The 143991-nt window shown below is 39.2% G+C and overlaps 4 protein-coding genes, 2 long non-coding RNA genes and 1 other non-coding gene across 13 annotated transcripts in view; 2 read left to right on the top strand and 5 right to left on the bottom strand.

The window, feature by feature from the left end:
• Positions 1-14654, bottom strand: part of LOC134207206 (uncharacterized) — a 60282-nt gene extending 45628 nt beyond the window's left edge. The window contains exon 1 of the mRNA XM_062682952.1: positions 14586-14654. The gene's annotated coding sequence lies outside the window, so the exon portion shown is untranslated. The remainder of the gene's footprint in view (positions 1-14585) is intronic.
• A 13494-nt stretch (positions 14655-28148) lies between these two features.
• On the bottom strand, positions 28149-31017 carry LOC134207199 (uncharacterized). The gene is made up of 5 exons (XR_009978361.1): positions 30502-31017; positions 30245-30431; positions 28861-29069; positions 28394-28505; positions 28149-28316 (listed from the first exon to the last, which is right to left on the bottom strand). It is a non-coding gene; the product is annotated as an uncharacterized LOC134207199 (long non-coding RNA).
• A 1569-nt stretch (positions 31018-32586) lies between these two features.
• Positions 32587-39490, bottom strand: LOC134207194 (uncharacterized). Its single transcript, XR_009978360.1, has 3 exons — positions 39371-39490; positions 39162-39300; positions 32587-32751 (listed from the first exon to the last, which is right to left on the bottom strand). It is a non-coding gene; the product is annotated as an uncharacterized LOC134207194 (long non-coding RNA).
• On the top strand, positions 34045-35805 carry LOC134218386 (uncharacterized). Its single transcript, XM_062697320.1, has 3 exons — positions 34045-34717; positions 34768-35498; positions 35644-35805. The coding sequence occupies exons 1-3, from the start codon at positions 34045-34047 to the stop codon at positions 35803-35805; spliced, it is 1566 nt and encodes a 521-aa protein (XP_062553304.1).
• Positions 39491-41513: 2023 nt separating the features above from the next.
• On the top strand, positions 41514-55093 carry LOC134205226 (vacuolar protein sorting-associated protein 72 homolog). Of its 3 annotated transcripts, none has more exons than XM_062680292.1 (5): positions 41514-41657; positions 41724-41971; positions 42026-42450; positions 42516-42705; positions 42796-43279. In XM_062680292.1, the coding sequence occupies exons 2-5, from the start codon at positions 41838-41840 to the stop codon at positions 43190-43192; spliced, it is 1146 nt and encodes a 381-aa protein (XP_062536276.1). In that variant the 5' UTR covers positions 41514-41657; positions 41724-41837; the 3' UTR covers positions 43193-43279. The 3 variants fall into 3 exon arrangements, 2 of the variants coding, with proteins under 2 accessions (XP_062536276.1, XP_062536275.1); XR_009978094.1 differs by lacking the exon at positions 41514-41657 and adding an exon at positions 54343-55093 and having other exon boundaries at positions 41665-41971; positions 42796-43264; XM_062680291.1 differs by lacking the exon at positions 41514-41657 and having other exon boundaries at positions 41665-41971.
• Positions 55094-56520: 1427 nt separating this feature from the next.
• LOC134205222 (protein unc-80 homolog) lies at positions 56521-132408 on the bottom strand. Of its 5 annotated transcripts, none has more exons than XM_062680277.1 (36): positions 132306-132408; positions 130327-130557; positions 116817-116843; positions 109248-109268; positions 108993-109138; positions 108752-108914; positions 108181-108391; positions 107775-108118; positions 99773-99969; positions 99312-99711; positions 99096-99208; positions 98884-98901; positions 98489-98636; positions 98262-98358; positions 97906-98187; positions 97382-97579; positions 84806-85151; positions 84651-84747; positions 84131-84587; positions 83669-84072; positions 83233-83377; positions 83014-83179; positions 82770-82957; positions 82456-82596; positions 82275-82395; positions 81953-82148; positions 63963-64132; positions 63317-63881; positions 62679-63239; positions 61231-61396; positions 60084-61168; positions 59876-60024; positions 59281-59812; positions 58432-59220; positions 58211-58379; positions 56521-58152 (listed from the first exon to the last, which is right to left on the bottom strand). In XM_062680277.1, exons 2-36 carry the CDS (start codon positions 130471-130473, stop codon positions 57224-57226), a joined length of 9888 nt encoding a protein of 3295 aa, XP_062536261.1. In that variant the 5' UTR covers positions 130474-130557; positions 132306-132408; the 3' UTR covers positions 56521-57223. The 5 variants fall into 5 exon arrangements, with proteins under 5 accessions (XP_062536261.1, XP_062536262.1, XP_062536265.1 ...); XM_062680278.1 differs by having other exon boundaries at positions 82456-82593; XM_062680281.1 differs by having other exon boundaries at positions 82456-82593; positions 84131-84566; positions 84806-85094.
• On the bottom strand, positions 64426-64497 carry Trnat-cgu (transfer RNA threonine (anticodon CGU)). Its single transcript has one exon. It is a non-coding gene; the product is annotated as a tRNA-Thr (tRNA).
• Positions 132409-143991: the final 11583 nt, after the last annotated feature.

Below are 143991 nucleotides of genomic sequence, written 5' to 3'. Positions count from 1 at the left end.
GTAGTTACGTATTGCTTGCCACCTTGGTCTATTTCAGTTTTATTTAGTTTCGTAAAAAGAAACACTGGAGACAGACTTGATTATGCCATTCTATATAGGGACATTTTGTATTAATCATTACTCAATTTAGAAATCTCTTGTGTATGATGATTAAGTCATCTGAATATCTAAAAAAAAACGCAGTTTAGATGCCAAAAGTAATGGGACAAATAAATGTTGTCTCAACTCGGACACGTAGATTTGTTTTTCTCTATTCATAGTAACTAGTTGGCTGCAGCTTTATAAATTTGGTAAATAATCTAAACATGTAGCTTGTACTTTGATCGTGTTTCGCACGTTCTCTCAATTTGTTACAAAAAAGTGATTACTCATTTCTGTCCAGTTGCCCAAGCATTTAACGATTTTCAACGCAATTGGATTATTATCAAATGGTGTAGGTGAATATTCGAAATGCAACAATTTTGCTCATAAAATATGAACTATAATCGTTTCAAATCCTTACAACTAGGGTTTGGATTCATATTTTTGCTCAGATTTATAACTAAACACGAAATAAATTAACTTTAAAAATGTGCAGTTAATATAGATGTTAGAGGAAAGCAATAAAGCGTCGATGATTTGGAGAAATTAGCAATGTGTTAACCAATTATGTACTGCAAAAGAAGCATCCCGTTTCACGACACGGAAGTCAAAATCGTGAAAGAATATGAGCGGTCGCAGCGGTATTCCTGTGGAAGAAAAGCAGGTTCTTTTCTATCTAATTCTCGAAGCAACATTTTTATATACATTTAATTATCTCGAAAGTTTAATAAAATTTTATAAAAAGTAGTCCGTCAAAGATGGGACGCCAAACACGGTTGGTTAAGACGTATTCTGCACGCCAGCCAAACTGCCAACAATCAACAGCCAATAATCTTTTGAAGAATTTGATTATTCCGGAGACCATCATCACATAATTGACATTGTTGAGGACATTCTAAAATAACTGGGACGAACGAAATGTGAATGTGTAGAATCCAGCCAGAATTTCATTCTGGATAAGTCAGCTGTCTCTTCAAAGGCGAATTCCAGAATTTACATGTAGGTTGGTCTATTTCGATCAGATTAGGATGGAGTAGTTTGAACATATCTTTGAGTTTGCAACCCCTGGACCATTAAGTAAAATGTTGTTTTTAATGGAAACTCATCTCACCTGCTTTTAAGAAGTTACTTGAACGAAAAGTACTCGCTTTTCGTGTTTATGTTCAATTGTCATACCGAAATATTTGCAGCAATGCACTTAGATCAATTCTCTGACCCATAATTGTATTCTAATGATTTTTATTACCTTTTCCGTTAAATTCACCAGTTTTGGTATATACAAACATGCGGACCCCAAAACAAATGATTAGGAAAAAAACTTTTAAATCGGTCTCATGTTTGTGAGTTAGATCGTCAGAAGGACACCTAAATTTATTTTTATTTATATAGAAGATGTTTTGAAAACCAATGCACATAGAGATTTGATCTTCAAAATATACGGTGTGATTTTGATCCCAAAAGATTGTCCTTATCAACAGTTTCCGTGAATGTGGATTTATTCTTTGTCATGATCTTAAATTATTGAGTAAAGGCGTTGAATTGCCATTTCAGAGATGGTGAGTTTGATTCTGGTTGACTACATTATTTATCTTTGTGGTAGGTGGAAATTTGATGACTTGACTCATAGCTTTGGGTGCACTGTCATTTGGCTGAGAGCAAGTGCACCAAAAGTTTCATGAAGTCATTACTGAAATTCTACTCTACCACACAAGACAAGGCAGATTGAGTTAGCATTGATGAGCTGAAAACGTTGGGGTCCATACGTGACATCTGAAAATATTCACGCTATTTACATACTACGCTTGCTCACCGTTGCAGAATGAGGTTCGGCTGGCAAACGGAAAGCAATGCTGAGGTCAGATGACGACCAAGTACGATACTATAGCCAAGTCCAGTACGGCATTGAGCCGACGGGCATGTAATGGTTCACTTTGTTGGTCTGTGTGAAGATAGGATGCCAATGAGTGACGGGTAGTCATTGACGTGGGTTTTCGCTGGCTGGCGACTAGGCAGAACAGTACGCTGAACACTGATTCTAATGAACTCGTTGGAGATTTTCAGAGCACGCAAACGACCTTCACGGAAGAGAAAACGGTGGTACGCTCTGGCAGGTTACGATAGTGCAAACGGCCGCAGTTGGAGATTGATGCGAATTGGACCCGGGTGACAATCAGGGTGACAACCAGTGCTACGTCTGTTTAGGGTCTCGACGTGATCGAGCTTTTTCTGGAAAATCAAGATTTGGCTTTGCCGCGCTCCTTTATATCATGCCTTGTTCGCCCGTGCGGTGCTGAGCGATGGTTTGAGCCATTTGGCCGAATGCCGTTTGCCGAATGCCATTTGACCGAAAGCATCTTTGGCCGAACGCCATTTGCGAAGCGTTTGCGAATGTTGAAATACGTTTCCTCATGAAGGAGAAGGAAGAAATGCAGGAAGAGGAAGAAGAAGAAGAAAGAAGGAAGAAGAAGAAGGGAGAAAGAAGAAGGAAGAAAGAAGAAGGAAGAAAGAAGAAGGAAGAAAGGAGACGGAAGAAGGAGAAGAAGAAAGAAGAAGGAAGAAGGGAAGAAAGGAGACGGAAAGAAGGAAGAATGGAGCAGGAAGAAGGAAGAAGGAAGAAGAAAGAAAGGAAGAAGGAAGAAAGAAGGAAGAAGGAAGAATGGAGAAAAAGAAGGAAGAAGGAAAGAGAAGACAGAAGGAAGAAAGAAGGACGAAGAAAGAAGGAAGAAGGAAGAAAGAAGAAAGAAGAAGGAAGAAGGAAGAAGAAGAGAAAAGAGAGAAGGCAGAAGGAAGAAGGAAGAAGAAAGCAGGAAGAAGGAAGAAAATATAGGAGAAGAAAGGAGAAGAAGGAAGAAGAAAGGAGAAGGAAGAAGGGATGAAGAAGAAAAGGAAGAGAAGAATGAAGAAGGACAAGAAAGATTGAAAAAGAAGAAGGAAGAAGGAAAATGAAGGCAAAGAATAAGAAGGAAAAAGGAAGAAGAAAAGAAAGAAGAAAGAAGAAGAAGAAGAAGAAAGAAAGAAGGAAGAAGGAAGAAGAAGAAAGAAGAAGGAAGAAGGAAGAAGGAAGAAGGAAGAAGGAAGAAGGAAGAAGGGTGAAGGAAAAGGAAGAGGAAGAGGAAGAAGGAAAAGGAAGAATGAAGAAAGAAGAAGGAAGAAGGGAGGAAGAAGTAAAAGGAAAAAGGAAAAAGGAAGAAGGAAAGAAAGGAAGAAGGACAAAGGAAGAAGAAATAAAGAAGAAAGAAGAAGAAAAACCAAATTTATCCACCGGTGGTGATGATTTTCTCGAGTTCAATATGTTGAATTCGAATAAATTTGTAAATTCAGTTTATTCCTACATTTCGGCGATAAAAGAGTGACAATTCTTGTACGTTGCTTAAATTACTGTGGGTTACCCGGTTGCGCCACGCTAAAATGATTAATGATTCAATGTGCATTTTGTATTTGTTGATTAAAAAATAAAATATAATCCAAATTGCTTGATTTATTATAAAACAAAAACAAAGTGTCCAACTAGGAAATTTGCTCCGTCGAATGTAACTAGTTGCACTCGAATCTGTCAAGCCCTTCTATGAAACGCGTTTAACAAAAAAAATATTTATGGTCTAGCTACACACTTTTGGAGTGAAATATAGCCTTCTGGTCAACTTTCTTGTTGTAGAGAAAGGCAAAAGGAAGTGACGAAGGACCACTCGTAAAATGAGGTCATTTTTTAACTAGATGGCCTGAACACCGTAGCGATCTTGCCCATACTGTTGGCCCTAGATCAACTGCTCACAGCCGTCGTATCAATCTAATCATTATCATAATTCTATGACTTCCGAGTATTATAAATCATTAGTTTCATGTACAGTGAACCGGGATTTGGTCCGAATAGCAATTATCGATTTTCATGCATGGTTTGCTGGCGTACGTGAGGCGGTCCCGTTATGAAGTTGACGCCAGACGCCACCAGCAAGGACAAAGAAGAAGAGCCCAACGCGAGAGCACCGCAGCAATGACGACTTGACAACATGACGCACGCTGATTGCACAACCAATCAGGAAGCAGATGCATTCAATGACATGTATGTGTACCAATTGTCGCAATAGTTAGAATAACTATTTTGAAAAATATGGCATGCACGAAAACCGAAAACATTAGCCACTTTTCATATAGTAATTTTAACCGATTTTTTCGCAACAAGTAGCATTGACGGGGACAAACTTAGTTGATCACTATTGAATTTCAGAAAGAAAGAAAAACAATTAATTAATCACAGTTTTCCATCAACATGTTTCTTGTTTAGAAACACAAAATACTATCTTTTACAGATGTTTGGTGTTAGAGACCAGTAACAGTTTCTTGTATTTCAGTCCATCGATGTCGAGATTTTCTTAATTTTCATCTTATATTAGTCTTCTGTTTAATTTAAATTTATTTTAGTGCGGGGTTTTCTTTTCACAAGTTGACACCCAGATGAAAACGCTGAAACATCAAAAAATCAAAGTTATTGCTTAATTTAAAGCTATAGCCGACGACGTGCCATTACGATACGGGGATACATGTTAAGACAGAGGCCTGAAAAGAGAAACGCGAATAGGTATGTGCCGCCAATCGAACGTCAAAAAACAGCAGCCAATCGAGCAGGACCTGTCAAGCAGCCAAAATGTTTGGCTCAAATACGAAAACAGCTAAATTCGATTTTTGCCATTTTCAATAAACAAGATTGTTTTTTACAAGTTTGTAAATATGTTAGTCATTAATAGATTATGAAATGAAACTCCATTGTTTATTGGATTCTATTGTTATATGATGTGGACACATAAAATAGCGGATTGTGAGATTTTATCTGCATAAACAATTTCTTCCTTTTCATGTGTTGTTCTTTGATGAAGAGGATTGAATGCAGTGTTGGCAGAGTCATATTTTCTATCCGCGTTTCTCTTATTCAGGCCTCTACTTAAGACATCTTTTGCAGAGATGCATAAGGACGGTGTGGGGGAAAATGAACCACGAGCTCGCCCAACCTACGCGAACTCAGTATCCGGAATGTAGCTGATGCTGGAAGGGTACGATGGGCAAGAAATGTTTCAAAAATTACGGACAACAACCCTGCAAAAGTAATGCTTGTTTCCGTACCTGCAGGTACAAGAAGTCGTGTATGCAGCGAAGGTAGGTGGACCAAGTAATAATCGATTTGGTGAGCACAACCGAGGATGGAGAGATGTGGCCCAACCGTCGAATTGTTATCTGTTTTGTAAGCTAAATGAATGAATGAATAGCCAATTGGACATTAATAACAATGTCAGCCATATCACCTCTCATTCATATTTTTCATTTTGATGGATTTTCTAGGTGCGAAAATCGACCACCATTTCAAATTACGTAAAATCAAAGCTTACGAAATTGTTGGTAAAAATAGCGCATCTAGCTTCCATTTGTGTTCAATGCATTATGGAGTATCTTTGTGCAATTGACGACTTTTGTAAATCAACAACAACAATAACTGGCATATGCTGCCTGATACATGTCGGCAATTGTTTAGCTAGGTAGGATCAACACATGTTCGGAAAGCCCCAAGATGATCTAAACAAAAATTACTGTATATTTTCGCAATTATTTAACATCTCAATACTTCTCAACATTCCGTGCACTTATTGAAGTTTTTCATTTCCCTGCTTCTTCTTCTTCTTCTTCTTCTTGTTCTTCTTCTTATGGGCATTACATCCCACACTGGGACAGAGCCGCCTCGCAGCTTAGTGTTCATTAAGCACTTCCACAGTTATTAACTGCAGGTTTCTAAGCCAAGTTACCATTTTGCATATTTGCTAGGTCCATAGCTATGAAGCATAAGCATGAGGTCGAAACAAAGGAGAGCCTGTTGAACTGAGCAAAATTGGAACGGAAGGATTATACCTAAATTAACAAATCCCTTAGGCGAAGAAAACACATCCTTGTATTCATATTTCCGGCATCGATCCAGTTACACAATTACATCAAATTTTAGTCACACATACACTAGCGGCATCTGTTGTTCTACCTACTTGGGCAATCCCGAACCAGATGGTGGTAGTGAGTAAATGTCAAACTCGAGCAAAATCGATTTGCGCGCACGAGTAATCACTTGGTCAACAATGGTTATTTAACTTCATCGGAAAATCACTGACGATGAAAAATTCTGAATGTTACATTTGTTTGTCTGTGGCTCAACAACGACATCGGACCTCGCCCAACGAAAAAACTTTCGTTCGAAGGCATATTTTCCGAACGGCACAAAATCACTGACTTTATTTCGATACACCACACAATTTAAAAGGAATTACCATTCATTTCACTAAGGTTCGCTCAGCAGTGCAATATTTTTACAAATGTTTATAACTTCACTGTCTTTATCGTCACTATCTTCTCGAGTACCATAGTGCAAGAGACCTGAGTTACGTTGGCTAATCGCCTTATCATTCAGTCGAGAGAGTTTTGGAGAACCGTAATGTAAAAATGTCAAGTTGCTAACGTTTGCGCAGCAGAGCTACGCCGAAGGCAGGCTTTACGTTTTATCTTGAAGCATTCTATATACCACTATTATGACGCTTTGCAAAATGCTGTCAGTTCAAATTTTGCTCTTTATTTTGTTCGAACTAAAACCAACGGTTATAATGGGTGTCCAAGATGCCCTTCCATAGTATACTAACGGCGGCTCCCAATTTTAAATTTTTATGCAGCACCTGAATTTCCTTTCACTGTTGTCCCCCAGTCGGTGATTTGTTTATTTAGTATTTTTAATCCATCTGACAGAATCTTTAAATGCTACAGAACGTAATTTCGGTCTAAATACTGACGCAGACATACCAAACTCAAGCAAGTGAGCCACATCATTGCAATTATTATGGAGGACATCGGTTCTTATAAAGGCCATATAAAGACCGATGAAAATATGCACTCAGCAGAAAAAGTGGATTACAAGATGCAACCTGGCGGAAGTTTGAGCGATGATAAACAAGGCCGCGATAGAGCAAGCCAGAACCAAGGCGGTCAAGAACGAGTCCGCTCAACGTATTCGGCTATAGAAAGGTATTAAACGCTGCAGACGGGACGAGCAAACGTAGGTGGACTCCTGGCCGAAGAAAAGGAGAAAATTGTAACAACTTGCGATATTCGCCTCCTCTACGATATATTATGACGTCTGAGTGGAGCAAGAATGAATTCTAGGATGCCGGGACAGGTAATACACCTGCCCAACTGATCAGCAAACCCTGCTTCAAGCATTTCGAATTGCTTCAACATATCGATAAGGTGCGACGGATTATCGCGTCAACTCAAGCTCCATCCCAGGAGATGAGCCGAATATATATGACACGCGCTCTTCCGGGCAGTGGCAGGGCGTCTTGATAAAGTTCAAAGGGATCTAAAGTTATCCTAAATCGGATACAGCAGAAATAGACACGACCCTCCGACGATAGCATGATTCCACCCCAAAGATCACCTGTGGCCTATATTGTCACGCTTCATATTATCCTGTGAAAGTATTATCCTGTGAAAGTCGAATTCATAGAGTCCCTCTATTTGGTTAACTATCGACAAAGCTTTCGATCGTCTGAACCACGAAAATGGTTGGGCACCCGCAGACGCAAAAAGTTTCAGACAAAGTCGTTGGCCTCATCGAAGCGCGGTACGAATTTTTCACTGCAGAGGTCTACATAACGCAGCTTTGTCTGATCCCATCTGGGTAGTCGCCGGAGTGAAGCAGAATGTATTCCATCTCCGCTACTGTTCCTTGTCGTAATCGGCGAGATCATGGTGGGTGCGATTAGCCGTCTATACAAACCGTGGCTGCTGGCATATTACTATGGCGCATCTAAACGACATTTCAACACTTCGCAGTCAGCGTTGAGCTTAACAGGGTGGCTACAAGACGGTAGACTAGTCCAAGACTACACGCAGCAGCTGGAAGTTGCACTCCCAATGAAGAAAGCAGCTAGGCGCAGCTCCTCCTTGAAGATGGCTGGGAGATAATAGATCCGGCCCCCTGATAAAAAACGACTGGTATGATGGCTGCAACATCACATGAGGGCAAACGAAACACGATACAAACGAGCGCAGAACGGATAAAACTCGATTTTTGGAGAAAGCGTCAGGGAAAAATGGAGACCGTAAAGAGACGAGCAACTGAACCGCGCTAATAAGGCACAAAAGTTCTATGACAAGGTAATTTATAGCCTATATTTCGGGGATTAAACCACCCGACTTAGACATTAATTTACTATGTTCGAAAACTCATATGTGAATACTTACATTATGGAAGATAATGATTTGGAAAATGTGGAGGTAACCACTTTCCTTTAGATGGGACTCGAACTTCTTCTTCTTCTTATTGGCATTACATCCCACACTGGGACAGAGCCGCCTCGCAGCTTAGTGTCTATTAAGCACTTCCGTTATAACTGCGAGGTTTCAGCGTTACCATTTTCGCATTTGTATATCATGAGGAATACGATGATACTTTTATGCCCAGGAAGTCGAGACATTCAATCCGAAAACGCTCTAGACCGGCACCGGAATCGAACCCAGCCACCCTCAGCATGGTTTTGCTTTTAGCCGCGCGCGTTCACGCACGCTAAGGAGGGCCGAGGACTGAACCACGACCCTCAGTACGCTAGACTGGTGCTTTAACAACTAAGCTACGAAGCACCTTCGTCGCTTCGATCTAGTGGCTACTGAATGAATGAGCCATTCATTCAGAGCCACTCATATTTTCAAATCATTATCTTCCACATAATTTAATATTCACATGAATTTTCAAAACATAGTAAAAAAATAATTTAGTATACATTACTTTGTGTATTAACAGAATTAAGTTTCACGCTAAATATTGAACATAGAGCAATGGACAAAGTTTGTAGATAAGACATAGTGAAATCCACCATAAGCACTTTTCGAATTAGCCTCTGGAATGAGTTATTAGGCTAAGATAATGAAATGATAGTTCAATCTTGACAATCTCAATCAATCACATTGATAAAGATTTTAAAAATGTCAATCAATCAATTCAAATCATTGGATGACAACAGAGCACTCCTCCAACATTACGTTAGCAGGGCAAGTAATGGAAAGGAAAAATTTCATTCTTGGCAGCCAGTTAACGCTTGGTGGAACGAGTTTCGGAAATATGGAAATCCAATCAGTCAACGCACCAAATTTCGAATAATCAAATCAACGAGGAATCTATGTTGTTAACGAGATTTGTGTATCAGCAGAGGTCAAGCAGGAACTGCGTCAAGTATTCGTAAACCGATGTCTACGTTTAAAATTCGGCTTGGGCCTCACAACTCTGCGTGAGAAAACCATGAGGCTGAACCAGTGTCGGACGCAAGGTTTCAGAAAAATTTGCTCGTAAGCTCGGCGAAAAATCAAATCGCAAGTTCCACGAGGCAGTCAGTATTGATACCACACAGAGAATCAACGAAAAGGTGGTTTGATGTGGAATGCCAAAGAGCGACAGATGAGAAAAACCAGGCCAGGAGCCTCATGTCCGTAGCGGCTACACGACAAAATAGAGAACGATATAACGAACTAAGGGTAGCTGAGATAAAACTCCACCGGAGTAAAACACGGAGCCGAAGTGAAAAGGCTGTTCGAGAGCAAGAACGGTAAGGCCGCCTGGAAGGATGGAATCCGGCCGAGTTTCTAAAAGTTGAGTGCGCGACTAACGAACAATCCACAAGTGATTGAAATGATTTGGGAAGGAGAAGAAATGCTTTCAAGCTGGCTTGATGGCCTATCTACAAGAAAGGGCACAGACGCGATTGTGCTATTTTTCGATGCATAACACTCCTCAAAACCACCTACAAGGTAATCTCCCGAATTCTGTTTAGCAGACTGCGTCCGTTTGCGGAGACCTACAAATAAACGGAACCATCCTCAGCAAGTCTTACATGCTTCTTGGTTTTGCGGATAACATCTACATCATTGGTGTAGATGGCAGATCAAAGGAAGAGACTGTGCTTTCTAAACAGGAGACTGTAAGAATAGGCTGATAAGAAACTCTCAAAATGAAGTACCGGTGACTTGCAAAGAACGAGGTGAGAAAGGATGGGATGCGAATTGAAATTTGTCGACGATTTCATGAAACACCTGTTCATGTGATAATGACCTTTCCGTCAAAAAACTTTATTCGCCTAATCGATTCTTTATATTATTTAGGTGAAATAGGTATTTAATTTTTTTAAAATCACAAACAAAAACTGAAAAAGTGCTGCATGTATGAACCGGCCTGGAAATTCACCCGATTTTGTTCAAAATCAGGCCCATCTTAAAAAACCCAATATCCACCGGTGGTGATGATGCCTTTCTCGATTCAGTATGTTGAATTCAATTATTGTTGTAAATGCAGTGCTTATTGCCTACTTTCACGATAAAAAGATTTGGTGCAATTCTAGTCGTTGCCTAAAATTACTTACCGGGTTACCATGGTTGCGCCACGCTAAAATAATTAATGATTCAAGTGCATTTGTGTTTTGTTGATTAAAAATAAATATAAACCAAAATGTTGATTTATTATAAAACAAAACAATAGTGTCCAACTAGGAAATTTGCTGTCGAATGAAACAGTTGCACTGAATCTGGCAAGCCCTTCTATATGAAACGTTTAACAAAAAAATATTTATACGGCTACATACACACTTTTGAGTGAATTATAGCCTTCTGGTACAACTTTGTTGTAGAGAAAGCAAACACACTTTTTCATTTGTAAATTTTTAAAACTTGCAGGCATCGAAAAAAATTGGTTCTTAGGATAGTTGACCTTAAAGGTCAGGATGACACTCACCTCGTTCAAAGTGCTCGTTCTCAGTAATGTGCTGGCGATTTCATTTCATAAACAGAGATTGGTATGGGCCTCCTTCCTACACCTACATTAAATGAGGTTAAAAAGCTGTTAAAGAGCTGAAAAACAATAAGGCTGCGGGAAGGACCAGCTCCGCGCTAAACTTCTCAAACATGGCAGTGATAGCTTTATGAAGTTCTGTCTGTCGATATGGGAGAGGAAATGCCTGCTAGCTGGTTGACGTGGCCCTATTTGCCTCTCTAAGAAAGGGCACAGCTGGAGTGTGCCAATTACTGAGGAATAACCCTCCTTAATTCGGCGTACAAAATTATGTCCCGTATTCTGTTCAACAGATTGAGACGTTAAAAGCCCTCCTGGCGAATACCAAGCAGGTTTTCGTGAGGGCTGACCAACGACGGATCAAATGATTACCTGAGACAAATCCTTGATAAATTCGGGAGTACAACTTAGACAAATCATCTTTTATTGATTTCAAGGCGGCGTACGATTCAGTGAAACGGAATGAATTATGCAAATTAAGCTTGAATATGGTTTTCCGGCGAAACTGATACGGCTTGATTGTATAACGTTGGACGGATCGAAATCAAGAGTAAGGGTTCGGATGAAATATCGACGTCATTGTGACCAGATGGATTAAGCAGGGATGCACTCGAATCCATGCCATTATAGCGCTCGAAGGAGCGATAGGGCTGGTGCAAAAGCGGTACCATGATCCAAAATCGCATATGCTCCTGGGATTGCGGACGATATCGATATTATCGGAATCGATCGCTTCCGTGGAAGAGGCTTTGCCTTTAAGAGGAGACAGCAGGGAATGGACTCAGATTAATACCAGCAAAACAAAGTACATGGTCGCTGGCAATCAATGTGGTTCATTAGTGGTGGTGGTAGCGAAATGGGGCTAGATGATGAAAAATTTGAAGTGGAGAAATTTGTGTATCTTGGAACAAGACGTGCGATAATGATGTTACCGCGAGGTGAAAAGGCGTAGCAGCTGCAAATAGGGTTTATTACGGACTTCGTAACCAGCTAAGTCCGTAGTTCTGCAAACGAAAACAAAACTCGCGCGGTATACTCTCTGATTCTTCCGGTGGTTTTATACGGCCATGAGACATGGATGTTAGAGGAGTGATCAGAGCTCTTAGTGTTTGAGCGTAAGGTGCTGCGGACAATATTGGCGGTAAACAGGAAAACGGTATCTGGCGGCGTCGCATGAATAGTACCAGGTGTATAAAGGGCTGGATATTATTAACCTTATACAACACGGCAGACTACGGTATGCGTTGTTCGTATGCCGGAAGAACGTCAAGCGAAGATAATATTTAGTAGAGAACCCGGAAGAGGCCGCAGGTTCGTGGAAGGCCGTACACGATGGCTTTTGCAGTTGAAGAGGACCGAGAGCGCTCAATGTTCAGGGCGACTGGAAGCGATTGGCCAGGATCGAGTCCAGTGGGGAAGGATACTCCATTCGTGTAGGTTCATTGAAGAGCTGTAGCCCATCAAGTATCAAGAAGTACCAAGTGTACAAAAATTTAGACATCGCAGACTGATAAATAAGACAGATGACAGTGGGCTGGACATGAGCGTATGCGAAGAGAGACCAACCAAAGTGTTTAGCAGAGAACCTGAAGAGGACGTTGGTTCGGTAGACCCGCACTCGCTGGCTGTGTGCAATCGAAGAAATTGTGCGTGGCCGGTGCAGAAATACAGCGATTGACAGTCCAAGAACAAGCAACCGAAGATGATATTACATTGGTTGCTCCGGACAACACGAAGGAGTGTTTTTATTTTAATATAAAAATGTGTTTAAAAATAGGATTAAGGCTCTAAGTTTAAGGTGCAATCTGTAATAGTTTTTAATACTTTCGAGACGTGTGGTAACAAATAAATAAATAAAATAAGATTTTTTCCAAGAATATCAAACAATGAAATATTATTATACTAGCTGATCCGGCGAACTTTGTCTCGCCAAAACTGATTCCTGACACAATTTTCGCGTACGCAATTTGTCTAGAAAACAAATAGGTTTTAAAAAATATTTTGTTTTTTTAAGTATATACAGATAAGCAAAATTTGAAATTCATCAAAATGTACGAAAACCATTTCACCAAAGAGATTGGGTTGTTTTTCAATTTTTTCATGTTCATCGTAAATAGAAGAAGAAAATGATTATAAATTTTCAAAATTGAGCTGCTCTATTCTGAGTCATGCGTGGTCGTACAAATGCCAACTTTGTTTATATCATATATAAGTTATATTATTGAAGGGCTGAGACTTTTGAAACGCAGTTTGGTACATAAAACTGATAACATTATTGTCAGTTTCCTCGATTTCTACAGAGTCATATATTTACATAAGAGTAATGACGGATGAATTTTGTTCCGACAATGTCGCCATTCATACACTCTTCATTACTACTCTGGGTTTCTAAGGGTCTTATTTGGTCGATTGTTATTTACATTTCAACAATATGGCATCAAATAAATAATGACGTACCACCACAGACTGAATTGAATTGTATTGCCTCCTCTTGCTCTTTCTTCCTCGAAGGCATACGTTACGAAGTTTCAACCGATTAGCTACTGCAATCATATGAACTGCTTAAAATTGTTCCATCATTTCAATGTATTTTAAAACGACATTCAAGCTTGTTCTTCCAACGGTCGTGTCTGAATTTTGAATCATATCATATTTTGAATACAGAATTCCGGCGAACATATTTCAATAGGCCGTTATCCAGGAAATCTCGACTGTAATTGTCTAACACTCCCATATAACACAAGCCATAAAAGCCAGACCGAAAGTATCGATCCAGCAAAGACGTCTCGAGTTCCTTCGCCAAAATGACCATGTGCCATTGTTTCCATTTTTCTTAGTCACGCATGATTGCTTTGTCACACCTGCTGGTTGCCCAGCTGCGAGCAGGCAGTTGGTTATGATGTATGATACGTACATAAACAATTTCCATATTGAAGGGCGGTCGCCAGGCTAAATCCATTGAAGCACATCATACGTGGTTCGGAGGAACAAAATACACACAACGGTCGATGATTAGCACTGTGTCACAAATGGAAAAGAAAACTATGGAACTTTTATAGGTCATTGTCCAAATTGTTCAAACAGTTCGAACTATGATGAAAACGTCCATTAGGTATAGAGACCTTTTACTCATTGCAAATTGTAATTCAAATACAGGCCTTTTGTACATTTATGTTCAACACGTGAACAAATGGCACCTGAAACTCCATGTTTGCTGGGTTTGTTTATGATTTTTGTTACTTTAATTTTAAAGCCTGCTTTCCATTTGTCAAATAACATACTTACAATCGTAAGAAAGGAAGATTTTTTTACATTTAAATTACCATACCCCCTTTAATTGATTGATATCTCATTAGGTGGACGGACTTTCGCTGTACGGATTTCGGTTATTCCTTGCAAATGGACTTTAATTTAAATAAGAATTTGAAGGTGTATGGCGAATGTCCACGTTCATACAAATTTTAAAATTTATGAGAAAGTGTCCATGGGGGAGCGGTATCGAAAACTGATCAAAACATGTCCACGTGGCATATGGGGAGCCCATAACAACATACTTGTTTCTTTAGCATTTGTTGTTTAGTTTTTAAATTCAGCCGTAAATTTTTCGTGTGTCTTACAGTAGAGTGTTTGACTTGACAACTCTCCCTACCCAGATTCTCCATCTCTGAAGTGCCTCAGTCGAAAGCTTTCCTCCAAATCTGATGTGCATCTGTTCCTCAAATTCCGGTTTATTAACTCGCCGCTGGCGCTGTGGTTTAATTTATGCACTAGATTCTCGAAAATCACGCTCACGTGTAAACACAGTGGAAATGAGAAAAGCGTAAAATAAACAATTATCTTACATGACTGACCATTTGCTTTCGTTGCTATGTGTGTGTTTTTCTTTTGATGCATCATTCATCACTGTCTGCTGGTAGAATACTTTCTTATATGACGGAAGATGAGGCACGCCATCACTTCAAATGATAACGATACTTTGTTGGTTTTGTTTATTGTGAGTGATTCGCTTATTCACGCACTTCAGGAACGTATCTATAGCTAGAAAATATCACATTAGCAAGTCGCGCAATCCAAACTCACAATTATCGATCCACATTTGCACGTTCCGCTAAGGCGAGTTTTCCCTTCTTTAAGAACAGACATTGCATACCATCAAAGCATGGTGGAAAGCGTTGGTTGCTTGGGCATTTATTAATAGCCTTCGAATCACGAAACTGTAGGTTCCGACGCTCATACGAAAGAAAAAACCGATTCACCTGCGGATCTACGAAGTTTGGCGTCCCCTTCCTTACGACGAAAAAGTGCATACGATGAATGAGGGTCCTGTCTAACCGTTCGCCGCATACACCTTGATGAACAACTCAACGCGCACATGCGACCGTCTGCGAATGTGAAACAGTACTGAGAGCAAGCAAATATCTTCAGGGAGGTGATGAGAACGCTGCGCTGTAAAAATAGAGGACTGTGGATTCAGAAGCACTGGGTAGTCGTTGAGCGAATTTCGCGTGCGTTTTTTAAAAACATTGTCATTAAATAGAATTTAGAACATTATTATAATTATGAAGTGATTATGTTAATGTTTCACTTTCTGTAAATATATTTTTGAAACATGATTGCACAAACTACGCTATTTGAATGTTAATAAAGGCTTTAGGTTGTGTATCCTGCCCCTTTTAATTTTAACCTGTTACGCTGCACTGTGGGCCATACAAGAAGGTAGCTGAAAATATTTTCTCACTTATTTCTAAGATTATTGTCTAAATTATGAGAAATACATGTTTTGCATGTCATTAATACTTTTAAAGTCTCCAAACTCTATGGAATATCGTCCTTCGATCTTAATGGAATATAGCCCTTTGATTTTCGAGCGTTACATATGCATTGCAGTGGTCTACTGATGTGTTTTTAAATATAGCACTGATCTGTAGAAGTGTATAGAGTGCATACTAAAAAATTGCCCCAGACTCGATTGAATATCGGCCATTACCTCTACAAGCGTAACTGGTTTTGTATGAAAAAAAAAAATAAACGGGTATAGTAGAATATAGTAGAATAGTAGAAGAAGAAAGAAGGAAGAAGGAAGGAGGAAGAAGGAAGAAGAAAAGGATAGGGAAGAAGGAAAAAAGGAAGGAGGAGAAAGAAAGAAGGAATGAGGAAGAAGAAAGGAGCCAGAAGAAATAATGCAGAAGGAGGAACGAAGAAGGAAAAAGAAAGAAGGAAGAAGGAGAAAGGAAGAAAGGATAAAAAGGAAGAATCAAGAAGGATAAACTAAAAAAGAAGAATGAAGAAGAAAAAAGTAAAAAGGAAGATAAAAGAATGAAGAAGGAAGAAAGGCAGTAAGTAGAAGAAATATGGCAGAAAGAGGAATGAAGAATGTGAGCAGTTAGTGGAAGAGAAGAATGCAGCATGGGCGAGATTGCTGCAACACGCACGGGCGAAGAGACGAGATATAAAAGGCGCGGAACAGACAAAACTCGATTTTCCGGAGAAAAAGCGCCAGCAGGAAGATCGAGACCGTGACGAAACGGAGCAACTGTACCGCGCTAATACACACGAAAGTTCTATGAGAAGTTAAACCGTTCACGGCGCTACGTGCCACAGCCTGATATGTGTAAGGACATAAACGGAACCTTCTTTACGAGCGTGAGTGATCCAAAGGTGGCAGCACACGAAGAACACCTGAATGGCGATGTGGGACGAAGATGGCGGTATGGTGATACCGGAGAACGCGCAGTATATAATCTTCCGGCCCGGATCTCCGGAAATCCAGGAGGAGATTGGCGGTTGAAGAACAACAAAGCCCCTGGGGTTGATCAACACCAGGAGAGCTTATAAACACGGTGGTGAACTGGCTAGAGCGTGCACTGGGTCATTACCAAGAGGGAGGAGGAAGTTTGCCGCAGAGTGGATGGAAGTGTCGTGTCCCATCTACAAAAGGGCGATAAGCTGGAGTAGCAACTACCGCGCAATCACATTGCTGAACGCCGCCTACAAGGTACTCTCCCAAATTTTATGCCGTCGACTAGCACCAACGCAAGGGAGTTCGTGGGGCAGACCAGGCGTGTTTATGGGCGAACGCTCCACCACGGACCAAGTGTTCGCCATTCATAAAGTACTGCAGAAATGCCGCGAATACAACGTGCTCACACATCATCTATTCATCGACTTCAAAGCCGGCATATGATACAATCGATCGGGACCAGCCATGGCAGCTAATGCACGAACACGGTTTTCCGGATAAACTGATACGGTTGATCAAGGCGACGATGGATCGGGTGAGTGCGTAGTTCGAGTTTCAGGGGCATTCTCGAGTCCTTCGAAACCCGCAGAGGGTTACGGCAAGGTGATGGTCTTTCGTGTTTGCTATTCAACATCGCTTTGGAAGGTAATACGAAGAGCAGGGATTAACACGAGTGGTACAATTTTCAATAAGTCCGTCCAGCTATTTGGTTTCGCTGACGACATAGATATTATGGCACGTAACTTTGAGGAAGATGGAGGAAGCCTACATCAGACTGAAGAGGAAGTTAAGCGGATCGGACTAATCATCAACACGTCGAAGACGAAGTACATGATAGGAAGAGGTTCAAGAGAAGACAATGTGAGCCACCCACCGCGAGTTTGCATCGGTGGTGACGAAATCGAGGTGGTAGAAGAATTTGTGTACTTGGGCTCACTGGTGACTGCCGAAAATGACACCAGCAGAGAAATTCGGAGACGCATAGTGGCTGGAAATCGTACGTACTTTGGACTCCGCAAGACGCTCCGATCGAATAGAGTTCGCCGCCGTACCAAACTGACAATCTACAAAACGCCCATTAGACCGGTAGTCCCTCTACGGACACGAGACCTGGACGATGCTCGTGGAGGACCAACGCGCAGAGTTTTCGAAAGGAAAGTGCTGCACCATCTATGGTGGGGTGCAGATGGCGGACGGTACGTGGAGGAGGCGAATGAACCACGAATTGCATCAGCTGTTGGGAGAACCATCCATCGTTCAGACCGCGAAAATCGGACGACTGCGATGGGCCGGGCACGTAGCCAGAATGTCGGACAGTAACCCGGTGAAAATGGTTCTCGACAACGATCCGACGGGCACAAGAAGGCGAGGTGCGCAGCGGGCAAGGTGGATCGATCAGGTGGAAGATGACTTGCGGACCCTCCGTAGACTGCGTGGTTGGCGACGTGTAGCCATGGACCGAGCCGAATGGAGGAGACTCTTATATACCGCACAGGCCACTTCGGCCTTAGTCTGAATAAATAATAGGAATGAAGAAGGGAAGAAGGAAGATGGACGAAGGAAGAAGGGATGAAGAAGAAGGAAGAATGAAGAAGGAAAATGGAAGATAGAAGGGAGAACAAGGAAGAAAGAAGAAGTAAATAGAAAGAAATAATGCAGAAGGAGGAAGGAAGAAGGAAAGAGGAAGAAGAAAGCAGAAAAAAGGAAAAAGGAAGAAGGAAGTGGGAATAAGGTAGAAGGAAGAATAAAAAAAAGAAGGAAGAAGGAAGAAAAAAGAAGTAATAAAGAAGAAAGAAGAAAGAATAAGGGATAAGGGATAAAGAAGGAAGAATGAAGCAGGAAGAAGGAAGAGGAAGATAAAAGAAAGAAGAAGAAATAAGAAAGGAAGAAATAAAAAGAAATAATGAAGAAGACGGAGGAGGAGGAGGAATAAAAAAAAAAGAAGGAAGAAAAAAGAAGTAAAAAAGAAGAAAGAAGAAAGAATAAGGGATAAGGGATAAAGAAGGAAGAATGAAGCAGGAAGAAGGAAGAGGAAGATAAAAGAAAGAAGAAGAAATAAAAAAAATAATGAAGAGAGGGAGGAAGATGAAGGAAGGACCAAAAAATGTAATCGTTGGCTCCAATTCTTAGCTTGTAGGGTCCTCCACAAGATTCCTAATGTCGTAAGTCCCCCCCACCAGTAAGCACCTACGCCTTACCCTTCCAATACTCATTGAACCGCCTTACTGAGGGCGTATCACAGCGGTTCTCCGAAAAGATTTGAGCTAGTTGTTTACTTAAAACATTGTTGATTTTAATCCAATAATTGCCATTGCCTATTAACTGCAGTTTGAGCACAGATCACAACTCGTTATGTTTAGATTATTTGTCCTAATGGATACCCTGCGCGGAAGGGCTACCAACTTCGACGAAAGCTAGCATATCAAACTTTAACATTTCGTTGTCTCTTCTAATTTGGAGGAGAAAATATATAAAACCAGAATTCAAGGTTCAGATCTCTCTTCTTTGACGTGCGACTACCGTAGAAAACAGTAGAGCGCGCCGTTAAAAATGAATCTAATTTTGTTCTAGGGCAGTGCAGAAAAAAAGAATAAGAGTTCTCAATAGTTTTACTATTGATATAGCTAAAGAAAAGGTCCCAATTCGGACCTTTTCTTTTCTTTTTGGTGAGGTCTCTGGTGTTCCGGAGCTTATCGTTTCCGTCTACAGCTCGCGCGTCAAAGCACCGTTGTTACCGAGAGTTATCGTAGCAACGTGGTATCGTCCTTCGAGAACGCCATCTTGTAGTCAGACGTGCCTGCTACACACCACGATCCGCCATTGCTCCGGGCTAAAGCATATCCCAACATCGACATCCGCTGCATCCGTCAGTGACCAGCACGAGCCCCGCTGGAGGGCCATAGCCTTTCCACGCGCACACCATCCCGCTTGACCGACATCCGCTGCATCCGTCAGTGACCAGCACGAGCCCCGCTGGAGGGCCATAGCCTTTCCACGCGCACACCATCCCGCTTGACCGACATCCGCTGCATCCGTCAGTGACTAGCACGAGCCCCGCTGGAGGGCCATAGCCTTTCCACGCGCACACCATCCCGCTTGATCGACATCCGCTGCATCCGTCAGCGACCGGCACGAGCCCCGCTGAGGGCCTTTAGCTCCACCCTAGCGAACCGTCACCATCGGTATCCGAGTGCATGCATGAAAGCCTTTAGCGCGTCGTAGAACCTTGAAGACGTTGTCACCAAGCCGCCTCGAGTCAAGTTCATCCAATAAGCTCGGCTCTAGGGTTTCCCAACCAGTTACGGAGTGCGAAGCAGACATCGAGCCAAAACATGGCGGCCGACGGATTGGACCGTCACCACACAAATTCCGCAAGTACACTCATGTAAACGTCTCTCTCTGTACTAATCCTCTCAATGGGGCAAATAAAATGAGTATAATGTAAACCTAATGTGGTGGTTAGGATTATTTAGAGCAAGCACTCCCTAATTATTTATATACACTCTTTTATCGCATTCGTACCTAAAGTGGTATCCAAGCCTCGTTCTCGATAGTCTACTTCAGAAGTTCTTCTATACCTTGAATTTCGAATTAATTATCAAACATCCGCTCCTACAAATGGTAAGTGATTGGCAAAACCAGGAATGAAATGATGCTTACTGAACAAGCGACCCTATGCTCGACAAATCTCCTTCTCAAAGTATCTCCTTCTGAGCGGCTTAGGAGCTACAAAAAGCAGAAAGAAAGAAAAAGGAAGAAGTAAGAGAAAATAAGGAAGAAGGAAGATGGAATATGGAAGATGGCATAAGGAAGAAGGGAGAAAGAAGACGGAAGATGGAAAAGAAAGAAGGAAGAAGGGATAAGGAAGAAAGAAGAATGGAGAAGAAGGAAGAAGAAGGAAGAAGGAAGAATAAAGAAGGAAGAAGAAAGAAGGAAGAAGAAAGAATAATGAAGAAAGAAGGAAGAAGAAAGAACGGAGAAGGAAGAAAGAAAGAGGGAAAAAGGAAGAAAGAAGAAGGAAAGAGGAAGAAAGAAGAAGAAGGGAAGATGGAATATGGAAGATGGAGGTTGGAAGATGGAAGATAAAGGTTGGAAGATGGAAGATGGAAAAAGAAAGGAGAAGGAAGGAAAAAGGAATGAGGAAGAAAGGAAAAAGAAGGATGAGGAATTAAGAAGGAATGAGAAAGAAGGAAGAAGAAAGACAGAAGAAGGAAAAAGCTAGAAGAGAAGAAAGAAGAAAGAAGGAAGATGGAAAAAGAGGAAGGAAGAAGAGAAAGGGGATAAGGAAGAAAGAAGATGGAAGAAGAAAGATTGAAGGACTAAGGGATAAAGAAAAAGGAATAATGAAGAAGGAAAAGGTTAAAAGGAAGATAGAAGAAGGAAGAAGAAAGAATGAAAAAAGAAGAAAAAAGAAGGAAGAAAGGAGGGAAGGAAGGAAGAAAAAGAAATAATGAAGAAGGAGGAAAGAAGTAAGAAAAACGAAGAAAGAAGAAAGAAGCAAAAACAGTTAGTACGAAGAAGTTAGATAGAAGAAGTGAGAAGAAAGAAGGAAGAACCAGGAATGTGAAGAGAAAGAACGAAGAAAGCAGAAAGAGGCAAAAAAAAAAAAAAGGAAGAATGAAGAAGGAAGAAGAAGAAAGGTGAAGGAAGAAGGTAAAAAGAAGTAGGAGAAAGGAATAAGGAATGAGGAAGAAGAAAGAAAGAAGAAGGAAGAAGGAAGAAGACAGAATAAGGAAGAAAGGAGAAAAACGAGAGAAGGAAGAAGGAAGAAAGAAGGAAGAAGGAAAAATTAAGGAGGGATAAAGAAGAAGGAAGAATAAAAAAGTAAAAAGGAAGATAGAAGAAAGAAGAAGGAAGAAAGAAGAAGGGAGTAAGGAAGGAAGGAAAATAGTAATAATGCTGAAGGAGGAAGGACGAAGAAATCAGAAAGAAGCAAAAAGGAAGAAGGTAGAAGGAAGAAGGAAGAAGTAAAAAAAAGTAGAAAGAAGACGAAGAAAGTAGAAAAAAGGAAGAAGAAAGAAGAAGGGAGGAAGAAGTAAGAAGGACGAAGAAAGCTGAAGGTATGAAAAAGGAAGAAGGAAGATGGAATAGGGGAGAAAGAAGATGGAAGAGGGAAGAAGGAAGATGAAAGACGGAAGAAGGAAGAAGGAAGATGAAAGGCGAAAGACGGAAGAAAGAAGGAAGAACGAATAAGGAAGAGAAGAGAAGAAAGAAGGAAGATGGAAAGAGGAAGAAGGAAATAAGGGAGAAAGAAGATGGAAGAATGAAGAAGAAAGATGAAAGAAGAAAGAAAAAGAAAGAAAACAGAAAGAAAAGGGGAGAAGGAAAATGGAGGAAGGATTAAGGAAAGAAGAGGAAGGAAGATGGAAGAAGGAAGAACAAAAAGGAAGAAGGAAGATTGAAGAAGAAGAAGAAAGAAGGAAGAAGAAAGATAAAGAAAGAATACAGAAAAAAAAGGAACAAGGAAAATGGAAGAAGGAAAGAAAAAGAAGGAACATGAAGAAGGAAGAAGGAAGGAAGAAGAAGGAAGAAGAAAGAGGAAAGACGAAAGAAGGAAGAAGGAAGAAGAAAGAATAAAGAAGGAAGAAGGGAGAAGAGAGAAGGAAGAAGAAATAAGAAAGAAGGAAGAAGGAAGAAGGGAGAGATGAGAAGGAAGAAGGAAGAGAGGAGAAGGAAGAAGGAATAAATAAGAAGGAAGAAGGAGGAAGGGAGAAGAAAGAATGAAGAAGAAAGAATGAGAAAGAAGATGGAAGAAGGACGGAGGAAGAAGGAAGAAGGAGGAAGGAGGAAGGAAGAAGGAAGGAGGAAGAAGGAAGAAGGAAGAAGGAAGAAGGGAGAAGGAAGAAGGTAGAATGAACAATGAAGAAAGAAGTAAGAAGAAGGAAGAAGGAAGAATGAAGAAGGGAGAAGAAAGAAGGAAGAAGGAAGAAGGAAGAGGGAAAAAGAAAGAAGGAATATGGAAGATGGAGGATGGAAGCTGCAAGCTGGAAGCTGGAAGATAGAAAATGAAAGATGCAAGATGGAAGATGGAAGCTGAAAGATGCAATATGGAAGATGGTAGATGAAAGAAATAAAGAAGAATGAAAGAAGGAAGAGTAAAAAAGAATGTAGAAAGAAGCAAGAAGGAAGAAGGCAGAAAGAAAAAGGAACAAAGAAAAAAGAAGGAAGAAAGAAAAAAGAAGGAAGAAGAAAGCAGACAGAAGGAAGAAGGAAAGAAGAAGAATGAACTAAGAAGAAAGAAGAAAGATCAAAAAACAACTAAGAAAGAAGAATGAAGAAGTTTTTTCTCAGTTCTTAGGTCCCTTTATCGTCCCTTTTCCTAATTCTCATTTCTCACTCTTCACTAATCGTAATCTGAGGTTAAATTTTTTAACTGGCTTCGGTCAAATGTCAGGTGATGGTTTAGCTGTGCTCAAAATTATCCGTCATCAACAATGTTCGGTACCGACGACCACCGCGATACGACTTAGCGCGACTGAACGGAACGATTGGTTTGACGTAGAGAGCAGACAGATTCTGGAAGAGAAGGGCGCAGCGCGGGAGGTCACGTTGCAGCAAGGGACCCGGGAACGTGGAACGTGGAAAAGAAACGCCGCCTGGAAGTGCGAGAATATAGAACAACTGTGGCGTTCTCAAGAAACACGCAAGTTCTATCAAAAGCTCAACGCATCACGCAAAGGCGTCATGCCGCGAGCAGGGATAGCGATGGAGAAGCATCTTGACGGACGAACGTGTGGTGATCGAAAGGTGGAAGCAGCACTAGGAAGAACACTTAAATTGCGTTGAGCGTACAGGCAGTGAAAATCAAAGCAGCGGAAGAAATGACTACGTCAGTTCAGCTGACGATGGAAGCCAATCAGCTCCACCTTGAAGGAAGTTAAGTATGCCATCCAACATCTAAAGACCAATGAGCCGCTGGAAAGGATGGTATCGGAGCTGAGCTCATTAAGATGAGCCCAGAAAAGCTGACTACTTGCCTGCACAAATTTATAGTTAGAATCTGGGAAACTGAACAGCTACCGGAGGAGTGGAAAGAAGGGGTCATATGCCCCATTTACAAAAAAAAGCGACAAGTTGGAGTTTGGGAACTTTCAAGCGATCACCAGCTATATCGCCGCCTACAAAGTGATATCCCAGATCGTCTTTCGTTGTCTGTCACCAGTGAATGAGTTCGTGGAAAGTTATCAGGCCGGATTAGTTGGCGGCCCTCCGACAACGGACTAGATCTTTACTGTACGACAAATCCTCAAACAATGGGGTAAATACCAGGTCTCAACGCACTATCTGTTCATCGATATCAATGCGGCATACGACAGTATAGACCGCGTAGAGCAATGGAAAATTCTGGACGAGAACAGCTTCCCTGGGAGGCTTACCAGATTAATCAAAGCAACGATGGATGGTGTGCAAATCTGTGTGAAGATTTCGGGCGAAAACTTCAGTTCGTTTGAATCGCGCCGGGGACTAAGACGATGGACTTTCTTACCTGTTGTTCAACATCGCGTTACAAGGTGTCATGAGGTGAGCCGGGTGTAACAGCCGGGGTATGTTTTAAAATAGATTCAGTCAATTTATTTGTTTCGCGGATGATATAGACATTGTCGGCCGAACACTTGCAAAGGTGGCAGAATTGTACACCCGCCTGAAACGTGAAGCAGCATAAGTTGAAATGGTGGTGAATGCATCGAAGACAAAGTACATGCTAGGGGGCGAAACCGAGCGTGACAGGGGCTGCCTGGGAAGCAGTGTTACGATTGTTGTCACGACTGGGATACATTTCAGGTAATCGATAAATTGGTCTACATTGGATCCTTACTAACGGCTGATAATAATGTATGCAATAATGGAACTCCATCAGGCCCTGGAGCTTTGTTCATTGCCGGGGAATCAGCCACCACAAATAACTCTTCAATCGTCACCGGAGCCACCATTTCGGCCGCACCCAAAACGCCGTGTGGTACAGGCGCCACGGACTTGTGGCTCGGGATGGAAAGAGTACCTCGATATTCCTCGCCAACCTATCCGGGACCGTTCGAGAGGCGAAGAGCCCCCTTTGGTCTTGGCCATCAACATCCTGTAGACGTCGCCTCACGGTTTCGCGTTGGCTGACACTTTCGCATAGGTTGTTGAAACACGCTCTATTGTTGCTCTTAATGGCCTTTTTCAGGGTCAGTTTCGCAGCTCGAAACACTTACGGTGGTCCACGCTTACCTACTCGGTGCGGGAACGTTGCATCCTTCGTCTAGCCTCAAGACAGGTTGATCGAATGGCTGCAATCGCGGCTCTCCAGCAGTATACCGGGCGTCTGCCATTTCTCAGCAGGGCTTTCCTCGACATGGTGGCATCGCGCGCGCGTGATGGGATACCTATCAATGCATCCCGGCTTAGACATCGCCAGGGCTGTGGTGAAAACTTCGCTGTCGAAATGATTAGCCATCCATCCACGAGCCTGACAGGGATCCCCCGCTCTCGGAAGTTTCACGCAAAAGGTGATCTTAAAGCGAGTTACTAAATGTTCACTATAGGTTTTGCCTTCATCCACCCTCCAGTCCATGGCTGTCCCACTCCACTGTCCAAGCGTTGAAACCTCCCGCTATAGCGACGGGCTTCCGACCTACTATATAGAGACATTTAGTGATAATTTCGAGTAGTTCTTGCCTGTTGTTTTACATTGCGTTACAAGCCGGGTGTTATTGCCAGTCAATTTATTTGTTGCGCGGATGACATGGACATTGTCGGCCTACCTACTATATAGAGACATTTAGTGATAATTTTTAGTAGTTATGGTTGAGTCGATCGAAAATAATTTGATAACCGTAAAGTCAAATGTGACTCAATATCTTACATCGCAATAATAATTTTGACCATATAACATGCTGTTTTTCATTATGCGGGAATGAAATGTATTAAAATAGTTTACATTACAGGAATTCGTGAGTTGGAAACATTTGAAGCTCATAAACTCGGAGCAGTTCTACGTACAGCGATACAAAGCTTACTGATTTCCACGATAATTTGTTTGAAATGTAACAAATTGAACTAATTGCATAATGGCTTATTCAGACTACATATACTTCAAGTGAGATAAATTCTATGGGAAAATCAAATAGGGTAAAACGTCCTATCGTTGTGGTATGCCCTAATGTTGCGGTAGTGTTAAAGAAGTCCATTCTGGATATAATAGCATTGCAAACAATTGTGGGTACGCTAAAACTCTTCGGATTAACGACTAAAACAGCTTTTGTTTGACAAAATTCCGTTCAAAACGATGAAAAATTAACATTTTTCGTTGAAAATTTGAATCCTTTGAGCCTATTATTGCGGTAGAAGAGAACTTATTGTTGCGGTATCGCTCTCCATAAGAATTACATGCAATACCGCAACAATAGGACTGACCTTCAAAAAATATCGCAACGATTAGCAACTGCGTCCTATTCTTGCGGTAGTTTGTTTTTCTGGTGATAAAAACAAAACAACATAACTTCAGCACAATTGACGTAATATTTACGAAACTATAGTTAACGAGCATCCTATTCAACTACTACAATGTGGAAATCGACCAACAGGTAATTTTCGAAGAATTTTTGTAATCAATTTTGTTTCGACACGGTGCTTAACCCCTCCATAATAGGTCGTTTTACCCTAGTGCACAATTATGTGTCTATCATATAGCATTGATTGAAGAAATTAGTTCAATGTATTAGATATAGAATATAGAGTTGCGCAAAGATGTTTATTTAGAGTATATTATGCAATGTTTAAAAATTACATAACTCTGAAAGGGGGAGGGGGGCAAGAAATGTGATCTTTCATACGCAAAAATATTGTTTGTAAAGAACTACAGTGATCGTTCGCTAATTGGGGCACGACACCACTCCAACTAGCGAATGCCGTTCGCTAATTGGGGTGTTTTGACTAGCGTCAATGTTGTTAACTTTTTGCATTGAACAAAGGAAAATGTACGCGCCAGAAAATATCGATCCCGTCAAATTGGGAAACAAAACGTCATCACGTTTTTGTCATCACATTCTGACGTTTAGCTGCATTTTAAATTTGTATTCGCCCAATCGATTGTTTGACTTATTTGAGATCAACTTTCCCAAAGAACACATATTTTTTGGCTCCGCGTATTTTTAAAATTTAAAACAAAAATCAAAAAAGTGCTGTTTTTTAAAGATTGGCCTAATTTTGAACGAACATCGGGTGAATTTTTCAGGCCGGTTTACACGTGCAGCACTTTTTTGGTTTTTGTTTTCAATTTTATTACAGTGACTATAATAACAGTGTCGTCAAGTGTCAGAATTGGAACAGAATCGTCTGTCAGTTCCATACAAATGCGCGTTCCAAACGAGCAGGAGACCTGTCAAACGTGGCACATGACGTTACTCTTCTTATACACTGTGCCACCAAAGTACTCTTTAATGGGTGAAAAAGTACCCATTATGAAGTTAAATAGTTCAACTCATTAAAAGAGTAAACGTCGTTTACTCATTAATGAGTAAACCGTTTGTACGTCAAACTAACGAGTGATTTTTACCCACTAATGAGCAACAGCGTTCCTGGACAATAAGTAAAATTTACCCCTTATTATTTTCAGAAACAGCTACAAGAATTAAATATTCCATCAATCGAATAGTAAAAGAAATTATTTATGGGGAATATAATCGTATTTTTTATTAAAAGTATTTATGAACGGCATAATGATATACATGAACATGAACTATAACATGTGTGCATCGTTTTTGCACTGATGGATTGGGATCTCACTTTCACTTTCCCAACAGTATAAATATGATCTGACTATAGTAGTCTAAGGCGATTCCAAAAAATCCGCCAAAGAGGCTCCTTTTTCATCACTGAATCCAGCGGTTTACAGGTATGCGGTTGATAAATACTGCCCGGATAAAAAATATGATTAGAATATTATAAATTTTACTGTTACATCACCAATTAAAACATAGAAATTACCATTGAATGTAATGGAATTTTAACAACTAAATCACATCAGAGACAATTGTTTTCCACGATTAAATGAATGGTAAATGGGACTTCTACAATAAAAAAGGGGGTTGTTATGTATCTTTACAATAAAAAAATCGAAAAATTTTCATACAAAATTCAAAGCAAAACAATTGATTTAACGGTTCTTCAATGGGATGATTTCGAAGGCCAAAACAATAGAAAACAATGTGTTTCAAATGTGTTTTCTCAAATTATTTTTATTGTTTTACAGTAGAAATACAATGAGATTTTAAATAAATTTCACTTCAATCTCGACTTCAATATTACAATAAAAATACAATTCAATTTAATGTTGTACAATTTATTTTATTGGTACTTGATTTCTTGATTTCAATTTAGTTTGAAACTTTATTTGTAATCAGTAAATTTAAATTTTGTTTAATTTTTAATATATTTTTAAGATAATTCTACTTCAATTTTAATTAAATTCAATTCAGCTTTAATTTAATTTTAATTTGATTTTAAAATAATTTCAATTTAATGCAATTTAAAATTATATGAAATTTAGAAAAAAAAAATTCAGACCGGGATTCATAAACGTAGATTTCAGTCGCCAATGATCCAACCGGATATACTCACTGAAGCCGCTGTAACTAATGCCGCTCGAATTTTTTTTTCCTGTGGAAGACGTAAATTATAAGATCATGTCAGGTTTCTTACAAAAAGTATAAGCCGAGAAGAAAAACAAAAGTTACCTGTTTAATTTTTTATTGTATCCCGTTGGTGATATAGCTCGATGATAGTCGCCGAACGATATTGAATCATCAGTGATGGGCATGCAGCAGTGTTTTATCATTAATTCAATTTCTGAAAAGGAACAAGGATACATGTTAATAAAAAATCTGCGAACTGCTTCGGCGGTGTAAATCAAGGGACCCCTTCCTGAAGGTCTTTCACGTAAAAATCAATAATGCTATTAAGATTACACTAGGCACATACATTCCAAAACTGATACTTTTCATAAACTTATGAATATTATTGCTTTTTGGTATGGGATCATTCATCAGATGGCATAATGAAGTGTATTGATATTTTCGAATAGGTTGTTGCTTATAAGGTTTTAATTTATAACTTTTTTCTTTACGTGTTGAAAGATTTATCCCACATCAAAATGATCCGGTATCATGATGATAACACTATAGATACCTTGATAGATACTCACCACGGTACAGCGGAAAATGATCGGCCGTCGCTTGCTCGCAGAATCAGTATTGTCGGCGTAGCACCAACTTAGAATTTGGAAGTCGGGACTTCCGAACCGAACATTCTTCTCAAATTTTATCTGTCAAACTAATTGATGTGTTGTTTAGCGCATCTTTAGGTGAATCCAGCGCACTACTTCCGAAGTTGGGAGAAAATCTGGATCTGGATCTGTATCTGGAGAAAAATCCAACTTCGATATAAAAAGCGTATTAACTTTGTACCGGATAGACGATTATAAAAAGAACACTTCGTTTACTTCGTCTTCTCACTAATCACAAACAAAATTGTACACGCTCATCTAAATCCAGTCATTCTCCAAGTAAAATTAAAAGTGAAAGATTTTTAAATTTAAATTGATCAGAACATGAATATTTCAAGACCTGCAATTAAAACATATATTTGAAAATCGGTAGAATCGGTTTTTCATGTAATAATGAAAGTTATTGTTATTTTATTGTTTTCAATTGTTATTCCATCAACATAATGAATCAATGAAATATTCTAAAATTATATTTTTATTTTCTTTAAAACGGATTATCTGATCACCGAGATGGAATAATTTTATAATTTGTTTAATTTTTGGATGAGCAATATAAAACATAAGCGAACAACTACAATATTATAGAATGTATCGGTCACATTTAAATCACAGAGAACAGACATGGATCCTCGAACAAAATTTCGGTAAAAAAGTGTGTAAAGATTTAAATCGCACCTCAGCGCCGCCAACGCAGGCTGCCCGACATAAAAACTCAATCTCACTAAGTGATGTCGTTGGCATACACTAAATAAACAATGTAGTGCTGCCACCTAGGAGCGATTCGGAATGAGCACTAGCGCTAAAAAGTAAAACACAGCAAATTTTAACCATATTCATCAGCACACTAGCACCGAGCAACGGGGGCATAACGACATACTTCAAAATGACCAGTTCAAACTTTTACACAAGCACGCGAATGAAGATGAACGTCTGTTCTCTGTGTTTAAATGTATTCAAGACAAAATTTTCAAAACGACTTATCTGCTTTTGTAAACAAAGATTCAAACGACGATTTGACGAATCTGATAGCTCTCCCACGCAAACCAACACCATCAACAGGTAGCGGAAACCTTCACCTACCTATTGGTGGTGTTGGTTTGCGTGGGAGAGCTATCAGATTCGTCAAATCGTTGTTTGAATCTTTGTTTACAAAAGCAGATAAGTCGTTTTGAAAATTTTGTCTTGTATTGTACTTTTAAAATAAGTACAATAAAGGATTTTTACAACCGTGAAAAATCTACAATAAAAGTACAATAGATTGTATTATTTACCATACAACCAATTGTATTCCAATGGATCATACCATACAAGGAACTGTAAATTTTTATCCGGGTGGCTTCATCATTCATCGCGAAACAAATCCTGTGTGGCCCCAACATTTGTATACGGCGGTACAGAAGTATAGAGGCGAAATCCCATCCTGTCTGGTGATGATTTGTTTTTGTTCCCCGACGACCATAATTTAACAAAACAAATTGAAACGCCGTTAGCTGCAATACCAAATGATTTAATTCCCTTTAATAACGCAAAAAAACTAAATTGAGCGAAAATAAAACTTACATTCAATCCACACGAAACCTCGTACAGCTCGTTCAGCTTCTCCGCTTTTCCTCTCGATTTGGTTGTCACAAAAAAATTAAGTAGATTTTCACTCATTAATGGGTAAAATCTTTTAACTCCCAAATGAGGTAAAAGTACACATTATCAAAAATTTCAAAATACCCATTATTTTGACAGCTCCATATATTATGCATCTCGAGATAAAATAGAATACTGCGATTTCCTGCTGGTTGCTTCTCAGGTAATCGCAACGGTCACTAAACACAACAGAGTCAATGAAAATCTCACCCACCGTATGCACTTGCCATGATAAACACTGTCCATGTACTCAGTGACTCCGGTTGCCTCTCACTAATACAATCGAACACTGCTGTCATTTCGCGAAAACCACGTGGTTTTGTTTTGAGCGGGAAAATTCTGCCTATCTTTTAACACGGCGGCTATCTTGACGTTTACCTTCGCAGTCGAGCCTGCGAGTGTAAGACCGCCGCAGCATTCTAGAAAAAGATAAGCGCGACAATATCATGAAAAAAATGGGTCTTTTCAACTCTTTAATGGGTATTGTCGAGTTTACAGTGTAGGACTCTAAATTTTATGACTGGTCCGATTCGTGAATTGAAATCAAATTAAACTTAAAAATGACAGCCCAAAAATTTTCAAATAACCCAAAATGATTAGATTACTTTTGACCTGGGTGCTGCGGATAGAGCCGCTTTTCTGCTCTCAAGCGAGTAGAGGGATATTTTGAAATCAATCCCATAAGCAAAATTATTTTGCAGTTTTTTTGTTGTCAAACATTTTCCCGCTCTTCGAATTTCTCTTTCCATGCTGCATGAAGGCGCACAAATGCGCGAGACTCTATATGACTTTACGATGGTTTACATACATTCCTGCTCCAATCAGCTGTTGAATTTCGGCAAATTTCGTAACGAGTGCTATTTAATTGCATTCCTACTAATATTAAACTCGAAATATAATGTGAAAATATTTGTTACAAAGAATACAAAACTCAATCTAAATTTATTTCGATTTTTTTCACAAATAATAACAATACTACTCACACGAACATAACCACAATCTTCAATGTTTGGCTCCGGCACAATAGAAAAGTTTGGCTTCAGTTTGACAACCAAATCGATTCTATTCGCACCACCCAGCTTTTGACAGATATTTAATCATTTTCAATAGATGCTTTGTTGGTCTTGCTGGGTAGCACCAGCCTTTTTCATGACTGGGGGATTTCATAATTTTCGAACTGTCACTTTTAAGTTTAATTTGATTTTAATTCGCGAATCGGACCAAAGCTGAAAAATAGTTAGAGGCTTCAAAAAATATGGGTTCTTTGATAAAGTTGACCTTAAATAAGCCAAAGAATCGACTGAGACGATAAAACAAGATACAATTTTTGACAGGAAAGGTCAATTAGCGAACGTTCACTGTACAGAGGTAAGAAATTTATTTTAAAATTAGTGAGAGGCTCCCATAAATATGTGTTTTTTTAGAAAGTTAACCTTAAAGCAAAATATCGACTGAAAATATAAGAAGAAGACAATGCCCGAATAGAATGGTATTATACGATTATTTTTCTAGCTATCATTTTTTGAGTATTGAAAATTAAAGTAGAATTGTTTATGGAATCATTCGAAATACCGTACGTTAATCATACCATGTATGATATTTACGATAGGCTTTATAATATTCTGATTTTGGATGATACATTGAATGGGTTGTTAAGTATCGTTACCATTCAAAAACATCAACTTTTTCATATATTTTTGCGAGGAAATTTTACCATGAATCATTAGTTTATCTTCATTTTTTGTTTCTAGTGATTATTTGGGTTATGATAATATTTGACAAAAATTTTAACTCGTTTGATTTTTCCCAACGGTTGTGTGTTTGATTTGAATTAAACGCTGTACGATAATCGTTCAATTATATGATTATTGCATTACAATACGTTTAATATTATTTCACATAATACCGTACGGGTAATATTCACATTCGGGGTTTTTTCAGTTCATAAATAAGCCAACACTAAAAATTTAGTATTATATATTTTATTTATTATTTTATATTGCCTTTTAGCATTTTTCTTCTTCTTATTTTCCAAGAACGATTGCCATATATATATTTAAATTCTTGGAAGAATATGCTCTTTTGTTAGCTTCTTTTGATTTAAAATTTCAGCTGGTCCTCCAATATAATTTAATAACATTTTATGTACCGATGTTTAGTCAATAGTTTTGCCTGCGAATTATACAAAAAACAAAAGGTTAATTCATTTAGTGGTGATGGTTCGTTTCTTACGGACTATGATTTATAAGTATCAGGGTGCTAACCCGTAAGACACAAGACAGGGATTTTATATATTTGGGATAACGCTGCAAATCCGGATTCAATATAAATGGCAAATGATAGCAAACCAATAGTTGAACGCTGGTTGGAGGTTTATTACTGTGTGGGTGATACTCTTCTAGTAAGCTAGTCGAATCATTGACTAGCTTACCCTATGTACTATGTACTCGTGGTGAGTGCCATTTGAATATGCTCATCGCAGTAGGCCGTGAATACCGTTTGACTACGCTTATCGCAGCAGGTCACGAGTACCACTGATATACACTCATCGCAGTAGGCCTTGACCAGCACCACACTTTCGATTGCTGACCGCCACCCAGGTAAGACGTGCGACAGCCATCTCCTGGGTGATTCCCTTTTCGGCCGGTACCAAGCTATTCACAATGGCGATCCTTAGCCAGCGATTTTATTTCTTTAATATTTCTTGAACCTAGAAAAGGAATCACCTAGGAGCAGTGGTTTTTTTTTGTGATACGTGTTTTTGGTTTTTGACTGATTTGAAGAGCGGATTGTGTGAATCGCGCTGATACAGATAGGTTGGAATTTGGGCGTGATTGACGAGCGGATTTAAAAGTCGCGCATCACAAGCGGGCTAAACAAAAAACCGCGCTGCCGACCTAAGTGATTATGCATCTATTGAGCGGATCAGATAGATCGCGCATTCATTGAGTTGCTTAGAAAAATTGTGCAATTGAGAAGCGGATTTTGCAAAAATCGCGCAAAAACAAAAAAAAAAGCGGATTGAAAAAATCGCGCATTGGAAAGCGGATCAGGAAGGTCGCGCATAGAATAGCGGATCAGGAAGGTCGCGCATAGAAAAGCGGATCAGGAAGGTCGCGCATAGAAAAGCGGATCAGGAAGGTCGCGCATAGAAAAGCGAATTCAGAAGATCGCGCATAGGAAAGCAGATCAGGAAGATCGTGCATTAGGAAAACACCAAAACAATATATTATCTCACGATATAACGATGTTTCGTCACATTACCCAAAATGGTTCACACTACATTCACTGTGACAAATTTGCTCACATTTTTTTTCTCAAATTCAAATCGTAACAACCGAATGACATGAAAACCTGAAAGAACACTTTTGTTATATGTGTTTGTACTCATAAGAATGTTTCCCATTCTCATTGCAGACAGCGTAAAATAACTTCTCCAAACTGCGAATCAGAAAACGTAACGTAATGGCGAATGAGGGAAAATTTGTCCGACCGACGGGTAGCCTGTCTAGCGATGAAGACGAGAATTTGACCTCCGACGAATCGGACCGCCAAACCAGTAGTAGCGAGGCGATGGATAATAGAAACACCCAAAGCGTTCATAGCGACACCAGTAGCTACACAGGTAGTGAAGCCGATGATTCCGAAATCGATATGACCAACATACCCACACTGCCATCTAATGCTTCACTGGTTGACAATCCGGTTCCCGACGGCGCTTCGATCAAAAACACCGGACAGGAGCAAGTCAGAAATGCGGAGCGAATGGACCGAATGGAGAAAATGATTGCGGATTTAAGCTGTGCCTTGAATCGTTTCAAACCCAATCAAAACCCAACATGGAATGTACATACCGACAACAACTGGAATCTAGTTCACGATGATAATCCCAACGCAAACGTCGGTGAAGCCTCTTTGACTCGTTCTCAACCCAATCAAAGAAAAACATACAGCGAAAACCCAGAAAACAGCTGGGGCCTATCCCGCGATGTGAACTCTGACCAAAGCGCCGGGGGTGCGACCTCTTCCAGTATCCGTTGGGATTACGTTAAATCTTTTCCGAGCGGCATCGCCACCAATAAGATGTGGGAGGAGTGGAATCGCTACATCGAAAATTTTGAAGTAGCGGCTTCACTCAGTAATGTAAGCAACCCCTGCTAAGAGAACTCAGCTACTTTTTTCTTTCAGTGGGCAACGAACTGCAGGAAATCATCAGAGCCGCCAAGCTACGTCCGAATTTGACAAATCCGGATTGTTACATGACATTTGTCGCTAACATCAAGAAATACTTCCGTTCTATGACAGATACCGCCGCTGAACACGAAGCATTCTCAAAGATGAAGCAGGAGGATGGCGAAGCAGCCGTTGCCTTTCATGCACGGCTGATGTGTAAAGTTCGATCGTGTAACTATAGCGCAGATGATGAAGACAGATTTGTGAGAGCACAATTGCTCTCCGGGTTACGGAACCGCGAATTGGTGAAACAAGCACGCACATATGGCTATGAAACAAACTTCATTGTGCAGTCGGCCACCAGGGACGAGGCGTTTGAAGCAGAGACCAGACAACATACCTATAGTGCGTACGAGGTGAACAGAATATATGATCGAAACAGAAATAAACGATTCGCTGCAGACCACCGACGTGATGAGCCTACAATTAAGCGCCGCCGAAGTAACGAACCGAACCAGCGATCTCAAGAACAACACCAGCGGCGATGCACACGATGTTTCTTGTTCCGCCACCGTAACGGCATGTGTCCAGCGTTAGGTCGCAGCTGTAACAGATGCGGCAAGCGAGGGCATTTCGTAGCAGCCTGCCGACAGAAACAAGTAAATACTATGCAACGTGAACGAAACGACAGATCCGTGGACAGAGTAGCATTACCAAATGAAGATATGTACGAAGATAACAAACAGGTACTGAATAATTAATTGTTGTAGCGGAAATATATTCCACTTATTTAAAATTGAATTGTAATTGGAAGAACCAAGAACTGAGAAAAATAAAATATTGTAAACATGCTTATACCAACCACATACATATTTCTTTCATCCGTCATAGGAAGTCAACGCGCTCTCCCTAGAAGATGTGCTGATCAACTGCTCTATTGGTTCGTCTAATCCAATACGATTCCTAATAGATTCTGGAGCAGATGTTAACGTTATCGGTGGGAAAGATTGGGAACAACTGAAGCGAGATGTCAGATCAGGAAAGCAATACTAGAGATGATCGATAAAAGTTCAAGTAATAAATTGCATGCCTACGGAGCACAAGAATCAATGATCATCGAATGCAGTTTTAGAGCAAAAGTCATGACTGTAGAGTCCGTTGGATTACCAACGTCAGCTATTTTCCACGTAGTACTGAAAGGAGGCAGATCCCTCCTTGGCCGCTCGACAGCTAGCGATATGGGGTTACTACAAATCAACAACATGATTAACCAGTGCGAGGATGAAGGAATTTTTCCGAAAATGCCAGGAGTAGTTGTCAAGTTCAGCGTGAACAAAGATGTTCCACCCACTAAAAAGTGCCTACTACAACGTGCCAGCTGCATATCGGTAAGTAGAAGTACACAAACTTTCAAATAATTCGAAGTAAATTTCGAGAGTATTCTACCTTAGGCATGATTGAAACCGTAAATTAGAACAGTAATGCTCAAAACTTATCAAACTCAAATACAGCCAGTTTGTGCAGCTCATTTTTTAAATCGAGGGCTACTGTTTCGCATTAAGCCTAAGCTGCAATAAATAAACGCTTAGCCTTCTACTATTTGATATCACTATTATGCTGATTACAGGGAAGCTGCACGCACAAGGTTACACGAAATGGTGGAACGGGGCATAATAGAAAAAGTTACTTCTGCCCTAACTGGATCAGCGGCATGTCCGCTGTGGCCAAAGGCAGTAACGACTTCAGACTGGTGGTGAATATGCGCGCTCCCAATCGTGCGATAAACCGTGAGTACTACAGACTCCTTGCTCGATGAAATGAGGTAAAATTGCACGGTGCACAATACTTCTCGAAACTGGATCTCAGTAATGCTTTCTACCATCTCGAACTATCAGAAGATTCGCGCGATTTAACCACCTTTTTGGCCGAAGATGGGATGTATAGATTTACTCGTCTTATGTTTGGTGTAAATTGCGCACCAGAAATCTTCCAACGGGAGATGGTAAGGATTCTAGAAGACGTGGGTAACGTCATAGTATTCATCGATGATATTCTCATCTTTGCTGATACTCTGGAAGAACTCCGCGCTACGGTTACCAAGGTGCTAAAATCTTGAAGCAAACAACTTAACGTTGAATACGACTAAATGTGATTTTGATAAGACCAGATTGAAATTTCTCGGCCATGAACTCGATGCCGAAGGTTTTCATATAGACGAAGAAAAGATCCAAAGTGTACGCCGCTTCAGGGAGCCATCGACCTTGTCTGAACTACGCAGCTTCTTAGGGCTGGCTTCGTTCCTAAGTCCATATCTGGAGGATTTCGCGAGACTTTCGAGTCCTCTATGGGCAGTAACCACTTGCAGGACATGGTCATGGGGACTGGAGCAGAGTGAAGCGTTCAAAATAATAAAGCAGCGCATAATTGATTGCACCATTTCATTGGGATTCTTCTCCGATAACGATCAAACTATTCTGTATACCGATGCCTCACCGGTTGCCCTAGGCGCAGTTTTAGTACAGAAAAATACGAGCCAAGCAGCAAGAATAATTAGTTTCGCCTCTAAATCGCTCACACCCACTGAAAGGAGATATCCCCAGAATCAAAGAGAAGCCCTGGGTGCGGTGTGGGCGGTCGAACATTTTTCTTACTTTCTACTCGGTAGGCACTTCACGCCCGTACCGACGCTCAGGGAGTAACCTTCATCCTCAACCGATCTCGAGAGGAATCGAAAAAGAGCATTGACACGCGCCGACGGTTGGGCATTGCGGTTGAGCCCGTATAACTACGATGTTGAATATGTCCGCGGAATGGAGAATATTGCGGACTCATCATCGAGGCTCTACAACGGAGAAGATGACCCATTCGAAGAGGAAGTTAGTCCGTGGGAAATTGCGACATTGGAGGCCAATTCAGTTGAGTTTCTGACAGAATCTGACATTAGAAAGGCCACCGAAAAGGATGAAATATTGTTCAAAGTTATCGGTGCTCTCAAATCTGGAGAGTGGACTACGGAGCTTCGCCGGTATCAAGCGGTGGGAAATGATTTAACTATCCGAGAAGGAATTCTCATCAAGCTAGGTTGTGCCATCATACCGAGAGCCCTTCAAGAACGAGCTCTGGAGGTTGCGCATGAAGGACACCCAACGGTTTCGAAAATGAAAAGCATCATGCGGCAACGTGTGTGGTGGCCTGGCATGCCAGGAGACATCTCAAAGTGGGTAGAATCGTGTAAGACATGCTGTTTGAATGGAAGAGCAGAAAGACCTACACCAATGGAACGAGTCTTCGACCAGAAGACCGCATGGGAATCAATAGCTATGGACTTTAATGGTCCATACAGCAAATACGGAGGAATTCTGATACTTGTCATAGTTGATTACAGGTCCAGATATATAATTGCCCGGCCTGTGAAATCGACCAGATTTGAATGTACCCGGAAAGTTCTTGAAAATGTGTTTGAAAAGGAAGGATACCCAAGAAGCATTAGAACGGACAATGGACCACCATTCAACAGTGCGGAATTCGCTGATTATTGCAAACGCCGTGATATCGCGCTTTTTTCGACACCTTTTTTCCCACAACAGAATGGGCTTGCAGAAAGTTGTATGAAGCTGGTAAACAAGGCCATGAACACTGCAATTGAGAACAATACTAATTACATCGAAGAATTAGGCAACGCCGTTAACGCCCACAACGCTGCTGAGCACAGCGTAACTACAGTGCCACCCGAGGAAGCAATGTACGGCCGGAGGATCAAGCGAGGATTACCATTGATCCAACGGGGAAGGACGACCTTCGATGAAGATCAGTTGGAACGCAGAGATCGCGAAGGAAAGCTAGCAGGAAAAATTCGAGAGGACAAACGCCGTGGAGCTCGTAAATGTAGAATCAAGCCGGGAGACGAAGTAGTGATCGAACGACATATGCGCGTGAAAGGAGACTCGCGTTTCTCCCCTACGAGGTATACAGTAGTTCAACAGCAGAACGGAAATCTTGTTTTGAATAACGATAAAGGAAAAACTACTAAACGGCATGTGTCACAGACAAAAAAGATTGGTACTTGGCGTGACTCTCGCATCCGAAAAACTACTGACGCATCTACAAATCCCGAAAAGGATCATTACGACACACCTATTGATTCATCAACAGCGGGACCAGAAATACCAAAGCAACGTCCAACCAGAGAAAAAAAGATTCCGTCATATTTAAATAACTATCTCCGATCGCTTGAAAGAAAATAGTTCTTAATTGCAATAATTTGTAACCAATGCTGAAAATATGTCATACACCATCGAATAAATAAAACGACTGAATTATTTCTCATTACATCTCTGTTCTTGTCTTTGCAAACAATGACCAAATATTTCACAATACTGTATGTGCGAGTTACCATTTGTGCTACTTACTGTTCTCAAACTATTTCCAACTCCTTTAAGCCATACACAAAGGCAAAGCTATCCATAGTTGGATCAATCCAATACTACCGTTCCGTAAGTTCTGCAACCACCGCAATCGATTACCCAGCTTCGACGAGTTTTTTTTTGTCTGGTAGGTAAGAGAAGACCGTTATATTAAAGAAGGAAATCCAAAAAAAAAAAATATCATTTCAACTTACTTTCATTTTATTCGGCCTATTGGTAATACACGATATAAACTGCTTGAAACACTACCGCACCAGACATCAAAAGCCCTGATACGGATTAATATAAAAACAGGATGAAAGTACATAAAAATCAAGATAAAAATCGATAAGTTAAATCGACAATTTGAACAAAATTATTCACGGCGACGGTTTTTGAAAAACTATACCAAACAAAACAACAAACAAATGCCTTGACAATGACAACGGGACAATTCCAATGCAATGGAACGATTATAGCCGTTATAACGGCCTCGAAAGGCCTTTTCCATATGAAGTCCACGCATGTATAAAGAAACCCAAAACATTCAACAATTTACCCAAAATTGAGCAATTTATAAATTATGAAACCAGTACACGTAAAGAAAAACATTCTAACATTTGATAACCAACCTTTTCTTGCAGTCGAGAGATTTTTTTTTTATCGTCAAACGAAATGTTGCCATGATTGAAATCAAAATAATAACGAGTGTGATTGTACAACCAATTTATAGCTTTCTCAATCTATGTTATTATAATGACATTTGGATTAAACGAATATAGGCCTAATAGAGAATGAAAGTGAAGACCATGTTTCGATACAATCAGCCAACCCTTCCACTGAACAAAATTCCAATTAATTTATCAAAGCCAAACAATTTCTTTGTTTTTTTTTTCGAGAAGAAGGTAGATGTGTGGGTGATACTCTTCTAGTAAGCTAGTCGAATCATTGACTAGCTTACCCTATGTACTATGTACTCGTGGTGAGTGCCATTTGAATATGCTCATCGCAGTAGGCCGTGAATACCGTTTGACTACGCTTATCGCAGCAGGTCACGAGTACCACTGATATACACTCATCGCAGTAGGCCTTGACCAGCACCACACTTTCGATTGCTGACCGCCACCCAGGTAAGACGTGCGACAGCCATCTCCTGGGTGATTCCCTTTTCGGCCGGTACCAAGCTATTCACAATTACAACTGGTTGTGATGCAATATGGGAACATCGGATACATTGTGCTGAGGGCTTAGTGTATCTATCAGTGTTCTGGCATCCTGAAACGGTCTGTTTTAATACCGTTGTGTTATCGGGTCCACATAAGATCTTAATATTTTACTTTTCGCACACCACATATATTAAAGAAGGTCCGTCAAAGAGATTCTTACCTTCGCAGGCATATCCTCGCAGTTCAGCTGAATCCGCTGCAAGATTCGCTAGCGCAGTTACCACAAACCTAGTTGGCGATTAAAAATAGATTTACTTCCCGATTTGATATAAAGTTTTCACCTCGATTTTCACTTACATGCATTTTAATCCTTTTTTATGATCCAGTTGTTCTTTCGCGTTCACTATTAGTTTTTTTTTGTTTTACCGCTATTTTTTAAAACAAAAAAAAAATATGACCGTTGGCTCAAGTCGAACAACTGCCGCTGACAGAAATGTGTTTATAGCACTAAAAATAAAACAAACTGAACCCTGCAGTCGTGTGTAAATAACAACCCAGATCATATCATTAATAATTCTTTTACATTTGATTATTTTTCATTTCTCATTCTAGTAATCATTATTACAACATGTATAATCCGACAATAATATTGTATGATCAGGTCGGTAAATGTATTAATCATATAATTTCACATATATCATACAGCCAATAATGATCAAACGTGGAATAGAAAACGTATAATATTAACCGTTCGGCCAACGATTTATTTCTATGCGGGTATTTTTCGAAAAGGTCAAGTTTCAAATTAGGTTCTGCAGCGTCTGTATCTAACCTCAAACTGATGACTGATTAGCAGTACTTCGCGTTGGACTTGGGGGCAGCCAACCAATCACAAACTCGATCCTTGTCGGAGTCAGTGGAAAGTACTACTGAGCTGTCAAAAAAGTTCATTCGACGAGGACCGAATTCATTCGTGACGTCATGCTGCAGCACCTGTTAACCGGTTTTGCTGCATTCTCGGTAGGCGAATTAGGTTCTGCAGCATGACGTCACGAATGAATTCGGTCCTCGTCGAATGAACTTTTTTGACAGTTCAGTAGTACTTTCCACTGACTCCGACAAGGATCGGGTTCGTGATTGGTTGGCTGCCCCCGAGTCCAACGCGAAGTACTACTAATCAGTCATCAGTTTGAGGTTAGATACAGACGCTGCAGAACCTAATTTAACTGTGTTCAGCAACATTTACACTAATCGAGTGAAAATAAAATCATTGTGCCTTTTTCCCAGTGTAGAAAATCAAAACAGTGTTTTGTTTGAGTTTGACGCCGATCCGCAGGTTTGTTTTTATATGAAGCACTTTGACCGAAAATTTTGCTTATTGTGATCGATTTTATTTATTTAGGTATAATAATAATTTTATTACCAGTTCTGTTGCGTCGTTTATCTGAACTCCTGCGGTTCCAATTTTCGAAAAGTTCGGTGTGATTGTTTAATATTTTCCATAAGGTGGAACTAAATGGCAGCTTCTCGTGAACGTCGTTCAAATGCGGGCAATCGGATTGCCAAGCTGCTTGACGAAGAAGAGGAAGACGATTTCTACAAAACTTCCTACGGAGGGTTCAGTGAAACTGCGGACGATCGGGATTATATGTAAGTTTGAGTGCTTTTTATAAATTGTAATATAATAATTTCATGTCTTTTCAGTCAGAAAAATGAAGAAGAAGATATTGTAGATTCTGACTTCAGTATCGATGAGAACGACGAACCCGTATCGGATCAGGAGGAGGAAGCGCCCAAACGTAGAAAGAAGGTTGTCACCAGAGCGTACAAAGAACCAACCGCCAAAAAGAAATCACCCGTGAAGACAACCAAGGAAGTAAAACACAAACCCGAGCGACAAAAGTCTCCCAAGAAGAAAAAATCCACCTTTACGGTGCTGGATTCGGGACGAAAATCCTTTCGTAAATCGACTGCGGCTAAAACTGCCGCCACGCAGAGCCGAATCAAGCAACGCGTTGAAGCCGAGAAGCGCAAACCGAAGGTGGTCAAAGTGGAAGAATATATCCCCACGCAAGAAGAGCTGCTGGAGGAGGCGGAAATCACCGAGAAGGAGAATCTCAAATCGCTTGGTGGGATTTACTTGTATATAATGATTAGGTATTTAATTAATTTTAATTTTGCTGTTACTTTTCAGAGAAATTCCGTAAAATGGAGCTGGAGAAAAAGAAAACTCGTCCAACTAAACGAGTCTTTACCGGTCCAATTGTTAAATATCAATCCTTTACCATGCCATTGGTGGAGGAAATCCCATCTAATAAAAGCGGATCCTCAGAATCCTTAAGTAGAATAGATAGCGATGATGTGGATGAAGCAAAGGAGAAGAGGTAATTTAAGCGTCAAATTTAAACACTATTCTGACAATTATTTGAACATTTTGGTATTCATTAGCATAAATACATTTCTTTTTATTGTAGTAAACAAAGGAAACCCAAAAAAACCCCTCCCAAAGTGGAAGTCAAGGGGAGGTGCGAGCGCACTTTCATCACGTTTGACAACGACATCGGTGACAAGTTGTTTGAGCATTATTTTCCCAAAGCAATCAAAAAAGGACGACGTAGTCAAATTTGCGCCATTACTCGTCTTCCGGCGCGATACTTTGACCCAGTGACGCAGCTTCCCTACCGAAACAAACAGGCGTTTAAAATTCTACGGGAAGGATACTATCAGCAGTTAGAGGATAGGGGCAACCCGGACAATCCCGACGTGAATAAGTGGCTTGAGTGGCGCAAGAAGATCCGGGAGTTTCGGTATAAGAGTTTGAACAAAGGCAGTTCACTGATGGGGATGATTTCTTCCTCAGGAAGCGCATGAAGAGACTATCACAATAAAGCACTATTTGTGCGGACATCTTAGTACCTGTTTGGTCTTGGAATCCTCACAAGAGTAAGTAAATCAAAATATTAGTTTATCCTTGTTAGAATTGAACGAAATATGGAATACTGGCTTCAGTTCCTCACGGTGTCATTGGCAAAGGCAGCTTAATTAGAAAAATCCAGAATAATCCTTCTAGCGGCGATGATGCCTTTCTCGTGCATTACAAAATGGGTTGAAAAAATCACATTAAAGATTTCCTTTAATTATTTTTTTTTCTCCGGTTTGATGTGCAGTTTTATATGAGATTATTTGCAAAGCTTATTTGCACATATAATTAAGATGGGAAATCATCTCAGTGAGGAATGTATTTAAAAAAAATCAAAATTACTAAGGATTTTTCAAATCAATTTTTGGAAGAACTTCCGAAGGAATTTTTGTATCAATTTTCAAAAGAATTTCTGAAGGGGTTTCCAAAGGAATCACCAAAGGAGTATCCATATGAATTATTACAGTAATTATCAAAATTATTCCTGGAGTAACTTCCTATAAGAATTCTTGGAGAAATTTCAGAGGGAATTTCCGAATGGATTCTCTAAGCAATTACCAAAATAAAACCTAAAGGGATAATCGAGTAAAAAAGAATTGAAGGAATTTTTGGAAGAATTCCCGAAGGAAGGAATTTCTAAAGATATTCTCGAACGCATTCCTAGAAAAACATTCAAAGAAATCCTCAACATGAATTTCCGAATAAATTTCTGAAATTAGACTTTCGAAGAAATTTCAAAAGCAATTACTATGGGAATTTGGAAGGAATTTCCGAAGTTTCAAAGAAGTTTGTAAAAGAGATGCTAAAAGTAACTCTCTAGAAAGGAATTTTCAAAAAAGTTACTGGAGGAATTTTCAAAGAAATACCTGGAACAATCTCCTCTAGGAGTTTCAGAAATAATTTCCAAAAGATTTCTCAAGTAATTTATAAAAATGTCCAAAGAAATTCGTAAAAGAATTTCCGAAGGGAATTTCCAAAAGATTTCTCAAGTAATTTATAAAAATGTCCAAAGAAATTCGTAAAAGAATTTCCGAAGGGATCTTTAAAGGAACTTTCGTTGAAAAATCCGGAACAAATTCTTAGGATGATTTCTAAAGTTTTCCCAATAAAATTTCCGAATGAATTTCCTGAATAAAATCCCAAGCAATTTCAAACGATTTTCCAAAGGTATTTACATTACATACTAGAACGCTATTAGTGCTGTAGTCATCAAGGAGGGAGTAAAATTGATAACCAACAACCACGTGTTTTAAGTGAGTAATTGTGCTGTCACTCGACACTATCACAGTTATTATTTTGCGGCAGACATAAAGGGACGAACGACACACCGCCGATGGTGGTTCTATCGGATGCCTATTTTCTTTGTCCAATTTTTCCTAGGCCTTAGAATTAGTTGGCCAAAATATGCTTCAATAAGCTCAACTTGGTCGTTTGTTGTCCATCATGCTACCACAGACATCTAAGTGCATGTTTGGTTTCATTAACAAGATAGGTTTGACACTTCTAGTATCGGTATTTTGATTGCGCGTGACCATATAGCGTCTACCCGCACGTGTATTTGTGTATTTGTACTGCGGATAAATTTTACACAACTATGAGAGCCTTGGAAAATGATCACGAAAGTTGTCATTTTGTTGCAAGGCACAATAACTCAGTGTTGTAATCTAGCAATCAAACCGGAAGATCAAAATAGTCATGTATAATACAAAATATATTTTTTTGTTTTTGAAAATCTCAAAAATAAAGATACATTTTTTTTTTCATTCGTTGTTACACCGTCAAACCAAACGGTAGTAATTTCTTTCTACGCTCATCATCCAATACTCAGTTTGATATCCTTTTGGTCGTTTTAACGGTTAAAAGATCAAAATCTACAGCAGAAAAATCTTACATCGATATCAAATCGAAAACTATTCCTATGCTATCGATGAGAGCATTACAAAATAAGTACCTACACAGTTTGCTGTAAAATCATTAATTTAGAAATCTAAGGCAAAATGAGATCAAAATATGTAATCAATCATGATGATTCATATTTGAAAACAAATTACTATTTCAATTTGATGTAAATTATTGGGTCTGTTCAAATATTACGTAACGCGAAAAACGTTGTTTTTAAGAACCTTCTACCCCCTGTAACAATCTGTAACAAAATTTAGAACTACCCCCACCCCTATGCGTAACGCGTGACAAATACATTTTTTTTTAAATCGTGTTTTTGGTAGAATTTGGAACACGATACAATAAATAATTATCTGGATTTGGTTCTAAAATGTAAACAACAGTGTTAATTCTCTACCACCTTTTTGTTATGGTGAGGCAATTTTTAATGCACACTTTGTTTTCGATATTTTATCAAAATCAAACACTCAATCAGTCAGCAATATAACGATGTGGTATTCTTGAGATACCTGCTTGATTATGGGGACTCGAACAAGATTTTTTTTTGTATTAAGTAACCGAATATAAATTAGAGATGCACCGAATAGTGGTATTCGGCAGAATACCGAATATTTCAATTTTAGTTATCCGGCGAAACGAATATTCGGCCGAATAATCTGCCCCTATAGGTTTATTCTACAAGAAAATAAATATGTTTACTTCCTAAGAAATGATGATGATGATGATGGTCCCGCCACATACCCCTACAAAGGTTTGAGCTAGACGATTTATCTTTAAGATAATTAATAATGATCAATTTTAATCAGATTTGGCAAACAATAAACGATCCGATTATTTCCACAGATATAAATAACCAAGGATGTTATCGTTCATTTAGTAATCTGCCTTTGATCATTTAGTAGTTTGTCAATAACTCATTCCAGAGGCTAAATTTGAAAATGTGTTGTATGGTGGACTTCTAGTGCAAAGGTTTATCTATAAATCTGCCTAACAGTTCGTTGTTTGAATTTCTTCAATAACGGAGCTATAGCGCTAGTAGCAGTAACTTAGACTAAATGATTGCGAATTTTGTTATCATTTAGTATAAGTATAGCAACTAGCAGCGTAACTCCTTTAATAGTGGAATTCGAACATCGACCTGTTGAGGAGAGTTGTAGAAAAACCTTCGCACTAAACGTCCACCATTCAACACATTTTAAAATTAGGCCTCTGGAATGAGTTATCGAGAAACTACTAAATGATCGAACGCAGATTACTAAATGATCGATAACATCCTTGTAAATAACATTAACATATAACATCACTGTACAGCAAAAAACATAAGTTAGTAAAAAGAAACAGTTGAATTCCACCACAGAGTTTTGCAAGCATCATCAGTGGTACAGCGAGCCCGATTAAGTTACAAAACTTGTGATACCTCTCGCATGATGCCAAAAGTTTCGTCAAGAAGCGCGTACTAAAACTATTCTCGCTAGTACCAATCAATTTAATTTACTCGAAAAAATTCAAAACTTGTGTTACCTCTCCGTAGATACCAAAAGTCTCGATAAAATCGCGTTCTATCTGAGAGCTCACTACTTTTCATAGTATCCTTCAAACAGTTCCAAATGTTTCAAGTATTGATCATAAAATCGTAAAAAAGTCATTTATACCTGTATTCGCGCGCGATTCTCAAACATTTGTAGACTACACAAAAGAATGTAAAAATACAAATCAATAAATAAAATACCATCATCATCATCGAGGCGAACAAAAATAGTCTATAAGCGCCCTAATGAAATAAAAAATCATTTACATTGTTCAAGAAAAGATATCCGTTATCACAAACTTCGTCAAGATACACAATTAGTCAATACCAAAAACTTAAATATATGACTGTTTAAAAAACAGCTTTTACGTGTAAAATACAAAGTCTCTTGAACTGTGATAGTGTCCTTGCACGCTTGATGTGTATAGGCATCGAATTGAATACGTTTATTCCTTTATAAAACAATGAATTTTGTGAAGCTCAATACAAAAAATAAGGTTTTCTTATTTCATCCGCGTTTCTAGTATTATATCTATGAATGTCACTTCCTCTTTCAATTCGATTACACAAATATCGGGGCAGCAATCCGTTTATTATTTTGAAAATGAACACCATAGTCCAATAAACAATTCTTTGCTTCACTGATAGCTATTGTAAAGCATCCAACAAAAAGGAGGAGGAGGTGAATCTGTTACATCTCAAAATCATTCGCATAACTTTATTTTGCAAACGCTGTAACTTCGATATTTGTATTTCATTTGCCAGAAATAAAATGGAGGCCCAAAGTCCAAGTGAGGGGAGACGATTGACTTGTGCAACTGTTTTTACTCGCAACAGTTAATTCGTTTTTTAATCGACATAAAATTCCATACTTCTTGGCTATTTTCTTGATGACATTGTTGATATGAGAATCAAATTTCAATTTATCATCAATAATCACGCCAAGATATTTAATTTCCCGAACGCGATCAAGTGTTTCATCATCAATTCTAACAGAAACATTATCAATGAATCGATTTCGCGAAATTACCATGTATTTAGTTTTACTTATATTCAACTTCAACTGTTTGTACTTCAACCATCTACTTAGAGAATGCAAATCTGTAGGTATTCAAGCGTGAAACAACATCATCGATATTTCTAGCTGCAATGAATAATACTGTGTCATCCGCGAAAAGATTAATGTTACAAAAACGTAAGACCCGTCCCATGTCATTAATATACATACATAATAAATAAAAATCAAAAGCAGGATTTCTTTTGATAGACTACGAATTGTTTTCGAAGAGAAGAACGTCTTATTTCTAAAACAAGGACTCATATAAAATGAAAATAGGATGTGTGAACTTTTACATTAAGTAATTTTTATCAAGTGTCAAAGCTAAGCCAAAGCTAAAAATAGGTTTTGAGACGACTGCAAATCAAATGTCGGCAATTACTTTATTTGAAACGCTTCACGTCATTCCAGAATATGTTTGCGACCAAGCCAAAAAGTCGATAATAATTATATTTGTGTTTGCCTTATCGGGAAAGCCGATTTAAATAGTAAGAGCAAAAGGATGTAGGATGATATATACACACTTAAAATTCTAAATTTTAGGTCTGCCGAGAATCCAACAGCCGGGATCTCGGCAATAATTTCGACGAATCTCGGTAAACTTTACTGAGTCATCGGTAATCATTACCGAGATCTCGGTAAAAAAATAATTTTGCCGAATCCGGTAAAATTATGACGAAATATCGGTAAAAGAATCACCGAATTTCGAAAAAAAAAATCCGAGATCTCGGCTGTTGGAATCTGGCGAAAATTTTACTGAGGTCGCCAAACTAATTTAAGTGTGTAGGTCTTGAAAACCCATAATAAGTTGTCAAATCAATAAAAACGACATAAATACCAGATTCATTACCATTGTTTAAGCATTTTTTTTTGTGTAACTAAGTAGTGTTATCCCCTGCTCTCAACTGAATTTCACTATGATTTTTTTCATATATTTGCCAGTAGAGACTGGAAGACAAAAAAACATCATATTTTTTGTGACCATGAAAATTTGTTCCCAACATGTTCGAAGGTGCAACACGTTAAATCTACGTTGAAATAATCAAACGAATTAAAAATTAATTCGCAAATTATGTAGTGGAGCTCTAGTCTTATTTTCTTAAGCTTCACCCTGTGAGGGATGACATTAGAAAAATACCACAACAGAATATTCAAACATTTGTTTCAGTAATCAGTAAACTATTTTTTAAAATACATTTTGAATTTATTTTGCATATTCGGCATTATTCGGCTTATTCGGCCGAATATCGCGATCTAATATTCGGTGAAACGAATATTCGACAAAATGAAAATTTTACCATTATTCGGCTGACCGAATATTCGGTGCATCTCTAGTTCTAAGTTTCGATGCAGAGTACACGAACTTTGTTCGCCAGTGACATGCGTACGGGCCCTTGGGTAGTTTGCCTCGGCCTCGGCCAATCTACCGGTCGGTACTATAAATGTCAAACCAATGTTGTTGATGAAATGAAACATCCACTACAACATAGTGCATCATAAATAAATATGTTTAGCTTATTGAAGCATTATAAGCAGTTTTCTGACTACAGCGCCATTAGAGTTCTAGGTTCTAGTACCTAGTTACAAGTTACTAAAGTCGCATATCCTGTTGTTTCGGGGAAACATTGTAAAACAGTGAAGCTCATTCGAATTATGTTGATTTGTCCATGGAACACCTGTATGATGCCTTGTCTTTGACATAAGTATCAGTAACACCGATTAATAAAGTTTCAGTATCTTTTAAACTGTTTTTTAAGAAAGTGTTTTTGTGATGCCTATATTTACTACATGGGGCAAGACGAGCAAAGACCAAAAATGATATCAAAAATGTGCTGAATTTGTTTAGAAAGGGTGACACATTTCTTGCACTTCTAGGGATTATGTCCCGAGCAGCACAAGTCAAGTGAATCTGGTTGCAGCATCTTAATTGTGACTTAATCTTGTCATATATAAGTTTCTGTGATCTATATAAAACATGTGTGGTGCTTGGGGTACAAATTATGATTTCAAATGATCATAATATGACCTTGTGTGGCAGTGAAATAGAACTTGCCGTTTACTATATAAGTAAATATTAAATGGCTTTGAAGCCATAATCGAATAAACAATAATCGAAACAGTCGTTGCACGTAAATGTCAGTCGCATGTGCTGCACCATCGAAGGTAAAACGTTTTCCTGGAGACTCCCGCTTGTATATCAACGGAACAAAACTCCACAAACCTTATGAATTTATTTTCAAGATTGTTGTCCACTATAAGTTGTCGCACAACTACGACAGCATGTTTCAAAAGTGTTTTTGAAGCCAGGTCAGCAGTGTTGAATAGAAATCGAGTTTAATCTGGATTCCGAAGCTTGCTTCCTGATTTCGTTCATTTTTTTTCCCTAGCTCAAAGTACGTTCAGGTTCACATAATACTTGATAGTCAACGTGTTTCCTGGAGTTAATTATTCAATAATTTTTCATTTGAATTTTACCGAGCACTTATGTACTTATTTTGAAGAATAGAAGCATTCTTATTACGGAGAAGTGTAAGACAAAAAATATTCTTACATGAAGTACAAGGGGCTACCCCGTTTGGCATAAAGTCATTTGGCATAAAGCCGTTTGGCATAAAGTCATTTGGCATAATGGTCATTTGGCATAATAGTCGTTTGGCATAATGGTCGTTTGGCATAACGCAATGAAAATGATCTTATTTTCAATAATCATATTCTTTACGCAACTTAAGGCTGGACTTCAACATAGACTTCTTGATATTGACAATAAAAAAGACGCATGCTTTCAAAGAAGGCATCATCAACTCTTTTGCATTATTCCGAGCAATCGCGTAATATAAAAGAATGAATGATCTCCCTTTTTGCATTGCACCGAGCAAATGGTTCCTTCAAAGGAAGGCATCAAAAACTTTTTTGGATTATTCTGAGCAATCGCGTATATTAAAAGAAGGAATGATCTCCCCTTTTGCATTGCACCAAACAAACGCGTGCTTCAAAAGAAGGCATCATAAACTCTTTTGCATTATCCCGAGCAATCGCGTAATTTAAAAGAAGGAATGCTCTCCCATTTTGCATTGCTCCGAACAAACGTGTGCTTTAAAAGAAGGGATCATCAACTCTTTTTCTCATCCCGAGCAATCGCGTAATATAAAAAAGGAATTATCTCTCCTTTCGCATTGCACCAACAACAAGCAGTATCCTCCCCTTTCGCATTGCACCGAGCAAACGCGTGATTTAAAAGAAAGGCCACATCACGTGTTTCGTCTATCTCAAGCGACCGTTTGATTTGAAAAATGATGCGAACAAAAATTCAATTAAATAGAATTACTTTTACTTACACTTTTTGGGGAATAATACGTTATGAGGAATTAGTAAATATATTCTGGGAAAAAGATTCAAATGGTACGATTCTCGACAGACAGTTTTCTGGGAAATTGTAATGAACCTAAATCCTTGATAAGAATATCAATTATTAAAGTGTAACCATCTAAACTGAAAGAACAGACTATGTGCAGATGAAGGGAAAAATCATATTGTAATTATAACCTACATAAATGCCAATAACAACTTTTCTGAAAGAATTGTCATTTTTCTGAGTACATATTGTTTTTAATCAATTATGCCAAACGACCATTATGCCAAACGGCTATTATGCCAAACGACTATTATGCCAAATTAGTTTATGCCAAACGACTTTATGCCAAACGGCTTTATGCCAAACGGCGTACCCCCGAAGTACAACATTAAGCTCGATTAAATATGTGTAGAAAAACACACATTTGCTTTTTTTATAGCTCGGGGCAATAACATTGAAGTATGTTTGCTGTTAGTCTACATAATATTTATGATGTGATAAATTTCATTAATTGGTAACACGATTCATTCTTTATATATGGCACTTCAACAACATAATGGGGCGAACTTGAAAAAATTCTCGAATGCAACGAACAAATGGGCACATCTTTTCTTGTCATGTATAATGCTTAGGTAACAATGGGCCATATGTTTTGTTTTCTGTGCTTGAATCGTTGCTTGATACCTACTGCAAAAGACTTTGGAGTGGAACATTTATTACGTAGGGGATCTCTATAGAAAGATTTTTTCCATAGTTTTTTTTTTCGTAAGGAGCAAAATTGTATTTTTTTTAAAGATTTTTATTATTTTGAGTTTGAATCACCGGTAGCTCGAACTTCTTGGCTTTTCGAATTTCAGAACAAATTCCTTCAGGTTTTGAAATGATTCTTGGATTTTAGATTTATAAACTTTGTGATTCAAATAAAATCTATGTTGAAAAATTATTTAAATAAATTTCTATCATAAAACAGCGAAGATGTTCCGAAAAAGTTTGGACCCATATTAAACATTATTGCACCATATTTTGTATGATTTGCCTCAAATTGTGTTTTCCGAGTAGTGAAAGCGGCGAAAATACAAAAATAAATACTAAAAGAATAAAACAAGTTGGTTTTGTCAGATTTCATTTATCATAAGACGAACTATTCCATTTAATTCCATCAGTGTCACATACTTGACTCGACTTCAGAAACTAAATACGTCATTACAGTTGATTCAAAAGTATAAGATTGCTAATGTCGTTCCTGTTCGCGTGACTAACATCTAGGTAACTTTGACCTGGCAGCCAAAGTACCGATACTACAAATGTCAAACCGATGTTGGTGATAAAACCAAACATGCACTACAACATGATGCATATATTATGGCCAATTGAAGCTTGTGGAAGCATAATTTAGCAAAATAATTTTAATGACTACAGCGCCACTAGCGTTCTAGTACTTTTGCTTCTACTGTCATGACCGTCATTACTGTTGAGATCGAAATACGTATAGTTGTAAAAAATGCAAAGCCATGGAAAAAAAAAATTCATGACAAGTGAAGACATTCCACTAAATAAGCACACAATTTTCTTTTTATCGTTGAATAATGTTTTGGCCATAATTCCTGCGGAATTTATTGTCTCTTCAAATTGGAATTTTCGGCCAAAAGATATTAGGTTGAGGCATAATTTTTTAAAATTATTCGTATCGGGCTTATTAACTTCACAGATAAAAATATGTTGTGATTTTAAATGTATTTTCATGCACATATTTGGAGCATGTAAATAAACGTAATATTCAATCGATCTCACTATTCTTTTAAATCGAAATAAATGTAAACGGTGCTTGCTCGTAAAATTCAATCAAATTTAATAGAATATCGAATATTAATTCGTTTGATGGGATAAGCTGCAATTTTACATGTCGTTGAATTTTCAAAATTATTTGCTGTGTTCATATAAAAGTAAATTCTTGTCACTGCAAGTGAAATAAAAAATCAGTACAGTCGTGATTCGCTGGTTGGGATATTAATACTTGGGTCACTTTTTAGTTGGGCCTCCGCTGGTTGGGCCATGACCCAACTAAAAAGTAATCATTGACGTATGAGTAATGATTATGTTTCTATGATATGCAATAGAAACAGTGAAAATGGGATTTGGCGTCACTGGACATCATTTGTGAAGTTGAAATCCACGTGTTCAAATGGCTGTCAGTTGACCCAACTAAAAAACGGAATTCGTTAGTTGGGCCGAGGTTGTGGCCCAACCAGTGAATCGGGGATGGATTTGGCCACTTTTTCTGCAGCTGAAAGTCACTATTTGGTCCTTTTTTCGCCAGTGTTGATCACTTAAGTCACTATTTTGAGCGGCATTGAGCGCTGCCAGCCCTGCAATCGTCACACGACCTTTGTATCACAGTGTTCATCTGCATTGTGACACAGTGAATATTAGTGGGGTGGACATCGTTAGATCTATATTTATAATACGTATATTATTCTCACTCAAGTTTTAATATAAATCATCTTAATATGCTTCAATTATTACTTTTCAATTTTCATAATGCACAAGAAAGGCATCAACGATGTTAGGTGGATTCACCTTTTTACCCATTGAAACTATTCCACAACCCATATTCTTTCTCTGAATGATTTGATAATGAAAATTGGCCTCTTCGAAGTAATTTAATACATGTTATATGAAATTTGTTTCAATGGGACAGTTATGCTTGGAAATTCTACAATGGGACAAAATGACCCGATATTTTTTCGCCAAGTTTTCGAACAAACTATATGTATTTATTAATTCACAATAAAATATACATTAATTTAGAACGTTTGGTGCATAAAACTCAAAAATGATAAAAATCGACATGGGACAGATATGGGAAGATCCATTAATTACGTAACGCAAAAATTGGACTTTTTCAACCCCCCCTCCCCCCTATGTCACACTTTTTGTATGAAGCTTCTGAAAATTTTGTATGGGTCGTCACACTTCACTCAACCCCCCCTCCCCCCTCTAAGCGTTACGTAATTTGTGGACGTTCCCTATGCTTGGGACGGCAGTATAGTTATTGCCGGGATATACATTAATTCCAGTAAGCCACGTCAGGAAGCTGTCATCATCTAATACATAAAACATAAAGTCCTCAAATCAACATTGAACACCCATATTTAATAATGATTTTATTTAACCAAAAGCATTTACCTACAGATTATATGATGTTAAAACACTCACACGTACTGGTACACGGTTGATTATTCTCACTATTTGTGCTTTTTAGGTAACAGAACCAACATCAACAACGGTTATTATTTTCTGCTCTATCACATTAAAATCAGACTATTATGACGATTACTTTATAGAAGGATTTTTATTGTAATTTCTTACCATCTGTAGCACGTTTATGATTTTAAGCTTTTTTCTGATCTAACGGGATGTATCCATATTAAACGATAAACTTATCATGTTTTCCCCTTCTTTGTAACGTTTTTCGTACATGGAAGCTTCTAAACTCCTTTATGGATATATTTCCTCGATACAGCTTCCTACCTTCAAACAGTCTAAATTGCGAACCACTGAGAAGGAATTTGGTATAGGTTTTGACCTATTATTGTCTGAGATTTTGTTTAGGACGATCATATTTAGCCCGAGGATTCTTTTTACATATATCAAAGATTGTTGTAGTTAAGTAGTTTAAAATTTTGTTTCAAAATTCAAAGTTTGAACCCTGACAATAAAAGATCAAAACATACCAAAGCCGAAATCTTCCCTATATTTGTAATATGAATTGCGTTGGTATCACACGTATGTGTGGTGTAAAGTCGCACGTTAACAATTTCCATGTTCACCCTAAACTATACCCTAGAAGAGCGGCACGCAGCCACTCACTCGCATCAGTTATGCGTAACGCTCTGTTTGTGTCTAATTATAGACTTCTACTTTATCGACTAGCAAAACCAAATATAATTTTGCACGGAAAAGGGGACAGTTTTTATTTCCATAAAAAATAAAAAAAATAATATAAAAAATATTTGTTCTTTATCCTGGATTAAACGTTCAAGTAAATTGAGCAATAATATATTTTTGATTTGAACATGAATTCACATTTATTTCAACTACGATTTAACTTACTCTTGAATTGAAAGAAATGACACATTCCTCTATTATTGGCCAACTGAAGTCATTTCACTCGCTTGACCTATAACACAAATATTAAAATTGAATAAAATCATAAAATTAATAAAATTGAAAAAAATAATTTAAAAAAGGACGCTTAAAAATATAAATTTTAGGCTAATTAAGCCGCAAGTTCATCGCCGAAACGGTAAACATCTAATTAACAGCTGTAACAATGTAAACTGAACAAATTAATAAATGAATACTAATCAACAATGTTTTTTTTTATAATAACTTTTATATGTGTTTCGGTGTATTGTGTGCTATTCGATGATTGAATTTTATACTTTTTGGCCTTTTTTACTCCTTTTTACTTGTTGCGTATATGGACATCTTCATATGCTTGCCGTACGGTGGATCGAGTGTTTGGCATTCTGTTAACATTCGTATTCAGTGCTGCTTTGCGTGTCCTTAATCATTGTTTCCTAAAGTATATAACATTCCTACTCATCTCCTATACGGTTTGTTGCTAATACAAAATCACTAAACAATTTTCACAACAGTATTCTACCGTCATAACAGTTAACTATATATTTCTTTATTTTCCTAATATTTGTTCAAACGAATATTTTTTAAAATTACTTTATAATTAGTGTGAATTTTAGCTTTTAAAACTATCGTTCGAATATTTTATAACACTGTCCTTTCTTTCGATTTCGAATTATAGTCTCATCCAAAAATTATAGTCTAATAAAAATAATACTCAATAAAAATACTTTCTTGTTCTCTCGTGTGGGATTGGTTCGTTCGTATCATTCGCGTGGGATGATAAATTATAGTCATTAGGTAAAGTTGATTGAATTGTTTGGCATCATTTTTTGCAGGGTTTGTGTCCCAATAATTAATTATAATGAATACTGATTTGTTTCAAAAAGGTTTTTGCAACACTGATTTGGCGATTGTGCGCTGAGTTTACAATCATAAGACTGTTGATTAATCCTGGTAGCTCTTCTTCGTGGTTATCTTTTAAAATAATGCTATTTTAAAATAATTATTTATCTTAATTACTGTTAAAACATGTTTCCATCTGTGTTAACTTAAATGATTCTGTTTACATTTTGCGTATCACACGTATAAAGCGTTCAACGACATTTAATATCTATCTGATGCGTGTTATTCAGCCTATCTTCAATTCTATGACTATGAATTCTATTACATATTTTATTATGCGTCGAGTGATGCCCGTCCACATACGGACTGTGAAAAGGTTTTTGTGTTTGGTTTTTCGATATGAAGTCTAAGATATTTTTTTATGACCATATTGCTCAAATTCGGCCTGAACATTCTTTATATAGCAAAGCAAAGAATTTCTCTAAGGTTGATCAATCAAAAAACCCTCTGACAATAATAGACTGAAATCTGCCAACGCAGTTTAATTTCTTCTAACTTATAAGCAGTCGCCTCCATTCTTTCTATTCCCTTTCATTTGGAAAAAGTAATCTAAATACATATAACAAAAAAAAGAGTGCGATCAAAAAATAATTTACTTGCTGTTAAAAAATAAACCAAAGTGAATTGCCAACCGTTTATCTGTTAGGTACATCCCAGCGGCGCGAGTTTTTTTAAGAATAAAAAAATAATTTGAAGCAATAATGGAGCAGCGAACAACGCAATATTGTCAATTACAGTGAACTGACCAAGAATGATTTGGCACAAACAACAAATAAGGTACTGTCAAGTAACTCTAATTCAATCAGGTGTGAACGGAATAAGCCGCAGTCGTTTGCAGAAACTAGGAACTAGGGTACATTTTAACCTACAATAGAGCAAGAACTTTGCCCCGATGGACAAAATCAACTGAATTGTTTTATTCTAATACGTTTAGAAACCCGCAACTGGAACGGACATCACTGAACGCAATTATTTCCATCAATTCTTTTTTTATTCACTATTTTAACAACTAACGATGCTTGTTATATAATTTAAAATCGGCATTAAAATCGTTAAAACACACTCAACGGTCGCAATATGCATATAAAATGTTTTTAAATCAACGTATCTTCGTCCTGCGTTTCGAACAGCATCAGCAGTGAATGCTGTGAGGACGAACGGCCACCGAGGGCGGTCCCAGTGAAGGAACCGTCCGGTGAAAGCAGCCCTGTTTGCAGACTGTAATTGTCACGGTATCCGGAAGTGGACGACGTTTGCGAGACGGAATCCCAAGAGAGATCTCCGATAGCGGCGATATTTTTGTTTATGATTTCTTGTTGTTCTCCCGGCGGAACGGTGTGCGGAATGTGTCCGCCTACCACCGACGACACCGATGGAGTTTGCTGTGGTTCCGTTCCGTGATTGTTACTACGCGTTGTTCCCCGGCGACAGCGGAACGTCTTGCGACTTTGAGCTCGAGAACGCTGTAAACGATGTTTCTGATTATCTCCAGAACTTTCGTCGGCCAAACTGTCCGGTGACAGCGGTGTTGTGGAGGTTTCACCAGACGACGTTTTGAACTCAACTGAAGAAACAAAACGCAGTTTCGGGGGCTGAACCTTACTAGACGGTTGCATGGATACTGAATGAGTTAGTAATGGGACGGCACCTGCTTCAGTCAAAATGCTTGACAAAGGAACTTGACGAATTACGGATCCTTCTGGTACAATCCCAGGCGTCAGTGTGATTCCATCACCGCTTTGATTGTCGGCCATCATGATATCCTTGTTGGTGGTGGTAGTGGAGCTGGATAGTGACTCTCCTCTTGGAGCATGCAAGGTTTGTTGAGAAAGCGTGTCGCTTGGAGTACACATCCCGGTTCCACTGCGAGAATCTTGCTGGAACGACGAAAAACTCGGTGCTTGAGGCCCGCCGGTAAACATGGATATCAACGACGGACGTTGCTGATGTTTTGGTTGCTCTTGGGGAATGGGAACGTTTGACGTTTCTCGACGGGGTATTTCTTGTGGTACTGGGTCTCGATCTGTGAAGATAATATTGATTCGAAATATTTGTAATTTCGTTATTGAATACAAACTTACCGTAACGCTTCTCTTCGAGCTCGTCACGCAGATCTCTGATTTCTCTAGCCAACTCCAACAATATAGCGCCTCTAGATTTCACTCCTCCTGGGGCTGCCATTCCTCTCATACGTTCTCTAATCAAAAATTGCATATGCCTCTCGTGATCACCAATAGGGGGTTGGGAGATCTAAAAAGAATTCATATTAACGCAAGTATAATTAACGAGTCATATCCCATACCTTGTGTAATATAAAGGGCATCAGTACAATGTAAAGTGGCGTTCTTTGAGTAACGACAAACTCCAAGAAGCTCCATAGTTCTGGAGCTGCTTCGTTGCGCCGTCCTAAATCGCGCATTACTCGAACGATACGTGGCCATTCATGGGAGAGCCTGGACTCAAATGAAATACACAAAACACGCAAAGCTAAAAAGGTAGCCTGGTAAAGGGAATTGGATATCTTCGCTGGTCGCTTGGCATCACGACTTCCCGTGAACGTCAAGGAACCAGCACGGATATCTGCCCCGGTTCGATTGCTTTGGGCACCGATCTGAGCAGTTCTTCCGGCCACAGGGCTCATAGCGTTGAGCACTGCCGTAACCAAAAATGATATGTCCGACTGTTTCAGTTCGCCAATATCGGAAATGCTGCGTCCACTGCATACTTTGAGGCACAGAGGCATCAACAGATGCATCAAAAATGCTTCAGCCTTCTCTTGGGTAGGAAACTCAGCGTTTCCACCACAAATTTGCTCTAATCCAAGGGTTACCGAATCTACCGGGCTGACAACCTGAAGTGCAACCAAGCGCACAACTTGAGAGCAAAAGAACGGCGGAGGACTCTTGGACATAAGAGCGGCTCCGGCACTCGACACTCCCTCCGGGAAGTTTCCCGGTTCGTTGACGATGAGATTCTGAATGGTTGTTAGGAGAGACTTCATTTCTCGCCAATGTAGCACATGCGGATAGCGAACAATGGATTCGTACACTCCTTTCAGTAGTCCTGCGGCAGCTTCCCAATCAGTGTTGCGCTAAAATTTTAATGACCAATAATATATGCGTAACTATTATAAAACGATTTCTTTACTTACTCTCACTGAGGTTTTCTTCGATATTTTTAGAAATACCTTATCCAACCTGCGTAGAATGGTGACCAAAGTTGGCTTCATCCCATGATCGTCAGCCCATTCTGCTCTAGGAAAGATGCACAGCATGTAACGCTGTAGTCCGCGACAGGCCATCGATTCCGGATCGTATGGCGAAACTTTAAGCAGCGAGTGGGCAATTTCAGCCAGGCGAACGTGACATTTGACATCGAGCAGTTCTACAGGTTTGCTTTCTCCTTGTTTCCGTGAAAGTTCGTTCAGCCGAGCAGTTGATCGGGTTATAAATTCCCCTACCACGGACAGCAAAACATCGCGTGGTCTACGGTATTCTGCCCTAATAGTTTCCGAATCCTCAACCGACTCGTTCAGAATCTTGGTGCGACCTACATCGCTGACATACTTAGAATGTGAATCTTCCTCAAAGTCCAAACCAGGCGAGCAAGGTGGCCCTCGAGAGCAGTTTCTCTGACTCGATCCCTTATGTTCCGGGCTATTGCGGAAAGGGCCGTTGTAGCTTCTATGAATTGAAAAGATGAACGATTATTGTCAGTGAAATGAGTGTCACTAAACGTAAACTTACTTCGAAAGTCCTTCGCAATTGTGCACCATAGTTCGAATTGCGACTGCTAATTGCAGAATGATGTCTCTTTCGCATTTTCCCTCCAGCGGTACGTAGCTTGGTGATTGGATTTGTTGCATATAGCATGGTAGGATAGCTTCCAAAATGATCTTCAAGATTTAACTATGTTATGTAGTTATTCAACGGCGAATCAAACACAATAACTTACCAACATCTGATAGCCTCGAGTGCTCTCAGCGGAATACGACACAACCATAACACACAGAGTTATACAATCCAAAACGGTGACCATTTCATCTTCATCGTGGTAGCAAAAGTCGATTGCTTTCAACGGTTTCGGTTCCTTCACTAATTCCGCAATGTTCAACGGATCAGGTGAAGGTGTTTCCAGACTCAGCAACAAGTTGAACAAACAACTGGACTGGACTTTATGTGCTTCGCCATACGCGCCATCTTCATCCGTGTCGAGAATAGCCGACACTGAACCGAACATTTGAAGAATAAATGGCTTTCTGTTCAGTAGATAAAATTGCTTCACTGCATATTCTATTGTGGTCGTTACTAGTTTGTTGGTTTGATGTAATGAGTAGACCTGCAGAAGTGTGGGCATTATCATGAAATATCCATTCGTTGAAAAAATGTTCTTAAAATTGAAAGCTGCATTGATGAAGGTGGCCGTAACATATCGCATGATGCATGAATCCTCAGAATGGAGTAGCGCTGCTCCAGAAAGTACATTCAGGAACAACTGGATATCAGCAGAGTAAGCAAAGTTCCCAGCCATCGCCTCGAACATTCTAGCAATTAATCGAACCCACATGAACTTGTGCAGCACATCCAGCCCAAGCAGTACTTTTCCGAACTCTCCTCCCTGGTGCAGGTCCAAATCGACTTCCAGGGCCTTTCTGGGGAACGATGGAAGCTTCATTAGTTCTTCATGTAGAAACACCACACGCTGCACGACCATGTCAACGTTTTTCAAAATGGCCCACGTTAAGTGTACTTTGCCTATTTCCACAAACTTCTTGAACAACTCTTGCTTCTGCAATGCGTTGAAAGCCTCTTCCGGTTTCATTTCGATCAACTTCAGCTGCGGGTACTGGGATCGCTTGAAAAAGTACCAATCCCGCACGTACCAGTTGGGGTTCAGTATCTGTTGTGTCTTGTAGTCGACCAGTACGAATTGATTGAGCTTTTTCTCGTCGATGCCGAAGTAATCCAGTGACTCTGTTAGCAGCTGGGTGAACTGAGTGTCCTCTTGAACTGGAAACTGAGAAGGGATGCCTCCTTCATCTGTGGAAGTAGAAGATAGTATGTACATACTGATAAAATTGTTGTTATAGTTTGAAACATACCTTCTGGTCCGTGGACGATGATCTTTTTGGCGGACGGTACATTGGCGGTGAGAAGTATTGAGGCATCACATTGTTCTTTTCGCAGAATCTGTTTCAAGTCCTTGAACATGATGCCGTGCACACTGTGGACTACCATCCACAAAACGGATAAAGCAGATCCAACCAACTGTAAGATAGGAATAAAAAAGTAAAAACAATGTTGCATGATTTGGTTAGTCCTAATCTTATATACATCACGGCGTGTGTATGGGTGACCTTTATGACAAAGAAATGAGTATCGCTAAAACTTTCACTACCTGAAAATATAGATCTTCAGCTTTTATTTCGTGACTATTTGAAAAAAAAAAAACAAAAATCTACCGAAGGGTCCCGAACAACCTTTTTTTCTTCCTGAAACGGAAGACCATCGATTATTTACCACGTTCTCCATTAAATGAGATTCCTGGTTTTATTTTCTTTCCAATCATCATATAAAAACTAACGGGAAACAAATGGAAATAAACGACTAGTGCATAAAAATCTAAAATAAAAATTTGCTGTATGTTTTCCTTGAAATCATATCGTTGCGCTGCGATACGCATGAGAACTAGTGATTCAACCAATAAGCAAATTAGGTTTTCTTTATTGCAATGCGATTGGAGAAATGCCCAGTAGAAACGATTATTTTCACCAGAAATTATTTAATAATTAAAAAATTAGTTCACTTTTCATTTTATAGTCGCATTATTGCTATTGGCAATCATTTTTAATAACATTTAATTATTTGGTCATGTCCTATATTGTCACCAACAGAAAACGCAAACACAAATTCTAGACAATTGTAATAATTTAATCACTGTAATTGTAGCCGAAAATAAGGTATGGTGGTTCCCTTCTTGATATGATAAATATAGGAACCATGAGATTGTAAATTCTAGTACCATAAACAACGTCGTGTAGAACCCGACCTATCTATCTAGTGTTTTTTATGTAGCGCATTCGCACCAATGAAAAAAATAAGGTCAAAGGTAAGGAAGCAAGGATAATAATTTTCTATAAGATTGATTAAACTCTTTATTCTAAATTTCTGTATTTTCCATCAAAAACAATAGAAGAGAGAGCTGAATGGTTTCTATGATTCAAATAATAAATACGGATTGTTTATGTTACGGTGCTACAGTGTTTGAAGCAAAAAGTTTTTGGAGCATAAATTTTGTCTGTCCAGTAGTACATTGAGAATGGTATTCATGTTATTGGAATAACCTTTCTCACCCTTATACTACCAAGTAATATTCTGCCCATTTATTGATTATGATAATCAATTATGAATGTGAAAATCATTAATGTGATTTAAATGGGGACGTTAAATGAGAATCGAACCGACTATCATCAGTTTCAAAGACTACCGACACCGAACACACTACGCTACGGGAGATCAGTCTTGTTATAAAATGCGTTCGTCCACTTACCTGCTGACTGCATTCATGCGTGGATCGTACATAGAACATAACATATCCAATAATATAATTATACAATGCGAACGCTGCTTGCTGCGGCAATCTTGGCACGAACCGTATCAAATGTCTCAAAAGTTTAAACATTTGATCTTGGTGATCTCTGGTCAATCTTTCCAGGACATATCGCAAAAACAGCGCAGAATCCTCCACCAAGCATATCCAAATCACCTGGTAAGCCGTTTCGTAAACGGCCTGACCATCGGCATTCACAGCGGCATCATCGAGGCAGGCCACAATTTGCATTACCGAAGAACACAAACACGAGGGGAAGACAGAGTGGGCGGCGTGCATATGGATCGCTGATCGGGCGCCATCCTCTTCCTCTTCCATGTGATCTTCGCCAGGGCCATGATCGAGGCCTGGCTCGTATGCTGCCTGCTGCGTTATCGGGATGGTGGTGATGAGGAAGCTCTGCCGCTCGGAGCGCTGTTTGTCCTCCTGCTGCTGGATCGCATGGCGAATGGCTTCCGTTTGTTGCTTTTTGCGCGTTTTCGTCGCCGTCACAAGAGATCGCTGGAAAATAATTTATTTATAAAAGCATGTTTTTGTTGAGCGTTGAGCGATTTAAATTTAGAATATCATTTACGTACATGTCGTTCTTGGTTCAGTGTCACTTCCATGTCTTTGTTCTGCTGGCGAGGACTCCAAGGGGGATCAACCACTGGCAAACTTTCAATGCCAATTTTTGGCGACGGAAGCGTAAACTCGATACCGGGAGGCGGAATTTTAAAAGTTAAATGAGCTCCTTCCTCCATTCTTGGCCACACCTGGAAGCGATTTTTCCACAGCACTTGATATCGAAGCATGGCTTCTACACGCACGTTCGGGTTCTTATGTTTCATGGCACGCTGCATCACTTCTGATGCTGTGGTTGGTGCTTTGACTGAAGCCAATATGAAAAGGGCGGCCGAAGCGGCAGACACTTCTTGATTGGACTCCAGCAGAAGCTCCCATGCCACCGGTATGACTTCCACGAATTGTTCCTCTGTTAGTACGGATGCTCCTTTTACAAGGGTGCCAATTGGGACGTGGAACATGTCTCTAACATGGTTTTTGATATACTTCATGACCAACGGGGTTTCTTGAGATTTCTTGCTTTCGTCGGTGCGTTGCGAGTACTGGGAAGTGTTTGGCTCTGAATCATCCTGAATTAGTCTAAAAAATATAATTTAAAATTAAATTAAAATGGCAGTCTCAAGTGATATGTTTAGCATGAAATGGACAATGTAACATTACCTATCGCGTTTGCTGATGCTGTCCTTTCTTCGCGATGGTGATGTCTGCGAAGAACTTTGGTCGGATACCTTTCGGCCTTGTTTGGTTCGATCTCTACGTGCACTATTTTTACCCGATTCCGTAACGTGAGTAAATGCCATTGGGATCAATCCAAATTCTTCTCCATAGACCTATGGATTAAAAATAAATATATGTATTTAGAAATACCAATTGAAATACTGTATTTAATTAGGACTTATTAAGTCAATATTTAGGATTTTTTTCGGAACGTTTGGTTTGATAGATAAATGCATAAATATAAAATACTAATCAGATCATATCATGTGTATAAAACTTTTACAAATATTCTTGGATTTGAATGTCTTTTTAAAAATTAATATAAAACTATAATAAATTATATTACGTTTGAGAATGTAAAATAAATCATAAATTATTTAAGCGCGATACAAAAAAAAATCCCTTGTGCCTCCTGTGAGGATTGAACTCACGACCGCTGGTTTACGAGACCAGCGCTCTACCACTGAGCTAAAGAGGCAGATGACTTCGTTGTTGCTCAAAGCCATATTTAAAACCAACCCTTCACGCGCATGCGCCAAATGAATATTTCCATTTTGTGTTGATCAGTTCCGTTCCACATTCCCGTCTTCAATTAACTTGAGTAGCGGCGAAAAAGCACTTTGAATCATATACGTGATGTATGTTTAATTATTTATCAATTGCAATCTAGTTCTACAGAATAGGAATATGAATTTCCAACAATCGCTTTCTTCTTAGTATTCCATCAAAAATGTTTTATGCCTATATGGTGAACTGTGAAAGGATGGGGTGAATCGCCATGGCAGAGTTACATGTGTTATGAAATGGCTGCGTACATATTCCGTGCAAGTTTGTGTGCAAGTTGATTAAGTAGAACGGTTGCTTGCAAATACCGTTCAGACTGGTATTCGGGTGAAAGATTGTTCATGATAGGTGAATGCGAAGCAAAGTAAATAATATTCTGAGGCTTCGGTCCGATTTGCAAATTAAAATCAAATTAAACTTAAAAGTGGCAATTCGGAAATTATGAAATCTCCCAGTCATAAGAATGGCTGGTGCTACCCAGCAAGACCAACAAAACATCTATCAAAAATGATTCAATATCTGTCAAAAATAATCTTGCTCTGCAAGCAGGGTTATTTGAAAATTATTGAATTGTCATTTTTAAGTTTAATTTGATTTTAATTCGTGAATCGGACCAAAGCCTGAGAATAAAAATTGCAAAAAAATGTACCGCTCCAACGAATGACTATCTTAAATTCTAGGGTAAAATGCTCGATAGTGGACCCCCTAGTAGCGAAATTTTGCTCTTCCTGGCATAAGGAATGGAAATTATCAAAATATTAATTTTGCGTGATATCTAATATCAAGCTCTGCATCTCATCTTCACGATACATACATGAAACACTCAAATACTCGACGTTATTTGTTGAATTTAACATTTCAAAGTCTGACTGAATTCGCCCTATGGTCCAATGCACCGAATGAACACAATGACGTTTGAGACGGGCGCTGTTTACTAAAAATGAACACTTGCATGAACTCGATGAATGAAAAAGTATTCATTCTTAGTAAACAGCGCCCGTCTCAAACGTCAAATAATGAACCTATGCATTGCCCCATAGTAGACCCCCTGGGGGTCCATAATAGGAAATTGCTTCCCTATAGTCGACACTTCATTTGATTTTTATGTTCCGTTTCGAAACGTTCTTCTTTCCTATTATAGACCCCCCAAAATATTCCTATAATGGACACGCTTGTGTTTATTTTTTATAGAATTGTAAAAAATCATCTAATTTTAGTTTCCATACCATTTCCAATGCATGTAATCAAATCATAGGACTGTAAGGTAGGTTCTCCCGACGGAATTTCATAGCAAAATGTTTACATTGTGCTGTAATAATGCAAAAATGGCTGGGGTCCACTATCGGTTGGGGGTCCACTATTGGGCACTTTACCCGATTCATTTGTTTTAACAATAACATAAATAAATATTATTCAGCAAATAATATTGTCTTTGTATATGCAAAGATGTTAGGGAAACTACACACTAATTTTTTATCGCTGAAACCCAGCAAAGTTTTGCTGATTTTTTTTGTGCTGTAAAACCAGCAATTAATCCAGCAAAGAAAAGTGCTGAACAACCAGCAAAGTTGATCTACACAATTATGACCAGTAATTGAATAATGGCGAAATATGTTGCTGATTATTCAGCAAAATTTAGTTTTCCAGAATATTCTGTAATGTTGCAAGATATTGCTCAGTTTAATATATTTCTTTAAATAATAGTATTAAAATTTGTTTTGTTTCATGCTTCATGTTTTTCATTGCCAATTATATTTATATGTATAGTATCACCGCTTCATATCTATAAACATTAAAACATGTTGAGTTGCGGAAATACCGCATGCATTGAAACATGCCGGGAACAATATCAAGATATGTGGGAGGCTGAAATTAAAGAAATAAAAAATCAATTTCTTGCTATTTTTGTTGAGGAGTTTATAAGGCCATAGCAGCTAATGAGTTCTATTGTATTTGGAAATCATATACTTACACAGCAGCTTCTCAAGTTTCTAAATAACTTCAAGCTTCTACGCAAAATAATCACAAGGATTTTGTCCCAACTTGTGGTTTGTCTTTTTGCTTTGACAATCAAAACGATTTGCTGATAATCTCAGCAAAAAATAAATTACTTTACAGATTCAGCAATTATTGATATTGGTTTTCAGTTACTGGTTTGTCAGATTAACATGAAGTGTCAAAAAATATTGATAACCAGCAAACATGAATTTGCTGGATGGCCTTCAGTAAACTATTATGCTGTATCACAGTAAAATTTCCAAAATTTTGCTGAGAAACATCAAAACACTTAATTGCTGATCTGCTTTCAGCAAAACAGATTGCTGAAATACGAATTGGAATTTGGTGTGTAGGTACCAATTTTAGGCCCCCTGAGAAAGTTCAGCTTAAAATCTACACTATAGACCTGTGCGCCGATCCACTTTGAACCGGCGGCGGCGTCAACGCAATTTTCTTACGGCGGCGGCGGCTCGGTTCGGCGCGATTCAAAATTATCATTTCTTCGGTGTTGACGAACAATTCTCGCTTAACTTTTCAAAAGAACCTAAGTAACATTTTTTTCATGATTTAATTTGAATAGCGCAATCAACAGAAAAGCATGAAAGCTTTTGATTGCAGTACTCAAATTATTTCATGAAAAAAAATTACTTAGGACCTTTTGAAAAGTTAAGCGAGAATTCTTTTTTTTGAATATTATTTGCATGTCTCGTGCATTAATGACAATAAGCATAAAGGTTCCCCCAAACACACGCGACGCGACAGTCGCGGCGCGATTCTATCTCTTGGCGACAGCGATTCTGTCGCCTTTGATATGGAAGCGTAAATCAAACATTGCCTGCAGCGACCCAACGATAGAATCGCGGCGACTAGTTGTCGCCGTCGCGGCGATGAAATCGCTTAGGTCTGGGGGAGCCTTAATTCATATTGTACGCTGTTAAATAATCCTTCAGGAATACAATGAAGAGCACCTAAGATTCCTTTAAAAATATCTTAAGGAAATTCTTTACTTTCTTCTTCGGAATTCTTCTTGAAATTTCTTCATGAATCTTAATTCCTAGTGAAAATACTATAAAACATCCTGAATTATGCCTTCCTTAGCCTGGCGGCCACAAAGCAAAACCATGCTGAAGGTGACTGGTTCCATTTTATGGTGCAGTGTAATTTTTTTTGTTCTTCCCTATACTCGGATTTATTTTTCGCATAACAAAGCACTTCAATAATATCCAATGTCTAAAATCGCTTTACTGCGCTTTAGTGAGGTCATTACTAGAATATTCATCAGTTGTCTGGGCTCCTTTTCATCAAAATAGCATAATGCGAATAGAAACAATCCAGCGTAAATTCATTTTTCGCTCTACGTCGTCTTCCTTGGAATGACCCAGATAATTTACCCAGCTATGATGCACGCTGCCGACTTATTGGTTTAAATCTGTTAAGTGATCGTCGAGACGTATCCAAGTCGTTGTTCGTTTCAGATCTTCTACAATCGAGAATTGCTCTGCTTTCTCAATTAAACCTTAATATACCCTACCGTCCACTTCAATCAACTCCTTTCATTTTTTTGAGAGGAGCTCGCACAAATTATGCGCAAAACGAGCCTTTCACTAGCATGTGTCGCACTTTCAATCGTTGCTCTACCGCGTTTGATTTTTATCTTTCCCAGTGTATTCTTCGGAAAAGTTCTATACTCCTCTTTACATCCGACAGTATTACACATTAGGCCAGGTAGCTTTATAGATGTATTTTTTTTTGTATAATATTAAGTAATTAGGAAGTTAAGTTTAAGCAAAATTATGTATCATTTGGAAATATTGTTATCTGTTGATATAAAAGAAGAGGAGGTTTTGCGACCGTTTGAGAAAGATTTCATGAATAATTCTACTCAAACGGACTTTTCCCTGCTCCAAATAAAGAAATAAAGAAATATACCTATGAGCATCATCGTGTTAGTGTGATGACAGGAGGGGTGAATCTACTTAGAAACCTTGCAGTTAGAAACTGTAGAAGTGCTTGATGAACACCAAGCTGCGGTTCGGCAATTTTCATACGGGGGATGTATGCCAACAAAAAAGATCAGATGAGAAAATTCCTGAAGGTCAGACCCTACAAAAAACCCTACAAGAAAAAACGACCCTACAAAACCCTGAAACCCTATACACAAAATTTCTGGAACTGATTATGGAAATTTTCCAGGAGTTTCCCATACAGAAATTCTGGGACGGATGTAGTGTCAACAAAAAAGATCAGATGAGAAAATTCCTGGGAATTTCTGGAAAAGGGAATCCCTAAAACCCATGGATAAGGAATTCTCAGAGTGAATTAAAAACTGGGAGTATAAACCACCCTCCCCCTAACTACAATTTCACAGGAATTCTGACAGAAGAAACTTTTTGGAAGTCTTATCGAAGGAATTCCCCAGAATACAAGGAGAATAAATTTCCTATAATTCATAGGAGAAGATATCCTCATAATTCGTTAGGGAGGAAATCTCCAGAGTTAGGATGAGGTAAATAATTCGCCGGGATCCTCGGAGGATAAATTCCCCCAAATTCCTTAAGGAGGAATTCATCTTAATTTCTGGGGGAGGGATTCCACAAAATTCGTGAGGGCAAAATTCCTAAATGAGTATTTAGGAGAATTTCTGTAGAAGGAAATCTTGTAGGAGAAATATTTATTTATTTTTGTTTATTTCTTCTTTTTTATTTCTGACGTTTCAAGGACTATAAGGATAAAAATGTCCCCTAAATCTAATTATTGATGTACAAACATGGATAAAATATGCACATAATACAGCATTCAGAATACATAAGAAACACATCAGAACAATTAAACAGGACATATCAATCTTCAGGTTTTGTGCTAATTTGTGTCCCGTATGCTGCACAAAGTCGTTGTAGAATAGTTATGGCGATGAATTGGAATCAAAGAGAACACTGCGTTGAAATTGGAATATTCCAGAGCTTCTGAAGGAGAAATTCTCCAAAAATACTAATCTTAGAGTATTCCACAATTCTTGTATAATGAGTTCTTAGAATTCCTGAAGAAGAATTTCTCCAAAATATCTGGGGGAGATTTCCTGTGAGTTTTAGAAAAAGGAATACCTGCGTTGCTGGGAGGGGGCGATGCGATGGTGCTGCAGTTATTTTTTTTTGGTGGAATTATTCCCCATAATTCTAGAATGGGCAAGTTCTTAGACGTCCTGAGGAATGAAATCCCCAGAATTCCTCAAGGTGGAAGAACCAAGAATGTTTGGAAAATCAGTTTCCCAGAGAAATTGTTCAAAATTAAAGAAATATGATCAGAATTCGTGGGTAGAAATTTTAAAGAACTTCATACCTTCTGTAGAAGGTATTCTTGAAATACGAGTTTCCCAGAGTTGCTAAAGAAGGAATTTCGCAAATTTTCGGGTCGGAGAAAATTCTTAACGGAGTAATTCTTCAAAATGCTTAGTATGGGAACTCCCGAGTTCTTGGAGGAGTCTTGAATTCCCAGAACTTCTGCAGAAAGAATTGCTGGTGGCTGAGTCCCCAAAATTTCAGAATCCCAGAAATAAATTTTCCAGAGTTCCGGAGGATTACCAGTTATGTTAAAAGCATAAAATCATTGAGCATGGGCATGATGACCGTGCATTTCGTACTTGCTGCTCTGTGGTTGACCAAAGCAATCCAAATTGCACAAGGAACCAATGGATGGGAGCATGGGACCCACTCTCCAACCTCAATATGAATAGTCCGAGAGCACCAATATTCTGAATGTTAGATAACGGCGCTGGCCACGTTTTCACGGTCTATCGGGGATAGGAAGAAATTTATTATGCAATCACTCGCCCACTGCAAGCCGAGAATACCTCTGCAGTCGCAATGAGTTCATGTGGAATTTTATTTAATAGGTTCGTCAGGTAGGTCAGGCATAGGTTCGTCTTGGTTAACGGGTTGCCAATGTAATAGGAATGAAAGGGTTTTTATATGGTTGACCAAAGCAATCCAAATTGCACAAGGAACCAATGGATGGGAGCATGGGACCCACTCTCCAACCTCAATATGAATAGTCCGAGAGCACCAATATTCTGAATGGCCACGTTCTCACGGTCTATCGGGATGGGAAGGAATTTATTATGCAATCACTCGCCCACTGCAAGCCGAGAATACCTCTGCACTCGCAATGAGTTCCTGCGGAATTTTATTCATAGGCATAGGTTCGTCTTGGTTAACGGGTTGCCAATGTAATAGGCATGAAAGGGTTTTTATATTCTAATTGGATGCAGAAACAAGTTTTTTTTTCACTCATTTCGAATTCTAACATTTACCTGCTAGAACTAATCAACTTAAAGGTTAAGAAAATTATTTTGAGCTTTCTAGTGGAATGTCTTCACTTGTCAAAAGACGAGTTTGTACCATCCCATTTAATTAATTTTCGGCTCGTTTTCCATTTTTTATAATAATTAGAAAAGACTCATCCTTACCAATATTGAAAAAATTGCATCCCAGTCCATACAAGAATTGCCTGAAGTATAGGCCTTGAGCTCCTTGAGAGCTGCTTGCTTTATTTTCATTCGTTTATGCTGACTGTGGTCCATAGAATCGAATTGGATGAGAGTTTAACAACTTTTCCATTACAGTTCATCCAATAATTCCCTGAAGTTTAGGCATGAAGGTCTGCACGCGTATCCAAACGGCTGATATCTCGTTTTCAAAATGGATAATGCGCTTTGTATTCCATAAATCCAAATTGAATATGCCCTAAAAAATTTGTTTGTTCCGGATCTTCCGAAAATTTCTTACAGTATACGCCCTATCGGCTGTTAGATCTTTCCAAAGTAATCTTAACAAAAATTATTTTTGTATCCTAACTACAAAGTGATATAAAACGAGGTTTGAGTGTACATGTTCAGCGGCGCAGCCAAAATTGTTCAAATGTATAAGGGTTTGAACACTGAAAATATTCGAAACGTTTGAACGATGTTCAATTTCACGTGAATCGAACGTGTTTCACCAATCCTCATTTTCAATCACGAACCACGTTGAATGAACAAGAAATGAACTTGAATTAGCACCACTTGAAAAAAAGGATTATTATAACGTGTTCTACACATCATTCTATAGAAGGCATTCATTTGGAGTAGAAGTAACATGACGTTCGCGGTTTTCGTTGAAAGAAAACGAGTGAACTAATATTGCATACGTGATGTTGCTTCTTTTGTATCGAATTCAAATATTATAAGATAAGAAATCATAAGATAACAGAAAGGTAAGTTCTTAGCTATATTTTTTTCATATCCTTATTGCTGCATTATTGAATTTTCAGATGATCTACATAACGATACCATTAGTCGATCACGGACACATTGATCATCAGCAACCCGAAACTATATTTTCATGGTTTTATCTCGGGTTTTATGGATCGATTTCTACTACTATCGATTTCTCGCAGGCAGAAAAAGAAACCAGAAATCTGCGATCTCGAAACATTAACAACATGAGCTATGGAAATCATTAATTAATCCAAAATTTCAATTTATTTGTTGCACGAGCGAAACTAATGCAAATAAATGTTAAATATTAACAAATGAACCTAATCAATCCTTTCATTTTTTCATTTAAATTTATCTTATCTAAAGAAAGCAATCAATAGTTCGGTGAGATATGTTGTAATGTTTGTCACTCGAAAAGCAGTATTAATCCTTGACGATTCAACGTGTTTTACCATTTCATTTCCCGTGCAATTCCTATTTTTTTAACGTGTTGTGTTTTGACACTTGAGACTAGATTTACACGTTATTTCGATATGCTTTTCTACTAGTGAAAAATCACGTGTAAAACCAATGGCATGATGGTGTAGAATATTGTCAGTGAACGGAATTTTGCTTCTAAATTGGGGGAGGAGGATGAACTCCCAAAACTACCCCCAGGCCGAGGGGCTGTCAACTTATGTATTTACGATTCATCTGCCTGAATTGAAAAGGCGTATTGATGAATTATTTTGAATTTCCGTATTTTTTGGCGTATTGAAGTATTTTTAAGTATTTTTGTATTGTAATGTATTAAGTTAATCATAAATTGTATTTTTCGTGTATTTTATTCTATGAATTGTATTTTTTCGCGTATTATTGAAGGTATTTTTTCATTTCGTGTTTACATCTGTCAAAATCAACTGTTTTGAAACGAAACGAAGATCATTTGTATACATATTTATCGCAAGTCGAATGAAAACATGTACATTTATTCTGACGACTATTTTTCCAGTTAGGATTGCGAACGAAGGTGTTGGATTGCCAATGCGGAGATGGCAATTTCGATTATCGGTCCGATCTAGGATGTTTTAAGGTCGGAACATTCTCGACTCCATGGGCATAGTGTTGTATCCATTGTACTTGCCACACGAGATAAAACTCATGCAATGGCGGGCATAGAAAAGCTTTCAATTATTTTATAACTGAGGAAATGCTTACAGAATACTCAATTGAAATGCAGGCCTAGTGGGAATGTACTCTCATAGAAATATTAAAAAAAAGATTTAGCTACGCTAACATCGAGATTTATATTAAAAATGAGTGAAAGTATTAAAGTTATGGCATGTTCGTATCATTCGGCAACTCATCGAAAATGTTTTCGATTTGAAATCTGGCCAGCATAAAATCGAAATTATTGATGATCTCGCAGTCGGGTGCTTATTTTGCCATCATCGAGATCAATGCAAGGAGAATTTGTAAGAAAAACTGTTAATGGATGGTAGGAGAATATTTTCACCATGCTTGAGACGGCTTGAGATGTGAAAAAATTGTTCACGAAATCAATCTTTTATACGTTGAAGCAAGCGAAACTCGCAGCTGCCACATTTTTTTAAACATAAAGGGATAAACAAGAACTTCCTCCATGTATTCTAATAAGGAATTATCGATGTCGGCTCGGTTGTGTGAACCGAACCGAGTCAGATATTTACCGGTAATCTAGTAGAAATAATAGAATCGAAATTACACGACTTCATGAGTTAGATATTTGCGCTCCGGTTTTTTTTTTCAGAACAATAATTAAATAGCTGTCAAAATAAACTATTTGTATTGACAGGTATTGACGTATTTTTAATTAGTCGACGTATTAATTCGGTATTAAAATTGTACTTGATGTAGTGTAGACGGAATGTAGGCGTATTGATGAATTATTTCGAATTGAAGTATTGAAAAGAATTTTTGTATTTTTTAGGTATTTTTTAATGTATTTTTGGATGCAAGTATTTACAATTCAACTGATTTATACAGTTGATTGCCCCTCGCCCCAGGCTACAGCACTTAAATTATTTCAACGGCGCGCTCAAAATTAACCGGCGGCGCAGTCAAAAAATTGCAGCGGCGTGCCGGTCAAAAAAGATGGCGGTGGCGGCATAAAAATCGTCGGCGCCCAGCTCTAATCTATACGTGAAAAAAAAGTTATTGAGATTTGTAATGCTTTTTTGCCGAAGCAGAGACTTAATGATATGATTAGCTGGCATAATCAATTGCATTAGTATTTTGGAATGGTTTTTTGTCAAAACTTGAAAAAGCGAAGGTCACATTCAATCATAGATGAAAGTTTTCATTAAACTGAAAACACATAAGAGTAACAAGAAAAGCACATAAGTAAGGTCAAAATGGCACTTTATGGAGATATTTATTTTCATCAATTTACAATTACAGGGCTGTTACAACAGTCGCGGATTTCGCGATTTTCGCGTTTTTCGCGAATTTCGCGGATTTGTCGCGGATTTACCCTTCCAGTCGCGAAAATCGCGGATCCGTCAAATATTGTCGCGAAAATCGCGGATTTATAATTACACTCTCGCGAAAATCGCGATTTCTCTCAATTTAGTTTTAGGAATAATTGAACATGTAATTTATTTGGGCGTTTGCAAAATAGGCAACCCGTCGAGATCCAAACACATGGTATTTGAATAATCTTTCAATAGTCGTGTGGATGTTGGTTTAAGTGGACACATAGAAAGTCTGTCGAATTGTCAGATCGATCATATTGCATTTCTGGATTACCGAAATGCCGAGAGCTATTTATTTTATTGCTTAGAACTTTTGTGCTGCTAATTGCGGAATTACAATTATGATAGCTTGCGCTGCATAAAGGGTCGACGATAAAGTCGGATCAAACGCAGTAAAATTCACACCTGCTACTGCCGGGACGGAACTGATAGCTGATCGAAGCTGTCTTTATTTAGGTGATTTGAAATTTATAATTTTAGGTTCAACGCCAATGCGGAAAGGAATTAGAAGGATTTAGCAATTTTAATTAAGAGGAAGGCCGGACCAGAAGAACCGTCTTGCGAGTCAACCAAGGGCTTCGCCAGTTATTTGAATTTAAATTTACCATATTAAAATGATTGTAAGGATAAAATTTGGTAGGTCCGACGGCTCCGGCTTCTCTCTGAGGACTGGAATTGTGGGGTTCCTGCCGCTTTGTATAGCTTTTAATCTAAGGGTGGTGCAAATATGGTTCATCTGCATCCTCAAGTGTCTCGTAGTAATCTTTTCTTGCACGCTGTTCTCCGGTGGTATGTTAACTTGCTGCTGAAGCTGAAGGATTTATGTCTAGGTTGGGAATGCCACATTTTGACCATTCTCGCCAATATTAGCTGCCAAACAGAAAATCCTTGTGGATTGTTCGACCTTTCTTTTTGTGAGAAAGGATCAGATTGCCTTTCAATGAATTATTGGCAGTGGCTGGTTTTCAACTCGCCACTGCCACATCCAGGCGCTATAGTATATGCGTAAAATAGCCAGCATGAGTTAACCGCCAGAAAATTGTATGGCGAAAGACATCTAATCCGGGTTTTTTTTTCAAAATTAGCAGATTTTCATGAAAAAATATTTGGTACCGGTTATGTAGGAAGGTGTCCGCTACTACGCCTACCAAATATTTTTTCGATGAAGGTGATTATTTTCGAGATATTAATCGTTAGATGCTTTTCGCCCTACTGATTTCCGAAAGTTAACTCCTAGTGTGCCGCTGTAAGCACGCTCAAAGCGGCGATTCATTGTTGAGGCGATATTCAGAAATCCGAATATCACCGGTTGAACGAGGTTTTTTTAATTGCCCGACGATTAGTTGCGTCTAGTTTTGTACCATGCTCAATGACTATTGCAGGCATCTCATATTCAAACCATTCAGTATTCATCCTTTGTTCTATTATGCATTCCAATTGCTTTTTGGTAGGCTAGTTTTTGTTCCATTACCTTCGCTTCAAAATTCCTCGCTGTTCTTATATCTATTGAGAGTCGTTCCATCGTTCGTGATTACTCAGTTGCAGCAAACTGTCTGACTGACTCTTCTGGGATGTCTAGTGCATGTTATCTTCGCTTGACACTCTTCCGTGAAATGAACAACGTGTCGAGTCTGCCGTGTTGTATAAGCTTAGTAATACCCATCCATTATCTCATACGTAGTGATATTGACATCATTTTTCAAATCGTGAATATTATCCAAGTTCTTAAAAATTCGCAGGCCTTAGAACCGTTTCTGTCCACCTCTGGTTTCATTTCGCCTGAGTGCTTTTAAATCAGATTCGTCAGGCTTTGCTCGGGCTTCTGCAGAGTTCTGTAGAGAATCGCTTGCTTAAAAAAATAGTCTTATATTATTTCCTAACTGGCGGATTTATGGAAGTACACAATGCAATGACTGATCAATAAATAGCTTGATGCGTCCAAGGCGTTGTAAAACGATAGTAGAGATTAGAAGAATACTATATAGCGTACTAAAAAGTATAATTCAAATATAGCCCTTGGTCTAAGTAAAAAACCATATTTTCGTTTGTCGCGGATTTGTTTTTACAGTCGCGGTTTTCAATTTGCTAGTCGCGGATTTCGCGGATTGGAATTCGACTAGTTTGTAACAGCCCTGCAATTATTTGCGTTCATTTAAATGCGTTGCAGCAGTTTAAAAAAATCGATTTTGGATTTTTTTTTGGGTAAAATGGGGATAAAACAAAGTTTTTTTTAATAACTCCGGAACGCAAAGGCCGATTGGGTCTATTTTCAATAGCGAAAAATTAAATTCCGCGTCGAATGCAACATGTTGCAAGCAAATCGGATAAGGCTGAGTACAAAAAAGTGCGTCATATTTTTTGTACACACACACATACAGACATCACCTCAATTCGTCGAGCTGAGTCGATTGGTATATAACACTATGGGTCTCCGAGCCTTCTATCAAAAGCTCGGTTTTGGAGTGATCATATACTGCCTGTAATCGCATATCTGTCCCATATGAATAGGAAACCCAGCAAAGATGGGACAAGTATGCGGTTACAGATAGTACAGGCCTGGTAGCAAGTCACTTTTTAGTGACTTAGTCACTATTTTGAGTCTAGTCACTAAAAAGTCACTATTTGCATCCAAAAGTAAGGCCGGTCGCAATGCTGTTGGGTTTTGTATGGCGTGTTAAGAAATCAAACTAGAACTGAAACTAGCAGTGCGCTACGCAGAGTTGCAATATTTTTTCGAGCACTTTTTGAAACTGATTTGCAACTGCTCGACTGGTTTGTTGTAAATATGGCCTGATTTGAAACTGGAATGCAACTGAGTTTCAAATTTATTTAATTGTGTTTATTTGTTTGAGATGATAGACAAACTCATTGTTGTTCGTATGCGAGGTAAAAACTACCGCGAAAAATGTTAGTTTGTTTTATTTTTGTTTTATGCAAAAATAAAACCAAGTTGCATTTCGTTTACAACTCTGCGTTGCGGGCACCAAGTTGTAGTTCTATTTTGACAGTTATAAATTTTATAACATCAAGCAGTACCAAACTGAAACTGCAACTTCAGCATTGGGACCGGCCTAACTAAAGTCCAGGGTTGTTAACGTTTATCAACGATTAACGCCGTTGACGTTGATTTTCACTTGGGCTAACGTCAACGTCGTTGCGTTAACTTGCTTGGATTGTAACGTTAACGATAACGAGATGCGTTGAATCAACGTCATCGGACATCGATAATTTGCCCGTTAATTTTTCTTCGCAATCGGTCTAATCAATAATCAACACGTTTCCAAGCCAAAATGTGGTTCCATGGAAACTTTTCATTATGAAATCATAGTTCACCGCTACACCGCCACATCATCCATTGGCAGTTTTGCTTCCAGTCAAGTCAAATCAAGTTTTGCCAAGACATGGGAAAAGGAAGTCACCAAGTTTTTCTGATAAGACAAATCGTCCTTTCTCGGAGAACACTCAAGATGTGCTCATCTGCATGATGGATGCAGCATATGTGCCTCAAAGATTTCATATAAGGGAAAATTTGGTGTAATCCCAGCTCTCAAAGCCGAAGTTTTTATTTAATTCTGGGTATCCAAATCGATGGCCTCCGTTTTCACTAAAAATAGGTACAACTGTTTGTTCCGCCCGTGGGAATTTAGCGCTGGGAAGGGAAAATGAATTTTCACAGGACATCTAATAATAATAATCCTGAATAAGTGATAAATAAGTTTGGAAGCATATCACATTTTAAGTTTAATTTGGTTTCATCAAGTCCTTATACTTTTTATTATCGTTATGAAATGTTCTTGTACCAAACATACCGTTACCGGATCAATGATAAAAGCTGAGTAATGACGGCTTTGGCAGGATATATTTTGAAATTAATTTGATATAAATTCAAATTTCGGAGACGAGCCAGCCTCGGGCTGCAAGTCTCTTAAGGGGATACGGGAAGCACAAACAATCATCAAATCGTCATCATTTTCATCATTGAATGCTTAATTGTTTTTCTAATACAAATATGATTTTAAAAAAGTATCAGCGGCGCGTGCTTACTCTCCATCTACATGCTGATACATTTACAGTTACATCAAACAACTAAAAACCGAAATACGCCGCTCCAAAGTTACGAGGTGATAATGCTAGAAAAAGACAAAAGATAGGAAAAATAACACGGTGTCTAGTGCTTCCCCGAGTCACCTTAAATAAAGACAAAAAAAAATTCAAATTTACTCTGAATTTTACAAAGATAGATCTTTAAAAAGTATTTAGAAAATAATAGATCTTAACCTGTTAAAGCAGTTGTCCCGCTTCTAAAATTTTGGGATCGGTGGGAATGACACATGTTTTTCTAAGCCAAAAAAAAAAACAAAAATTTCCGGCATATAACTGAAAAAATACGACATTACTTATGCGGGCTGTTGTCTTTTTTTGCGGGATATATCGTATTTTTCGATATATTGTCAGCTAGAAAAACCTTTTGTCATTTTCCTCCGGCTGGATAACATGTAAAGCAACTCATTAGCGGGAAAACAACGAAGCCGTTAACGTTAAATTAACGGAAAACGTTAACGTTACAGTTTAATAATCTTTTATAAACGTTAACGGAAAAATCGTTAATCGTTGAAATTAACGTCAACGAATCAACGCAACGGCGCTATTCGTTAATTAACGTTAACAACCCTGAAAGTCACTATTTTTCAGAAAATGGTCACTAAAGTCACTATTTTTGCATTGCATTGTAAAAAAGTTCAAAATAAAAATCTGTAGTCCTATTATTATCAGCCAGGTTATTTCTGATTCATGTCAACTATGATATTTTTCTTCACGGTTTTAATTTGTCAAAATGCGAAAGGCTAACCTCAAATAAAGAGTACAGAATTGAGGAGTATTGTAACCAGAAACACGGCTGTTGGTGAGCGTTAATAAATACCCTCCGGTGACAAAGATAGTGAACAGCCTCAGTTTCATCATATGACAGTGATTTTTGATGTTTCTCAACGTCGTGGAGAGTAATGAACGATAAAGGCGTCGATGACAGAAAACACATTATGATTGTTGTTAAATCCGTTTATGATTGTTGAATCTTGCTTAACATTTCAAAAGGACCCAAGTCACATTTTTTCATGATCTAATTTGAGTACTACAATCAAAAGCTTTCATATTGGAGCACGGAGCACGTGCTCATCTTTCACATTTCGCTCTCACCAAACCAACATTTTCTCAGTAAGGGCGAAACGCAACACAACACAATGGGAAGAACCAAAACAAAAAAGCAAATAGAGTTGCAAAACACGTGTGAAACAAATAGGTGTAAGGTAGCCAGTTTGTCGACTTAAAACGTTACCCCGTTTGTTCGACATCAATCATTGTCGAAGGAGCGTGATTTTACGGGGTTTTTTTAAAATTAATTCATAAAAAATGTAACTTAGGTCCTTTTGAAAAGTTGAGCAAGAAATCCTTCTTGCGACCCTTCGCGATTATTTTTGAAATATAAAATTTTTATAAAAAGATTCTGTTTATTAACAATTAAAATAAGAACTAGTTTGAAGACGAATGAATTAGTCGAATTTTTAAAATATAAAATAAAACAAAAAACTTAGATTCAAAAGATTTGTGTAACTCGAGTTTGCCAGTTAGAAGTTAAAGTTTATTAGCATTTTTAGATTTTTATAGACCATGGTTTTATTGGATTTTCAATATTTGCCTCAGAATGCCACGTCGAGCTAAAAATCACAAAAACTTCATTTAAATTTGTTATTAAACCATACTTTAATAACAGGTAAAATCGTATTTTTAAAATTTCTTCATTATTTTAATTACTTTATATTTGGTACAATCAAAGTTGATTGCCTATATTCCGGGTATTAGCCACCCGGAGTGGAAATTAATTACTATGTCTGAAACTCGATTTGTGCAATTGCACAACATGTGAAAGATTTAGTTAAAAAAATGTATTGGAGGGTAACCACTTCCTTCGGTGGGGTTTGATCCCACGAAACCAGTACGCTAGACAGGTGTTTTCCCTACTAAGCTACGAAGGACCTCCGTCGTCCTCCGCAGCTTAGAAGGCTACTGATGAGATCAAATTTCCAACACCAGGCAAATAGCTGAACCTTCGCAATCTATTTTTAAAACCAACTCCTTCGCATACATTGTTTTGTGCAATTCCAATCGAGTAGGATGAGTATTTAGTTATGTTTTTTTATCATCAAAAATTGCGCTATTTGAAGTAGGATAGTGTGATCGTACCAGGTTGGTGTGATAGCATTCTAGATAAGGATTTAAAAAATAAAACACCAGTTTGCAATCTACGTATTATAACGAAACAATGTTAGTGCAACTTGTAGCTCTATACCCGGTTCAAAAATACAAAAGTCACTATTTGGTCACTTTTCCTGCAATTGAAATTCACTATTTGGTCACTTTCTCGTCATCATTGATCACTAATGTCACTATTTTGAACTGCATTCATCGCTACCAGCCCTGATAGTATAGCCTTTACGTATACTTAGTATACGCGAAAGGCTAAAAGGGATCAGTTATCGATTGACTTTCCAACATGATTTATTATCAGCAGCATGAGGTTAACTGCCAAAAAGTGTATGGCGAAAGTCATCTAACATGAATTTTCTCAAAAATGGGCAGTTTTTTTGAGAAAAATATTATGATTCCAGTTGAAAATCGAATTTCGAACTCGCGAAAACCGATTTTATTCGCGTTTAACTTATAGCGCATCATTGCGCAACTAGTGCACATTGTTCGCAACCAAATGTGCTGCACATATAATATTTGATATCGGTGGAAGGTGTATTTTTAGACATGTTGTGGTTCGACCGAATTCACGATCACACGATCATTTCGGCCAAAGGATCACATCGGCCGACCAACATATGGAAAGGGCGTAACAGCCAAAATGTATTCCTTAATACATAAGGAATAAACTTCCCTTTTCAAATGTAGGTCTAGTTTTGTTGTATTTCCGTTTCGGTTAAATTACAGTTTTCAGCCAAATAGCCCTTTTTTACATAAAGAACATTTCTGCCAAACGGCATTTTCAGTCAAATGACCTGTCTTAACGGTTTGGCCACACAACTTTCGGCCTTGTCGCCTCCGGAAAGTCATTCGGTGGAAGGCTATTTGTTCGAATGACACTTGGCTGAATAACACGTTAAACGTTAAACCAAAAGTAATTTAGCCGAATTCCATTTAGCCGAATTGAACGTCTGGTCGAAACGGTTATTGGGTCGAAAATGGTTTGGCCGAAAATGTTATTAGGTCGAAAATGCCGTTAGGTCGAACAGGTCATTTGGCCGTTTGTTTGTTCGTTTGTTCATTCGTTCGAGGGTGTTAACCAACGAGGCTGGATTAATAACGAAAATACGTTATGTCAAATTTTTTTTTTTTTTTTTTTGTGTCTTTATTAAGGAGACTTTCAGCCCGAGGCTGGCTCGTCTCCGATGTCAAAATTGGAACAGCGCGCTTGTTGTCGAATCGGTTGTCCCAAGCGAGTACAATGTTGTTAAAGATAGGAGTATTGCGCCACTTTTCTATTCAGGCACTTTAATGTTATCCATTTGGAGAATCTTCTGGAACTTTTTCATAGCAATGAAATGTGATTTTTTTAAGCAAGTACTCACTTTTCTTACGGCCTTCACCAATCTTGTGGCTGCTCGCATGTGCCGTCGATAGCAGTAAGGATGGCAGAAGTTTTGATGGTCACAGTAGTAGTTGAATGAGTTCAGAAATGCAATCACCGTCCGCAGCCAAGGTAAGTTTTTGGCCGTCTCGTCGGAATCGTTCGAATCACAAGGCGACTCCGGCGGTTGATCGTCACTGTGTTATGATTGGAATAAAAATAAAAATGGCACATAGAATAAACGCGGCAAAGACATGCACATGATTCAACGCATGCTTCCTCCGTGGTACCACAATTATTAAATATCCAGGTTCAACATTTACCTTAAAATGCCGGGCGATTCTTCTCCACCGCTGATCTGACCCGGTTCCGAATTGTCGCTGCGATCGGACAGTGAAGATACTTTCCTCCGAGATTGTATCGAATCGGTTCGTTTCACAGGATCTGGAGATGGAATGGCTTTGCGTTATTTTCATAGGTCGTATCATTACAAACAAGTATTACAATCGTCATTATCCTTCAAATCCTTGGGTGCACGCCGCAACTTCAACGACCTTCGTTTGAAGGAACCACCGGCAGGTGTTGTGGATGTTCCACGTCTCAAGAGGAAGTTTCTCGTGGTAGTAATGGAACGCTTTTGGGCTTCTTGGAAAGGGAGGGAAACATAGACAATATACAGCGTGACATGGTAATTTAGGAGATTTGTGGTAATTTAAATCATGCTAACATAATTTACCATTGTACAAACAGCTTGTATTGGGTGTAACACATAATCAATAATACAGTTAGAATAATTCGCTTTTGGCTCAAACACTTACGTTGTATAACTTCTTCGCCTTGTATTGTAAGAGTGGTGTTGCTACTTCCCTCTGATTCGTTGTCTGGTTCCTGCAGGACGAATGAGATCTTTCGCTCAGTTTGTCCTGCGATCGATTGTAGACTTTGGGCAGATGTTTGAGAATGACCCATTGAACTTAGAGCCATCGACCACCGACGGTTGGTTTCACTGTGAAATTAGCTAATGTGAAAACGACCAACATACAAATTTATTGGTAGACTCACCGACAAACCTTATCCCATGGGACTTGTTTCTCTTTTGTGGATAGTCTGGAAGTTTTAGGAAGAGTTTGATACGTTTCTCGAAGAAATCCGGTTATTTCCAGTAGTAGCATGCATGCCACCAGTTTCAGTGCAGGTGGACAATCGTTTCCATGTGGATTAACACTCACTGAAATTCATTGAATTACTACTCAATAAGTGAAAACAAATGAAAACAATTACTTTCGTCCAGAAAATCTTCTTCTTCGTCCTGCTGCAAGAGCTGCTTCTGCTTTTCTGGATCTGCAAGATTTACGTTAACCTGCTCGTGCAACTTCTTTTCGTTGTTCAACATATCATCCAAACGGAAACCGAGTGCTTCTCCCCACTACAGAATACAAAATAATGTATAGCAGTATATGCATTTTGGTTTATATAAGGTAATGTGGGGCAAGATGTGTCACGGGGTGATATGGGTCATCACTTATCAAAGTTAATCAATATCCAACAAAGTTTACCAACTAGCTAATATTCATTCCTGTAGTTTTTGTGGAGATGCATCTTACCCCAGCAGTTTTGGATAAGCAGAACAGCCAGCCATTTACAGCCATTCTCTGGCCATTTACAGCCATTAACAGCCATTCTCTCTAATGACTATGCATATAAGGACAGTCCCTACCTGATGAAACATTTTGCCGGCTGCTCTCTGTAGGATATGGATACGTCTTGCTCCAGCCGCCAGAGACGTCCTGTTTCCAAGCGCTGGACCCGAAGGCCTAAATGAAGGGATGTTCTGTTTCATCCAACTGGGCCACTGACCTCGATTGCATAAATGTACGAAATGGGCGCATTCCATGAGTAAAGCAGCACGTGTGACAATTGGCGATTGTGGAAGATCAAGTACAGCGGCAATCAATGGGGGATCAGGTATGGACCCTGGAGCACAAGTTTCCAACAGAAACGAAAACCGTGCCATTCCTTCCCTGACAGGATCTATCGGAATGAGGCGGCGTTCTTTCAAAACCACGACTTCGGATTCGCGCGGTCCTTCGCCCATATCGAGCGACGGTCGATGACTAAAGTCTGTGAAAATAAGGAAATATTCATTTGTTGAGCTAAACAGTTTCACTGCAAATCTTACATCCTCCTGAGACATCTTCGGTTCCTCCCATTTTCTTCTTCCCTTTACCGAGACCGAATCTTCCGAGTCTACGTTCTACCCGCTTCCGAGCACGCTGGATGGATTTCCCAATTCCGTCGGCAGCGCGGGTCCTAGCTTGGAAAGTAAGGGATCCCTTTCTCATGAATGAAGTTTGTATTTCAGTACTGCTGCCCATTGGGCCAGATTCCAAATCTATGGACTCTCGATCTTTGGATCCGCGGAACCAGCGCACTATGCCACTGATTCTGCCAACCGAGTTTCTTTCGGAACTTGACGTCGAGTCCGAGAGAAGTGCTCTCTCGCTATGCCTTGGCGTTAGCGTGGGTCTTGTCGGCAAACCTTTTCGACGATAATTACTCAAAGGGCTTTGACTTGCTCGGCAGTGTTCTTCCAAGCCCTCTGTCTCTAGTAAACTCTGCAACAATAGTGGTACAAACTGCGTATTTATGCGAGTTATTTATTTAACATCCAACACCGAAACATCAACTGTTTTACTTACTGCACACGTTGAGGATGTGCTTTTCTTTTTGAACACCAGTTTCCGTTGGTTTTTGTCATCCTGTTGAAACGTCTGGGCGTCATTGGCAGGAATGTGCCTGGAAATGCAATTTACTGAATTACAACTGAATAGTAAAAATATTTCGTAATTCAAACCTGATGACCCTTGTCGTCTGCATATTCGGTGCCTGCTTATGAGGCCTGGGTGTGACTGCCAATATACCGCTCAACGCCACACGCCTAAATGGACCTCCATGGGCGCCCTTTACGTACGTCACCAGTTGACGTACATCACAGTAAAGAGCAATGTTTTCTTGACTTTTCAGGTCCTTCAAGGCGTCTACAAAGCGGCTGACCAATGTTTTGAACACGGCAGCAATCACCTGACTTTCGGCTCCGCCACTGAGGCCACTTCCAAAATTGGTAGCATATCCACCCTGTCCGCCTGATATACCGCCAAAATCAGGAGTCAGCGTTTTTATGGCAGATGGTCTCTTATGGTCTGAATGTGATAGATGAAACACATTTACGTGCAAGCAACTACTTCAACAAGCAATAAACGATTTTGGAGAGGGGAAAATGTTCGTACAGAATATCACATCGATTGTAACTATAAGCATGTACATGAGACTATTTTTCCTTTTCAGTAACGCCAATGTTTTGCCTAAGTATAATATTATTGATTATGATTTTTCGTAATAGTTATAGTTTATTCCTCCAGTCTTTTAAACTTTTGTTTTATCTAATCTCACTTATGGAGAGACTATTAGAAATCTTTAATATAATTTTACCAGTATTGTACCACGCATACCAAGCTTGGAAAAATCGTAGTTATAGACCATTGATTGTAGATTGATATGCAGGTAACATTTTATAAAGCATAAAAAAAAAAAATAATATTTACTATATTAAAGAAATTATTGATTGGAAACATTATGAGAACATTTTATAAAGTATAAAGATAAAGTAACATTTCAAGTTTTTTAACGCTCTTGAAGACTATAATTTACTCTACAAGAGTGTCATAAAACCAGCATAAAACCAAAATGTTACTTGGGACACGTAAAAAAAGTTATTGCAAAAATCTATTCGAATATACTATTGCAATTCATTATGACATCTAATGTCCGAAGCTGTTCGAAGTTTGAGTTCGACGTGTCCGGAATATGAATAAGTGCGTGCGTGTGTCCGAAGTTTGGGTTTAAGAGTAGTCAAACAATTGTAATTCCTGTGGATTTTAAAGGCTAAGAATAAGGAATAATGAATCGAGCATCGAATGCTGTGGCCTTACATTTCAGGTTCAATTATTCTGGCATGCACATGGTTAGTATTTTGTGTGTATGTTCTGCATTTTTTGTAGGGGAAGATAGCATAGCATAGCATAGCATATGTGATTGTACAAATCGTGGGTGGCTATACAATGCTCAATTGAGCAATCTACTGTATATTGTCGCAAATTGATACTTGGGATTAGTACCTTTTCCTATACAGTAGCAGTTGTATACCTGGCCACGACCTTACAATCACGGAAGGAAAGGAAGGAATGTTAGTTCAACATCTACTAGTGAAGATGCAGGGAACCCATACTACCTTCATCGATGTCTCAGGAAGGAAAATTATTGTTAGTGGGTAAGGTGAATAATAGGGAGATCTATTCGACAATATAGAGCCTTTGTCAATAACAGTATATGCTGAAAAATTATTAAAATATATTCATCAATTTACAAAACAGGCACTGACGGCCGCGCAATGCTGAACACAATATTTCAGCAAATCGCGCGATCGTTCTGCTGTCCGAACCGAGAGCCAACACGCACTGAACTGACCAAACGAATACCTATTACAATCCAAAACATCAAACGATGCCGTGAAAATTGGGTCTGATGTAATTTTCAACCATTTTTGCGATGTTCATTATACTACCAGGCAGTGTGCATTATCCATTCATTATCCGCACTATCTTTGTACATACGAAATGATGTACGGCCATTGATCATTAGGCCGAACGGTCATTATGCCAAATGGCCATTAGGCCAAATTAGCAAAAAGAAGCAAACAGTTAATATAAGAAGTTCTTTCTTCACCTTACCCCTTCTTCCTTCTCCCTTCTTACATCTTCCTTCTGCTATCTGTCTTCTTCCTTCTTCTTTCTTCCTTCTCCCTTCTTCCTTCTTCATTCTTCCTTCTTCCTTTTTCATTTTTCATTCTTCTTTTTTCCTTCTTCATTCTTACTTCGTTCTTCCTTCTTACTTATTTCTTCTTGTCTTCTTCAGCCTTCTTTCTTCCTGCTTCCCTCTTCGTTTTTTCTTGTTCCTTCTTCTGTTTTCCTTCTTACTTCTTCTTTCTTCCTTCTTCCTTCTTCTTTCTTCTTTCTTCCTTCTTCCTTCTTTCTTCTTTCTTCTTCCTTCCTCCTTCTTCCTTTTTCTTTCTTCCTTCTTCCTTCTTCCTCCTTCCTTCTTTCTTCTTCCTTCTTCCGTCTTCTTTCTTCTTTTTTCCTTCTTCCTTCTTCCTCCTTCCTTCTTCCTTGTTCCTTCTTCTCTCTTCCTTCTTCCTCCTTCCTTTTTCCTTCTTCCTTCTTCCATCTTTCTTCTTCCTTCTTCCTCCTTCTTTCTTCCTTCTTCTTTCTTCCTTGTTCCTTCTTCTTTCTTCATTCTTCCTCCTTCTTTCTTCCTTCTTCCTTCTTCCTTCTTCCTTCTTCTTTCTTCCTTCTTCCTTCTTCCTTCTTCCTTCTTCCTTCTTCTTTCTTCTTTCTTCCTTCTTCCTTCTATTTCCATTCTTCTTTCTTCCGTCTTCCTTCGTTCTTCTTCTTTCTTTCTTTCTTTCTTCTTTCTTCTTTCTTCTTCCTTCTTCGTTTTTCCTTGTTCCTTCTTCTGTTTTCCTTCTTACTTCTTCTTTCTTCCTTCTTCCTTCTTCTTTCTTCTTTCTTCCTTCTTTCTTCTTTCTTCTTCCTTCCTCCTTTTTCCTTTTTCCTTCTTCCTTCTTCCTTTTTCCTTCTTCCTTCTATTTTCATTCTTCTTTCTTCCGTCTTCCTTCGTTCTTCTTCTTTCTTTCTTTCTTTCTTTCTTCTTTCTTCTTCCTTCTTCGTTCTTCTTTCTTCCTTCTTCGTTTTTCCTTGTTCCTTCTTCTGTTTTCCTTCTTACTTCTTCTTTCTTCCTTCTTCCTTCTTCCTTCTTCTTTCTTCCTTCTTTCTTCTTTCTTCTTCCTTCCTCCTTCTTCCTTTTTCCTTCTTCGTTCTTCCGTTTTCCTTCTTCTTTTTTTCTTCTTCCTCCTTTTTGCTTTTTTCCTCTTACGTTATACTTCATCCTCACATCGCACTACTCACTTTTCACTCCCCAGTTCACATTCGGCCTAATGGCCATTCGGCCTAATGACCATTCGGCCTAATGGCCTTCGGCCTAATGACCCAGTATCCACGAAATTTCTATGTTTCTTATTTCGAAGAAAAACTATATAAAACAATGTTTATTACCATTTTTTTTAAATTTAAACACTCTTCTTTAAATAATGAGCATGTCCTACCATCTCTAACTAATGAGCATGCACTCATGCGTATTATGTGAAAGGGAAAGACCGACTGTCATTTTCCTCGGTTGCGTTCAATACGCCATCTGCAACAAGCACGAGCCAGAAATAAACGAATATGTTACCACTGTCACCATGCTCGTGCTATACGTTACGCTAGTATTGTGGTCAAATTCATTCTTACACCTTTTCCCCTCCATTCATTCCGTAACCCAGCACGTGCCATACACAATTGAATTTCGCATGCATACTGTACTTTGAAAATATAAAAAAGGGCTTATTATTAGCTTACGATGGATTTATGAAAGATCGATTGGCGAGCAAATCTATGAACACTAAAATCGGTAGCTGTAGCAACTACGAAGTGTACAGTCAAGCAAGCTAAGCTAAGCTTAGGACATTTTGTTGCTAGACATATTTGGTGATTACATTTGTGGATATGTACTCCAGAACAGTTTGGACGACCAAGAACATCCGAAAAAAATTCAATTCCTCATTCCAGGTCTGCTTCTAGAATTCTATTTCGATCACACTTACACTCTAACTTTTATCTACTCAGTGACTGAGCAAAATTGTATTGCTGTTTTTTTTTTTTGGAACGCCATCCGGTCCTAGTTTATAAGAAGATTTAAGCTGCGAAGCGGCTTTCATGATTCTTTCTCTATCAACATCAACAAAACTAAGAGTTTGGTTGGCCAAGGGAACGTTACCCACTGCTGTGGAAATCAGATCTACGGATATACTCTCGATTTCGAATACGCTGGAAAATTTGGCGGCGAACAGTTCGCAAATTTGTTGTGTAGTGCTTGCCGATTCACCATTGAAAAACATGGTAGAAGGAAGGCCGACCTCCTTGCGTTGTTCATTCACGTACTTCCAAAAAGATTTCAGATTCGATTTGAACTTCCGCTGATTTCCCCTTTGATAGCGTTGAAAGAGGGAGCTACTCAAACGCTTATACTCGTAGTTAAGTCTCACATAATAGCTTTTAAGTGGCAGTGTACGGAATCTAGTGAACCTTTTTAGAACGGCTTTTTTATCTTTTCAATAAGCGAAGATCTTTCGTCATCCACAGATTTCGAGACCAGGGTTGTTAATCGATAATTTATCGTTATCGCCGATAAAGTTGATTGTGATCAACGTTATCGGTTGCTACGATAACGATGAATGAACTGAATTATTATCGTAGTTCGATAATTTAACGTAAGTTAACTCGATAATTTTGCGATAATGTGGTTACTAGATTACGTGAATAAAGTTTGTGTAAAATTTTTGACAGAAGTCTAGAATGGAACAAATTGTTTGCAGCTGGTTGATCAGAGTTAATTTTGATTGAAGCGGGGCATTCTAAAATTATTGCTTAATGCCTGCTACTCTACGAAACGATGAGAAATGAGGTGCTCTGTTAGTGGTTAGTGTTTTTTGCACTATGCAGCATGCAGCATAGATGTTCCAATACGAAGATCGCGAAAATATGCACTACCCAGGCGTTACAATAGTAAGGCGATACAATATTTTAAAAATAGATATTGCAAAACCAACTTGTGAATATTTTCACTTTAAACTGTAGTAAATATTACAGTTAACTCGATAATTATCGATAAATCAACGAATACTCGATAACGATAACGTTAATTCAACGCTCATTCTATCGTCAACGAAGCATTATCGTAAAAGCGTTATCGTTATCGAAGTTGGCGTTAAATTAACGACGATAATTTATCGATTAACAACCCTGTTCGAGACATTACAATTCCAACAAAAACTTATTGGATCAAAGGACAAAACGTTGAATAAACAATTTTTTAAAAATCTTCAATATATTCTACATCTACATCGATACAAAACGTTGAATAATATGCTTCTGAACTAAAATGTAGAACCTAAAGGTTTGGAAGCCTCCATTTGAGAGTCTTGAAGACCTTTTTCTGAAAATCACAGCAGCTTCGCATTAGCATTAGCATTAGCAATAGCATTGTTACGGTGTAATTCGTAGATTGGATACTAGTGATACTCATGTTTTACTCTGAAAATCTCAGCAGCTTCGTTGCAAAAAGCTTGGAAGCCTCTTTTCAAGAGGCCTCTTCCGAAGTAGCTCGTAAGCCTGCTTTCAAGGGGATTGGAAACCTACCTTCAAGGAGCTCGGAAGCCTCCTTTCAAGAGGATCGGATGACTTGTTTCGAGAATTCTTCGGAATTCAATGGAATTCTTCATTCGTGGTTTATAGAAGCCTCTCTTTTTAAGAGGCTCGGAAGCCTCATTTCAAAAGGCTCGGAAGCCTTTTTTTAAGAGGCTCGGAAGCCTCCTCTGAAGAGACTCAGAAGCCTTCTGTCAAGAGGCTCGGAAGCTGTCTTCCAAGATGCTGAGGAGTGTAGAAATCTCCTTCCAAGAGGCTCGGAAGTTTCTTTTCAAGAGGCTAGGAAGCCTCCCTTCAAGATGTTCGGACTTCTCTCAAGAGGTTTGGAAGTAGAGTTTCCATCCCGGGACATCCCGGGACGAAAAATCCCGGGATATTAGTTTTGAAATCCCGGCTTACTTACTTCAGGCTTACTAATAGTTTTTATGCTCACAATTTTTATTTCATTGAACGTCCAACGCCAAGGAGACCCGACCCGAATTTTATCACAATTATATCAATATGTGTTACTGTTACAAATAACAAAACTTGCAATAATTTTGTTATAAATTCTCTGTCAAAGTTGGTGGAAAGAAAATTTCATGATCGTCATAACATGATTATAACATAATGTGTTATGTTTATTGTCACCGAAAAAAATTGCCTACATTTTTGGCAGAAAAAAACGAAGGTAGCACCTTCAGTATAACTTGAACCTACATTCTATGCTGAACCAGCTGGACAATGTTAATTGCGTACATTATGGATAATCATAACCTTTTCAATAACATAATTTGTTATACAATCCCGACCAGTAGATAGTAAAAGCACAGACAAACAGACGTAACACTAGAGAAAATATCATCGACCATGCCTGTAACGACCAATTTGAATTTGATTGATTGCTCGTTCCACAAGTAGGGACGCTAGTGTCGCAATTCTTCGAGTTTGACATTCCACTCTAGCGCCTTCTGGTGACAATGTCATACGAAACATTGTTTCGTGTAACAAGCTTGCAAGATGGTGGCAGAAGAGTTGAGCGATGGATTTTTCAGAAAAATGTTCAAGCTGTTACGTCTGTTTGTCTGTGGTAAAAGATTTATATCAGAACTTGTTATTCTCGAGCTTCCTCACAAAGAAAACACTAGACTAGAGTTTTCTTTACCCTATGTCGGTCTACTGACTGATACTTCTGCCAGCAACTGCAGCTATCTTTTTTTTTACCCGCCACTATCCCCCACACCAAAAAGCTCCCATGGAGCCGACTGGTAGTGGACGCAACTATCTTATCTATCTTATATTTAAACAATAAGTATCTACAATATATAGCTAGCTAACAATATTCTTTGATATTACAAAAGAGTAGATACATCTAACTGGTGCTTGGTTCCTATTTTTCTTCCATCTACAACGAGGAGTCGCACACTATCTGATACATATTCCAGCATTTCTCTACACAGCCTGATATATTTTTTAAATTTATATTAATTTTGATGCACATATTTGATACAAAAAAGGACGCAAAAATAAACGTTTTAATTTTAAATCTAAATTGATTTAATTCATTGATTGATGTGAAAATAGTTTTAATACCTACATCAAACAAAGTTTATATTTCCATTTCTATTTTACTTTATTTTGCGATTCTATTTAATGCGTAATTTAATTTGCATTTCGTAGTGTGTACGCATCATAAATCTTCTCGGCCCTCCTAACACCGAGCTAGTCATCCTTAGCTCTTCGTCCCCTATGTCTATGTTTCGGTCCGAGTTCCTTTAGGACTTCTCTGCCGTAATCTGAAAAAGTGACGTATGCGCCATTTTACAACATATATATTTTCCATTTTTCTGTTAAAGAGTACGACGAGTACTACTCGTTAACACCATTTTTGGAAAATGGCGTATACGTCACTTTGCCAGATTACGGCAGTTCTGCTGACCAGCTTCTGAACGTTTTAATAGAGAATTCATGATCCCACAGCGCCATGCGATTTATACAACCGATTCGTGGATTCCGTACTGCGATTACGTCAAAGATTAGTTACTTAATTAGTTGGCCTTTGATAAAGTCTTTGGGACTAGTTTATCGACACTAAGTTGTAGATCCGGAACCATTCCTGGGCCTATAACATGTTGATGAATAGGGGGAGCTGTAACTGTTGGTATAAGTATCAGTCAGTAGCCTGCAATGGAGTATAGGGAACTCTGCTATTGTGTTTTCGTTGTGACTCGTGAGCTTATGGTTCCAGTACGATCAACAATCAAGCCTATTTCGACGGTCAGCGAACGCGTCTTTTCGAACTCGGTGAACATTTGTTCCAGAAACCCTACTTTCCGATACAAACACAAATATTATTGGAAGGGTGTTTTTCGACTGGATGGGATGTACTGTTCGGAGGATGGCTTTCTCAGTCTGAAGCATCAAAACGATGGTTTAGTTACTTGCCCGACGTTTCGGTCGATGGGTTGTGGCCTTTTTCAAGGGTCGTAAAGACGATAGACTATACGACCCTTGAAAAAGGCCACAACCCATCGGCCGAAACGTCGGGTAAGTAACTAAACCATCGTTTTGATACTTCAGACTAAGAAAGCCATCCTCCGAACAGCACAAATATTATTTGCTTTTTGAAGTTAAACCAAGGATCGTTTTAAATTGAAATTGAATTTAGTTTTAATTTGAATTCTGTATCATCTAACCTTTCTAAAATATGAACTTTACCCCTAAACTTCGAACAAACTCAAAGGTGCAGCCCAATCGGGTTGTACGCAAAGGTGACGTAGGACTACGTAGCTATACGAAATTGATGGTATTTGCCATAATAATTTGTGTCTCTTTATAAACATTGAGCAATTCGCTCGGAGGTCAACTGAATCAAGAAGGCGATTAGTTGCCCCCAGTTGGATGGACTTTGAGTCTCTAACATGGAATCATCATGACCCATCGGCCGAATCGCCGCTGAAGCCACTCGACTGGCTTTCAGTGGAGGATATCACAATTCTAGAAGACATCATTCTCAAAAATTTCCGAAATAAAGGATATGAGATAATCAGGATCAGAAGTGGCATGAAACCAAACGCAAATATATTTATTTGCAACGTTTGGTTTTCGTCCGCGATGGGATCGTACGTGGCAAAGTGAGGAGAACCTCTAGAATCAATTACACATAGTTCTTTTCAGGATTTAAACTATTTATCCAGCAAGAGGTATTGGCGTCTTCATCGATTTGGCTGTCATCCGTGGAAAGTGAAATTTTCTGACAATGACAAGATTATTTGGTTTTGTTTCTGTTAGTAATTGGAATTGAAATCAATTTTTTTTCGAGCCAACATTTTATGCAAAAGAAGGTCGATTCTAGATAAATTTTCTTCAAAGTGCAAAACTTTTGCGTCGGCAGAAAGCTACTCTTCGGTAGCAGAATCACAAGCGGTCGATGGAAGGGATGATACAATAAATTTATTTGATTGGATAGAATCACTCACAGCAACCAAGCTGTGCTGCTGTGTCCGCTCCGCTGCATCAAATCTTGTTCAAACGCTCTTTGCGGAATCCCGAACAAAATTGCTCGCGCGTCGCGCGTGCCGTAAAGCAGCTTTCTTGTATTCAATAAATTAGGCCCGTAAGCTCCGCCCCTTTGCGATCTGATATGGGTGTAAATATAATGTGCACTCATAACGATTAATGAAGGGGCGGGGCTAATGAAATTACTTCGTTAGATATAAGAAATCCGCTTTCCCGCGCGCGCGAGCTATTTTGAACGGGATTCCGCAGCAGACAACGGACCGTTCGGAGAATGACAAGTTCTAAGAATCCTATGAAATTTGGTTATGCGATATTGGTTATCTAAGATGCGCATTGTTGCGAAGAATAACAACAGAAATTTGACTCAAGACGAAGTTTTTTCATATTATCAAACATTAGATAGTTTCCACAGATGTGGCGTCTTCATTGATTTTATACAAAAGAAGGTTGATCCGACTATCCGAAATAAACTTTCTTCAAAGTGCAAAACTCAATCGCCAAACCCGATGCCACCGAAACAGTTCATTTTCGCAATTAACTTTTTCTTTTCATAAAATGTTGGTCCTGAGAAGAACCAATTTTCTTTTCCCAATGCTCCTTTCCAACTAACTGACACCACAATTTGTAATAAATTTTCAGCATCGGCACTGGCGGTGCGAGATCGCCACAGTGCTATTTTTATGGTTTTTACCCTTTCTTCATATTAAATGCTGGTTCGTCGAGGTTGAATGATCTGCAGCAACACATCGAGCACTACCACCAATGCGATGTATTTCCTTTGAAAATGCTACCAGCGCCTCCGTGATGTTGTGTCCGCTCCGCTGCGGTCGCTTTGATGCGTCCGCTCTGCGTAAAATCTTGTTCAAACTGAGGATTAGACCAAACCCGCAAGTGATTGATTTTTGATGTCTGTGCTAGTGATGCATGTACGTGATTGGTTAGTTTACTCTATTTCTAAACTTTTTATCACTTATCGATAATGAATAAATATTTTCAGATAAATACAAAGAAGCGTTAACTCATCCTTGATTGAATGGTCAAAAATGGAAATCCTACGAGAAATGGCTGAGATATTAAAGTTCAAAGTCTATCATATTTTCGTGACGGTCCCCGGTTTTAGCAATCGTAAAGTGTACCCCAATATTCAAAAGACAGACGTAGTCCTACGTCAAGAACTTTTTCAAAACAAAAAAATAATGTATAATAAAAAAACATCGAAAATTCTCGGGATCCCGGGACAGCAAAAAGGGCAGAGAAATGGAAACTCTATTTGGAAGCCTCTTTTCAAGTGCTGAGAAGCGTACTTTCAAGATGCTCGGAAGCTTCCTTCTGAAAGGATTGGAAGCCTTCTTTCAAGCGGTTCAGAAACTTACTTTCAATAGGCTCGGAAGCCTCCTTTTAAGAGGCTTGGAAGACTTCTTCCAAGAGGCTCGGAAACAGATAATCTATTTCAAGTGCAAAGCCATCTATTTGATAAATAATCTCGACCAAAAAGCTATTGCACGGCATATTTTGGTCCAAAAACGGAAATGTCCTCTTTTCCCGGGGATCTTCTAGGTTCCAGGAATGGCCAATATAGTCGATATACGATTTCATGATTATGACCATCCATTTGATAAAAAATCATGAAGAAAGAACTTCTGCACGGCATATTACGGTGTAAAAATGAACATGTCCCCTTCTACGGGTTTTCCGGGGCACCCTGCAGGTTCCAATAGTGGCCATTGAGGTTATTAATCGATTTCAAGTGCATAACCATTCATATGGTGAAAAATCACGACGAAAAAGCTGTCGCATTTTGATGTAAAAATGGAATTGTCCCCTTCTACGGGTTCCCTGGAAGCAACTTACAGGTTCTAGGAGTGGCCAATATGGTCTATATTTGATTTCAAGTGTATAACCATTCATTTGATGGAAAATAACGACGAAAGAGCCATCGCACGGCATATTTTGGTGTAAAAGAGAAAAAGTCCCCTTCTACGGGTTCCCTTTCCTTCTACGGGGGCACCTTGCAGGTTCCAAGAGTGGCCATGTCAGTCGGAAACTCTATCATGGATCATACATCCTTGTTTTATGAGAATCTATGAAGACATATATGGAGTGATTTTTATGCTGCCTTTATATGACCTATAAGGTCCCCGTGGAAGTCGTTTCCCAGTGGCCATTGTCTCTAGAACCAGCGTATCACTACATAGCCACAATATTGATGAGTATATCTTTTTTTGTAATTCGGTTACAATTTGACTATTCTATAAGCATTTACATTTGTGGGTCAATATGACCCTAACATCTTATTCGTAAGTTTTTTTGTGGGGTCGTTCTGTTGCACCTGAAAATAATTTTTCATGTCAGATCCTTAATTTCCATAAAATATTATAAGTCAAGAAATTTTAGAACGATCGGCACATCAGTTAATACGTTTGTTGCGGTATTGCATGTAATTTTTATGGAGATCGATACCACAACAATAGGACCTTAGCACTGCCGCAATAATAGGCTCAAGAGATTCAAATTTTTAATGAAAAATGTTGATTTTTCATAGTTTTGAACGAAATTTTGTCAAACAAAAGCTGTTCTAGTCGTTAATTCAAAGAGTTTTAGCGTATCCACAATTGTTTTAAATGCTATTTTATCCAGAATGGACTCTTTTACACTACCACTACACTACCGCAACATTAGGACATACCACAACGATAAGATGTTTTACCCTAAATTACTAAATTTAAGTATCACCGATAACCGCAAAAAAACGATAACTATAATTTTATTAGGCCACAGCCCACAATCGCATAGGAAATTCAGCGAAGATAGGACTGTCATGCGCTTATAGGCAGTAATCGATTCAAATGGCCGAGCTATAAATCAGAGCTGAAAATAGTTATGATAATGCCTAAACAGTCTGTCAAGTAGCGCAGACGGGAGCAAAACTTTCAGAGAGTCATCAAGACGGCTGGAAACCTTGCTAACGGGTCTGTAATTCCAATCTCTAACCCTCTTCTTTCTTCGTTTGCTGAATAAATTACTAGTAGCCAATATAATAATTTGGTATACATCGATCAAAGGAAAAGCTTTCTCATTGTCACCGTGCAACAATAATTTACCCATAATCAAATGGTTTGGCGTCTAATGGTACGAATTAACTCATGGGCGAACAGACCAGAAAACGGGTGAAAATGATAATTATTCTAATAAAGAGTGCGTTCCATAGTTAAATTCTAACTTGTAGATAAATATTCAACAACGTAATACAAATACGGGCAAAGTAGAACAGGCGATTGTTGCTGATTTCCATATCCTAGAATAGAATGGGCGTACGTTGACCTCTACAAGCGTATCATGCGGCCGAATACAATAAAATAAAACAGATTTCAGCCTCAATGAGAAGATTTTTTTTCTGGCTGGGTCACAATCATTTCGGAAAATATTAACTTTCGTGTCATATCACAACGCTTTTGAAAATTATATGGTTGCAAGACTCTGATGAGTAACCAAAATGAATCCTTGATATAGTTGGTGTGTGAAATTTTAACGCTTGTCTTGGTGGATTTTTATTCGTTGGAATGTGATATACTTACTCAGCGGTGAAAGTAGCGAGCTGGGATCCACACAAAAGCCAACGAAGGCATGGAAAAATTCAATTAGCTCGTGCAGCTGTGTCGTCCTTATCATGCTCCGAAGATAAGCTTTCGATAGTTTCGGTGCCTGCCGTAGAAGGCGCGATAGAATAGAGTGACACGTGGTGCGAAGAACCTCGGCAGGTGGCACGCGGTTTCCTGTGAGTAGAATGTGTAATGTATTTAGTCATGCGATTCCCTGATGAACGCTCTGTGTCAATTGCTAATAACAGGCTTGATTGATTTGTTTTAGCTTAGGTGTCATTTAATTGTATATCACTACGAAGAAATAATGGCAAGCCTGGAATTAAAACAAAGATTTGAAAAAAACGATAGCCGCTAGATCAGCACGCTCGATGTCATTTGTGGTTCCATAGGGAATGCGATAAATTACAATTAAGACGCTCCACTCATAGAATTTCAACCGTTTCACGTTTCAGAAAAGAAACGTTAAAATGAGTAGAACAAGCCTGCCATCCACTTACCATCGTTGCAGCCATGGGGACACCCTAGATGTAGCAGGGCACGCTTCACGATACCCATTGCCAACGTGTGGGCATGTTCACCCAGTTTCAGCACGCCCAAATCCAACAATAGTTCACATATATTCAGCCCCGTTTCTAGCACTCGTAAAGTGCAAATGTTTGAGTCCCGCTTGAAGACACAGTGCACCGCAAGGAGCACAATTTCGTAATCAATTCCGCCCTCCTTGGTGATGTAGAAACTCGAGCCCGGCGCTTCGGTCTCATCTGCTCCGCTGTTATAACCTGTTGAGAAATGTAGGATTGTGTTGTCGGTTGGTTTGTACCGTGATGACAAATCATAATGTCCTTGGTAATACCTATATGTGAATCGGTGTGGGATCTTAGCATTTGGCTCTTGAAAACTCCTGTGCTACCTCCGATGCTAAGCGCATCCAACTGAGAATCTATCGATCCCTGAGGAATAATAATTGTGATTCATTTAATAGTCGTATCAGTTCGGTGTTGTTGTTGTTGTTCTAATGGACATTACTTCAACATCCATCGATAATTGATGTGTATAAAGCAAATTTGGACGGTTACTAACCTGTCGTTTGAGATAATCCGGTGACGGCGTCGGTGTATGTTCGGTAACGGTGATGATTGGGTAACGCGATGTTGGTTGAACAGGACGTGGATTGACCGGTGGCGGTGGATTTCTTATAACCTTCGGAGGTTCGACGTACCTGTGGAATCTTTCAGTACAAGAGTAATTGAAATCAATAGCACAAAGACGGGGTAACACGAAGGGTTTGAATTTAATTTTCAAGAAACACATTGGTTACTAGTAAGGTAAAATGGGTGGATTGAATTGGGGTCTGGCGAATTTTGGCACATTCATCAATCATTTCGAATTGGAAGGATTTTTGTTAGTGAAGTGGGTGTTAATGACAGATAGTGCAAGAAGGAAGTTGATATTAGGGGAAAACTGCAGAAACTTACCCGCTATCTAGAAGACAGCTGGTATATTTGTATCATATCAAAAGCATTGTATTAGACATAGTTGAGTTGATACCATTAGAATTTGTTCGAATAGATTTTGTAGTTCAAGTCGAAAAAGATACAATAGTAGAGAATTGCGCGTGAGTGCTTTAGTATATTAGTTTCATCGGATGTACCTAGATATAAACCTAAACTGAAATACGGTAGCTTACCTCAGACTGGGCATGCTTTTTCCTTTGACAAGGTTTGTTGAAGAAGCCCGAGAGATCATAGATGCAGACCTAGAAAGTTGTTTTTCTCCGGTATCTAAGCTGCGATGAGAATCCTGTTGAACGCAAAATAGTTACTGTATGAGTCTACTAAAAACTATATGAGTGGAGTGTTCGCTCAGCATGAATAGATGTCCATTGTAGGTGCTAAAAACGTACCAAATGTTGTAGTCGTTTCCCATTAGGTGTAACGTCGAGTCCAATTTTCTCCAGTCCTCGGTCGGACTTGGACAGAATTCGCGTCTCAATCAGTGTTCGTAAGTCGGCCATTTTAACACGTCGTTTCTTCTCGCTTCCTTTACGTTCCGCTGTTGGGGTACTTTGTTCGTCGTTGGACGGCTTCGTCTCATGATAAGGTGAGTCGATGAGAAGTGAACTGATCGGTGGTTCAGGTACCTCTATGTAGTCTTTGTTGATCGATCCCGTGCTAGGGCTATCGCGGTTGCTACTGTTTGGCCCTTGGTATAACGAAATTTCTATCTGAGGGATCGGCAGTGAGTTGGATCGCCGTCTTGGCTGCGAAGGTGGTATTGATGTTTCCTCGCTAATATCTCGTAGTCTTTTGAAATTCAGCATATCAAGATCAGATTGTTTAAATAATAACCTAAAGAATAACAAACCTGTTGTTCAAGTAGTGTAAGCTCCAATAAACTCCATCCTCTTGCCAGTGGGATATAAACAAACATCGCAGTACGGCTACATCAAGAAATGTAGCTGCCGCAACGTCTCCCTTTGGACATTGTGGTGATTTCGGATCAGTCTCGAGTGACTCTCGCTCAGTGGAAGAACTTGTTTTGGGCTTGGAGTCGTCGCCTCGCTGTATTGATTAAAAAATACATGTTCACTTTCTTTTGAAAACAAACAAGTGACTCCTGCTATATAGTGGGTTGTTTATTAGATCCCCTGGAAATTCCATTTATGACTTGTGTGTCCTTCTGACTTCAACTAGATTGACATGGAATGCACACCGGCATTTTTTAACAGCTCGTGAATCTATATGCGCTGACCACGAGATGGTTACATTAAAATCTTACATAAATAAGGTAAACGTCATCAATGCTCTACCAGGTTTCACCTGATATTCGTACGGAATCGAATGGGAATAGTTATACTTTTATGTAAATGCAAACCCTCCCCTCCGCATCTTCCCCCTTTTTATGGTTCTGAAAACTAGGTGACTCAAAAGGGGTCCGCGACGTTAGGCATAAGTACGTTAGGCATAAGGACGTTAGGCATAAGGACGTTAGGCATAAGTACGTTAGGCATAATGGACGTTAGGCATAACGGACGTTAGGCATAATGGACGTTTGGCATGATTCTGCCTTCTTTATGTCATAGGCTGTTCTTTGGGTCATTTTATGCCTAACGGGGCAGCAGGGACTATGTCCAAGGGCTTGGCGATCCCTCCCCAGGCCATCTGCGAGTTGTGGCGCCTGCCTAGGATGTGGTGGGGTTTGACAGTGGGCCCTGTTAAACCTCTATAAAAAGCTACCGGCTACCTTCTACCAAAGCTGTAGGCTCCGCCAAAGCGACCGTGTGCCGCTCAAAGTGCTCAAGCCCAAGTCCTGGTGTTAGGTGGACGCTAAACAGCCCTGACACGACGGCCCTCCGATGAGACAGCAGGTTTCCGCAGGCCCAATAAGCCGCCTTTAAAATCAACCATTACGAACGCCATAGAAGATAATACGACTCGATACAATTGGCAACGACCTGGGCGACGAATAAAGTATCACGATTGGAAGCTTGGAACATGGAACTGCAAGTCGCTAGGCTTCGCAGGTTGCGACAGGATAATCTACGATGAATTACATCCCCGCAACTTCGATGTCGTAGCGCTGCAGGAAATCTGCTGGATATGACAGAAAGTGTGGAAAAGCGGGTATCGAGCGGCTACCTTCTACCAAAGCTGTGGCACCACCAACGAGCTGGGAACCGGCTTCATAGTGCTGGGAAAGATGCGCCAACGCGTGATTGGGTGGCAGCCAATCAACGCAAGGATGTGCAAGCTGAGGATAAAAGGCCGTTTCTTCAACTATAGCATGATCAACGTGCACTGCCCACACGAAGGGAGATCCGACGACGAGAAAGAAGCGTTCTATGCGCAGTTGGAGCAGACATACGATGGATGCCCACTGCGGGACGTCAAAATCATCATCGGTGACATGAACGCTCAGGTAGGAAGGGAGGAAATGTATAGACCGGTCATCGGACCGGATAGTCTGCATACCGTATCGAACGACATTGGCCAACGATGCATAAACTTTGCAGCCTCCCGCGGAATGGTAGTCCGAAGCACTTTCTTCCCCGCAAGAATATCCACAAGGCCACATGGAAATCACCTAATCGGTAACGGAAAACCAAATCGACCACGTTCTAATCGACGGTAAATTCTTCTCCGACATCACGAATGTACGCACTTACCTGCAGTGCGAATATTGAATCCGACCATCTACCTCGTTGCAGTATGTCTGCGCTCAAAACTCTCGACGGTGATCAACACGCGTCGGAGTCGTCCGCCGCGGCTAAACATTGGGCAGCTACAAGAAGGCAGAGTAGCCCAAGACTACGCGCAGCAGCTGGAAGTGGCACTCCCAACGGAAGAGCAGCTAGGCGCAGCATCTCTTGAAGATTGCTGGAGAGATATTCGATCCGCCATTGGAAGCACCGCAACCGCTGCACTAGGCACGGTGGTTCCGGATCAGAGAAACGACTGGTATGACGGCGAATGTGAGCAGTTAGTAGAAGAGGAGAATGCAGCATGGGCGAGATTGCTGCAACACCGCACGAGGGCGAACGAGGCACGATACAAACGGGCGCGGAACAGACTCGATTTTCCGGAGGAAAAGCGCCAGCAGGAAGATCGAGACCGTGAAGAGACGGAGGAACTGTACCGCGCTAATAACGCACGAAAGTTCTATGAGAAGTTGAACCGTTCACGTAAGGGCCACGTGCCACAGCCCGATATGTGTAAGGACATAAACGGGAACCTTCTTACAAACGAGCGTGAGGTGATCCAAAGGTGGCGGCAGCACTACGAAGAGCACCTGAATGGCGATATGGCAGACAACGGTGGCGGTATGGTAATGAACCTAGGAGCACGCGCGCAGGACATGCGACTTCCGGCTCCGAATCTCCAGGAAATCCAGGAGGGGGTCGGCCGGCTGAAAAACAACAAAGCCCCTGGAGTTGACCAACTACCAGGAGAGCTGTTTAAACACGGTGGTGAAGCACTGGCTAGAGCGCTGCACTGAGTGATTACCAAGGTTTGGGAGGATGAGGTTCTGCCGCAGGAGTGGATGGAAGGTGTCGTGTGTCCCATCTACAAAAAAGGCGATAAGCTGGATTGTAGCAACTACCGCGCAATCACATTGCTGAACGCCGCCTACAAAGTACTTTCCCAAATTTTATGCCGCCGACCTACACCAATTGCAAGAGAGTTCGTGAGGCAGTACCAGGCGGGATTTATGGGTGAACGCTCTACCACAGACCAGGTGTTCGCCATACGTCAGGTATTGCAGAAATGCCGCGAATACAACGTGCCCGCACATCATCTATTTATCGACTTCAAAGCCGCATATGATACAATCGATCAGGACCAGCTATGGCAGCTAATGCACGAAAACGGATTTCCGGATAAACTGATACGGTTGATCAAGGCAACGATGGATCGGGTGATGTGCGTAGTTCGAGTTTCAGGGGCATTCTCGAGTCCCTTCGAAACGCGTAGAGGGTTTTTTTTTTTGTTCGGGATGTCTTTCTGCTCCATTTTTATTGAGAAGAAATGAAGTAGTCATTTTTTATTCATATATTTCTCAAGCTTAATGTAAGGCCTCTTTAGATTAAGGTACCGCTATTTATACCCTTCGAAAAATGGCTTATACCAACTCTCAAAGGCGCGCCCCTCAATCAGTTTCGGCTCAACAATAAGTGGGATAATATTGATTTTGACCATGCATCGGTACTGAAGTTCAAACATATTTTTGCTTCTTCTTATGAGATCCGAATTCGTTTTTGTATAGAGATCTGATTCCATTGCGTTTGACATTTACGAATCTCACCATTACACAGAGCTCTAATTAGTCAGAGGGTTCAGCAGATCCACCAAATTCGTATCCGCTTCTTTCCTAATTGATCAGCGCTCTGGAGCTTGGAGATTCATGTCGTCGGCTTCGAAACCAGCCTAAGATTGAGTTACGTTTTTACAATTTACTCCATTGACTCCATCCAAAAGGAGCAAAAAATGGGTCATCTAAAAGCAAATTATAGTCGTTCCATACTCTTCGGACCATCACTCATAAGTATTAACAAGAATAGTAAGAACTAGAGCACAGTGTGGTAGATCTTACTCCGTAATGCAACATGAAGAGTGTCTACCCAGCATTACAGGCTCCGTTAACTGCCTGGCTAATTGTTTCACCCCCCAGGCCATTCATCCCCTCAGCACGGGTCGCCTGACACCTTGGGATTCGGGGTTAGGGACGTCATATTGTCAGCTTCAGTGTTGTACCGAGCCTGGCGATATGACCGGATTTACACCGTTACGCACTACTTCAGAGTATCCATATCCCAGCGTAACGGGACGCGTAGAGGGTTACGGCAAGGTGATGGTCTCCCGTGTCTGCTATTCAACATCGCTTTGGAAGGACTAATACGAAGGGCAGGGATTAACACGAGTGGTACGATTTTTACGAAGTCCGTCCAGTTATTTGGTTTCGCCGACGACATTTATATCATGGCACGTAACTTTGAGAGGATGGAGGAAGCCTATATCAGACTGAGAGGCGAAGCTAAACGGATTGGACTAGTCATCAACACGTCGAAGACGAAGTACATGATAGGAAGAGGCTCAAGAGAGGTCAATGTAAGCCACCCACCACGAGTTTCTATCGGTGGTGACGAAATCGAGGTGGTTGAAGAATTCGTGTACTTGGGCTCACTGGTGACCGCCGATAACGATACCAGCAGAGAAATTCGGAGACGCATAGTGGCTGGAAATCGTACGTACTTTGGACTCCGTAAGACGCTCCGATCGAATAGAGTTCGCCGTCGTACCAAACTGACTATCTACAAAACGCTTATAAGACCGGTAGTTCTCTACGGACACGAGACCTGGACGATGTTCGTGGAGGACCAACGCGCACTGGGAGTTTTTGAAAGGAAAGTGTTGCGTACCATCTATGGTGAGGTGCAGATGGCGGACGGTACGTGGAGGAGGCGAATGAACCACGAGTTGCATCAGCTGTTGGGAGATCCATCCATCGTTCACACCGCGAAAATCGGAAGACTGCGGTGGGCCGGGCACGTAGCCAGAATGTCGGACAGTAATCCGGTGAAAATGGTTCTCGACAACGATCCGACGGGAACAAGAAGGCGAGGTGCACAGCGGGTAAGGTGGATCGATCAGGTGGAGGACGATTTGCGGACCCTCCGCAGACTGCGTGGTTGGCGAAGTGCAGCCATGGACCGAGCTGAATGGAGAAGACTTTTATGTGCAGCACAGGCCACTCCGGCCTTAGTCTGATAATAAATAAATAAACGATTGATTTTCTATCCCACGCAAAGCCGGGTACATATAGCTAGTTCTTTATAGAAACCTACCAAAACCTGTATAAGAACTGGGCTTATGCGAAAATGCAAAAAAAATATAAGACCTTACAATTTTGCAAGCTTTTATTACAATATTTGTTTGTGGGCTTACAACAATCGCAAGAGAGTTCGTGGGGCAGTGCCAGGCGGGATTTATGGGTGAACGCTATGCCACAGATCAGGTGTTCGCCGTTCGTCAGGTATTGCAGAAATGCCGCGAATAAAACCTGCCCACACATCAGGAGGGGAGTAATACGAAGGGCAGGGATTGACACGAGTGGTACGATTTTTACGAAATCCGTCCAGTTATTTGGTTTCGCCGACGATATTGATATTATGGTACGTAACTTTGAGAGGATGGAGGAAGGCTATATCAGACTGAAAAGCGAAGCTAAACGGAAATCCGTCCAGTTATTTGGTTTCGCCGACGATATTGATATTATGGTACGTAACTTTGAGAGGATGGAGGAAGCCTACATCAGACTGAAAAGCGAAGCTAAACGGATTGGACTAGTTATCTACACGTCGAAGTTGAAGTATATGATAGGAAGAGGCTCAAGTAGGGTGATCGGTATTGGTCATTTTTGACAAATACCGGTATTCGGTATTTTGTGGAGTCAATACCGGTAATACCGGTAAAATACCGGTATTTGTAAAAATTTCAGAAATGTAAGAAAGACTTTTCAATTGGACTTTTGTGTGAAAAACAATAATGATTGACAAACTTCAAATGTCAAAATCAAAGCTGGTTGAGCTGGACAAAGTGAAACTTAAGTGAACATGGCATACTGAGTGATTCGTCTCCCAACTCGCCACGATTTTTTTAGCAATGTTCAACTGAAGCACATATTTGACAACTGGTAGCATAATGTGTTTAAATGAGTGTTGATACTTTTTAATCCGTAAACTTCCGACCAAGCGAGATCCGGACTAACGAGTCGTGGGATTAGCGAGGTCCAGATAAGCGGGGGGATACTGCAGTAGAATTCTTTACGCATTCCTTGCAAGAATCCTGGTGTCAACGTAGTTGCCATCGACAACGCAAGAGTTTTGATCTGTTGAAGTCTCTTCACGAGTTGTTCTTTAACTGATAAACCCGAAAAATAATCCATATAGGTATCTTCTTCGTACCGATCTTCAGATGTGGTCATTGTTTCAGCTTCAACGATCAAATTGGGAATGATTAGACGTTTCAAGATCTAATCTCTATGTCTTTTATAAAATCTCAAAATCGTTTTCTATCAATAGCTTTACGGTAGGATTATTCAAAAAAGCTTTAAAATCGGCGTACACTGATCGTAGTTCCACAACAGCTTGAACAGGTTCGAGGGCTTGCATTAATTCACCTATCGGCAAAAATCATCACCATTGAATTTGAATTATAATTGAAGCTTCAAATCGATCAGAGTTTTTTTTTAACAGACTCCTTCAACTCATAGAACCGTTTGAGTATATGGATCACATGCTATTCCAACGTGTCTTGGTATCAGCCAGTAATACAAATTATTTTCGAATCCAGAACGGACATATTTTTGCAGTAAATCGTTTTTCACAGATGATCTCCAGAAGAGAACTACTACGGCTCGTACCTTCTTCACAATTTCATTTATTGCGGAAAAATTCAGGACGATGTAAGCAATGTTCATTGAAGAAAAAAGTCATTGCCAATTTGACAGATGGCAAAGAGAATGGAGCAACGTCGTAAATGATGCTTACTTGTGCAAAGGTTCATTCATGCACGCATGGAATTGTTGTAAGTGTTTGTTTCACGGTGAGTTTCTGATTATGAGAGCAGAATTTAAAATACCGAAAATACCGGTATTTTCCATCTCTAATACCGGTATTTTCGGTACTCAAAATTGCTCGGTAATACCGGTATTACCGGTTTCGGTACTACCGGTTAGACAACCCTAGGATCAAAACAGAACAACGCAAAAATTTGGAGACGCACCATGGCAGGAAATCGTACGTACTTTGAACTCCGCAAAACGCCCCACCTTAACCAAAGACGTTTTAAAGCCCTTCATTAGTATTTTATCAATCCCATAACAAAAAGACTACAAATCCTTATGCGCTTGACATTAAAAAATCAACATAGGTTCATTTAAGCAGGTGTCAATTACATTTCAATATTTTCCATACAATTTGGAAGCAACCGCTGCAGGCTCGCTGCGCTTGTGTCCAGTTAGTTGGTAAGGGCATATCGTCCTGCCTACACTGGCCAGTGAAACATGTTTTCGAAAATCGTTACATTTTTGAAGATGGAAGCAATTTTATATCATACTAACCACTGAGAAAAGTTATTTTGTTGCCCATCTGAGTGTTCCAGTGCAAGTTTTGTGGACAGTATGCCAGAGTCGCTCCAGAATGTTGAGCAAACAAACATTAAAAGTAACATCAAAACTATAACTTTTTGTATTTTGCTATTATTTTAATTGTGTAATACAAAAATACTTCCACATTCACATAGTATGATGGGTTTACAAATACTTATGGATACCAACTGATTTTGACCCTTAAATAGTTATAGTTTTCTAGAAATCAAAGGGGGCGTTTTGGCCAGGTGGGGCGCATTATACCGTCTTACCCTACAGGAGTCACTCGAAAGAAAGTTTGCTCGACTAGTTCATAACTTAGGACAGTGTTGTGAAATGTTATTTCGTTGTCACGAGACTAAGTTTTTTTTCTTTTTAAAAGTTATTTACAATTCGGGATTTTATATAAACGTTAACATCTTAAAGAATTCTATAACTTTGTCTAGAATATAAATAGAAGGCGTGACATTTTTGTAATTTCGCTTTCATGTTCCACAGTTTGTATTCAATAATGATCAATTCGACAAAGTTATAGGCGGTAATCCCGAATAGTAAATAACATTTGAACAAAGTTATTTGCAAATTAGCGATAGCAGTTCCATGACACCGAAATGTCATTTCTCAACACTGATTGAGGAGTCCATTTTATAATTACGCTTTGCTGGACTCTACTGGTCGCCTCTAGTCACTGAATGTTTCACGTTCAAAACAAAATACTCACGCTGTACGTATCGATGCGGTCGAAATCGAATTTAGTGGCAATTTTGTCCGGTCGTTCTCTTGCGCCTAGTGGCATAGCTTTGGCACCCTTTCGACTAGTGGATTGATGTAGCAGACTAGCATCTGCGGTGTAGAACGACGAATCTGCCAAATTACCGCCGACAGGCAGTTGAAATATGACAACTCGTTCCTCTTCGACACTGGATGCCTCCTCGGGGATGGTTTCGGGAAACACGGAATCTTTTGGCGATGATATGTAGGACAGTTCGTCCTCATGTTTCGGGGTTTCGGAGAATGAGATGCTGGGTGGGGAATCGATTCCTTGATGTGCGGATTCCGGTTTTTCTGTAAAATTGTTCACAGGTGACAGGCTAGTAAACATTGAATATTGATTTGATATGCATTACTTGGAGAAAATACTTCCACTGACGGTGTGGTGCTCACAGAGTTGAGAAAATTTCGAGCCTTAGGTTTTACAGGTGCAGTGAAACAGGGTGCATTTGGCGCACGATATTCCCACATTCCTTGCCACATTTTCAGGCCATTCTCAAGCCGAATGTTTTGGAAGTCGGATTCTTTCAGCATATGGGCGATAGGAGCAAATAAATAAACGAATAACTGCAAAAAATTGGAAGTAAGTAAATTATATCGCGCTTGTTAGACAGTTTTAATGAATGAAGTCTTTTTCTCTTAAGGCCCTTACTGCCGCTAACCGCAAGTCAGACTTATCTGGATATAGCGTCCATATACAGATAAGTCTGACTTGCGGTTAGCAGCAGCTTATGCTTTCATTATTTTTTTTAACGTAACTTTCATATGTCACGTTTCCTTGTATGAGGGATCCAACATTGTTTGTATGGCATGTAACATTTTTACAAAACCCTTTACCATAAAAAAATGTGACATTATGGATGCATACCCGAAATCTACTAAATAACAATCGAATTCATGTGGCCCGTCTACCCACCCCATGCTTACCGAAATAGTGGGGATAGAGAACAGATAAATTTGTTTGCTTTTGACCTCCTTGTTTGCTTCCAAATCGTCGTCGGCACATTCTTCTGCGGCAAACAGTAAAATCCAATGGAGCGTATAAAGAATTTTCGTCTCGGCTGCTCCCAACGGTTGTAAATCCTTAACGCTGAAACAGACACAAAGACATGGATCGGGGAATAGAATGCCGCTCAGTCACTTGTGGGGTTTTGCACTCAATTATTACCGATTGTGCATGAGTGCACCGGCACAGTGCATGACGTGCGGTAAAGCGGCCTGGACCAGTCTCCAGCGGGGAATTGATTTCAGTGCCGATTCAAGCGATGGCGATAGCCCGTAGAACATGTTCTGCACCAGTGACTTCTCGAATGACTGTAAAATATTTCGGATGTGATGGATCGCGTAGTGTCGGACGGAAGTAAATAAAAAATTCAGTATTTCTCTCGCTTTAGCACCGCATAATCGAATCAGCTAAACATACCTTACACGCCTCTTTCAGTTCCTGTGAAGTGGGTGGTGATTCCAGCAGCAGAAGGATGTGCAAACGATGGTCGGCGCCATAGGATTCATGGAATTAAGTATGATAAAGGATGAGGGCGATGAAACGAGGTTAAGAATAGAATGGTCGTAAGAATCCAATCAATAAAAAGTGTATTTTATTAAGACTTCTTTGAATACTTGATATCTCAATAGCAGGAATAGAAGATCGGAAATGAAGCTTGTGATAAAACAAAAGAATAAATGCTTTTAGTTGGTAATTGGAATGCTGTACTTAAGTAGTTTCTTTTATGTGATTATTATTTATCTTTTTTATAAGAGTGGTTATAAATACCTACTTGTGAAGCTAAAAATAGCACTACTTGTGATTTGTCAAGAACGAATCAAACATTCAGTTGCAAAATTGAACAAAACGACAAAAATGTATCAGGAACCGAATCCCAAGTTTGATTTCCGAATCTCAATATGTTTCAATTCTACAGTTTTACTAGAAACGAGAAATCAAGAATCAGAATTCATTTCAAAGTTTAACAATCATTTTAGGAGAGGGGTGGATAAATTCTGAAAAACTTCTTACCTTATTAATGTATCGTTCCTAGGCTTCGAGACTATGTTTTTTTTTTCAATTCGAGGATTTCCCAAGAAAGTTTTCGGAAGATGTTACAGACAGATCATATCATTGGTCGGTGTCGCTTGTTAGCCGTACAAGCTTTTATTGCATTCTATGAAACACATTTTTATGTTTTACGCGAGTTTTTCAACAATTTTTAAATTAAAACAGACATTCTTTTAGGTGCAGGAATGATTACGGACAAACTGTATACAGTGACCGAAGTCCTATATGATGTGCATATTTCCGGATGAGCAGAAGATGCGAATAAATGTTTTTCATGAGTTCAAACTTTGCGTAAACGTTTGTTGGACCGCGACTTCGAACATGTGATTTAATGAAAATAGGTCCACAATAATTAACACAGAGAAAAGACGCGTCGACGACTCGGGGTAACTCTCGATGTTGGCAAGTCGGAGGTACTGTGATGAATTAAGGATGGTTTGTTGCAAAAACATGTGATGCATTGATGGTATCTTCGCCAGAGCAAGTTTCTTCCAATGATCAAATATTTTTTTATTGGTGGTTTAGTGGTTTGCTAGCATACTATAAATCGGATATTTTGCACTGAGTAATATGGGGTGCTTCATTGATTCCTCGAGATCGGTGATATTCAGACGCCCTCCGACGCGATTTAGTCTGAATTCTTTTACACGTCAAAAAGGTAAGTGCACTCTATTTGAAAATTGCTTCACCACATGCAATCGTACTCTTGAGGAGAACTTTCACGTTGAGTCAATCGACACAATAGTTGATCCGCTGATTTAAGTTCATCGGTGCTTATTGGAGAAATAGACTCTACGGTGGGCCTGAATTCCACTTGCCTTGCAGTTGACGATTAGTGCATCGATTTATTAAAAGACCTTGTAAGGTATCGCAACCAGAATGCGATGTAACACCAACATTTGGAGAATTGCTTGCAACATGAAAACAGTTTGTCGATGAAAGTGAGTTGTGCGGATGTCATAGCTACAAGATGATGTTTCTGGCTTATCTTCTTCGGGAAGTACTCCGATAGGCCACATTTCGAGTCCAGCAGCCAAGCTGATCCAGTCCACCATCTCTGGCGGTTCAAAAGTTTTACTGCATTTAATCTTTTTGATATAATATCATCCACGGAATCGTCGACATCGACCTTATACCGTTTGGGGCATTATCTTGAATTCTGGAAAAAGGGTTGGCGAAAGTCTTTAAGTGGCCAGGTTGTGATTAAGGCAATTGCGGAACTGTCGTCGGACAAGAAATATACTGCAGCGAATAGTTTGAGGGCAAAATTCATCTTTTTGCCCAAAACTACAGTAAGAACTATGCAGCACATAGTTCCATCCGAGCAATGGTGTGCCAAGGAGAGAGTGGAGTCACCTTTGAATTTGATGCCAGCAAATGGGTGGACATGTCATTTCATGATTGAGTACAAAATCGTATACACCATAAGCCTTTTCAGAGGCATCAGCGAAGTAATGCAGCTGAATAGTGTTCGGATTGGCGAGTAAAAGAAAATGGGGATCCTGATTTGGTGGAGGAGGTCAATAGTTTCATAAAATCCCTTGCACTCTGATTGCAGTTTAGGTGGTAGAGGATCTACCCAAAGGAACTGGGACAGCCACCAAGGCGAGTGGTGACGGTGAAATCGTATGAAAAGTGACAAAAAATCTGACTGGACGGTCGGACCCACTAAAAGAGTGCTCTTTGAAGATTAGCCTGACGTGCGTCGTTTTGCACGTCGACACATCGAATACCACACATGTACTCATCGTGGTGCTGGGAAGCTTGAAGTCAGGATGATGTGGAAGAAACAGTGGGTCTTCGTGTTGTTTAGAAGCTCACTGAGACGCTTCATATGACCAAGTAGTTTGTAGTTGTTCATAAACTGGTGGCAGTCTGCCTTTGTTTCAAGGTTCCGCTCTGATCTGCTTTCAAGGCTGAGAAATCGGTACTCAGATCGGAGTTCTCCGTACTCAACATCTACATCATTTGCTGCAATGTTCCGTTTGGAGGTGGTGCAACGCGTTTTAGACGGTTTCGTTTGGAATAGTCTCCCTTTCCAAAAACCTTTGGAGTGAAGCTTCTAAGCGGTCTTCGGTAGTGTATTGTAAACAAGTTCTGGAAGTGGGGCAAGATCGTGGGGTGCCAGACAGGTTGACCTTCACTGAGTGACATCTTATTTTGCTTATGGAATTCGCAAAACGTTTCAGCCCAGATCACCGAATCAATTTTGATGGGTTTTAGAAACTGCGGATCGGCCTACGGAATGACTGGTAGTAACGAGGGGACAAAGTATGTCTTCATGATAGGCAAATCGGCGGTGGGATAATCGATGACGCGAGTTTCGTAGAATACGATTGTGTTCTGGACCAGAGGGCTGCAGTGACAGTTCGCTTTAACTTTTTTAGGGCTGCCTAATACCAGCAACATAAACGTTCACTTTGGCTTGAGGATTGATGAGTAGCTTGGCATTGGTGAGCATCCCGATGGGCACTGAGTCTAACGAAGCTTGGAAAACCATTCCATCATCATCGACGACAGTGAGAGCTACTGTCTCGAGAAACACAGTGCTTATTTGTGTTTGAGCCGGCATGCTAAAGAGGTGGGAAGACGTGAATAGTCCATGGGCCCGAATTCGAGTTGACAAACGTTGATTGACAAAGGTTTTTGAGCCTCACCTTCGATTGACAGGCTGAGATACTGGAGCTCAAACACGATAGGGAGATCTCCATTCGAATGAACCATTGATTGACAAGTATTGCCATTTGGAAAACTGGCTATGGTGGAATGGAAAACTGCATCGGCTTTCAACGAAGTTTTGAGAATATTTTGATTTTGTTTTGTTGGTTGGTTGTCGAAATCAGCTCTCTTTTTCAAATGATTGTCTAGGTTTTTAGGACCATCCAGCCTTTCGAGATGCCCTGTACTTCCAAAAACTACTCCTGTCTGTCCAACGACTATTCAGATGAAAATTTGGCAAAGTTCTCGTTTTCCGTTAAATTGACCAACAAAATTTTCTGCGGAATCACAATGCACAAACCGAGCTCTTCATGGACCAAGCTTCTTTTCAGCATTTTTCCTAAGTGGCATTTTGCCACTAATTTCGTAAACGAATGCAGTATATGAATACTCGGATCTCTATTCGTCGAAACATCCTTCCCGCAACGCACGAATCGGTGCGAAACTGAAAGTCATTATCCATGTCCATTGTCCACAACCACACTAGAGTTTTCTTTGCACAAATATCTTCGAAGGGTGAGTGGTACTAGAATTACCGAATCTATTCTACACAAACTCTTTTGCATCGATTTAACGTTCAAATTCGCAAAAAATACTAATCACTAAACCTCTCCTATTTCTCCTTCGATACCGAACAGATTCGATATCACAGATCACAGAGATGGCGATTAGAGCACAGGCTAACAAATGGGGTAACTATATGATGACAAACTAATCTTCACCCGTGCAGAATGGTGATCTGGATTACCACCACATTAACTTCCATTTCAAAGAAGTTTCCTTCAAACCGCTTCTGAGAATCACTAAATTATAAGACCGTTGTCGTATTTAATCACATGGTCCTGGATCGCTCACGCTGTCCCGCCGTTCTTGTAAACGACGAACGTGCTCTACAACGGTGCGAGTCTCGGAAGGTCAATTACTTATTAAGGCACAACTATTTTAAGCAAGCGTTTTATTCCGACAGTTTACCCTATGCACTAGGATTTTAGAGTGCAATTACAGACACCGCAGAGTTTACGAAGATCGATTTCACAACGCTCTCAAGATTTATTTTTGAAGAATGTACCGACTGTATGAATTGTTTTTTAATTGCTGAAGAAGAAAGTAAAAAGAAGGAAGGAAGAAAGAAGAAGTAGGAAGAAAGGATGAAGAAGGATGAAGGAAGAAGGAAGGAAAATAAAAGAAGAAGGAAGAGAGAAGAAGGAAGAAGAAAAAAAGAAGAAGAAAGAAGAAAGAAGGCTGAGGGAGGAGCAAGAAAGAAGAAGGAAGAAGGAAGAAAGCAGATGGAAAAAGGAAGGGGGGGATAAAGAAGAAGGAAGAAGGCAGAAGGAAGAAGGAAGAAGGATGCTCCAAGAAGGCGGAAGAAGGAAGAAGGAAGAAAAAAGAAAGAAGAAGGAAGGAGTAAGAAGGATAAAGGTATGAAGAACGAGGAAAAAGGGAAGAAGGTAAAAGGGAGTAAAAAGCGAAGAAGGAAAAATTAAGAAGAAAGAAGAAATAATTGAGAAGGAAGAAGAAAAAAGAAGAAAGAAAGAAGCAACGAAAAAAAGCAACAAGCGAGAAAGAAAAAAGAAAGAAGGACTTTTATCCTTTTTTATTAGGACTAAGAAGGAAGAAGGAAGAAAGAAGAATGGAGAAAGAAGAAAGAAGAAGGAAAAAAGAAGAAAAAAGTAGAAAGAAGAAGGGTGGAGAAAAGAAGAAAAAGTAAGAAGCGAGAGAAAGAAGGAAGAAGAAAGAGGAAGAAGGAAGAGAAAGAAGGAAAAGGAAAAAGGAAGAACAAAGAAAGAAGAAGAATGAAGGAAAAAAGAAGGAATAAGAATGCAGAAAGAAGAATGAAGAAGAAAGAAGGAAGAGCGAAAAAGAAAAAAAGGAAAAAGAAGACAAGATGCAAGATGCAAGACAAGAAGGAAGATGCAAAAAGGGTAAAGGAAGAAGGGGTAAGGTGAAGAAAGAACTTCTCATTTTTCACTTTTTGCTTCTTTTTGCTAATTCGGCCTAATGGCCATTCGGCCTAATGACCATTCGGCCAAATGACCTTCGGCCTGACACCGTTTTTTCCTACAATGGGTCGAAGTTGGCAATTGATATGTAACGGTCACTTAGCATTCGACCCTGAATCTCGCCGATACGATACGATATGATACGATACGAAATCTAAACATATTTTGCCAGGACGGAATAACTTTGAACAAAAGAGAGCAGGTGAAACTGGAGCAAAGTTCGAAACGGACGTTTGGTACCCTGGAGCACACAAGGTTTCACGCTGCCTATCCGTTCCCGGTCCGGATTGGACCGATACCCTAATTTAATCTATAATTTCCGCTCAAGCGCCAGCACACCCTAGAGCGTAATATGGAAACGTTTGTGAAGCCGTCTCAGCGTCCTAGGTCCCAGCCAACTCCTTCAAGTCTATCGATCGCGATCCATCCAACAGAACTAACTAATGGTTATAGATGCTAAACTAATGGTTATAGATGTTTGGTGCCATTTTGGATTTCGAGATGACCGACTACTGCCTAATGAAAGTAACCAAAACCCATTCAAATGGGTATTGCTGAACGGTATCAAAAATTAGAAGACATGAATCGATGTTCGACGCATAAAAAAAAACAAAATAAAAAATAAAATAATATAAACATGGTCATTGCAGAAACGGACTCAATGAAGAGAAGGAGCGAATCGATGTTTGGCTATTTTGGACTTCAAGATGACTGATTTCCGGTTAATGAAAATAGGCGGATGAACATTTAATAGGGGAAGTGGGCATTACATCATATTTATTGTTGTTGAGATGAACGTAACTAAATTGGACCCAAATCATTAAGGGCGAAAAAAAGGTTCAAGATTATATATAGGAAGGTAGGAAAAACTGAAATTTTCCACATTTGGAAGAGCATCTAACATTACGGCGAGGCAAAAAGCTCTAGTAGGACTTGCCCACAATGTACTACGCGTCTCCACGCACTATTCATACCAGAATGGGGATTGAATCCTAAAGAGAAAGAACAAGTCTCTCACTTATCATCTCTGTATAGGGGAAGAGACCCTAAAACGCCCCCCGGGGCAAAACAACTTTCGGGTATTCACTTATATTTACCATGTTTGAGATAGCCTTAATAAAACTAGACGTGAAATTATGCAGGTTAGGCGAAAAAAGTGTCAAAATAATAGATAGGAATGTAGGAAAAACTGAAATTTTCCACATTTTGATGAAACATCTAACATTTCGGTGAGGCAAAACGCCCTAGTGGAACTATCCTACAATGTACTCGCGTCTCCATGCACTGTTCATACCAGAATGCTGATGAGCCGACGCATGGTACATTGTTTCCTAAGAACTGCCTGCTAAAAGGCGTTTTGCCGCATGAGTTTTCTGGCAACGAAATATCACCACTTTTTATGCCTGCCGCCAACCGCAAGTCGAACACATCTGTATATGGAGTCCCATTTGATAAATTTGTTATCATGGCTTGTTATGATTCGGAACCGTTTTTGCCCCTCTTTTATCGTTGTTCGTTATCTATTGAGATTTCTGCAAACCCTGTACCTACCAGAATGCTGATTGAACGACGCGTGGTGCGTTGTTCCCTTAGAGCTGCTAGCTAAAAGTCGTTTTGCCTCATGCGTTATCCGGCAACAGAATATCACCACTTTTTAAAATGTGAACATTATCAATATGAATGAGATTTTCTACCATTTGAAGATGGCATCAACTAGCTATGTTGTTTAACTGTTGCATGAGGTAAAATACCCATGATAAACTTGATATTAAAGATATTAAAGCAGTCTTTACTTAGCTAGGGCATATTGCCCTTTCCCCTGCGTATGGTCCCATAACTGGGTCGATGAGTTGAAATCAGACATGGATGTTCGATGCCATGTTCTATTAGAACTGCCGGGAACGAAGACTGAACCAAATGTGGTGTATTGCTGATTCCTCGTTACTTTTACTAATTATGTTAACGATTCTATAGGTAACTTTTAAAATTATATGTTTTTTTATTTTTTTAAAATTTTACTGCAACTAATAATTGTATAACAATGTAATATTACGTAATATGTAGTTTTCATGTTTTACCAGATTTGTCTGTAACTTATAACATATCAATTTTTTTGTTTAAATTATATATTTATAAAAGCAACCTATTTTGGGATATCAAGTATTCGTAAGTCCTACGAAGTGTACGTATAAAAAAACTGCACATTATTTACACTTACATGATGTCCAGGTGCATGTTGACAATACTTTACACACAGTTATTGTTTTAAATGAACATAATTTTAAACGAGTACAGCGATGTTGTTGAAACATTGTTTTTATGCACAGATGACGCATAGAGAATAGAAAAAGCAAAGAAACATGGTTTGGAAGAAAATACATTTAGTCATTATTTACAGGAACAATACCAGGATTACCATATATACAGTGAGCAAAACCAAACGAATGAAAGCAGACATAAGGGATACAAATCAATCGTTAAATACAAGTTGGGATCAGTGGTGCAATTGATTTTACGATGCTCATTTTAATTTTTCCGGAGCTGGCATCATAACATCTATTTAGGTCCGTCATAAACATGTCCTATAAATTTTTCTGCGGTGGCACCGATACCAAACGGAAGACGACTTGGCAGCGAGTCGAAGCGAATGTGGAAACTTGTTGGCACGAAATGAAGCTGAGTGTGAAGTGGTAATAATCAAATAATAACACCCGTCGGCACTATACATCCCGTTGAACGAGGCGAAACATATCGAAAGAGAGTATAGGTATGGGGTTGCTGGCTCCTGTTGAATCCTCTGCATAGGACGACGACGATGCTTGCCGTTCGATGCTAATAGCAGTTGTCATTAGTAATTGATGCACACATTCACAGTGATATGCTGCTAGATTTCTGTTTACTTTGGTGATCACAAATCGCAGTTTAAATTATGGCTCACCAACTTGGATAGTTTGGCATTGGCTGGATATCCGATGATTCTTACTATGGTATATGTATTAATGTGTTCTATTGTTAGATTGAATCTACCGATTGTCACAAACCAAAGAACAGGTATAAAGCATTAATATTCTTAACCTTCTGTCTGTGCTCAAAAAACTTAGGTTCGTAAGCTTATATTGACCTCAAATTGAAGTTGTTATGACTTTTTTTTTATATTTGCATATGTACAATGTACAGCATGTGAAAGATTTGGTTTGAAAATTGTATTGGATGTAACCTCTTCTTTCGACGGGGTTTGAACCCACGACCTCAGTATGCTAGACAGGTGATTTCCCCACAAAGTTATGAAAGAACTCCTCCGTCCTCCGCAGTTTACTGATGAGCCCAAATTCCCAGTAACCACCAAGCTGCAAAGCATAGTGAGGTCTTTTTAACCAATACATATTTCGAACTAAATCTTTCACATGTTGTGCATGTGCATTGTTCACAAATCGAGTTTTCTAACATAACTAGTAATGAATTTCCAATCCGGGTAGTCTATACCCGGAAAATAAGCAATTAACTTTCTTTTTTTATTATTTGACCAATTTCAGATTTTTAGAGTTCAGAGTTTTTTTTTGTATAAATTAATCATCATTTAGAACGTCACCCAATGCTGTCCTTGGCTAGTTAAGAGTTAAGAGACTTTTTATTCTTATGTTGATTATAAAGTCCTGGCCATTTTGAAATGCTCCTCTCCAAGAAAGAGGTCCAGGAAGGCGTGTGCTTTGATATAAGACATTGATTAGTTTAGCATTGGACAGTTTTATGGTGGTTTGCATAAAATCATCATTTTGGATAGATACAGCAAGATATTTCAAAAGGAGCTTGAATGGGTTGTTGTTGTATTTGGTTTATTTAGGTGACCTTTTTGGAGCTTAGAATGCACTATGGTACAGGATACAGATTTACGCGGAAAGATGCATTTTACGCCAAAACTATATTTTTTAGAAAAAAAAACTGTTGTTCTACTAAATTGTTCGAGACAGTAAGGCCATCATTATGGTTCTACCAAAAAATAGGATGGCCCAGCATGTAAAAAAAAATAGTTTTTTTTATTTCTCAGAATATTGACATGTTATGTTCTACAAAGTTGTAGCGCAGCTTATTCCAATCAATTTTGCTAAAAATGCTTTTTCTGTAGCTCTTAAGTTGGCTGATTTAGAGCAATTTTACCTTATTGGATTAGGGTGTACCTCAAAAAAACAGTATTTTTTATCTACTTTTTTTGTTTTAGATTTCTCGAAAAAGTCGTGTTCAGGTGACTTTTAGAGCTCAAAAAAATGCAACTTTTTATTGGTAAATATGGTCAATATATTTTTCCGATAAAAAGTTATAATCGTTTTTCTGTCAAAATTACATTTTTTTCATAAGTTGATATCTCAGGTTAGGGCAGACCAAAAAAATATATTCATACGGCATCTGAAAGAGGAACTCATATTCTTTATTGTGTCAAAAAATTGGAGATATGTTATTTTTTTATCTCAAGTTTAACCAATTTTACTAAAATTATGTTTTTTCAAATAAATTGATTTAACTCGACAACGGAAGAAGATACAGACCATATTCTTATAGCAAAACACGCGTTTTAAAAAGCCCCAAAAGTCTTCAGAAGGTGACATACGTGAAAAAAAAAATTGAAAAGAGCAGATCATAAATATTGTTTTTTAAGGGACACCCTAATCCTGGTAAGTAAAATTACTCTAAACAAGTGAGCTTGAGAGCTACATAAAAAGTTTATATAGCAAAGTTGATTGGAAAAAGCTGCGCTACAACTTTGTAGAACAGTTTACGTCAATATTCCGCAAAATAAAAAAATAAAAATTTCACGTTTTTATAAAATGGCCCACCTATTTTTCGATAACTCTATAATAAGGGCCCAAGTATCCAGAACAACTTTGTAGAACAAACTTTGTTTCTTAAAAGTATGCTTCAGACCGAAAATGCATCTTTTCTCGTAAATCTTGCAATACGATGATAATGATAAAAATAAGTGTTAAAGCTGTAGATTTTTTAGTTTTAATTTTTCACGAATGTTATGTTCTAATGACTTTTGGGGTTTTTCAAAACGCGTGTTTTGCTATAAGAATATCGGCTGTATCTTCTTCCGTTGTCGAGTTATAATAATTTTTTTTGAAAAAACATTTTAGTAAAATTGATAAAACTTGAAATAAAAAAATAACATATCCCCAATTTTTTGACATAATAAAGAATTTTAATTTCTCTTTCAAATGCCGTGTAAAAATATTTTTTTGGTCTGCCCTAACCTGAGATATCAACTTATGAAAAAAATGTAATTTTGACAGAAAAACGATTATAACTTTTGATCGGAAAAAGATATTGAGCATATTTACCCATCAAAAGTTGCATTTTTTTAGCTCTAAAAGTCACCTGAACACGACTTTTTCGAGAAATCTAAAACAAAAAAAGTAGATCAAAAATACTGTTTTTTTAAGGTACACCCTAATCCAATTAGGTAAAATTGCTCTAAATCAGCCAACTTAAGAGCCACAGAAAAAAAAAATTTAGCGAAATTGATAGGAATAAGCTATGCTACAACTTTGTAGAATATAACATGTCAATATTCTGAGAAATAAAAAAAATATTTTCTAATTTTTTTATAATGATGGGCCACCCTATTTTTCGGTAGAACCATAATGATGGCCTTACTATTTCGAACAATTTTGTAGAACAACAGTTTTTCCTAAAAAATATAGTTTTTACGTAAAATTCATCTTTCCGCGTAAATCTGTATCCTGGACCATAGTGGAATGGTGTAGGATGCGATTTGGATGGATTTTCTTGTTTTCCGGGAAAACTCAGCTCAGATAGAAATTTTTGTATCGCCTCTAAACAATGAGTCCCGTTATCATGGTGCTCGGAAAGTTGTTGTCTACTCTTTTTGCCTATGCTACCAGCTGGAAGTGGTTTAAATCGAAAGGATGTCTTTGAAAAATTGAACATTCATGTTCACTATACTAAAACTAATTTATTTGGCTTCGCTGTGGTTGCTATTCTTGGTCAGAAACGCTCCTTAATCAGTCGTGCATATGCAATTCGTTACACAAGTGTGCTGCTTGGGATTTCGATGAATCCGTTGCTTCAACGATACAAATACAAACACAAATCTTCCGATCATTGGAAATTTTTTCTACCATATATGGCCTGTATAAGATGCTACATCGAACAATTTATCAAGATTCTCAACCAAATTCATGTGTTGTTGTTGGTTATCCGTGCTCCTATTTCGGTTCTTTTTTACACAAAGCCTATTACAAATGGTTTCTAATCTTCTTATTCACATTTTGAATCTTTCGTGTAGAAATAAATGTCTTCTCTCAAATTTTCATCACTATTCTAGCTGCACGATTTGGATTGATTTGAATTTGGGTGCTATAATAGAAAACCAACATTAGAACAGTATTTACATGACCACATTTTGTTCAATTAGCTTGGGCGAGTGTACAAACAGCGTGGTGCGTAATAAATGAAATAGTTTGATTAATAGGCTAGTTTATCTGTCTTTTCATGGTTTGTCGAGCATGCACTGTAGTACGATAACATGGAATCTGTTTGTTTTCCGCAGCAACATGATTTTTTGACAAAAATAATTATGTGAAGTAAAACAGACTGAGCCATTCTGGTACAAAATCAATCCTATTTTTCGTATCGCAAAAAATAGCGTGTGCAACTCAGTGCAACACTCGATTTTTTTAAGAGCTCGTAGTATTTATCCAATTCGGCAAGCTTCGTAGAATGTACCGCGTACAACTCGTGCAGCAAAAACACTTTTTTGCAATTCCTGATCATAATACCTGGTTTACAGTTGGCATTTGAGTGATAAAACGGCCTACTTTTCCATACCAATGAAATGGGTGCTTTAATGAACATTATGCAACTCAAATGGGTTGCATAAAATCCACTACAGCACTCATTTGGGTGCTCTAATGGAAAACCAGCATTAGAACAGTAGTTTCATGACCACATTTAGCTCAATTAGGTTGGGTGAGCGATCAAATAGTCCATTCTTCGTGTCACATAATAAATGAAATAATTTGTAGGACATGACATCAAACTCACCAAAATCAGGTTTATCTATTGCTTTATGGTCTTTCCAGCATACAATGTGGCACGATAACATGGAACGTGTTTGTTTCCTGCAGCAGCACGATATATGGCAAGATTGATCATGTGAAGTAAAAAAAATGTACCATTTTGGTACAGATTATCATATTAAAGCCAATTTTTCGTCATTGCAAAAAATAGCGTGTGCAACTCGTTGCAAAACTCGATTTTTTCAGCACTCGTAGTATTTATCCAACTCGGCAAGCCTCGTTGGATAAACGTACAACTCGTACTGAAAAAATCATCTTTTTGCAACTAGTTGCACAAACTACTATTTTCCAACTAGTTGCACAAACTACTATTTGAGGTGGAGCACAAAAAAACTTTGATGATTTTTTAGGATTTTCAAAACGTTCTTCAACAAATATGAGGAGTTTTTAGATTTGTTTTATCCCTCCACCCACCTCTTGACCTTTCGGAGACCAGTAGGACATAATTTTTATTAAATATTCGTAACGGCCTTGAGTAGAAGCATAAGTATAAGATCGCTAGAGGCGCTGTTATCCCATACAGCAGCGGTTCTCAACCTGGGGTACATGTACCCCTGGGGGTACCTTCGTCGAACCCAGGGGGTACCTCGGACAAAAATGCATAATGGCGGATTTTTAATCAAAACTTTTTTATAAAGTTTTGATATATGTTTTTTTTTATTTCAAGATTTTATCTTGTACATAATAATATGCATTGCGACTAGGCTATTGACAAAGACTATCCAGTCCTTTCCTCCACAACCAACGTAATGGATGAAAGGATCAAAAGGACAGAACGATGAATGAATAAATTTTCACAATCTTCTATACTATCTACCTGATTGAAACAAAATGTTGAATGATAAAAATATGAATATGCCTCTGAACTAAAATTTAGAGCCTACACGTTCGGAAGCCTCCATTTAAAAGACATGAAGGCTTTTTTTTCCGAAAAGCTCCGTTTTTTCGAAAGCCTTTTATTAAACAGCTCGGAGAACTCTTTTCAAGAGGATCGGAGGACTTCTTACAAATGTTTCGGAAACCTACTTTCAAGAGGTTCAGAGGCCTCGAAAGCCTTTCTTTTAAGAGCCAACCATGGAGAGTCGCTGTCATAACTTCGTTCCAGCCATATAGGGGCACACATTTTGGCAATCCTGTCGGTCTATGTTTTGGAATCACAAGACGCGTCTCGAAGACCGTCGGAAAATGGTTTGTGGTTTGCAAAATCACAAGACGCGTCTCGAAGACCGTCGGAAAATGGTTTGTGGTTTGCTAAATCACAAGACGCGTCTCGAAAACTGTCGGAAAATGGTTTGTGGTATGCAAAATCACAAGACGCGTCTCGAAGACCGTCGGATAATGGTTTGTGATTTGCTAAATCACAAGACGCGTCTCGAAGACCGTCGGGGAATGGTTTGTGGTTTGCAAAATCACAAGACGCGTCTCGAAGACCGTCGGAAAATGGTTTGTGGTTCGCTTAATCACAAGACGCGTCTCGAAGACATTGGGAAAATGGTTTGTGGTTTGCTAAATCACAAGACGCGTCTCGAAGATCGTCGGAAAATGGTTTGCGGTTTGCTTAATCACAAGACGCGTCTCTAAGGCAGTGGGAAAATGGCTTGTGATGGCGCGTCTGAAAGACCGCTGGGAAAATGGTTTGTGGTTTGAAGATCATCAAAGCCTCGCCTGGAAGACCGTAAGAAATTGGTTTGTGGTTTGCAAAATTACAATGCGCGTCTGGAAGATCGGTGGCTTAAAAAAACTATAAGGCGTGTCTGAAAGGTGGCCGATAAAAATGTATTATAGTTTGTGAAACTACAAGGTGCGTATGGAAGACAAACGGAAAATGCTTTACTAGAAAATTCTAGAAAATTTCAAAGTCCTGCGAGCATTGATTTTGATTAAAACAGATTTAAATATCATATCTTCGTTCCGGCCATTTAGGGCAGCACAGTTGGCTACAAAGAAAACTTTTGGAGAAATACTGCGCACAAAAGTACGCCAGATCTTATAAGGGGCAACATACTCAAATATAACTCCTCTCTAGTGCCGCTTTTTTAAGCAGGACACATTATACTGATAACCGTTTTGTAGTCCTGGACATTCTGAATGACTATGACAAAATGTATTGAGGGTAGATAGATAATGTTTAATGCGCACTAGCCTAATTATTTACTCCTACACAAGACAGTCGATTACACACCATTAACGCATCATTTATTCTTCTTCTTCTTTATTGGCATTACATGCTCCACTGGGACATTGCCGCCTCGCAGCTTTCATTAAGCAGTTCCACAGTTATTAACTGCGAGGTTTCTAAGCCAAATTACCATTTCTGCATTCGTATATCATGAGGCTAACACGATGATACTTTTATGCCCAGGGAAGTCGAGACAATTTCCAAGCCGAAAATTACCTAGACTGGCACCGGGAATCGAACACAGCCACTCTCAGCATGGTCTTGCTTTGTAGCTGCGCATCTTACCGCACGGCTAAGGAGGGCCCCTAATACATTATTTCTACAAATTTCAAATATTGCAATAAAAATTTTTACAAGGTAGATTATTCCATATATCGGTATATCTTGTTAAGTGTAAAATGATTTTTCCATACATCCCACTACCTGGGGTTTGAATTCTAAACTTATCAATGTCTTATGTGTCAGAAAACGCCTTCCTACGTCACGTTCTTGATGAGGTGCATTCTGAAATGGTCAAGTCTTTTAAATATTGTACCATTTTCTACAAACAGTTTTCCCTGATAGGTACATACCTGTGGTCAATATTGGGTAACGTTCTGAACGGTGATTAAATTATAATTATAATATAATATATATGAGCATGAGCATGATGACCGTGCATATCGTAGTTGTTACTCCGTGATTGACCAGCACAATCGCAATTGCACAAGGAACCAATGGACGGAAGCATGGGATTTGCACTCCAACCTCAATGTGAATTATCATATCAGAATTATTATAGGTAATTATCTTTCGAAAATGCCCAGAAAATCCGAAATTTGTCAAAATAAAAAAAAGGCTATAATTTTATAATCTGGGTCAATATAACCCGAATACCTTAAGTTTAAGTATTTTTGAGCACTGTAAAAAGACGTCTAAGACGAATTAAGTACTTAGTTAATTACTTAGTACTTAAGGTTAATTCGTCTTAGACGGTTGAATACATTCCACTAAAAGAGCTAATATATTTTACTGTAAAAAGATTAAAAAACTTACGTTCGGGTCATAATGACCCAAATTTTACCTAGCAATATCTCAGATATTCCTCAGCCACATTTACATCACGGTGTCTCTATGGGGAAACATTATTTTTCAAAAATCAGTATCACCCAAATCAGTAAACACCCACCACGTGAAAGTATATGCTCTCCTCTTTCATATAGTGGGTAAAGTAAAATGCTCTATCGGGGGATCTAGAACAATTTTTATTTTGTTTACTATTGCAAATTCCATAGAAATCTCAAATGATTTAACCCCCCAAAGATGTATGGAAAATTACCCCCGATAGAACATTTTAAAAATGCCCCTATGTGGAAGAGGAAAACCTATACTTTCGTGTAGTGAGTGTTTTAGAGATACTGGTTTTTTGAAAATAAGCCTCTTCGGACAAACACACCGTTACATATTTATATCCCCAAAATAATGAGGGACCGACTGTTTGAAAAGTGTAGACAACAACCTTCCGTGCTGCACTGAGTGGCGATACCAGCGTTTCTATCTGTTTTGTTAAGCCTGCTTAAACCTGGACGCAATGAGAAAAACAGAACTGTGCAATAAAAATCCTATTCGACTAAATGCTGATGTCATATTAGAAATTTGGAGACAGTACTCGTCGATAGCAAATCCTTCCGCACGCGATGGCATATGAGCAAGTCAAACCACCTTCCTTTTGCCAGTGGAGATATATCAGCTTCCACACTGATATTCTTCCCTCCCCCTTCATACGGGAGCTTGGCAGAAGGAAGGTCGTGCGATATGTGCCATCACAAATATTGCCCTCCGCTCGCTTTCAAATCGACTTCTATAAAAACATTCTTCATGCCTGCCGTATCCTAACGGAACTATCAATTCTATACTTTCGCCTCTAATGCTATCATGAACATGTACGTCCAAGTTTGGAAGATGATATTAGCATTTCCATATCACTGCTACTCTATGTTTTGAAATTTTCACCATGAGCTCATGGAAGAATGGTAATTGGTAAACGATCAAATGTATGAGAAAATAATGTATTTCGCAAATTTATGGAAAATGGGGAAATGTTTTAGAAGAATGTAGTGATAAGGAATGCAGTATGGGGTGAAAAGATTATCTCCTGCACTTAGTTTTCACTGATTAGTAGTTTTATAGTGAGGAAATTTTGATTTTACTGCCACTGAAATAACGCCATCTATTGAATTAAACATTTTGAGGGTCCATCCTCAAAGTACGCCACGCTGTTAGGGGGGGGGCTCCGAGAAGCGTGACGAGTCATACAGAAATTTTAGAGGATTCATACAAAAAGTGTAACGACGGGGGGAGGGGGGTTGAAAGTCGCCAATTTTCGCGTGACGTACTTTATGGATCTCCCCCTGACGAGTACTTCATTGTCATATAAAAAGATTCCGGAAGTGACCCTAGATTGTTGATCGGCCACCCTAACATTTTGTATTCGTCGGAGGAAGAATCGACTCTTAGAAGCCACGCGCCTAATTTTCTATTCAGATATGTTCAAATCGGATATTATAAGTTCTCCAGATCATTCTCGAGTTCAGACCAATTAAACGGGCATTTCAATTGGGTGCGGTACAAAACAATTAGCAAGCCATGGTGTCAATACAGGCCCTTAGAGGCCATGAGCATTGTTTACGATTTAGATCTGTATCAATCGGATCTTCTATGTTCTCCAAATCAAACTGGAGTCATTTGGTCTACCAAATCAACTCGGTTCGATACAAAACCAATAGTAATCTATGGTGTCCATACAGGTGCCTTGAAGCCATGCGGATGATTACCGGTTTCTAAGTTCTCCAAATCATTCTTAAATGTAGACCAACTAGTCTACCAAGTCAACTGGATTCGGTGCAAACGCAAAAGCAACCTATGGTGTCCAAACAGGTCCTTAGAAGTCATGCGCATGATTTACTACAAATGTTCTAAAATTTCCTAATCACTCTGGAATTTAAACGAATTGGTCTACAAAGTCAACTATACTCTGTTCAAAGCCGATAGCCACCAATCATGTCTATACAGGCCACTTAGAGACCATGCTTATAATTTACGGTTTATGTATGTCCAAATACGATGCTGGAAGCTCGCTTAATCGTTTGGAATTTCAATCAGATTATCTTAAGTAAACATATCTAAATTTTTGATCATACGCATGGTCTACGCTTGCTATCGGTTATGATAGCTTGCTATCGGTTTTGTATCTAACGTAATTGAGTTGGTAATCTAATTGATCGTAAATGCAGAAAGGTTTGCAAAACGCAAAACGTCGCTCTCGATCATTCCTAAGTCATAAACCCTTAAGATGGTATCTAGGGGCCTGTTAGATCACAAAGAGTTGCTATCGACATTGTATCGAACGTAGTCTGGTGGACAAGTTGATCAGAGCTCCAGAATGAGTGTGTGAACTTTATGCAACAGGAACTATTCGATCCCATCATTTTGTTTTTAAATTATCTGAAATGGCTTATGCTCTAAACTCTGTTTTTACACAAGTGATATGTATCGCGTTATGCAAAACAGAATAAAAACGTGTAAATTCTAAAATTGTAAGAAATAGTAATACATAATAATATAAAAATTGATTAAAATTAAAAACGCGCGGAAAACACATTTTTTTTCGAAGCCTTTGGTTCCCAAAATCTTAATGAAACATTGGGCAGATCCCGTAAAAATACAACTTAAATCCCGAAGGCCATCATCACTTAAAAACATGTTTATGTTTTTCAAAAATGAATGGGGCATGTATTTGCACATATCCAAATGGTAAATTAAGCACATGATAGTGAATGGCCAATGATGGATTACTATCATAACATAACTATGAATCAAAGCTTGATAACCAAGGTTTCAAGGTTCTGAATTCCAGATTGATTTTTAGAACCTGGAACATCTGTAGAAATATTGATTGCATTTCGTTATCCGTCATCTCTGAATAGTTTTTGGTACATTTTTGAGAAAGAACAGTTATTGCGCAATTTTCCTTCCTATAAAATGGCCAATTGACTATTACAAAATGTTGGTGTTGGCGATCAACAATCTGAGGTAAGTTTCGGAAAATGTATGAACTTCTGTTATAAAAAACAAGTGAATTTGGATGAGAAATGCCTGAGATATTGCTAAGTCAAATCCGGAACAATATAACCCGAACACATTAAGAGTAAGTTTTTTGTAGCTTTTCAGGACGTCCTACAGAGTAAGTGAACGATCAGGAACATAGTTTTCCACGAAATAAGAAAATTCAAGACGTTTCAGACCTACACCTTATTGCGTTAATAAGTTCTTCTTCTTCTTCTTCTTCTTATTGGCATTACATCCCCACACTGGAACAGAGCCACCTCGCAGCTTAGTGTTCATTAAGCACTTCCACAGTTATTAACTGCGAGGTTTCTAAGCCAGGTTACCATTTTTGCATTTGTATATCATGAGGCTAACACGATGATACTTTTATGCCCAGGGAAGTCGAGACAATTTCCAATCCGAAAATTGCCTAGACCGGCACCGGGAATCGAACCCAGCCACCCTCAGCATGGTCTTGCTTTGTAGCCGCGCGTCTTACCGCACGGCTAAGGAGGGCGTTAATAAGTTATTAAATGCGATTAAAGTGCGATTCGGGTTATGAGACCTGAACACTTTAAAAATAGTTTACTGTAGCGCTTATTATTAGAAACATCAAGCGAATTTGCACCTTCACAGGACAGAACTCAGATGGCTTAGCTACAGTACAAAAAAATAGGGGAATCAGATGAAAAGTAAAGTCATACAGTCACCTCACCGACAAAAACTTTAGTAAAATATTTTTAGCCTATTCGTGACAATTTAAATTACACTAAATGAGAAAAAAAGGGCATTTCAGAAAAATACCAAAAACGGCTGGGGAGCAACTAGAGGAAATGTTCCATTTATCATCTCACTGAACATATATTCATCTCATCGCAAAAAAAAATACAGCACCAATCTTGTCGCTCTCTTTGCTAACATAAGCGCGTATGCTGAAAAAAATTACAAAAATAAATAATAAATCAAATACCTTTTCATTGCTTTGTTTTTGATGGGATGGAAATGGGAGCTGTGAGATGAAGTGCCGAACCGTTCCCCTACGTAGCTCTGCGGATGCTTATTTGCACCAGCATACCAAGTTTTGTTTGTTTCAATCCAACACCACTTCTAAAATATTTAAATTATTGTTCAATTCGTAATAAATTCAAAGCCATCAAATGTAACCTTCGAAGTTCTGCGAGCTCAATGCATTATCTGGTATAATGCATATATTATGAAATTAGATGTTGGATGACATCTAATTATTTTAAACATGGTTTTGATTTATTGTGTATCAAAGATATCAGCACTACGTAATTTACATAGCTTGGTTGTCAACGATATTTAAAATTCATCATTGCGCTGGATTGCGTTATAGTGATTTGATAACAGAACGGAGTTATTAAGGTCACTCCTGACAGAATCCAAGTTTCAAAGTGCTCGCGTTTTCGGGGGCACATTAATCGATACGGAAGCAACGCACAACTGTCATTTTTATTTTTTCACACATGCTGCGACGCAGCAAAGCTGAATCAACAAAAATGACAGTTGTCCTCCGCATCCGTATCGATTGGTGTGCCCCAGAAAATGCGAGCACTTTGAAACTTGGATTCTGTCAGGAGTGACCTTAATAGATGATAATTAGATCTCGTGCATAGGATCATAGGGGCGTAACTGTTGTCTTCGTCGATATTTTCTTCTGATCAAGGCAGCAAATTTTGGCACTTTGACGTAGATTTGATTGATTTGGGTGATAATGGATGGTTGAATCTTGCACCAGAAGCAAACTATCACGGTTGCTACTTTTAATTAAGTTGAGTTATTTACAAAAGAAAAAATCGATAGAGAGAAATCGATCAATGCAGTTACGCCCCTATGATCCCAAGCCCGAGAGAACTCAATGTATGTAAAGAAATCCGGTTTTTATATAGCCAATTTTCATAATAATGTAACAATTCTAATAATTTTGTGTGAGGCTAGTTCAGTGTAAAGCCGTTGTTTCAATCAAAGTTCAATCAATTTTGGTATGGATATTGACCTTTTTTTTGATGGAGTGTTTGATTCTCCAGAAAATGAGAGTTAGTGTTACACCATCTATTTATATAGTAATTTAGTAGGAATGGTGACATATAATGGATTCGCACACAGACGCAATATACAGCAAAAAATCTTTACACGACACAATCAACCGATTTGTCAATAATGAAGCTCTAATTCATAATACATTGCCTTCCAATGTGGTTAATGATCTATCATACGGGATCCTTATTAAAAATTTTGTTACCGTTAAATTTGGTTAAAAAACAACAAAAGTAAGATCACACTGTTATGGTGGAAAAGTCAACATTTAACATTGTGGAACGAAATGTGAAAGAAACGTGGGAACTTACCATACAGCTAGCTTCATGTAGCTTGCCTAGCTTGGGCCGGATAAACGGGGCTATCTGTTGCCAGAGAAACGTTTGAACCGGCACTGGCACCCCCAGGTCTTGCAATCCTTCGTCCATTGGATTTGTGGTGTCACTGGCAGCGGCCATGATGCTTGAAGCAACCGTTTCCAACAGTTGCCCTTATGACGATGGTTGCCGAGGTTGATGGATGGATTATGGAAAGCTGGCTGGCTTCGTAGTCAGAATGAAGTATGCAAAGTATTTTATTATTAGCTGTGTTTCTAAGGAGAATCGACTAGCAATGGTTCAGTTTCGCAGATGAATCGGATATACATATTCATTACTGTCGCGTTTGTGTTATCATTTTATGTAGATCATATTGAGCAACAGACATTTGAATGTATGGAATTTCGTTTTCTTTTCATTCCATTGTTTCTTGATCTATTTTCAAGCGTAGATTTATTGTATATTTCATACAGGCAGAATTCTGGGCACAGTAGATAATAGAGTAATTGAAATTTGAACTTTTCATTCTCCTTCGCTTAAACTTTTGTAATCATAATTTAAAATTTTGAGCTAATTTGATTTTTTTTTGGAAATTTAATGTATGGATTAGTAAGTACTTAATGAAGTCAACGTGTTGGTTAAACTTTTAATGATTATCTCCCGGAACGTAATTTTGCAAAAGTGATTATTTCCATATTAATTTCCATACAAACATCAAGTGGGCAAAATACGTCTGCAGTCGAGATTTTTTCCCATCCGAGACATCCTAGCCCGGATCGAGAATCGAACTTGCCTTCTCTAAATTGGCATTTCTACGTCTCTGCTCGCAGGGTTAACAAGAGTACCAGCTTAAAATTTGGGATTTTTTAAATGGAAAATGGTATCGTATGCTTACATAGGAGAGCGAAAAAGTCAAAGTGTTAGTCAGGGTAGTAGACAAGATAAAAACATTTTGTCGAGCCAAGTAAAATATCTTTTATATTTGATCAATTTTTAAAACCTTGTTGGGACTTATTTTTAAACTACATAATGTTTTAGCATGTGCAAAGTTGTAAATAATATTTTTTCAGTTATTATTACGTCGTAACATATCACAATTGTCCAACACTATTCATGATAGGTTTTTGTTATGGCCTTTTGGCTCGGTAATATATTACGCATGTAGTTATTTTCGCCTGTAAGGTAATTATACTTTTGGAACAGAATGAGTAAATGTGTATGATTTACTGCATACTCCACTCGCGAAAGTCAGCAAACTCCATCCGTTTTCGTCACTATGTGCGTAATTCATTTTAACTTCCATTTAGTTACACGCATTACTTTCAACCATGATTGCCGCTTGCACTTTTGTATCGAAACAATTTTCCTCGAATACACTGTATCCTCATCCACTACATCTCACAACGACTTCACATCACCGCATTCCAATAGTGTAGGCATCACCTCCAAACATTACTGCTTGCCAAAAGCACCCGACGATGCTAGCAACAACTAGGAAAGGCATGCATTTCCACATAAAACACCCCGTATCGACCCGGAAAGCATCGCAGATAGCACCACGGCGAAGATTTCTCGATTCCATCATTACACATCCCACCCACTGAATTACATGGCGAAAAGCAAACGGAAGAAAATTCCAATATGTCGCCATCATGCTTTTTTCTCACATTGCGAAAAATTGCCTTTTTCCATCATTATTTGATTCGAAACCTTGCCAATTCGTATGCATTCATCAAACAATTATCTTCACAACACTTTTTCCAACAATTCGTTACAGAATTACATAACAGGTCGCCGTTTTCCAGGATTTTATCTTAATTTTCACTAAATCTGGAGACACTTTGCCATCCATGATCGGTGCTCCACCCGAATTTTCAAACGCACTTTTCACCGCTTAAACTCGTATGGAACCGCACGAAATAGGTATCATTCGATTGCAAAATGCGAACGCTTGCTTTTGAAACCAAAATTACCTGCAAAAGCTCACATTTAGGGAGAATTAATTTGCACTAAAATGGCTCAGAATGAGAAGCGACATTTTATTGTAAGCTCCCGGAGATGGTTACTGCTTCCCTGACAGACTAGAAATGGAAAAGGTTCATGGAAAAACCTGATGAAAACTGGCATCGTTTATCTTTCAGATTTCGGAATTCTTCAATAAAGCCGAGTATGCGCGTTGATTTCGTTTCATTTTGTTAGTAAACAAAGCCACGTGCATTCATTCATGAAGCCGACCGAGCACGTGGTAGGTTCGGGTTGTTTACTACCGGCTTTTGGTCGCCGAAAGATGAGATGCTGGGGCATATTGCTAGGATACGGGTTTGTTTTCGTAAGTGGAGCAGTGCAGAACGAGGATTGTTTTCAGGGCTTTCTTGAGTGCGAACGAGCAAACTTTATTTTAGCCGGTTTAAATCGTTACCATGGAAAACATGTGCACCGAGGCATCTTCGGATGCCGAGCTTGATTTTCTTTCGATGTTTACAACACGAGGGATGCTGATTCGAAGCTACGTTTCTGTTTTGACTAGTTGCTTCTACAGTAGATGAATTCGCCTTCGGTTATACACAAAACAGCACTTAAAGCTTATAGTTGTATCGCTTTAATGTCTTGATTGCAAACGGCATGTGGTTGAATTCAATTAAACTTTTTTTTTATGGTGAGGGCGATGGAAATACTTGTATTAAATTATGTTTTTATCTTCAGCAGTTGTTTGCGAGGTCAGCATGTTATTTCATATGAATAGAACATAAATTCATAGTTCTTTTGCAAAACCTATGAGTTGTATGATTTTATGTATTTTATTACTCAACTTTGATTTTCTACTTCCTTGAATCCTCGACCAATCTAATCAATTGCCTTATTTAAGCAGTCCATTGTAGTTGCTAGATAAATCATTTGATGAATATTTTTGATGATCGCCAGTGTATCGAGAAAGCCATCGCTTAAAAATATCATGGGAAAACTATGTTTGGGACGGCATTTTGGATTTTTTTAAAAGAATTTACGCGATATTACGGCGGATTTTGGGATTTCGTGGCTTTGATTTAAGCGGAACGTATCCTCCGCGTAAAACTGACTTCAGTGTACTACGATGGCTGTTTGTATGGTATCCGACCACTAACGGGAGGGTCTCCCTCACATCTCCTCCACCATCATTCTAATGAAACGAATAATATAAAACAAAATTCCAATATTCAAAATACTAACCTGTTCATAACACAAGAAATCGCCTCCCGTCATAATGAAAAATCGGGTAACCAACCCCGGTGGAACTATGGTCGTATGCTGACAGGGAAGAGGGGGTTTGCTCCTCTCCGGAGGTGCAAATCATACTATGCGTCTTTTCTCCATGTTAGGAACGGCTCACAACAGCGTCTGTTCTCCATGTTAGAGGCGGCTGATCATCGTCCGAGTGCCAGCGAGGGACTCTAAGTGAAACTGTGCACCATGGTCCACCGGGAGTAAGGAGGATTGGTACTCCGGAAATTTAGGGGGTTTGGTGTCAGGCCCTCCAAACCAGCCTTTAAAAAAAACTAACGCAACGAATAAAGAGAGTACGGACCGGAACCATCAGCGAAGACCACTGCGACGAAAAACGACTAGCGATTGGAGCTCTGTTCGTGGAACTGCAATTCTCTCAACTTCATCGAGAGCACACGAATACTCGCCAATGTGCTCAAGGACCGTGGATTCGGCATCGTAGCGCTGCAGGAGGTTTGTTAGAAGGGATCAATGGTGCGAACGTTTAGAGGTAATCATACCATCTGGCAGAGCTGCGGCAACACACACGAGCTGGGAACAGTTTTCATAGTGATGGGCGATATTCAAAGGCGCGTGACCGGGTGGTGGCCGATCAATGAGGGAATGTGCAGGTTGAGGATCAAAGGCCGGTTCATAAACTTCAGCATAATCAACGTCCATAGCCCACACTCCGGAAGCACTGATGATGATAAGTACGACTACGACAGCTGCCCAAGCCACGACGTCAAAATCATCATAGGAGATTTGAACGCTAAGGTTGGCCAAGAGGAGGAGTTTAGTAGTCGACCTTGGAAAGTTCAGCGCTCACCGGCTGACGAACGAAAATGGCGTACGACTAATTGATTTTGCCGCCTCCAATAATATGGCCATTCGCAGCACCTACATCCAACACAGCCTCCCGTATCGGTACACCTGCAGATCACCACTACAGACAGAATCACAAATCGACCACGTTCTGATTGATGGACGGCACTTCTCCGACATTATAGACGTCAGGACATATCGTGGCGTTCACATCGACTCTGACCACTATCTGGTGATGGTTAAACTGCGCCCAAAACTATCCGTCATCAACAATGTTCGGTACCGACGACCGCCGCGGTACAACCTAGAGCGACTGAAGTAACCTGATGTCGCCACTGCATCTCGAGGCAGCGTTGCCGGAAGAGGGTGAGCTCGATGGGGCCCCTTTTGAGGATTGCTGGAATACAGTTAAAGCAGCCATTAACGACGCAGCGGAGAACAACGTCGGGTATGTGGGACGAAGTCGACGGAACGATTGGTTCGACGAAGAGTGCAGACAGATTCTGGAGGAGAAGGACGTAGCGCGGGCGGTCGCGCTGCAGCAAGGTACCCGGCAGAACGTGGAACGTTGTAGACGAAATCGGAGACAGCAGACCCGCCTTTTTCAGGAGATGAAACGCCGTTCTCAAGAAACACGCAAGTTCTATCAGAAGCTCAACGCATCCCGCAAAGGCTTCGTGCCGCGAGCCGAAATGTGCAGGGATAAGGATGGGAACATCTTGACGGACGAATGTGTGGTGATCGAAAGGTGGAAGCAGGACTACGAGAAACATTTGAATGGCACTGAGAGTACAGGCAGTGAAAGTCAAGGCACCGGAGGAGATGACTACGTCAGTTCAGCGGACGATGGAAGCCAACCAGCCCTCACCTTGAGGGAAGTTAAGGATGCCATCCAACAGCTAAATACCAATAAAGCAGCTGGTAAGGATGGTATCGCAGCTGAGCTCATCAAGATGGGCCCGGAAATGCTAGCCTGCACAAACTGATAGTTAGAATCTGGGAAACTGAACAGCTACCGGAGGAGTGGAAGGAAGGGGTTATGTACCCCATCTACAAGAAAGGCGACAAGCTGGAGTGTGAGAACTTTCGAGCGATCACCATCCTTAATGCCGTCTACAAAGTGATATTCCAGATCATCTTCGACGTCTGTCACCAGATCTGTACTGTACGGCAAATCATTCAAAAGTGCCGTGAATACCAGGTCCCAACGCACCATCTGTTGATTGATTTCAAGGCGGCATACGACAGTATAGACCGCGTTGAGCTATGGAAAATTATGGACGAGAACAGCTTCCCTGGGAAGCTTACTAGACTGATCAAAGCGGTGGATGGTGTGCAAAACTGTGTGAAGATTTCGGGCGAACACTCCAGTTCGTTCGAATCGCGCCGGGGACTAAGACAAGGTGATGTACTTTCGTGCCTGTTGCTTACCATTGCGCTAGAAGGTGTCATGCGGAGAGCCGGGTGTAACAGCCGGGGTACGATTTTCAACAGATCCAGTCAATTTATTTGTTTCGCGGATGACATGGTCATTGTCGGCCGAACATTTGCAATGGTGGCAGAGCGTTACACCCGCCTGAAACGCGAAGCAACAAAAGTTGGACTGGTGGTGAATGCGTTAAAGACAAAGTACATACTTGTGGACAGAACCGAGCGCGACAGGGACCGCCTGAGAAGCAGTGTTACGTGGTTGAGGGATTCGTCTACCTTGGATCATTGCTAATGGCTGATAACAATGTTAGTCGTGAAATACGAAGGCGCATCATATGTGGAAGTCGGGCCTGATACGGGCTCCAGAAGAAACTGCGGTCAAAAAAAATTCGCCACCGCACCAAACGTGTCATGTACAAGACGCTAAAAAGACCGGTTGTCCTCTACGGACATGAAACATGGACAATGCTCGAGGAGGACTTGCAAGCACTCATCTTTGGCGGCGTGCAAGAAGACGCTGTGTGACGGCGAAGAATGAATCACGAGCTCGCTCAGCTCTGCGGCGAACCCAGTATCCAGAAGGTAGCTAAAGCCGGAAGGGTACGATGGGCAGGACATGTAGCAAGAATGCCGGACAGCAACCATGTAAAGATGGTGTTCGCTTCCGATCTGGCAGGTACGAGACGGCGTGGAGCACAGCGAGCGAGGTGGGCAGACCAGGAGCAAAACGACTTGGCGAGCGTGGGGCGTACTCGAGGATGGAGAGATGCGGCCTCGAACCGTGTACGCCACAAATTGTTGATTAAGTGTTATCTGTTTAGATGTAGACTAAATAAATGAAAATGAACGAAGACAGAATTGAGTCAGTATAAAAGCAGTTTCGGTTATACATACTTCAAAAATTAGGTTGGTCTGTTTTCCCGTTACCGGCATACAAAGCTCGATTCATGCTGATTGAAATTGAAACTTCAAAAGAACGTCGTGAATTTGTGATGGTCTCATTCATAAACAACATTTTTCCGCATAAACTTGATAACTTATTTAATATTAACATATGTTTATGTACCATCGAGACACGCCAACAAGAATTATCCGCCATCAGCCTTCACCGTACTAATGCAAAATGTATGGGTCCGTTAACCGATTGATACTTATTTACAATAAACACTGCAATTATATTTACTTCACATTTTCTAAGACAAAGCTAAAACAATATTTCGCATCTTACGACAGGCAACAGTTTACCATTTGATGAAGGGTAATATTACAATATGTCTTATGCAATATGAAAACGATACAGAATTTAATGTAAAGTGTAAAACAATTTAGTATTTAAGGTTACTTGTAAACGGTCTACAATCATGATTGACGATCCTATATCTAGACCAACATTTGAAAAGGGCGTAATAGCCAAAATTTATTCCTTCTGATTCTTCATCTTCATATAAAGCTTTATATGTGGACGAAGAATAAGAAGGAATAAATTTTGGCTGTTACGCCCTTTTCAAATGTTGGTCTAGATATAATCTTGTTTTGTGAAATCATGAAGTTTGACACGTCGCAATTCAGGTTTCAGAACTGATTTAAAAGCGGCAAATTCCTCCAGGGAACCAGCATTGCTGGGTATCCCGGAATGTGGCCAGATGGGGCAAATACCTTTAGCAAACATTTCTATGAACTTCTTTGTAAAATCATGAAATTTGACATGTCGCAAGCCATGACTCAAAACTGACCAAAAATGGCCCTTCCATTAGGTTATTAGCATTTCTGGGTGTCCCGGAATGTTGCCAGATGAACCAAATACCTTCATAAAACCATTCTTCGAATTCTTCATAAAACCGAAGAATTCCCAGAGGTAACTCTGATCGCAAAATCATGACATATGATGTGTTGCAAGTCATTTTTGGATTTTTCGCAAAAGTGGTTCACCGGGACCGGATTCCAAATGCCCTAGGACCATGTCAATGTGGACACGTTAGATCATATCAATTTCTGGAAGTCACTCTCAAGCTCCTGATCGCAAAATTATGACATAGGACGAGTTGCAAGTCATATTTGGAACATTCGCAATATTGGTCCACCGGGACTGGACCGTCTGACGGTAGGACCGTCGGCACCGGCTAAAATGTCTTTTGGCGTGCGTTATTTTGCAAAATCATGAAGTTTGACATGTTTGAAATGTTGGAAATGTTCCCGAATTCAGATCGTAATATTCTAAATAATTAGCGATGTCCCCAGCATTGTTTTGAATTTGTTCAGCTCCCAGGAACATCATCACACCATTAGGGAAACTTTATAGTATTATAAGAATATCTACGACTATCCAAAATATCCTTTTGTTCAGATTATGATCAATACGATGTAATTGATTGTTTTGAAATGAATTAGCTTCTATTCTATTATCAAAACATCTATGGTCTTAAAATTATTTAATGATTATGATATGATTCTGTATGTGACTTGTTTATAATAGTGAAGTGATGTACTTAAGAATAGTTTGCAGTACGGTATATTTCTCGGGATTACTTTGGCATATTTATAATAACAAAATGATGTCCCATGGCGCTATTCCAATCCTATATAGATAATTCCTCGTAGATCATTTCGGTGGCCATTGACGGATTGAATCGGTTAAATATTTGTTGGTTTCGATGTAGGAAGAATATATTGTAATCTTATATGAATAATTTTTGCAGAAGCAAACAATACACTTTGAGTAACAAAAATATCATTAAATACCATTTCTAATGGTAACGTTTTTAACCACACAATGAAATGTTGTTGAATATGTTTCCTTTTCAGATGAAAATATTTCATTCAATACACAACTTGTATCCCTGGCACTGCACCAAAAATCAGGCATTCAAAATCTATTTGTCTAGATTGTGTTTTTCTCTATTCTCCGCCCAAACATTTCCCTGCCTGCGAAATTTTCATCACTCGAAGAATGCAGCAGCTACCAATCGTATGCAACATGTGGTGCCTTTCTTACGTGGGTTCTGTGAATGTGGGAGGCAGTTTAGTTCGGTCGTACACTCGTACCATACCATTAGAGGTGTACGATATACAAAAGTCTGCAGTTAAAAATAGCGAAGAGAGCGGCATGCGCTGTTCGGTGAATCAGTGGATGCCGGGTTTGTAGAGCTACGTGCCAATCAAGAAGCAATATTCTGCCACATAATGCAAGATTTTTGTTGAGTTCATGGATATTCAATGGTGTAGAGGTCATAAATAACGGGCGAACTTCGGCAAAGCTGTTACGAGTGGAAACCAAATATCGTGCTACCGGAATGACTAATATGGCTTATGTTTTCATTCATGTAATCATGCTTAATAACACAGGTTGTAGATCAAATAATTTTAAATCTAAATAAATTTTGGGATTTATTTCGTCAGTGGAACGCGTAATAACAGCAAAAATGTATAGAATCACCTGTTTATTATCTGTTGTGGGAAGACGACTAATATAGGAGTGTGTTTAATTATTTTGTCTTGCTTAACATCTAGTTGCTCCATAGCTAAATGTGGCCAACGTAAAAGATTTTTGTTCTGAGTGATTTTCCATTATCGCCTTGACTTGTTGCCAGATGAAGCTACTGTCGAATTCCTGTAGGTGTATAGGGAGGGTAGCGGTGTTAATACATATGGACACCTTAAGGAATCGTGTCATTTTAACATGGAAACCCTTGTAATATTGGGGACCTAAACCAGGATGTACAAGGATGCCTTGAAGTCAATTCATTGGAAAATAATAATTTTGTGTGATTTTTATGATAATGAAAATCAGGCTGAAAATATTGATTTGAAAGTATGAGGAATGGACACTAGAACGATTCAAATTTTGACCTTTTCGCTCCTCTATGCCTAAACGATGACATTTGCTGTTTTATTGGTCTTCCTAATCGTTTAGCTAATTTGCATGTAACTAGACTGAGCACGAGCATTTTGAAGTTTGTATGAAAATTACTATGAAAACAGTCACTTTTGTGGAAAACCGTTCCGCAACGTTGCTCAGTCTAGTAACATCCAAAAATTTGGGAGGATTAATAAAACAGTAAATAAATACCAAATTTTCAAAACGACTTATCTGCTTTTGTAAAAAAAAACTACTTAATTCACCGTGTAGTGATACTGCATTTCTCGCATTTAGCAGAGACACCAACCTTATATGGTGATTATATGGTCCGATGTACTATTTACTTTATAACTTTTAAACGCAGCGGTCAATCGTTATCAAATTGAATGCCCCCTATCGAATGAAACTTGTTGCGAGAAATTCGGTTAAGGATCAATTTATAAAAAGTTGTCTAATGTTTTTCTTAGCTTCGTAGTTCGTATTCGGAGTGAAATGATAGCCTTTAGGTGCAACTTTGTTGTACGAGAAAGGCAAAAAGACTCAAACGACGAATCTGAAAACACACCCACGCAAACCAACACCATCGACAGGTAGGTAACAGAAACCTCCAGCTATGTATTGATGTTGTTGGATTGCGTGGGCGTGCTCTCAGATTCGTCAAATCGACGTTTGAATCTTTGTTTACAAAAGCAGATAAGTCGTTTTGAAAATTTGGTATAATGCCATCGTTGTCCTTAAGTAAAGAGGAGCAAAAAAGTAAAAATTTGAATCAATCTAATGGCATTAACAAATAAAAAGTAAACAAAATCAATTTTAACACCCTTCGATAGCATCCTCTAATAGCTACCAATCGTATAAATATATTTCGCATATTCGATTAAATTTATTAGAAAAAAAAACTATTTTCGATTGGGCCTATAACGTGTTATTTTCAAAATATTTGTAGGTCCACCCTAAAAACGGCCAAACCACTCGTTTTTTTTCTGTCTGGGATAAGCCTTCTCCAACTTCGGGCCGATAACGGGATTTTTTTTTCCGAACCGTCATCGGCCCGACCTCGGAGAGCGAATATTTCCCCTCCCTAAAAGCCTTAACTCGTGTTTACTTTCGAAAAATGCCATAAACAAAGGGTTATGAATGACAAATGACTATGAATGAAATGAAAAGTTTCAATGCAACAAGCAATATACAAGTATGCTCGGCAACCATAGAGCTAATTTCTTTAAAGCAGCGTCTCATTTCCCGAAATAAACATAAATTAAAAGTGACATTTGAATAATTTCCAAATAACGCTGTTCACACTACAAGATTTCTTTTGACAGACACCAAATTGTTTTTTACAGATGTCTTATCAAGCTTTTTGGAAAGCACCTGCGATTACTGGTCATAGGTTGATTTTTGATTTTCGAACCATCACTTTTAAGTTTAAAAGTAGCCTTGTCAATTGTTTTTCTGGAATTTCATGAAATGCTCCTAGAAAACTGTAAGAAACTCCTAATAGGAGTTTGATAATTTGAATTTCTTGTCCTTAAACCTCAAATTATTTCAGACTTTCATTCAAAAATCCCATTGTTTTAATTCAGAAATTTAAAAACAGTTTTTTAAATTTCCTATAAACTCCCTTTGAAAATACTTCAGCTTCCTGAATTTCTCTTGGAGTAATATAATAATATAATAATTTAGTAATTCCTTAAAGAATATCTTCTAGGAGCGCATCGGGAAATCCACCCGAAATTATTTCAAGAATTCATCTAAAAATGTTCACAGTGATTCAAACCAGGAAATCCTTTTGGAATCTACCGATCTCTTTTTCAAGGATTCCTCCAGAAACTCCATGTGGAAATAAATCAGAAATATCATCAAAAATCCCCCCATGAATTTATTTTATTATTTCCATAGGAATTTTAGCCAGAAGTTCCCTCCCGAATTTCTTCAGAAACTTCTTAAAAAATCCAGCAGGAGTTGTTTAGAGAAATCTCTTTTGAATAACCCCACGTGAATTCTGTCTGGAGGAATTCATCGGAGCAGTCCCTGGAAGATTTTTTTGGAGTGTACCTTATAGGGGAACTGTTCCGATCTCCATCTCACAGTACATATATCAATCTCATCGCCAAACAAAGAAATAAGGCACCAAATTCGTCGCTTCTTTTTGTCAACATGCTCACTGCTGAAAAAAGTCACAAAAATAATAAACAAACCAAATTCATTTCAATTGATTTGTTTTTGGTGTGATGGAAATAGGAGCTATGAGATGAAGTGACGAACCGTTCCCCTAATTCCTGAGAGAATTTCGAAATAAATTTCCGAAACATTTCGTGGGAAATCTCTAGAGGGATTTAAAAAGGTAACTAATTTCCACGGAAACTCCTGGAGAATCTTGAGGAAGAGAATGCAGAAGAAATCAAAGAAAGAATTTCCAGGACGAAATTTGAGTGCAGTACCAGGAAAAAAATTAAGGGATTTTCGGAAGGAAATTCTGTTGGCATTGTCAGCTGTCGTTGAAGGCCGGAGCACAATGGATACGTTGCGTTTGCGTTTTGTAATCCGTTTGATACGGATTGCTCTGGAAGTTCAACCAGGAATTGCTCCGGAAGTACCTCTAGGAATTGGTTCGAAAGCTCCTCCAGGAGTTCTTCCGGAAGTTCCTCCAGAATTTCCTCCAGCTTCCCCAGGCTTTCCCCCGGAAGTTTCTCCAGCAGTTCCCCCCGCTGTTTCGTCAGTAATTCCCCTGCAAGTACCTCTAGGAATTCCCCCAGAAATTCCTCAAACATTAACTTCGGAAGATTTTATAAAGAATCCTTCAGAAATTTTCGGAAGTTCCTCCGGAAATTCCTCTAGAAATTCCACCGGAAGTTCTTCCAGAAATTTCTTCCGAAGTTTATACAGGGAATCCTCCAGAAATTTCTATAGGAATTCTTTCGGAAATTTCTACAAAAATCATTCGGAAAATGCTCTGAAAATTCTTCTAGGAAATCATCCGGAAGTTCCTCCAGGAATTGCTTCAGAAATTCCTTCAGGAATTACTCCGGAAGTTCCTCCAGGAATTCCTCCCGAAGTTCCTCCGGAAGTTCCTCCAGGAATTCCTCCGGAAGTTCCTCCAGGAATTCCTCCGGAAGTTCCTCCAGGAATTCCTCCGGAAGTTCCTCCAGGAATTCCTCCGGAAGTTCCTCCAGGAATTCATCCGGAAGTCCCTCCAGGAATTCATCCGGAAGTTCCTCCAGGAAATCCTCCGCAAGTTCCTTCAGAAATTCCTCCGGAAGTTCTTTCAATAATTCTTCCTGAAGTTCCATGAGGAATTCCTCCGGAAGTTCCTTCAGGAATTCCTCCGAAAGTTCCTCAGGAAGTTCCTCCAAGAATTCCTCCGAAAGTTCCTCAAGAAGAGCGATGATCATCAGTTTGAAGGTTTGCGTTCCAATAACAGCAAAACTGTTGCAACTATCGCATTGCAGTTAAATAGCATTTAATTAATTTTATTAAAAAGTTCGGTGATCTGAAAAATTAAGGATGTTTCAGTATTTTTTGGAAGTTAATTGGAATTTGTAAATAAAATCATTAAATTTCGGTGATTTTTTTAAAATAATTTACCGAAACTGTGAAAAATTTTACCGATTAAAGTGTAAAGGAGCTGTATCACCTATTTCGGTGAAATATTAAGCTGAAATATCGGTAAACGCAAACAAGCTCGAAACATCGTGGGAGGTACTGGAATTGAATGAGTAAGCATTTCCTAATGAACTTCGAAATCGCGCATTTAATGACATTGTCTGCTCGAAATTATCAGAATTACCCGAGATACTCCCGGAAGAACTTCCTAAGGAATTCGTGAAGAAACTTCCAGAAATTTCGAAAGAATTTCCTTAATAATTTTTATGGAACCGGGAATACCGGAAAGAAAACTTGGAGGATCTTTCGAGAATTCATGCTTTCCTAAGAATTCCAGGATTAGCATACAAGCTAATTCTTAGCATCCAAGAACTTCCAAAGGAAATCGTGGAAGAAGTTCCGGAGGAATTCTTTTAGGAACTTCAGGAGGAATTCCTGGTAAAACTTTCGGGGACCTTTCAAAAGAACTATGTGGAAAACGTTACTAAGGACCGAAAACATGTGTTTTGAGGAGTAGAATATTTATGAAATATGAAATATGCAAAAATATCCACTGCCTACCGATTTGAATCGAACCCACATCTGTTTCAGAAGAGAGAGTATAAATGAATGTGATTGATCTGCCAATTGCCGTAGCGATTCCCACCGGTAGGCAGTGGGGATTATTTTGCGTATTTTATAAATATTCTCCTCCTTAAAACACG

This window comes from Armigeres subalbatus, chromosome 1 (assembly GCF_024139115.2).
Source record: "Armigeres subalbatus isolate Guangzhou_Male chromosome 1, GZ_Asu_2, whole genome shotgun sequence".
Lineage (NCBI taxonomy): Eukaryota > Metazoa > Arthropoda > Insecta > Diptera > Culicidae > Armigeres > Armigeres subalbatus.
The sequence above is the reverse complement of the archived record's forward strand: the minus strand, read 5'-3'. Positions and strand labels throughout refer to the sequence as shown.

Coding starts and splice junctions, on each gene's coding strand:
- LOC134218386 (XM_062697320.1), top strand. CDS start 34,045: ATGGCGAATGAGGGAAAATTTGTCCGACCGACGGGTAGCCTGTCTAGC. Junction 34,718..34,767: donor TGAAGTAGCGGCTTCACTCA/GTAATGTAAGCA, acceptor TTTTTCTTTCAG/TGGGCAACGAACTGCAGGAA. Junction 35,499..35,643: donor TGTACGAAGATAACAAACAG/GTACTGAATAAT, acceptor CATCCGTCATAG/GAAGTCAACGCGCTCTCCCT.
- LOC134205222 (XM_062680277.1), bottom strand. CDS start 130,473: ATGGCCGCTGCCAGTGACACCACAAATCCAATGGACGAAGGATTGCAA. Junction 99,970..107,774: donor ACCGCATCGATACGTACAGC/GTGAGTATTTTG, acceptor TAATCAATACAG/CGAGGCGACGACTCCAAGCC. Junction 63,240..63,316: donor CACTGAACCAAGAACGACAT/GTACGTAAATGA, acceptor ATTATTTTCCAG/CGATCTCTTGTGACGGCGAC.
- LOC134205226 (XM_062680292.1), top strand. CDS start 41,838: ATGGCAGCTTCTCGTGAACGTCGTTCAAATGCGGGCAATCGGATTGCC. Junction 41,972..42,025: donor GCGGACGATCGGGATTATAT/GTAAGTTTGAGT, acceptor ATGTCTTTTCAG/TCAGAAAAATGAAGAAGAAG. Junction 42,451..42,515: donor GGAGAATCTCAAATCGCTTG/GTGGGATTTACT, acceptor GTTACTTTTCAG/AGAAATTCCGTAAAATGGAG.